This window comes from Anomaloglossus baeobatrachus, chromosome 1 (genome assembly GCF_048569485.1).
Source record: "Anomaloglossus baeobatrachus isolate aAnoBae1 chromosome 1, aAnoBae1.hap1, whole genome shotgun sequence".
In the NCBI taxonomy this organism is placed as follows: domain Eukaryota; kingdom Metazoa; phylum Chordata; class Amphibia; order Anura; family Aromobatidae; genus Anomaloglossus; species Anomaloglossus baeobatrachus.
The window spans coordinates 506,590,630-506,734,808 of record NC_134353.1 but is presented as its reverse complement, the minus strand read 5'-3'; positions in this window follow the sequence as shown (position 1 = coordinate 506,734,808).

Sequence of the window (144,179 nt, the reverse complement as noted above, 5' to 3'; positions counted from 1 at the left end):
ACCAAGTCCTGACAATCGATTTCCACCATTTTTGTTTTGATACCAAAAATTAGATGAGATTACAGCCATTTTGTACAGTTAATGTTTTTCACTGTGTTGAATCCTATTCTTCTCTTGTATACATCTTTAAAAATAATCTGTCAGTAGGTTTTTGCTATGTAATCTGAGGACAGCATATTGTAGGGGTTACAACACAGATCTAAGAGATGTGCCTTTTTTCATAGGTACAAGCTGTTATTTAATTGCAATGATTGTTTTAGCACCAGAATCTTATCATTGCAGGGACTATATTCCTTCGTACAAGGTAGTCCAATATGGAATCTGCTGCAATTAGCAGCTCACCTGTCTATTGACATTGTATAGAGAGCCTAATGTGGACATGGGCAGCTTTCTCAGCTATGCTGCTTTGCTAAATTTAAACTCTTAGGCTGCTTTCACACTACTTTTTTTAGCATGCGTCATGAACGTTTTTTTGCAGCAAAAGCGGATCCTGCTTTTGCAAAGAAAAACGCATGCAAACACATGTGTTATTTTGCAGGATCCTGTCACTTTAAGTTTATGGGCGGGCATTGGAGTCATGTGATCGGGAGTGAGGGGAACTGAACGTGAAAGACTGGGAGCCGACATCTGACAGCTATGGAGGCTCGTAACCAAGGTAAACATCGGGTAACTTGCTTGGATACCCGATATTTACATTGGTTACGAGCGTCTGCAGCTGCTAGGAGCCGGGCTGCTGCTCCCCGCACACGTAACCAAGATAAACATCGGGTAACTAAGACCGCGGTTACCCGATGTTTACCTTGGTTACGAGCGTCCTCCGCTCTCAGGCTGGGGAGAGTGGAGAGAGAGGGAGGGAGGTGGGGAGGGAGGTGGAGAGGGAGGGAGGTGGAGAGAGAGGGAGGGGGAGGGAGGGAGAGACTGATCACGCGAGGCTGGTTTCTGGGCATGCTCAGTAGAGCAAGCAGGATCCTGTCTATCAGCATGCCAGCGTTCACATGCGTTTGCTGTTTAGTCAGGATCCAGCAATTTTCAGTATTTGGACGCAGCTCAAAAATGCTACAAGTAGCGTTTTTGAAAAAAGTTAAAAAACTGCAAGTCGCTGGATCCTCACTATAACGCACGCAAACGCATGTGAACGCATGTTGACGCGAGTCCATTGCAAATGCATTGAAATGAAAACGCATTTGCACTGGATCCGTTTTTGCATTAAAAAAACGTTCATGACGGATGTTAAAGAAACGTAGTGTGAAAGCAGCCTAACTGTGCCACAACTTCTGCACCCAATAAACAAAGTGATACATCATTGGATTCAGGTTTTCTTTTCTTACATTATGCTGTTCTCAGATGAGATAGCAAAAACCTGCTGACAGATTCCCTTTAAAGATAATTCTTGCATACTTGCTAGCTGAACACATGACTACATGTTGCCCAGGAGAACAGAACCAGAATATCTTGTTATACTTGAAGGATATTAGGGAAGATTATCCTGAAATAGTAACCAGGTGTCAGGAACATAGGGACTTCCTAGTTATTATTATCCAGGATGTGCTTATTGCTTTAATGAATTCCGACATGCCATGTTTGAATTGCTTCTGCGCTGATGTTATTTTAGTGTGGCTGGACATTGTATTACTTTTAGCTTGGCAGGATGCCTGAGATGCAGCTGGGGAGGAAAAGGGCAACCATTTAGTTAATGTGAAGCTGAGTCATACATTCATCTGAACATTTGTCTTGACATATTTTTTGTGTATCCAACAAGATGGAATTGAACAAGCTCTCTCTTTGTTATATATGGGCCAAGATTCTGTCTAGATGTAACACTTGTACTTTATGCTGTTACTACATATGGCATTATTGGTTTTTTGTTGTGTTGGCTTATTAAGTCTGGTTATGTTTGCTATAAAACCCAGGAAAATCTCTTTTTATGGAATTTATAAATCAAGATTCTGTGATATTACTGAACTTTAGTACGGATTATACATATGTATACAGTATGAGCTGATCTGGTAAAATTAAAATTCCCCAAATAGCACAGATTTTACTGTGAAATTTCGTTTTTGGCAAAGCTATTACTGAACACTTGGGCCTGCTCGTAGTCAGGAGCAATAGCCTAGTGTGAGTAGTGGCCTAGTGTGATAGGCTTCCAACAACGTAATCCCAGAAGTAACAAGCAGGCTAGCAGAAGTAACTCTTGCTAGCCTGATCATGAATAAACCTGTGACGCCCCTGGACTATCAGGTCTTCACAGGATATTACACAATCTGCCCTCCCGTGCAGTATCCACTTCCTCCTTGGTTTAGGGTCGCTAACTACATGGTGTTGGCTACATCAGCTAATCAAATCCTAGATACACCCTGTACCACACCCACCAAGCACACCAGTAGACGGCTTGAGTGGAATAGAGTCGCCCACCTGGGGGGTTGGGGAGGGGAAGTCAGGAGTGTCAGGAGTAGAGTTGAGCGCGGTTCGTGGTTCGTGGTTCTCCAGTTCTAGGCTCGAGTGATTTTGGGGCATGTTCTAGATCGAACTAGAACTCGAGCTTTTTGCAAAAGCTCGATAGTTCTAGAAACGTTCGAGAACGGTTCTAGCAGCCAAAAAACAGCTAAATCATAGCTTGGTTTCTGCTGTAATAGTGTAAGTCACTCTGTGAATCAAACTATTATCACATTTCAGTGTATAGTGTGCGTGAACAGCGCCTTCAGATCACTGCTGTTTCTATAATGGCGATCGCCATTTTTTTTTTTTTTTTCTTGTCTTCCTTCCCTAAGCGCGCGCGTCTTGTGGGGCGGGCCAGCATGTCAGCCAATCACAGACACACACACAGCTAAGTGGACTTTGAGCCAGAGAAGCAACGGCATGTGTGATAGGATCTGCATGTCACATGTCCCTGCATTATAAAACCGGACATTTTCTTCACGGACGCCATTATCTGCCTTCTGCGTCTTTGGTGTCAGACATCACTGTCGCAGCTCCGTCTTGAGTCCTATCGCTGATACAGCTGTATGCGCTGCATACACAGCGTTAGACAGCATAGGGAGAGCACTTTATAGCAGTCCTTTTAAGGGCTCAAACCGGCAGGGTCAGAGTTAAGGTGACAGGTCCTGAAAACAGCGCCAGCGTCTGTGCAGCCAAGGTCAGGGATTTCCTCCCTGCATTTCACCATTAGGAGGGAATAGAAAGGCAGGCTTCCATTCCTCTACCCAGAGCACCACAATCCTGCCACTGTACCCTCTTGTCCTCTGCACACTCCAACTCATAACTAAGCCATTATACTAGCAAACACTCAGTGTACCTAGTGGCATCCTATCTGTGGCTATTGGACTTTGCTATAGTCCCACTAGTGCAAAGACATTTGCAGAGCACGTCTGCCTGCATTGCACACTACAACTAATTATAACTAAGCCATTATACTAGCAAACACTCAGTGTACCTAGTGGCATCCTATACGTGGCTATTGGACTTTGCTATAGTCCCACTAGTGCCAAGACATTTGCAGAGCGCATCTGCCTGCGTTGCACACTCCAACTAATTATAACTAAGCCATTATACTAGCAAACACTCAGTGTACCTAGTGGCATCCTATACGTGGCTATTGGACTTTGCTATAGTCCCACTAGTGCCAAGACATTTGCAGAGCGCATCTGCCTGCGTTGCACACTCCAACTAATTATAACTAAGCCATTATACTAGCAAACACTCAGTGTACCTAGTGGCATCCTATACGTGGCTATTGGACTTTGCTATAGTCCCACTAGTGCCAAGACATTTGCAGAGCGCATCTGCCTGCGTTGCACACTCCAACTAATTATAACTAAGCCATTATACTAGCAAACACTCAGTGTACCTAGTGGCATCCTATACGTGGCTATTGGACTTTGCTATAGTCCCACTAGTGCCAAGACATTTGCAGAGCGCATCTGCCTGCGTTGCACACTCCAACTAATTATAACTAAGCCATTATACTAGCAAACACTCAGTGTACCTAGTGGCATCCTATACGTGGCTATTGGACTTTGCTATAGTCCCACTAGTGCCAAGACATTTGCAGAGCGCATCTGCCTGCGTTGCACACTCCAACTAATTATAACTAAGCCATTATACTAGCAAACACTTAGTGTACCTAGTGGCATCCTATACGTGGCTATTGGACTTTGCTTTAGTCCCACTAGTGCCAAGACATTTGCAGAACGCATCTGCCTGCGTTGCACACTCCAACTAATTATAACTAAGCCATTATACTAGCACACACTCAGTGTACCTAGTGGCATCCTATACGTGGCTATTGGACTTTGCTATAGTCCCACTAGTGCCAAGACATTTGCAGAGCGCATCTGCCTGCGTTGCACACTCCAGCTAATTATAACTAAGCCATTATACTAGCACACACTCAGTGTACCTAGTGGCATCCTATACGTGGCTATTGGACTTTGCTATAGTCCCACTAGTGCCAAGACATTTGCAGAGCGCATCTGCCTGCGTTGCACACTCCAACTAATTATAACTAAGCCATTATACTAGCACACACTCAGTGTACCTAGTGGCATCCTATACGTGGCTATTGGACTTTGCTATAGTCCCACTAGTGCCAAGACATTTGCAGAGCGCATCTGCCTGCGTTGCACACTCCAACTAATTATAACTAAGCCATTATACTAGCAAACACTCAGTGTACCTAGTGGCATCCTATACGTGGCTATTGGACTTTGCTATAGTCCCACTAGTGCCAAGACATTTGCAGAGCGCATCTGCCTGCGTTGCACACTCCAACTAATTATAACTAAGCCATTATACTAGCAAACACTCAGTGTACCTAGTGGCATCCTATACGTGGCTATTGGACTTTGCTATAGTCCCACTAGTGCCAAGACATTTGCAGAGCGCATCTGCCTGCGTTGCACACTCCAACTAATTATAACTAAGCCATTATACTAGCAAACACTCAGTGTACCTAGTGGCATCCTATACGTGGCTATTGGACTTTGCTATAGTCCCACTAGTGCCAAGACATTTGCAGAGCGCATCTGCCTGCGTTGCACACTCCAACTAATTATAACTAAGCCATTATACTAGCAAACACTCAGTGTACCTAGTGGCATCCTATACGTGGCTATTGGACTTTGCTATAGTCCCACTAGTGCCAAGACATTTGCAGAGCGCATCTGCCTGCGTTGCACACTCCAACTAATTATAACTAAGCCATTATACTAGCAAACACTCAGTGTACCTAGTGGCATCCTATACGTGGCTATTGGACTTTGCTATAGTCCCACTAGTGCCAAGACATTTGCAGAGCGCATCTGCCTGCGTTGCACACTCCAACTAATTATAACTAAGCCATTATACTAGCAAACACTCAGTGTACCTAGTGGCATCCTATACGTGGCTATTGGACTTTGCTATAGTCCCACTAGTGCCAAGACATTTGCAGAGCGCATCTGCCTGCGTTGCACACTCCAACTAATTATAACTAAGCCATTATACTAGCAAACACTTAGTGTACCTAGTGGCATCCTATACGTGGCTATTGGACTTTGCTTTAGTCCCACTAGTGCCAAGACATTTGCAGAACGCATCTGCCTGCGTTGCACACTCCAACTAATTATAACTAAGCCATTATACTAGCACACACTCAGTGTACCTAGTGGCATCCTATACGTGGCTATTGGACTTTGCTATAGTCCCACTAGTGCCAAGACATTTGCAGAGCGCATCTGCCTGCGTTGCACACTCCAGCTAATTATAACTAAGCCATTATACTAGCACACACTCAGTGTACCTAGTGGCATCCTATACGTGGCTATTGGACTTTGCTATAGTCCCACTAGTGCCAAGACATTTGCAGAGCGCATCTGCCTGCGTTGCACACTCCAACTAATTATAACTAAGCCATTATACTAGCACACACTCAGTGTACCTAGTGGCATCCTATACGTGGCTATTGGACTTTGCTATAGTCCCACTAGTGCCAAGACATTTGCAGAGCGCATCTGCCTGCGTTGCACACTCCAACTAATTATAACTAAGCCATTATACTAGCAAACACTTAGTGTACCTAGTGGCATCCTATACGTGGCTATTGGACTTTGCTATAGTCCCACTAGTGCCAAGACATTTGCAGAGCGCATCTGCCTGCGTTGCACACTCCAACTAATTATAACTAAGCCATTATACTAGCACACACTCAGTGTACCTAGTGGCATCCTATACGTGGCTATTGGACTTTGCTATAGTCCCACTAGTGCCAAGACATTTGCAGAGCGCATCTGCCTGCGTTGCACACTCCAACTAATTATAACTAAGCCATTATACTAGCACACACTCAGTGTACCTAGTGGCATCCTATACGTGGCTATTGGACTTTGCTATAGTCCCACTAGTGCCAAGACATTTGCAGAGCGCATCTGCCTGCGTTGCACACTCCAACTAATTATAACTAAGCCATTATACTAGCAAACACTTAGTGTACCTAGTGGCATCCTATACGTGGCTATTGGACTTTGCTATAGTCCCACTAGTGCCAAGACATTTGCAGAGCGCATCTGCCTGCGTTGCACACTCCAACTAATTATAACTAAGCCATTATACTAGCAAACACTCAGTGTACCTAGTGGCATCCTATACGTGGCTATTGGACTTTGCTATAGTCCCACTAGTGCCAAGACATTTGCAGAGCGCATCTGCCTGCGTTGCACACTCCAACTAATTATAACTAAGCCATTATACTAGCAAACACTTAATGTACCTAGTGGCATCCTATACGTGGCTATTGGACTTTGCTTTAGTCCCACTAGTGCCAAGACATTTGCAGAACGCATCTGCCTGCGTTGCACACTCCAACTAATTATAACTAAGCCATTATACTAGCACACACTCAGTGTACCTAGTGGCATCCTATACGTGGCTATTGGACTTTGCTATAGTCCCACTAGTGCCAAGACATTTGCAGAGCGCATCTGCCTGCGTTGCACACTCCAACTAATTATAACTAAGCCATTATACTAGCAAACACTTAGTGTACCTAGTGGCATCCTATACGTGGCTATTGGACTTTGCTTTAGTCCCACTAGTGCCAAGACATTTGCAGAACGCATCTGCCTGCGTTGCACACTCCAACTAATTATAACTAAGCCATTATACTAGCACACACTCAGTGTACCTAGTGGCATCCTATACGTGGCTATTGGACTTTGCTATAGTCCCACTAGTGCCAAGACATTTGCAGAGCGCATCTGCCTGCGTTGCACACTCCAACTAATTATAACTAAGCCATTATACTAGCAAACACTTAGTGTACCTAGTGGCATCCTATACGTGGCTATTGGACTTTGCTTTAGTCCCACTAGTGCCAAGACATTTGCAGAACGCATCTGCCTGCGTTGCACACTCCAACTAATTATAACTAAGCCATTATATTAGCACACACTCATTGTACCTAGTGGCATCCTATACGTGGCTATTGGACTTTGCTATAGTCCCACTAGTGCCAAGACATTTGCAGAGCGCATCTGCCTGCGTTGCACACTCCAACTAATTATAACTAAGCCATTATACTAGCACACACTCAGTGTACCTAGTGGCATCCTATACGTGGCTATTGGACTTTGCTATAGTCCCACTAGTGCCAAGACATTTTCAGAGCGCATCTGCCTGCGTTGCACACTCCAACTAATTATAACTAAGCCATTATACTAGCACACACTCAGTGTACCTAGTGGCATCCTATACGTGGCTATTGGACTTTGCTATAGTCCGACTAGTGCCAAGACATTTGCAGAGCGCATCTGCCTGCGTTGCACACTCCAACTAATTATAACTAAGCCATTATACTAGCAAACACTTAGTGTACCTAGTGGCATCCTATACGTGGCTATTGGACTTTGCTATAGTCCCACTAGTGCCAAGACATTTGCAGAGCGCATCTGCCTGCGTTGCACACTCCAACTAATTATAACTAAGCCATTATACTAGCACACACTCAGTGTACCTAGTGGCATCCTATACGTGGCTATTGGACTTTGCTATAGTCCCACTAGTGCCAAGACATTTGCAGAGCGCATCTGCCTGCGTTGCACACTCCAACTAATTATAACTAAGCCATTATACTAGCAAACACTCAGTGTACCTAGTGGCATCCTATACGTGGCTATTGGACTTTGCTATAGTCCCACTAGTGCCAAGACATTTGCAGAGCGCATCTGCCTGCGTTGCACACTCCAACTAATTATAACTAAGCCATTATACTAGCAAACACTTAGTGTACCTAGTGGCATCCTATACGTGGCTATTGGACTTCGCTTTAGTCCCACTAGTGCCAAGACATTTGCAGAACGCATCTGCCTGCGTTGCACACTCCAACTAATTATAACTAAGCCATTATACTAGCACACACTCAGTGTACCTAGTGGCATCCTATACGTGGCTATTGGACTTTGCTATAGTCCCACTAGTGCCAAGACATTTGCAGAGCGCATCTGCCTGCGTTGCACACTCCAACTAATTATAACTAAGCCATTATACTAGCAAACACTCAGTGTACCTAGTGGCATCCTATACGTGGCTATTGGACTTTGCTATAGTCCCACTAGTGCCAAGACATTTGCAGAGCGCATCTGCCTGCGTTGCACACTCCAACTAATTATAACTAAGCCATTATACTAGCAAACACTTAATGTACCTAGTGGCATCCTATACGTGGCTATTGGACTTTGCTTTAGTCCCACTAGTGCCAAGACATTTGCAGAACGCATCTGCCTGCGTTGCACACTCCAACTAATTATAACTAAGCCATTATACTAGCACACACTCAGTGTACCTAGTGGCATCCTATACGTGGCTATTGGACTTTGCTATAGTCCCACTAGTGCCAAGACATTTGCAGAGCGCATCTGCCTGCGTTGCACACTCCAACTAATTATAACTAAGCCATTATACTAGCAAACACTTAGTGTACCTAGTGGCATCCTATACGTGGCTATTGGACTTTGCTTTAGTCCCACTAGTGCCAAGACATTTGCAGAACGCATCTGCCTGCGTTGCACACTCCAACTAATTATAACTAAGCCATTATACTAGCACACACTCAGTGTACCTAGTGGCATCCTATACGTGGCTATTGGACTTTGCTATAGTCCCACTAGTGCCAAGACATTTGCAGAGCGCATCTGCCTGCGTTGCACACTCCAACTAATTATAACTAAGCCATTATACTAGCAAACACTTAGTGTACCTAGTGGCATCCTATACGTGGCTATTGGACTTTGCTTTAGTCCCACTAGTGCCAAGACATTTGCAGAACGCATCTGCCTGCGTTGCACACTCCAACTAATTATAACTAAGCCATTATACTAGCACACACTCATTGTACCTAGTGGCATCCTATACGTGGCTATTGGACTTTGCTATAGTCCCACTAGTGCCAAGACATTTGCAGAGCGCATCTGCCTGCGTTGCACACTCCAACTAATTATAACTAAGCCATTATACTAGCACACACTCAGTGTACCTAGTGGCATCCTATACGTGGCTATTGGACTTTGCTATAGTCCCACTAGTGCCAAGACATTTTCAGAGCGCATCTGCCTGCGTTGCACACTCCAACTAATTATAACTAAGCCATTATACTAGCACACACTCAGTGTACCTAGTGGCATCCTATACGTGGCTATTGGACTTTGCTATAGTCCCACTAGTGCCAAGACATTTGCAGAGCGCATCTGCCTGCGTTGCACACTCCAACTAATTATAACTAAGCCATTATACTAGCAAACACTTAGTGTACCTAGTGGCATCCTATACGTGGCTATTGGACTTTGCTATAGTCCCACTAGTGCCAAGACATTTGCAGAGCGCATCTGCCTGCGTTGCACACTCCAACTAATTATAACTAAGCCATTATACTAGCACACACTCAGTGTACCTAGTGGCATCCTATACGTGGCTATTGGACTTTGCTATAGTCCCACTAGTGCCAAGACATTTGCAGAGCGCATCTGCCTGCGTTGCACACTCCAACTAATTATAACTAAGCCATTATACTAGCACACACTCAGTGTACCTAGTGGCATCCTATACGTGGCTATTGGACTTTGCTATAGTCCCACTAGTGCCAAGACATTTGCAGAGCGCATCTGCCTGCGTTGCACACTCCAACTAATTATAACTAAGCCATTATACTAGCAAACACTTAGTGTACCTAGTGGCATCCTATACGTGGCTATTGGACTTTGCTATAGTCCCACTAGTGCCAAGACATTTGCAGAGCGCATCTGCCTGCGTTGCACACTCCAACTAATTATAACTAAGCCATTATACTAGCAAACACTCAGTGTACCTAGTGGCATCCTATACGTGGCTATTGGACTTTGCTATAGTCCCACTAGTGCCAAGACATTTGCAGAGCGCATCTGCCTGCGTTGCACACTCCAACTAATTATAACTAAGCCATTATACTAGCAAACACTTAGTGTACCTAGTGGCATCCTATACGTGGCTATTGGACTTTGCTTTAGTCCCACTAGTGCCAAGACATTTGCAGAACGCATCTGCCTGCGTTGCACACTCCAACTAATTATAACTAAGCCATTATACTAGCACACACTCAGTGTACCTAGTGGCATCCTATACGTGGCTATTGGACTTTGCTATAGTCCCACTAGTGCCAAGACATTTGCAGAGCGCATCTGCCTGCGTTGCACACTCCAACTAATTATAACTAAGCCATTATACTAGCAAACACTTAGTGTACCTAGTGGCATCCTATACGTGGCTATTGGACTTTGCTTTAGTCCCACTAGTGCCAAGACATTTGCAGAACGCATCTGCCTGCGTTGCACACTCCAACTAATTATAACTAAGCCATTATACTAGCACACACTCAGTGTACCTAGTGGCATCCTATACGTGGCTATTGGACTTTGCTATAGTCCCACTAGTGCCAAGACATTTGCAGAGCGCATCTGCCTGCGTTGCACACTCCAACTAATTATAACTAAGCCATTACACTAGCAAACACTTAGTGTACCTAGTGGCATCCTATACGTGGCTATTGGACTTTGCTTTAGTCCCACTAGTGCCAAGACATTTGCAGAACGCATCTGCCTGCGTTGCACACTCCAACTAATTATAACTAAGCCATTATACTAGCACACACTCAGTGTACCTAGTGGCATCCTATACGTGGCTATTGGACTTTGCTATAGTCCCACTAGTGCCAAGACATTTGCAGAGCGCATCTGCCTGCGTTGCACACTCCAACTAATTATAACTAAGCCATTATACTAGCACACACTCAGTGTACCTAGTGGCATCCTATACGTGGCTATTGGACTTTGCTATAGTCCCACTAGTGCCAAGACATTTGCAGAGCGCATCTGCCTGCGTTGCACACTCCAACTAATTATAACTAAGCCATTATACTAGCACACACTCAGTGTACCTAGTGGCATCCTATACGTGGCTATTGGACTTTGCTATACTCCCACTAGTGCCAAGACATTTGCAGAGCGCATCTGCCTGCGTTGCACACTCCAACTAATTATAACTAAGCCATTATACTAGCAAACACTTAGTGTACCTAGTGGCATCCTATACGTGGCTATTGGACTTTGCTATAGTCCCACTAGTGCCAAGACATTTGCAGAGCGCATCTGCCTGCGTTGCACACTCCAACTAATTATAACTAAGCCATTATACTAGCAAACACTCAGTGTACCTAGTGGCATCCTATACGTGGCTATTGGACTTTGCTTTAGTCCCACTAGTGCCAAGACATTTGCAGCACGTCTGCCTGCGTTGCACACTCCAACTAATTATAACTAAGTTACATTGTCAGGGATATTTATTCTTTATTATTCTGCTGTTAATAAAGCTAGACCACCACTGCAATCTTCACCACCTCTCAATTTTTACTACCACATTTTCAGTCCACAATCTTGTCGCAATCAACATGAGTGGCAAAATGACAGATGCTGGTGGAAAGGGGAAGAGGCGTGGTGGAAAAGGCAAAAAAGGTTTTGTCAGTGGGGAAGGTGGCAAAGCTCCATTATCATCTGCTGCAGATAGACCATCTACTAGCAAAAGTAAGATGTCTACTACTTATTGTGGACAATCCGATGTGCTCCCTTTTTTACGGACATGAACAAGAGGAACAAAGGTAGATGATGGGCAAAAAAGGAAAATGCTTGAATGGATCTCAAGTGGTCCAACAAGTGCCCTCTCAGCCACTTCAAGTACCGCATCCAAAAAACACCAGTCCTCTGAGTTGTCATCCCAATCACACTTGATTTCTCCCAGCTCTGAAGTCTCCATCAGCCCTGCACAGTATGGTGGAACTGAGATGGCTGAGTCTGCAGAGCTGTTCAGTCACACTATAGCCTGGGAATCAGAGGTCTGCTCCCAAGCTACAGTGAGTACAGAACAGGAAATGGTCTGCAGTGATGCCCAGAACCTTTGTGACTCTGATTCAGGCCGTGAGGACCAAGTTTCTGAGCATAATGTTGACCCTTTGTCACAAACTGTAACACCTGTGGTTATAGACAATGAGGAACATACTGATGAAGATGAGACGCAGATACCCGATTGGGATGACAACTTAAATATTCGGTCAGGGCAAGAAGAGGCTCGGTCTGAGGGGGAGGGGAGTGCAAACACAACAATTGATGATGACGTTCTAGATCCCACCTACTGTCAACCCCCAGTCAGGCACTCGAGGAGGTCAACAGAGGCGGTGGAGGAGGATGCAACCGACGACGAAGTTACCTTGCGCCTTCCTGGACAGAGTCGGAGCACTGGTAGCACGTCTACAACTGCATCCTCAGCCACCACTCTGCCTATGAGCATTATTCGGGGTGGATCAACAGGTCGCATGGCCTCTAAGCCTTGCCTAGCCTGGTCCTTTTTTCACATCGAAAAAGATCGCCCAACTCATGTGATATGTAACATTTGTCATGATTCTGTTAGTAGAGGTCAAAACCTCAGCAGTTTGACAACTTCTTCCATGAATCGTCACATGACTAAATATCATAAGTCCCGGTGGGAAGCTCACCGTGCTGCAATGCGGCCTAGCGGAGCGAACCATCCACCGCCCGCCCCTTCCAGTGCATCCGCGCGCTCTTCATCTTCTAGGACTGTGGGGACAGCTGTCACACCTGTTTTTCCACGCAAAACTTCCACCACTGTAACCGCAACAGGCAGTTTGCTTGTAAGGTCGTCAGTTGGTTTGGAAGGGGAAACAAGTGAGTGTGTACAGCTCTCTCAGACATCGATAGCACCAACGTTGGATGAAGGCAACATCATGTCTCCGCCTGCACTTTCCTCACAAACCTGCATTTTTCCAGGGACACCCTACTCAACACCGTCTACACACAGCAGCCAGATCTCTGTCCCTCAGATGTGGTCAAATAAAAGGCCACTTCCTCCGACCCATGACAAAGCTAAGAGGTTGACTCTATCCCTCTGTAAGCTGTTGGCTACCGAAATGCTGCCTTTCCGCCTAGTGGACACACAGGATTTTAGAGACCTTATGTCTGTCGCTGTGCCCCAGTACCAGATGCCTAGTCGCCACTACTTCTCTAAGAAAGGTGTGCCCGCGCTACACCAGCATGTCGCACACAACATCACCGCTTCCTTGAGAAACTCTGTGTGTGAACGGGTGCATTTCACCACCGATACTTGGACCAGTAAGCATGGACAGGGACGTTACATGTCGCTGACTGGGCACTGGGTAACTATGGTGATAGATGGTGAAGGGTCTGCTGCACAAGTCTTGCCGTCCCCACGACTTGTGTGTCAATCCTCTGTCTGTCCAAGTTCCGCCACTGCTTCTGCATCCTCCACCTCATCTGGGTCCTCCACCTCCGCCCCAAGCCTGCCTGGTCAGGCCACCAGCGTTCTCACTGCGCAGAAGGAATCACGCACCCCTCATTACTATGCTGGCAGCAGAGCGCAACGGCATCAGGCGGTCTTTAGCTTGACATGTCTTGGTAATAAGAGTCACACAGCTGAGGAGTTGTGGTCAGCTCTGCGGTCCGAGTTTAATAAATGGTTGTCTCCACTCAACCTGCAGCCTGGTAAGGCCGTGTGCGACAATGCTGCAAACCTGGGTGCGGCCCTTCGCCTGGGCAAGGTGACACACGTACCTTGTATGGCTCACGTGTTGAACCTTGTCGTGCAGCAATTTTTAACACACTATCCCGGCCTAGATGGCCTTCTGAACAGGGCACGAAAACTGTCTGCTCACTTCCGCCGTTCAAGCGCCGCAGCTGAGCGACTTGCATCGCTCCAGAAGTCTTTCGGCCTGCCGGTTCATCGCCTGAAATGCGATGTGGCGACACGCTGGAATTCAACTCTCCACATGTTACAGCGACTGTGGCAGCACCGCAGAGCCCTGGTGCAATACGTCATGACATATAGCCTGGGCCAACGAGATGCAGAGGTGGGGCAGATCACCCTGATGGAGTGGTCTCAGATCAAGGACCTATGCACCCTTCTGCACAGTTTCGACATGGCGACGAATATGTTTAGCGCTGACAATGCCATTATCAGCATGACGATTCCAGTCATTTACATGCTGGAGCACACGCTAAACACTATTCGGAGTCAGGGGGTGGGACAACATGAAGGGGAGGAACTACAGGAGGATTCATATGCGCAAGGGACAACAACATCACCAAGGTCCAGACGTTCATCATCACCAACGCAGCAGGCATGGGACCAAGGGGGACAGGGATCGACAAGGGCGCATAGTAGCAGGCGAAATGTTGAGCAAGGTGCAGGAGAACATGAAGAAATGGAGGACGAACTGTCCATGGACATGGAAGACTCAGCGGATGAGGGAGACCTTGGTCAAATTTCAGTTGAAAGAGGTTGGGGTCAGATGTCAGAGGAAGAAAGAACGGGTAGCACCTCTATGCCACAAACACAGCGTGGACTTGGTCCGCATGGCTGCGCAAGACACATGAGTGCCTTTTTGTTGCACTACCTCCAACATGACAGTCGTATTGTCAAAATTAGAAGTGATGATGACTACTGGATTGCCACACTATTAGATCCCCGGTACAAGTCCAAATTTTGTGACATAATTCCAGCCATAGAAAGGGACGCACGTATGCAGGAGTATCAGCAGAAGCTGTTACTAGATCTTAGCTCGGCTTTTCCACCAAACAACCGTGCAGGTGCAGGGAGTGAATCTCCCAGTTGTAACTTGACAAACATGGGACGGTCTCGTCATCTTCAACAGTCTACCCGTACCAGTAGGACCGTATCTGGTGCCGGTAACAGCAATTTTATGGAATCTTTTCATAATTTTTTTAGACCCTCTTTTGCAAGGCCACCAGAGACAACAAGTCTGACACATAGTCAACGGCTGGAGAGGATGATACAGGAGTATCTCCAAATGAACATCGATGCCATGACTGTGCAACTGGAGCCTTGCTCCTTTTGGGCTTCAAACCTAGAAAAATGGCCAGAGCTCGCAACTTACGCCTTGGAGATTTTGTCGTGTCCAGCTGCCAGCGTTGTCTCTGAACGTGTATTCAGTGCTGCTGGGTGTGTGCTGACAGATAAGCGCACGCGTCTGTCCAGTGACAATGTGGACAGACTGACGTTCATCAAAATGAACAAGTCATGGATCCAGAAGGAATTTACTACCCCTGTGTCATCCTGGGGAGAGTAAATGCTTGTTGATTTGGAATGTGCTTGATGCAAATCAAAACATCCTGTTTGCAACTAGGGCACAAGTGCTGCCACTGAATGGGTGGGTGTGTGGGGCCCAATTTTTGGAAAAAAAGGGAGACTCCGCTTGGAGTAACCCTTGCTTACATTGTTTTTAAAAGAAGCCAAGATGAACAGAGCTGGGATCAGGAAAGACTTTGCTACCTACCCTGGTGTCATCCTGGGGACGGTTAATTATGGCGTATTTTTGAATGTGCTTGATGCAAATCTAGCTGTGAAGTGTACAACTGGGGCACAACTGCTGCCACTGAATGGGTGGGTGTGTGGGGCCCAATTTTTGGAAAAAAAGGGAGACTCCGCTTGGAGTAACCCTTGCTTGCTGTGTTTTTAAAAGAAGCCAAGATGAACAGAGCTGGGATCAGGAAAGACTTTGCTACCTACCCCGGTGTCATCCTGGGGACGGATAAGAATGACGTATTTTTGAATGTGCTTGATGCAAATCTAGCTGTGAAGTGTACAACTGGGGCACAACTGCTGCCACTGAATGGGTGGGTGTGTGGGGCCCAATTTTTGGAAAAAAAGGGAGACTCCGCTTGGAGTAACCCTTGCTTGCTGTGTTTTTAAAAGAAGCCAAGATGAACAGAGCTGGGATCAGGAAAGACTTTGCTACCTACCCCGGTGTCATCCTGGGGACGGATAAGAATGGCGTATTTTTGAATGTGCTTGATGCAAATGTAGCTGTGAAGTGTACAACTAGGGCACAACTGCTGCCACTGAAGGGGTGGGTGTGTGGGGCCCAATTTTTGGAAAAAAGGGAGACTCCGCTTGGAGTAACCCTTGCTTGATGTGTTTTTAAAAGAAGCCAAGATGAACAGAGCTGGGATCAGGAAAGACTTTGCTACCTACCCCGGTGTCATCCTGGGGACGGATAAGAATGACGTATTTTTGAATGTGCTTGATGCAAATCTAGCTGTGAAGTGTACAACTGGGGCACAACTGCTGCCACTGAATGGGTGGGTGTGTGGGGCCCAATTTTTGGAAAAAAAGGGAGACTCCGCTTGGAGTAACCCTTGCTTGCTGTGTTTTTAAAAGAAGCCAAGATGAACAGAGCTGGGATCAGGAAAGACTTTGCTACCTACCCCGGTGTCATCCTGGGGACGGATAAGAATGACGTATTTTTGAATGTGCTTGATGCAAATCTAGCTGTGAAGTGTACAACTGGGGCACAACTGCTGCCACTGAATGGGTGGGTGTGTGGGGCCCAATTTTTGGAAAAAAAGGGAGACTCCGCTTGGAGTAACCCTTGCTTGCTGTGTTTTTAAAAGAAGCCAAGATGAACAGAGCTGGGATCAGGAAAGACTTTGCTACCTACCCCGGTGTCATCCTGGGGACGGATAAGAATGGCGTATTTTTGAATGTGCTTGATGCAAATGTAGCTGTGAAGTGTACAACTAGGGCACAACTGCTGCCACTGAAGGGGTGGGTGTGTGTGGGGCCCAATTTTTGGAAAAAAGGGAGACTCCGCTTGGAGTAACCCTTGCTTGATGTGTTTTTAAAAGAAGCCAAGATGAACAGAGCTGGGATCAGGAAAGACTTTGCTACCTACCCCGGTGTCATCCTGGGGACGGATAAGAATGACGTATTTTTGAATGTGCTTGATGCAAATCTAGCTGTGAAGTGTACAACTGGGGCACAACTGCTGCCACTGAATGGGTGGGTGTGTGGGGCCCAATTTTTGGAAAAAAAGGGAGACTCCGCTTGGAGTAACCCTTGCTTGCTGTGTTTTTAAAAGAAGCCAAGATGAACAGAGCTGGGATCAGGAAAGACTTTGCTACCTACCCCGGTGTCATCCTGGGGACGGATAAGAATGACGTATTTTTGAATGTGCTTGATGCAAATCTAGCTGTGAAGTGTACAACTGGGGCACAACTGCTGCCACTGAATGGGTGGGTGTGTGGGGCCCAATTTTTGGAAAAAAAGGGAGACTCCGCTTGGAGTAACCCTTGCTTGCTGTGTTTTTAAAAGAAGCCAAGATGAACAGAGCTGGGATCAGGAAAGACTTTGCTACCTACCCCGGTGTCATCCTGGGGATGGATAAGAATGACGTATTTTTGAATGTGCTTGATGCAAATCTAGCTGTGAAGTGTACAACTGGGGCACAACTGCTGTCACTGAATGGGTGGGTGTGTGGGGCCCAATTTTTGGAAAAAAAGGGAGACTCCGCTTGGAGTAACCCTTGCTTGATGTGTTTTTAAAAGAAGCCAAGATGAACAGAGCTGGGATCAGGAAAGACTTTGCTACCTACCCCGGTGTCATCCTGGGGACGGATAAGAATGACGTATTTTTGAATGTGCTTGATGCAAATCTAGCTGTGAAGTGTACAACTAGGGCACAACTGCTGCCACTGAAGGGGTGGGTGTGTGTGGGGCCCAATTTTTGGAAAAAAGGGAGACTCCGCTTGGAGTAACCCTTGCTTACATTATTTTTAAAAGAAGCCAAGATGAACAAGTCATGGGTCAGCAAAGACTTTGCTACCTACCCCGGTGTCATCCTGGGGATGGATAAGAATGGCGTATTTTTGAATGTGCTTGATGCAAATGTAGCTGTGAAGTGTACAACTAGGGCACAACTGCTGCCACTGAAGGGGTGGGTGTGTGTGGGGCCCAATTTTTGGAAAAAAGGGAGACTCCGCTTGGAGTAACCCTTGCTTGATGTGTTTTTAAAAGAAGCCAAGATGAACAGAGCTGGGATCAGGAAAGACTTTGCTACCTACCCCGGTGTCATCCTGGGGACGGATAAGAATGACGTATTTTTGAATGTGCTTGATGCAAATCTAGCTGTGAAGTGTACAACTGGGGCACAACTGCTGCCACTGAATGGGTGGGTGTGTGGGGCCCAATTTTTGGAAAAAAAGGGAGACTCCGCTTGGAGTAACCCTTGCTTGATGTGTTTTTAAAAGAAGCCAAGATGAACAGAGCTGGGATCAGGAAAGACTTTGCTACCTACCCCGGTGTCATCCTGGGGACGGATAAGAATGGCGTATTTTTGAATGTGCTTGATGCAAATGTAGCTGTGAAGTGTACAACTAGGGCACAACTGCTGCCACTGAAGGGGTGGGTGTGTGTGGGGCCCAATTTTTGGAAAAAATGGAGATTCCGCTTGGAGTAACCCTTGCTTACATTGTTTTTAAAAAAAGCCAAGATGAACAAGTCATGGGTCAGCAAAGACTTTGCTACCTACCCCGGTGTCATCCTGGGGATGGATAAGAATGGCGTATTTTTGAATGTGCTTGATGCAAATGTAGCTGTGAAGTGTACAACTAGGGCACAACTGCTGCCACTGAAGGGGTGGGTGTGTGTGGGGCCCAATTTTTGGAAAAAAGGGAGACTCCGCTTGGAGTAACCCTTGCTTGATGTGTTTTTAAAAGAAGCCAAGATGAACAGAGCTGGGATCAGGAAAGACTTTGCTACCTACCCCGGTGTCATCCTGGGGACGGATAAGAATGACGTATTTTTGAATGTGCTTGATGCAAATCTAGCTGTGAAGTGTACAACTAGGGCACAACTGCTGCCACTGAAGGGGTGGGTGTGTGTGGGGCCCAATTTTTGGAAAAAAGGGAGACTCCGCTTGGAGTAACCCTTGCTTACATTGTTTTTAAAAGAAGCCAAGATGAACAGAGCTGGGATCAGGAAAGACTTTGCTACCTACCCCGGTGTCATCCTGGGGACGGATAAGAATGGCGTATTTTTGAATGTGCTTGATGCAAATGTAGCTGTGAAGTGTACAACTAGGGCACAACTGCTGCCACTGAAGGGGTGGGTGTGTGTGGGGCCCAATTTTTGGAAAAAAGGGAGACTCCGCTTGGAGTAACCCTTGATTGCTGTGTTTTTTATAAATGATCCAAGCTGCACAGAGCTGGGATCAGGAAAGACTTAGCTACCTACCCTGGTGTCATCCTGGGGACGGTTAATTATGGCGTATTTTTGAATGTGCTTGATGCAAATCTAGCTGTGAAGTGTGCAACTGGGGCACAAGTGCTACCACTGAAGGGGTGGGTGTGTGTGTGGCCCAATTTTTGGAAAAAAGGGAGACTCCGCTTGGAGTCACCTTGCGGTGTTTTACATGATTTTAGAAGGGCGTGCCATGCCTATATCTGTGTGTCCTCCTCTTTTTCCTTGTCCAGCTGTTTTGTTTTCGCATGAGTATATGTCCTTGTCACTTTCCAATGTGTTTGAGTTTTTTGTCACCTTTAGGACACCTTTGAGGGTGTTTTCTAGGTGTTTTTCTGTGTTTGTGATTGCCTGCCATTGTTTCCTATGCAGTTCGAGTTCGGTTCGTCGAACGTTCGACGAACCGAACTCGAACGGGAGGTCCGTTCGGCGAACCAACCTCGAGCCGAACCGCGACCGGTTCGCTCATCTCTAGTCAGGAGAGAGTCGAGTTTGAGAAGTGAAAGTGAGAGGAGGTCGGGAGCGGGGCTCCTGGGAAGTAATCTAGGCGGCAGACGGTGGTCTTGGCTTAGAGGAGCTGGACCACCGGTCGCAGGGGATCGTGGCAAGTGGCACGGATCTGTCGAGGAGGACAGCCGGCGGCCTTGCACCATCACCGAGCTGGGACCAGGGCACAACGAGGTACGTGGATCCTAGGTCGGGGAGTAGCTTCAGGCAACCCGATAATTTACCCGAGGAGGACGGAGCCTTCAAGTTCCGTTCCTACCCGCTCCAAAATCGGGGTACTAGCGCAACGAGGGGGATAGGACTTTCCACTCAAAACGGTCCAGAAAATCTCAAGTGTGAACCCTGAGAGCAAGCTCCCACACTTACCCATAGTGGAGAGCGGGACCCGGCAAGTTTCACACTATTGGGACCACCAAAGAAGTAAACTTAGTGCCAGGAGGCAGGTCACGGATCACCAGGCAGCACCATTGGGGACGGGACCCAAACTAGCTCCCATCAGCGGCAGCGGTGTCCAGAACTTTGGTTTATCCAGTTGTCCATGTCAGAGCTTAATAGGCTGAGTGAGTACTCAAGTGACACTTTTGAATCCAACGGCAGTCCACTTCTATCACCGAGTCCCGGGGCATCCCCCCCTACCCATGGAGGGTCACAACACCTGGCTGCCCCATTCTATCACCCCCGGGTACTCACAACCGCAGCAGTAGTATTCCTAATTATCACACACAATGGGTGGTGTCACGAACTCTATAAAATCCCTTGTAAATACCCCCCCTTCACTTGATTGGCCGCACAACCCCCGGGTCCAGAGACCCTCGAGCCACTGAGAACCCGGATCCGAGCAGCTTGGCTGCTGGCACGGGGGTGGCACAAACCCACAGCTGGTCAACCCCCGAACCTACCTGTGCAGCTTAGAAGCGCTAGAGAAACCGTAGGGTGAAGTGTCAGGATCTGTAATGTGAACAACATTACAATTGGTGAATTTTGTATGCTACTCCTAACGACAGTTCCCATTGCTTTGTTGAAGATAAGGTATATGAAATGCCTGCTCTATTTCAAGGGCTTGCATAATTCCCTTCATTATTTCTCAAATGAAGTGTGTACCTCTCACTTTTTATGGTTTTTGGGACACCATATTTGCAGACTAGTTCCTTCATTAGTTTATCTGCATCCTGAAAAGAGATCTACACATACCAGGACATATTTGTGCAGCCCCCGTGCCAGCAGCCGGCGCTGCTCGGATCCGGGCCTTCAGGGGTGGTGGTTCGAGGGTCTCCGGACCCGGGGGTCTCGCGGACACGCCGAATAAAATGGGGGACGTAGATGTACGAGCTAGGCCGTAATAGGTTCGTGACGCCACCCACAGTGTGTGGTGAGGTGGGACACCCCTGCTGCTGTTACGGGGGAAGATATTGTGCAGCAAGATGTTAACCCCTCGCTGGGCAGGGATGGTGGCCCCGGGACCCGATAGAACTGGTGCAGGGGGAATGACGACCGCTGGGGGTGATGGTGTACTCACTTTTAGTAAAACACACAAGTCTCTGGTAAACCAAGGTGGTGATGGCCGGTGCCGCGGCCGGTTGCGTTCAGGATCCCCCACTCGGCTGGTGGTCTCTATCCTTTTCCTGCACTGTTTAAGTAAAAAATACTTTCCCAGTTTGAAACGTAGGAGTCCACTCCCGGCTGGATGTGGCCTAAGGAGCCGTGCCTTATCCCTAATCAGTGGGCTGTTGTCTTCTATGAGGGACTTTGGGTGGGACAGGACCTCTAGTCCTGGCCTCAATCGGTTAATTAACCAGTTCCACTTGTTTATGGCTCCTGGCTTCAGGGTCCGAGTACCCCCCTTTTTGCTACTGTTTCCGGGTCAGTTACCCATGTCGGTACCGGCAGGCTACAACCCTGGCCCGGTCCACCTCGGTTCCACCGAGCTGTCTTCCCGTCTCCTGCTGACGGAGACCACCGTCTGCCTCCTAGCCAAGGCACAGGGCTCCTACCCTGGCACCGCTCAACTTGGACTTGACTGCTGGAGCTACCGCTAGCTACAGCCCACACTCCTCTCCAAACTGTACTCTAACACTCCACTCCACTTAACTGACTGTTTTTCCCACCCCGGGCTGTCTAAACCCCTGGGTGAGCATGTCTTAACCGCCTGGTCATGCCCCCTGGTGTGTCTATCTGTCCCTAAGGGGGGTGACTAGGGTTTAATGGTGGGCTGTGTGTTTCCTAGTGAGGGAAGGTGTTATGCGGGGGCCTATTTGTGACTACCTGGTTTTACCAGGGCGTCACATATTCATATACTCCTACTTTGATTAGTTGTACTTAGTCAATCTGTTGTTTCTGAAAAGGGTAGAGTGGCCTGGGTGTTGCTTACTTAGGGACTTTTACTGTTTTAGGCCTCCTTCACACATCCATGTCTCCGGTACGTGTGATTTCCATTTTCACACGTACCGAAAACATGGACACAAGCAGACCCATTAAAATGAATGGGTTTGTGCACACATCCGTGTATTTTCATATGGACTGCGTTCTCCACACGGCGACTTGTCCATTTTCAGCTGGCAGCACATGTGTCATACGGACCACACACTGATGCGATCCGTGTGACATCAGTGTGACGAGTAATAGAGAAAACTCGTCACTTAAAAATAAAGAATTTTTTTACTTACCTGTCTCCGGCACTGCTGTCTCTACCTCTGATGTTGCTTGCAGGCCCATTCATTATGCTCAGGCATATTTACTGCATTGGCCGTGGAACCGGAAGCAACAGCAGTGCGGAAGACAGCAGTGCCAGGGACAGGTAAGTATACCAGCTCATGCTCTCCGTTTGCTATCCGGATGTCACACGGATAGCACAGGGATAGCACACGTAGAACACACACATGGATACACGCACACACGCACCGTCACCACGGACAGTGCATAACGTTTGTATTTTGCACGGACGTGTGAAGAAGGCCTCCCCATGGTTGTGTTGTACACAGAAAATGCAGGATTGTAGATGTTTCACGGCTATGTGACTGAAACCAGGAGCAGTTTTGAAGGCATTTACGTGGTTACACATGTGACTTTTTGAGGCGTGAGTAGGGTGATGCGGTACTTGCGTTGCACTATCATTTGAGTTCAGCTTAGCACCTTTTTTTCCTTAGTGTTCCTTCTCTGGGTAGTCTGATGCTGGAGGGATTTTTAGGACATCTAGACTCGCTGTAGCTGGAACTTGCTGATTGACTGCCACCGTCCTGTACGCCCTAGCTCTGTTGCCCTCAATTTCCACGCAATCACCTTTTGTATGTGCATTAACCTTAAATATGCCAACCTGGACTAGTAACATAAGTACCTGCATTCACTGCCTCACCAATATTGTATGTTTAATGTGCTTACCAGCTGACGTAAGAAAAGCTCTATTTCTTTAGATAGGGCCAAAATCATGACAAATTACAAATCCGTAATTCAAATCTTTACAAACATTAAGGCGGGCTTTGCACGTTGCGACATCGCAAGCCGATGCTGCGATGTCGCACGCGATAGTCCCCGCCCCTGTCGCAGGTACAATATCTTGTGAAAGCTGGCGTAGCGAAAATTATCGCTACGCCGGCTTCACATGCACTCACCTGCCCTGCGACCGTCGCACTGGCCGGCGACTCGCCTCCTTATTAAGGGGGCGGTTTGTGCGGCGTCACTGCGACGTCACACGGCAGGCGGCCAATAGGAGTGGAGGGGCGGAGATGAGCAGGATGTAAACATCCTGCCCACCTCCTTCCTTCCGCATAACCTACAGAAGCCGCGGTGACGCCGGTAGGAGATGTTCCTTGCCCCTGCGACTTCACACACAGCGATGTGTGCTGCCGCAGGAGCAAGGAACAACATCGGACCGTCGCGTCAGCGTAATTATGGATTACGCCGACGCTGCACCGATGATACGATTACGACACTTTTGCGCTCGTTAATCGTATCATCTAGGCTTTACACACTGCGATATCGCCTGCGATGCCGGATGTGCGTCACTTTCAATTTGACCCCCACCAACATCGCACCTGCGATGTCGTAGTGTGCAAAGCCCGCCTAAGTGCTTTACTTGATACCACTCTACATGCCTCAGTGAGTGACTTCAGCCCTGACTCCTGCGTTGAGATGTGAGGAGTAGAGATTAGCGGACCCATGGAAGTTCAGGTTCTTTGGGTTAGGCGTACTTTAGTTAAACGTTCATTTCGGGAGACGGATTTAACTCGAACTTGACCCCAGACCATGAACTCCATATAAATCAATAGAGATCCAAAATTTGGTGCTGTAAAATAGTCATAGTAAAGGCTAGGAGACTGCAAAAATAAATAAAATGGGGTAAGAGTAGGAAAATTGCTCTGCAAACATGTGAATAAAGAATAATTAAGAAAAAAATTACTTGGGTTTCCCCTTATTTTTGATAACCAGCTCAGGTAAAGCGAACATCTGTGAACTGCAACCCTGAGCTGTCTTGCTTTACCTTGGCTGATTATCAAAAATAGAGGGGATCCCACATTGTTTTTTTAAAAGTATTTATTTAAATAACTTAAAAAAGGCATAGGGGGACCCTTTTTTAAGTTATTTAAATAAATACTATTTTTGATTACTACCAAAGGTAACGCAGGCTGCTGGGGGCTAATATTATCACGATAGGCAGGTCCATGGTTATTTTTCCCTACTCGGTCTAACAGCACATAGCCCCCTCAGAATTAGCGCATCTAATAGATGTGCCACTTTTGGAGTAGCTGTGGGCTGCTATTTTTAGGCTGGTAATGGCCAAATAACCATGGGCATTCCTAGCCTGATCATACCAGGCCCCAGTTGTCTGCTGGTTATCAAAAATACGGGGGGCCCACACTGTTTTTGAAATTTTAAGGAAATAATTTTAAAAAATGACTTGGGATCCCCTCTATTTTTGATAATTAGCCAAGGAAAAGCAGACAGCCGAGGGTTGCAGTGTGCGGTTATTTGCTTTACCTAAGCTGGTTATCAAAAATGTATTTATTGCTCACAGCAGTGTACAGTCATCTTCCACAAGCAATACAGCTTGTTGATTGGCTATACTGAAGCCTTTTAACAAACTTTATTAACATATGAACAGCACCCAAACTCCGAACTTGGACACAGACTTTTATGAAAAGTCTGTGTTCGAGTTTCAACATTGGACACCCAGTGTCTAGTACGAACCCCGATCTTTTCTGTTCGGGTTCACTCATCCCTAGTGAGGAGGTGATGGTTCAGCTCGGATTACCTTATGTGATGATACTACTTTATATTGAGTGTAGACTCAATCATCTAGGTAATATCCGGAGCCATCTCCAAAAAGAAATGCGTGGGCTCCCGCCATATTTTGATCGCCAGTCAGGTAAAGCCAGGCAGCTGGGGGATGGGATTCTCTGCAACCTGCAGCCGCCCCTGGAAATGGCACATTGTTTCTTAGCGCCATTTCCAGGTATTTTACTCGGCTCATCCAGTGGCCCTGGTGACGGTGGCATGCTAAGTAATAAAGGGTTTAATACCAGCTTTGTATTCTCAGATGGTACTAAGCCCGAATGCATGGTGTCACACCAAATTAGACAAAGCCACCATGAATTTCTTTAGTAAAAAAAAAAACACAACACAGAGAAAAAAAATTTTTCTTATAAATAAAATAAAAAAAACATTTAGAGACTCCATCTTTAATATAAAAAAAATCCTTAGTCTGACGTAATCCACAGGGACAGCAACGTCAACTCTGCTTCATCACTCTGTACAGATACAGTCTATGCAAAGTGAGAAGCAGAGAGCCATATCAGCTCTGCTACATCGGTCTGTACAAAGCGAGAAGCTGGCTGACAGTGAGGGTATGACTGCACTTGCATTTCGCATTGCATCACCCCGCAAAGCCTGACACTCTCAGGACAGAAGAAGTCAGCTGCAAGGAAATACATGCATCCGACCACTGCTGTCGGGAGATTGTGTGCCATGATGCGATGCGACACTCGCACAGTGACAATCAAAGTTCAGTTAACAGGACAGGACCTTTGATGACGTCATAGTCATGGGACCAGTCTATAACCAACGAGGTAATACAACATTCATACCTGACTGGTCACATGGCCATGATGTCACTAAAGGTCCTTTAGTCAGTGCTGGCTACCGGGAGGGCACAGCAATGAATGTAAAGCCTGAGATCGGTGAACAAACTCAAGATCGTGTTATCTTGATCCCAATCACAATCTTTAAAAAACGATCGGACGAGTCTCCCGACCAACGGGGGGATCGCCCATCACTATTCCTTACAGGACGTCTGGTCTAAACAACAACACAAAAGGTTATCCATGTACTGAAATAGCATAACCAGTACATGAGGTGGTTGCCCTGTTCCAGGACTCCTGCCATTGCTGTAGAATAAATGGTAGGTGAATTCATTCTGAAGGACCGCCTAGCAGTACTGTTTATATGTAAAGGCATAAAGATAATGACAGTCAGGGTGTAGGGGAACAGAAAAAAAGGCATTGCCAAATGAATTACTGTAAAACATTTGGAGGTCGTTGTGATTTGTGAGAGTAAAGTATGTGGGTTTGGAACGATTGAGATCACACTCTGTCACAGCATTAACAGCCCTCAAATCATGCCTCATTCTTTATGAATCAGGGGAACCTTTGCTTCTTTTTTCTTTTATGGATACAGAAGGTGTTACAGTTGGAAGACCTTTGCACTAGAGCCCCAGCTTGGACATATTCCCTTATATCCCTTGTGAAGGCCATTGATTTGTCTGGAGCCTATTGGATACTGCTTTAAACATGGAGAAGTGGTTCCTTTTTTAATTTAATTATAACTGGGAAAATGGGGAGCTGACCCACGTCAGTTTTTTCCTTGACTCATATGGTATCTGACACCTGATACATTTCTATGTACTCAACCATTCTGTTATCAGACCCTTAAGGGGGCTTTACACGCTACGATATCGTTAATGTTTTATCGTCGGGGTCACGTTGTTAGTGACGCACATCCGGCGTTATTAACAATATCGCAGCGTGTGACACTTACCAGCGTCCTTAAGCGACCTCAAAAATGGTGAAAATCGTTCACCATGGAGAGGTCGTCCCAAACTCAAAAATCGGTAAGGGTTGTTTATCCATGTTGTTCATCGCTCATGCGGCAGCACACATCGCTGTGTGTGACACCGCAGGAGCGAGGAATGTCTCCTTACCTGCCGCCGGCCACAATGCGGAAGGAAGGAGGTGGGCGGGATGTTACGTCCCGCTCATCTCCGCCCCTCTGCTTTGATTGGCCGGCCGCTTAGTGATGTCGCGGTGACGCCGAACGTCCCTCCCCCTTGAGGGAGGGATTGTTCGGCAGTCACAGCGACGACGCCGACCAGGTAAGTGCGTGTGACAATGCTGTAGCGATAATGTTCGCTGCGGCAGAGATCACACGATATAGCATGTGCGATGGGGGCGGGTACTTACATGCTCGATAACGCTAGAAATTGCTAGCGATGTCGCTACCGTGTAAAGCCACCTTTACAGCTTTTGACATATACACCATTCCTACAAGCTTGCACAAGTGTTTGTCTGAGAGGGGACTTGAAACTGTAATACTTGAGGCCACTTTACACGCAGCGACATTGCTAGCGATGTTGCTGCCGATCGCACCCGTCCCCGTCGTTTGTGCGGCACGGGCAAATCGCTGCCCGTGGCACACAATATCGCTAATACCCGTCACACGTACTTACCTTCCAAGCGACGTCGCTGTGGCTGGCAAACAGCCTGTTTTCTAAGGGGGAGGTTCGTGTGGCATCACAGCGGCGTCACACGGCAGGTGTCCAATTGAAGCGGAGGGGCGGAGAGCAGCCGCAGGAAAGTCATGCCCACCTCGTTGCCGGAGGACGCAGGTACGGTGTTGTTCATCGTTCCTGGGGTGTCACATGTAGCGATGTGTGCTGCCTCAGGAATAACGAACAACCTGCGTCCAGAACATGGAATGATATTTGGGATATGGACGACATGTCAACAATCAACGATTTGGGGAGTATTTTACATCGTTAGCGGTCGCTCGTACGTGTCATATGTAACGACGTCGCTAACGAGGGCAGATGTGCGTAACGAATTCCGTGACCCCAACGACATCTCGTTAGCGATGTCGTTGCGTGTAAAGTCTCCTTTACTGCCCATTTGGCAATAGGTGGCATTCAGCAGTTGCCCCAGACTGTCCATTCATAGTCATAGCAGCCAGAACATTCTCATATTTATATAAGCATCACTTCACACATGTTGCATTTTGTGTATATAAGGCCTGTTTCACACGTCAATGATTCTGGTACGTTTGTGCTTTTTTTTAAACGTACCAGAATCACTGACATACGCAGACCCATTATAATGAATGGGTCTGCTCACACATCAGTGATTTTTCGCTGCACGTGTCTCCGTGCGGCGTACCCGCGTGTCCGTGGTTGCCACACGAAGACTTGTCCATTTTTTTCTGGCATCACTGATGTCCCACGGACCACGCAGTGGTGTGGTCCGTGAAACACGTGCCAGAAAAAAACGTGCTTTTAAAATAAAAATAATTTTTACTCACCCGGCTCCAGCGATGTCCTCTGCAGCCCGTGCAGCTTGCTGCTTCTGAGCCGGCTCATTACTGTCGCGCATATTTATTATGCACGACACAGCCGACCCGGAAGCAGCTTCTGCGGGGGTCAGCACCGGCCGGATGCTGCACCGCGGGAGCGATCAGCACCATGGAGAGCGGGAGCGCGCACAGGTGAGTTAATCTCTAAGTGCAATCACGGGCCACGGAGCACGGAGCCCGGATTGCACTTAGACAACCCACGTGTGCCGTGATTCACGCCACACGGAGGGACATGTGCGTGTTTTACACGCCAGTGAAAAACGTCAGTGTTTTTCACTGACGTGTGAAACGGGCCTAAGGCCGTATTCACACCGTGTTTTTTGTTTCTGCACGAAACTACAAAATAACAATCTTCTCTTGTTATTCCATTGTTGCTGTATTTTTTATGCCTTTTCTCCATTATTTAATGTGTTTTTGGTGCAGATGTGAAGCTGTGTTTTTATTTGTTTTTATAGTACAGAAAAGGTAGGATTCTGCACTCAGTATTTGCAGTTTTCTCCATATGATTTTTTAAAATCCATGTAGAAACCTCTAGAGAAAAAAAAGCCCCAAAACGGCAGAGTTCAGCGGCGTCTTTTCATGGAATCACATCCACTTTATGTGGACAGTTAAACACAATAGAATTTATGTGCACAAAAAGCAGCAGAAAAACCCGGCATTTACGCTATATGTGAACATGGACTAAATGTCTAAGCAAAATGGATGAGACGTCATGAAATCTCTGCCCTTGGTACGTCTAAAGACGCTGCTGAACTGTGAGGTTTAGTGGTTTTCTTTCTCTATAGGCTTTTTTGTGGAGCCTGAAAAAAAACACAAGAAAAAAATGGCGTTACATTTAAATTGCAGAATCAAAGCTTTTCTGTACTTTTAAAGCATTAAAAACCCAGATTCACATCTGCAACAAACATGTATTAAATATAGGGGAAAACGTATAAAAAAAAGCAAAAAACACACAATAATCAGAGAAGATTGTTATTGCGGTGCGTGGTGCGGACGCCTGCAGAAAAAAAGCAGCATTTACGCTATGTGTGAACCCGGCCTCAGCAGTACATTTTTATCACAATTTTTATAGGTTGAATAGAGAAAAATAATAAATTGCGCCAAGTTTATACGCAATTTACTGATCCCCATAAATAATCTGCTTGCTGTCTTGTTCAGGTCATTATGATTACGGGGACACCAAATATGTCTATGTTATACAGTTAGGTCCAGAAATATTTGGACAGTGACACAAGTTTTGTTATTTTAGCTGTTTAAAAAAAAAAATTCAGAAATACAATTATATATATAATATGGGCTGAAAGTGCACACTCCCAGCTGCAATATGAGAGTTTTCACATCCAAATCGGAGAAAAGGTTTAGGAATCATAGCTCTGTAATGCATAGCCTCCTCTTTTTCAAGGGACCAAAAGTAATTGGACAAGGGACTCTAAGGGCTGCAATTAACTCTGAAGGCGTCTCCCTCGTTAACCTGTAATCAATGAAGTAGTTAAAAGGTCTGGGGTTGATTACAGGTGTGTGGTTTTGCATTTGGAAGCTGTTGCTGTTACCAGACAACATGCGGTCTAAGGAACTCTCAATTGAGGTGAAGCAGAACATCCTGAGGCTGAAAAAAAAGAAAAAATCCATCAGAGAGATAGCCGACATGCTTGGAGTAGCAAAATCAACAGTCGGGTACATTCTGAGAAAAAAGGAATTGACTGGTGAGCTTGGGAACTCAAAAAGGCCTGGGCGTCCACGGATGACAACAGTGGTGGATGATCGCCGCATACTTTCTTTGGTGAAGAAGAACCCGTTCACAACATCAACTGAAGTCCAGAACACTCTCAGTGAAGTAGGTGTATCTGTCTCTAAGTCAACAGTAAAGAGAAGACTCCATGAAAGTAAATACAAAGGGTTCACATCTAGATGCAAACCATTCATCAATTCCAAAAATAGACAGGCCAGAGTTAAATTTGCTGAAAAACACCTCATGAAGCCAGCTCAGTTCTGGAAAAGTATTCTATGGACAGATGAGACAAAGATCAACCTGTACCAGAATGATGGGAAGAAAAAAGTTTGGACAAGAAAGGGAACGGCACATGATCCAAGGCATACCACATCCTCTGTAAAACATGGTGGAGGCAACATGATGGCATGGGCATGCATGGCTTTCAATGGCACTGGGTCACTTGTGTTTATTGATGACATAACAGCAGACAAGAGTAGCCGGATGAATTCTGAAGTGTACCGGGATATACTTTCAGCCCAGATTCAGCCAAATGCCACAAAGTTGATCGGACGGCGCTTCATAGTACAGATGGACAATGACCCCAAGCATACAGACAAAGCTACCCAGGAGTTCATGAGTGCAAAAAAGTGAAACATTGTGCAATGGCCAAGTCAATCACCAGATCTTAACCCAATTGAGCATGCATTTCACTTGCTCAAATCCAGACTTAAGACGGAAAGACCCACAAACAAGCAAGACCTGAAGGCTGCGGCTGTAAAGGCCTGGCAAAGCATTAAGAAGGAGGAAACCCAGCGTTTGGTGATGTCCATGGGTTCCAGACTTAAGGCAGTGATTGCCTCCAAAGGATTCGCAACAAAATATTGAAAATAAAAATATTTTGTTTGGGTTTGGTTTATTTGTCCAATTTCTTTTGACCTCCTAAAATGTGAAGTGTTTGTAAAGAAATGTGTACAATTCCTACAATTTCTATCAGATATTTTTGTTCAAACCTTCAAATTAAACGTTACAATCTGCACTTGAATTCTGTTGTAGAGGTTTCATTTCAAATCCAATGTGGTGGCATGCAGAGCCCAACTCGCGAAAATTGTGTCACTGTCCAAATATTTCTGGACCTAACTGTATGTTGATTTGTGATGTTTATTGTTTTCTAAAAAAAAAAGCGCAATAAAATTACATTATTCTAATTCTTCTAAGTAGAACGAAAAAAAAATCCCTTTCCCTGTCCCTCTAGGATACAGGACATAGATATGCTGCTATGTACAATGGATCTCTACGCCCTGTGCAATCAGAGGCTGTAATGCTGGTTCATCTATATAAAACCCTGCCTCTGACATCATCCATGCTGCTGGCTCAACACCTGGGGCTCCTGGAACATGTTTGAAAGCAACTGGTTTGATTCCAAAGGGGGTCAAAATAAAGAAAAAAAAAAAAAAAATATATATATATATATATATATATATATTGTTTTCTCAATTCTTTATAGTAGTTTTATGGCAACAAAAGGATCTCATTTTCACTTCAGCTACATAGAGATGCTGTATCTATCTCTCTATGTAATTGAATAATCTGATTTTGGCTTCTCAGCCTGCAATACAGGTCAAGATTACCAAATCCTCCCGTGCCTCACAATACAGGCAGTGGCTTAGGCCCCTTTCACATTGCGTTTTGCCATACGTCCACAGGTCCCGTCGGAGCATCCGTCCGGACCGCCCCTCCCCCACTCTGCCAAGCGTGCTCCGGACGCATGCGCCTGACAGGGCCATTCACTGCTATGGAGCGCACTGCGTTAGCGTGTGCTCTGTTTTGTGCCATTTTGTGCAAATATACGTTTCTGCAGACGGACACCCGAACGTAGACCATCTACGTTCGGGTGTCCGTCTGCAGAAACGTATATTTGCACAAAATGGCACAAAACAGAGCACACGCTAACGCAGTGCGCTCCATAGCAGTGAATGGGTCGGTCGGGCGCATGCGTCCGGAGCACACTTGGCAGAGTGGGGGAGGGGCGGTCCGGACGGATGCTCCGACGGGACCTGTGGACGTATGGCAAAACGCAATGTGAAAGGAGCCTTAATGTTAGAGCTCCTGCCTATGGACATGGAGTTCAAGTCACAGCCAGTCCCCATATACCAGCGCGCATGAGAATTTAATTTATGCACTGTACTTAGTTCATTTATTCACTGCACTTAAGAGAAGGAGTCGCAACAAGAGCTGTGAACAGGAGGACTGCGGGAGAGAGCTCTCAAATCAGGACAGTCTCACTGAATCCGGGACTGTTGGGAGGTATGGAGTATTATATGGTAGCCTGGATAGAACTTATTACATCTAGCCCCCCAGCAAATTCATAGGAGCATTTTTACTAATAATAATTTTTACAACACTTTTTGACTATCCAGTAATTCCAGTTTCATGAATTTAATCAAGGTAGCTTCAGTCACCAGTCGCTCGACTCCCACACACTCCACAATATCGTTAGCAATCATGTCTGGCTTATCAAGTCTCAGTGTACCCTCTGTGTTCTGGCTGACCAAGTGTCAATTAAAAATTCTGCTTCCTCCCCCACCCCCAGCATTGTTATGGTCGTAATAAAGGTGGGACCAGGTCCTGAGGGAACAAAAACAGGGTACAAATTTGTCACCGGGTTGATAGTTTCCTGCAATAAAGGCAAAGGGTGAGGAAAATCAGTCTTCTCCTCCCTTTCCTTCCTAGAGTTTTTGCACAGTATAGGCAATTTTTTTTAAAATTTTTAAGTATGATATACGCTGCCAAAATATTGTTTTGTCACAACTTACACAATGAGAGATTGCTTCCATAAAGACTTTTTGTAAAATCATTATCACATTTGGTGAAAATGAGGATTTTCTGGTCTTTGACAGGTGTGAATTCCCTAGGTAGGCCACTATGCAAGATTAAGGCTATGTGCGCACTTTGCGTTTTTACCTGCGTTTCAGCAGCGTTTTGAACTGCAGTGTTTTCATGCCAAAATGATGCGTTTTGATTTTCAAGCAAAGTCTATGGGAAATGGGGATTTCTTGTACGCACTTTGCTGTTCAAAACGCTGCGTTTAATTTGCATAATTTTGGGCAAAAAACTCTGCATTCAAAGAAGCAGCATGTAATTGTTTGTGCCATTTGGGCTGCGTTTTGCTAACATTGAAGTCAATGAGAAGTTGTAAAAAGCAAACAACATCAAAATTCCGTTTTAGGCTATGTGCGCACGTTGCGTTCTTTGCAGTGCAGAAAAGAACGCACCCTCTGGCAGACTGGACACTGCATTTGTAAAAAAAATGCATCTACAACGCATGCATTTTGGATGCTTTTTCCATGCATTTTGCATGCGTTTTTGATGCATTTTTGACAGTGCGTTCCCCCGGCAATTCAGCTCTGCTACATGCCGGCTGACAGCATACACAGACAGAGTCGCGCAATAAGAATGAACTCGGGTGAACTTCACCTGACTTCGTTGTCATACCGCGGCTCTCTCTGTGTGGCGTCCTGATTAGCGGTCACCCATGAAGGACTCACTGGTGACCACTAATCCCCTGAGTGACTGAAGTGAGCCACGCGATTAGCGCTGCCGTCACTCAGGTTACCCACGCCAGCTGGAGTCCTCCACCCGAGACCGCAACTCACCTGTGACTTCATCGCTGATCGCACGGCTCTCTTCAGTTGCTGCATGGATCTGACAGGAGCGGCGGTGTTCTACTGACGCTCTTGTCAGCTTCATGTAGCAGAGCTGGATGCGTCGTGGGACCTCTGTGGATTACGTCGGACCTGGAGGGGTGTTTGAGGAATTTAATAAAGTGGTGAAAGATGGTGGGGTTTTTTGTCTTTTATTCCAAATAAAGGATTTTTTGGATGTGTGTGTTTATTTTCTTTAACTTACAGGTTAATCATGGAAGGTATCTCGGGGAGACGCCTGGCATGATAAACCCCTTATTACCCCAATTGCCACCGCACCAGGGCAATTCGGGATGAACCGGGTAAAGTCCCGGGACTGTCGCTTCTACTGGATGTGGCAATTTCCTGCGGCTCTTGGCTGATATTTTTAGGCTGGGGGCCATAACGTGGCGCTCCCCATCCTGAGAAAACCAGCCTTCAGCCGTGTGGCTTTACCCTGGCTGGTATCAAAATTGGGGATACCGCACGTCGTTTTTTTTTAATTATTTATTTATTTATTTTACTGCACGATATAAACCCACCCACCTGGGGCTGTGATTGGTTGCAGTGAGACAGCTGTCACTCAGCGTGGGGGCATGTCTGACTGCAACCAATCATAGATGCCAGTGGGCGGGGTAAGCAAGGAATAACAGATTGAATAATGAGCGGCCGGCATTATCAAAAGAGGAAAAGCCGCCGGAGCAGTGGGGCAGCCGTGCAGCGCCGCGCCGGTGATCGGCGAGAGACTGACCGACGGACAGAGAGAGGGACAGACAGAGAGAGAGACCGACCGACAGAGAGAGAGAGAGACAGACAGAGCGACCAACTGACAGAGAAAGAGACCAACCAACCGACAGACAGAGGGAGATTCACCGACATCCACAGTCAGAAGTTGACCGACATTGACAGAGACTGAAAAGGCCTGCATTTTGCTTGTCAAAAAAGCATGCAGAACGCAACAAAAATGGAGTCCAAGTGCATTTTGGTTGTGTTGTGACCCACATCATTGATTTCAATGGGTGGAGAATGCAGCTACAACGCACAACGCTTTTTTTCCGCAGCGATTTTGGGCATCCAAAACTCTGCGTTTACAAACGCAGCGTGTGCATTGATTTTTCGGCTTTCTCATAGACTTTGCTAGGGAAGCTGAACGCATGCAATAACACTGCAGTTCAAAACGCAGCGGTTCCGCGGAAATAAACGCAACGTGCGCACATAGCCTTACATGCTTTTTAGCTGCACAAAGCATGCGTTTTGGACTACATAAATGCATGCGTTTCTGACATCAAAATAATGGAATGATATGTCCCTTTACACACACACATAGTCCGACAATTAAATGAATGAAAAATATTAATTTATTGTTATATTAGCCATAAATAATATAAAACTGCTATAATTATATTAAATATAACTATTTTCGTTATGATTAAATTAATTATATTTGATTTCTTTTTTTTTTGTTTTTTCATAGTGTTTGGGTGTTTAAACTTTATTTAGCAGTGTCTTTATGTTCAAAACGCATCTGTCTTTAAGCAATGGAAAAGCAAGTAAAAAGCGCTAAAAACGCGGATAAAACGCGGTAAAAGCGCACGCGTATTTATCGCGTTTCTGTGCTCAAAAGCAACTTTGGCAAAAGCAATTTCTGCAAGAGGATGCGTTTAGAACTGCAACTACGACGACGCAAAGTGCGGACATAGCCTAAGCCACTGCACAGGACTGGGCACTAAATGCGATAGCACACTGCAATGAATGAATACATTAATGATGACATTTCCTGACTTGTATTTATCATTTCTAAAATGCATGATCCAATCAGGTCGGATTGGAAATTTGTCGAGCGAGGTGAATTCAACCAGAAGGGCCAATGTGCAGAAAATTTCATTAGCAGAGACAGAACCTTCTGCTTGATATTAAAAAAAAGGGGATAATTTTTAGACCTTTTTTATTTTAACAAGCAGTGCATTATTAAACAATCTGTCACTGTTTGGGGACCCTCACTTTGGCATTACTAATGCTGTGTTTGAGTAAGAGAGGTGAAAAGAGGTTAAATATGGCCCTAGTAGACCTCAGAGTTTCATACACTGGGCATTTCTAGGCTTTGGATTATATTTTATTCTTTGCAAATCAAATTTCCTGGCAAAACATATCGACGCTAGAGAATTGGAATTTTTAAAGATTTGCTCATCTCTACTTTGTAACACACATTTTTGGTTTTGAACCTTTATCACCAAAAGTAAATGAGAATAGGTTCACTATCATTTTGCTTAACAGGTGAATAACATGCAATATTATTAACCCATAAGGACTGAGCCACATTGTACGTTAATGAAGAAACTCCATTTTTCAAATCTGACCAGCGTCACCTTATAAGGTAATAATCCTAGAACGTTGCAATATATACAAGTGACTTTGAGATTGTTTTTTCTTGGCATGTTGTACTTCATGTTAGTCATAAATGTTACTCAACCTTATTTGCATTTATTTATGAGTATATTGAAAATTGGCAAAAAACTATGATTGTTTTATGCCCTTAAACCAAGTAGTTAAACCACACAAAATAATTAATAAATAACATTTCCCACATGTCTACTTTACCTCAGCACAATTTTTGAACTATTATTTTTTTTGTTAGGAAGTGAGGATGGTTAAAAGTTTATCATCAATTTCTAACAAAATGTACAAAACTATTTTTAGGGACCACATCACATTTCAAGAGACTTTGAGTGGTCTATGTGCCAGAAAATATCCAAAAGAGGCACCATTTTAAAAACTGCACCCCTGAAAGTGCTCAAGACCGCATCCAAGAAGTTTATTAACCCTCCAGGTGCTGATCATATAATTTAATATAATATGATTGTGTCATGACCATTGAGGAAGGATTCTCCAGTCGTGCTGTGTGTGTGTTACCCACCAATACCATCTGTAAATAATACACGGACTGCATGTGACTTGGTTCAAATTGGCCACAGCAGCCTTGATTACCTATTATTTACATTCTAAACACAAGGGGGCGCCGTCCAACGGGCGACCCCAACAAATAATAGGTAACACAGTAATCAATACAATAAATATATAACCCTGAGTAGGCCCAGTCCAGGAACAACTTCTCACACCAATATCCCTGGCCGCAACACACCGACCCAGAGATGAGGTATTAATCACCAACGGATTAATACCCCCAACTTTGCAGAACCCCGTGTCTGCAACATCCTGGAACCCAGAGCCACCATACCAAGATGGTGTCCCTCAGTCCAGTTACCATTGCTTTCAACGGCCTCTGGACCAGACCTACCCCCCGCTGCTGTGACAAAGAAAACAACCCAGGCAACTATTTTCCACCGTACCAAACACAAGGGAGGGTGGGCGGGGATCGCTCCATATCCGGAAATCAAGAGAGGGGGTAAGCCAAATTTCCTATACTTACACCCCTCATCTGTCCCACCTCTTCCTCCAGGGATCTCCTCCTACCCACCAATCCCTTTCTCTGCCCTATACACAAACATTCCTGTTCCTATTAACCCCATCACTCCTTCCCTTCCCTCTAGTCATGTCGCCCCTCTACCCTATGGGTTCCGCCACAGGACAGGGCACGTGACTCCTTACGTGGCCTGGACCCGCCACACACCAAAAGCTTGTGCCACACCTTCATGCAATCCCAGCGCCACAAACAGCACCAATATCACTAAAATGCACCCCCATTGCCTCTCCGAAACTACCAGATCAGCGACACCAACTCTCAGTGCCGCAACCCAATAGGCTTGAGTAATACTAGCTACCAAACGAGCCCCCTCCACTCCACCTGGCCACACTATCAAAACCACCCACGGTGAAGCCGGGGTATATCTTCCACAGATGCAACAAACCAATATAAGTATAATTTTTTTTTTTTTTTAATTAACTCCCGAGATGCCCGGGCCACCAAGTCACTGCCTCCCACATATAAGACCAGCACCATCAGCCCCGTCCAGACCCAGCTGGCAAAATTTTTTGGCGAGCCTCAGCCCGCCAAAACCCCCAGACAAACTAGTGCCGGAATAACCAAATGAGGCACACACGCACCACAAACCTACAGGTTATAAACCCCACAGATAAAACACCAACCGGTTATGCTAACCAAACATGTTCCCTTCCAAAAAGACTCAAAAACCCCCCCGTTGGCCTTAACATGATAACATGATAACAACTGAGGCCGAACGTAACAACGAAAACAAGAGGGCTCCTCCCTCCCAATACAGCTCACAAACACTTTCCCGAGACCACACCGAGGGGCCTCTGTGGCAGCCCCAATCCAGAAGGAATGCGACCCGTAGTACTCCGGGCGCCCACCCCCGCCCCCATGCAAGCCAGTCTCCAGCACTGCCAAAACTGGTACCTTAACAAAACGGGGGGGGACCATCCACATGACACAACAACAGGCCTGGGCATCCTCCCGATATGCTTTCCACACCCAGGACCCCGTATAACATCACCAAAATTCACAACCCGCCTAATCCGTTGTTTGTGCGCGACGAAGCCAGCGCTCAACCTCCTGCTCCACCGCAGGCCCAACTTTCAACATCAAACCACCGGCCCTAACCGTAGATGGGCCGACCAACCCCCGATTTGCAACGCCCCATACAAGGCTAACACCAACTGTTTTGGGGAAAAGGAAACACAGACCCGCTCACAATCAGATGAACATATCAACCACAAATCACTCCCAAAACGCTTTAATACCACAAAGGAGATCGGATCCTTGTGTCCGGCTCCTTCACACCCTTGCGAAAAAACCCTTCAAGGCCTTGCCGCACCCGAAAATCCACCGATCACATCCCTCTCAACGCTTTTTTTCCGCAGCGATTTTGGGCATCCAAAACTCTGCGTTTACAAACGCAGCATGTACATTGATTTTTCGGCTTTCTCATAGACTTTGCTAGGGAAGCTGAACGCATGCAATAACGCTGCAGTTCAAAACGCAGCGGTTCCGCGGAAAAAAACGCAACGTGCGCACATAGCCTTACATGCTTTTTAGCTGCACAAAGCATGCGTTTTGGACTACATAAACGCATGCGTTTCTGACATCAAAATAATGGAATGATATGTCCCTTTACACACACACATAGTCCGACAATTAAATGAATGAAAAATATTAATTTATTGTTACATTAGCCATAAATAATATAAAACTGCTATAATTATATTAAATATAACTATTTTCGTTATGATTTAATTAATTATATTTGATTTCTTTTTTTTTTTGTTTTTTCATAGTGTTTGGGTGTTTAAACTTTATTTAGCAGTGTCTTTATGTTCAAAACGCATCTGTCTTTAAGCAATGGAAAAGCAAGTAAAAAGCGCTAAAAACGCAGATAAAACGCGGTAAAAGCGCACGCGTATTTATCGCGTTTCTGTGCTCAAAAACAACTTTGGCAAAAGCAATTTCTGCAAGAGGATGCGTTTAGAACTGCAACTACGACGACGCAAAGTGCGGACATAGCCTAAGCCACTGCACAGGACTGGGCACTAAATGCGATAGCACACTGCAATGAATGAATACATTAATGATGACATTTCCTGACTTGTATTTATCATTTCTAAAATGCATGATCCAATCAGGTCGGATTGGAAATTTGTCGAGCGAGGTGAATTCAACCAGAAGGGCCAATGTGCAGAAAATTTCATTAGCAGAGACAGAACCTTCTGCTTGATATTAAAAAAAAGGGGATAATTTTTAGACCTTTTTTTATTTTAACAAGCAGTGCATTATTAAACAATCTGTCACTGTTTGGGGACCCTCACTTTGGCATTACTAACGCTGTGTTTGAGTAAGAGAGGTGAAAAGAGGTTAAATATGGCCCTAGTAGACCTCAGAGTTTCATACACTGGGCATTTCTAGGCTTTGGATTATATTTTATTCTTTGCAAATCAAATTTCCTGGCAAAACATATCGACGCTAGAGAATTGGAATTTTTAAAGATTTGCTTATCTCTACTTTGTAACACACATTTTTGGTTTTGAACCTTTATCACCAAAAGTAAACGAGAATAGGTTCACTATCATTTTTCTTAACAGGTGAATAACATGCAATATTATTAACCCATAAGGACTGAGCCACTTTGTACGTTAATGAAGAAACCCCATTTTTCAAATCTGACCAGCGTCACCTTATAAGGTAATAATTCTAGAACGTTGCAATATATACAAGTGACTTTGAGATTGTTTTTTCTTGGCATGTTGTACTTCATGTTAGTCATAAATGTTACTCAACCTTATTTGCATTTATTTATGAGTATATTGAAAATTGGCAAAAAACTATGATTATTTTATGCCCTTAAACCAAGTAGTTAAACCACACAAAATAATTAATAAATAACATTTCCCACATGTCTACTTTACCTCAGCACAATTTTTGAACTATTATTTTTTTTGTTAGGAAGTGAGGATGGTTAAAAGTTTATCATCAATTTCTAACAAAATGTACAAAACTATTTTTAGGGACCACATCACATTTAAAGAGACTTTGAGTGGTCTATGTGCCAGAAAATATCCAAAAGTAACACGATTTTAAAAATTGCACACCTGAAAGTGCTCAAGACCGCATCCAAGAAGTTTATTAACCCTCCAGGTGCTGATCATATAATTTAATATAATATGATTGTGTCAGAACCGCTGCACCCAGTAATATAAGTGATACATCATTGGTTTCAGTGACTTTGCCTACATCATATGTCTCTCAAATGAGGTAACAAAACCTGGTGACAAATTCCCTTTCAATTGAGTATTCAGATGTCTGAAAACATAATATAAGTGATACATCATTGGCTTCAGTGACTCTTTGCCTACATAATACTTCTCTCAAACGAGGTAGCAAAAACCTGGTGACAAATTCCCTTTAAATTGAATATTCAGATGTCCGAAAACATACAAGTAATATTGATCCATTTAGTCCTAAACTCCCTAGTGAATAAACATTTATTTATGTAATACAATAGCCTAACACTTTATATACAAGGCATCTCGTCTCCTAGCACCTTAATGAAGTGACAGATTTATACTGAGTTGACTTTGACATATTGTTATTGCTGCTAAGCAATAATGTGTATTGATATACACAGACATCTAGTATATATATATATATATATATATATATATATTATGGAAACTGAACTGCAGAACAAATTTCAGTTGCTAATTTATTTTCCTATGGAGGAGTATTACCAGATATAGTGCTGGTTTACAGAGCAATAATTTCAAAAAGCTACAATCCTAGTAAACCTGACACAAAGAACTTTTATTTGTGGTATAATTATATATTACTGGAAAGTTAAGGGGTTTAGAAGCGTATATTGTATTAATCACTATCATTAAGCAGCACAGAGTATATTATTTCTACAATACGTGGGGGCAACTGCTGTCCCTCGCTGTATGGAGAACATGGATGACATCTCTGAGTCATTGGTTGCTTCCAAGCTTTTCACTATTGAGAGCATAGCTTATTAAAAGAGGAATGATTGAAGAGCCTGCAAGTTCAGCATAGAGGACAATTAACAGTGACTTGTGCCGAGAAGCTGCAATTAGCCGTGAATGCGCTTCTCCAACTGTGAGTGCTGTGAATCCCGCGGCTACTGAAGCAGCAGAAAACCTTGCGCTGAGCAGGAAGCTTACATTGTATAAATTGTACATGAGCAAAGCAGCATTTCTTGCTGTGTCATTGGTTAGGATCCTGGTAGCCATGCAGACACTACAGGCTTTACATTGACCTACTTATGACTGACAACTCTGGAGACGTTTCAATATATCTTAATTTATCAATTAAAGGGACAGTAAATTTAATGTCTACTTTGTTATCTGTTGATGTGCAGTTGGATGCACTTTATAATTCCCTATTATAATTCATGCACAATGCTGTACAAAACCAACCTATTCACATGTATAGAATGGATTTTAAGTCCGCTTACTAATAAACGTAATAATACAGATTTATCATCTCACCATATGTGCATACTTCTCCCCTGCACTGTGGACCAGAAGTCCCTTTCTCAATGTAAGTCTATGGAGGGTCAGAATGGGACTCTATAGGCTTATATTGTGTTAGCGAATTGAGGCTCACACATAAACCCCAGTGTGAACCACAGAGTCGCAAGAGAAGTTACTTGACCCAGACGCGGCCTGAAGTGGAACTGGAACCCAAAGAAGAAGGTGGTATATTAATACACCTGCACTACACATACATTCACACAGATTTACCACATACAATTTTAATGGTGGTGCTTCTTTAAGAATGAATAGAAACATCAATGAACAATAAAAGGCAAAAGGTAATGAAAATACCTAGAGATTAAAGGGAACCTGTTAGGTGCAAGATGCACACAGAACCACGAGCAGTTCTGGGTGCATATTGCTAATCCCTGCCTAACTGTCCCTGTATACATTAGCATAGATAAAGGGATCTTTAGAAAAAGTATTTCTAAACATCTTTTATCTTATGCTAATAAGCGCGGGGACTAGTCCCAAGGGTGTTATTTCCTGCGCTCATTCTGCCCTTTTAGCATATTAGCACTCTCACAAGGGGCATAGGCTCAGTGCGCATGATCAGAAGTCCCCGGCACTTCTAGTCATGCAACTACACCAGTTTGAAGCCAGAACGCGTACACCTGGCTTCATACTGTGCATGACTGGAAGTCCGGGGATCATGTGCACCGAGCCAAAATCCAGCTTCGGGCGCGATGGCAGCAGAGGTGAGCACGATTATGCCTCTGATGCTGCACATTAATCAGCATTTTAGCACGCCCACATGTGGGCGTGCTTACATGCTAAGGGGCCGACTAGTCAAGGGAACTAACGCCCTTACAACTAGTCCCTGGCCTCATTAGCAAATAATAAAGGATCTTTAGAAATACTTTTTCTAAAGGTCTCTTTATCTGTGCTAGTGTATACAAGGACGGTTTGGCAGGGATTAGTAATATACACCCAGAACGTCTCGTGTTACCGGGTGCATATTGCACCTGACAGGTTCCCTTTAATGCTAGCTGTGCATGGAACAAAACTGATAATATTCAAGATGCCTGCTTGTGCCAATTATACAGATTTGTACCATACCGAGTAAGGAGCAAGAGATATAAAAAGTACTATTAAGAAAGGAATAATTACCAGGTAACCAACACACCCTGTCATTGTCACTACATTCTGGTGATCAGTGGTTTTATCCCTATTGATCTAAAAGTTATCAACCTAATGGATAGGTGATGATGTCTTTTTACCAGAATATCCCTTTAAGGCTCAGACTGGATCTGCTGATTACTTAAGATATATAAATAAAAAAAGATAATTATGAAGACCAATTCAATATTTCCATTGCATCTAATATTTCTATGACAGAACACCGGGGTTCATGTTAGCGATTTTCCCTTGTTGGCAGTCCCTTCCTTTCTCCTTTAATATTGTATATAAGGGAATTATACAAAAACAGAAAAGAATAACAAAACATTAATAAGCAATTTTTTTAATTTTGATTTGACAATCTTGTGTTTGTATAGATGTAATAAGTACTGAGGAAACTCGTCTTTCCAAATATCAAGCCAATGAATTATTAAATAACGAACTACAAACAATGGGACCATTGCAGCTTAAAAAATTCATAATGTTAGATGCATTATTTAGCTTAGTTTATTAATATGACATTATTGCATAAGAAATATATTTGATTTTTGTAATCAAAGGAAACTATTTTAGTTGCAATATTGTATAGAAATATAAAATTAAAGGGTAACAGGGCTTCCAAGTAACTTCTCAGAATAAGGTTTCCTGTATATACATGAGGAATAACCCCATTTCTGGCCATTATGGGACTTATATCCTCTATTCTCATCAGTTTCCCCTCTTCATGCTCTACCTGTAACTTACAATTCACTGTTTGCCTATAGACAGAACAGAGACAGGTGGGATTCTGCTCTTCATTCACTCTTTAGCTCACAAGGACAAGCTGCAGCGGCATGGAGGACATTATACAGCAGAGCTCAGCTCTTTTTGACCTGTATAAAGCTCTGATATGAGGTAAAATACTTGTCACAGAGCTCTACCTGATGTTTTTCTGTTGGTCTCAAGCGGTTTCCTTCCCTGCTCCTCTTCTCCCCGTTTGTCATAAGACACCTGCAGTCCATCTTCTCTGCTCTGACAAAGAAGGACTTGAGCTGCTTTTTCACAGTGGCCTGTCGTACTATTAAGGCCGCTTTACACGCTACGACATCGCTAAAGCGATGTCGTTGGGGTCACGGGATTTGTGACGCACATCCGGCCGCGTTAGTGATGTCATTGCGTGTGACACCTATGAGCGATTTTAAATCGTCGCAAAAACGTTCAAAATCGCTAATCGGTGCCATGCCCCCCTATTCCCAATTATCGTTGCTGCTGCAGGTACGATGTTGTTCGCCGTTCCTGCGGCAGCACACATCGCTGTGTGTGACACCGCAATAACGAGGAACCTCACCTTACCTGTGGCCGTCGGCAATGAGGAAAGAAGGAAGTGGACGGGATATTATGTCCCACTCATCTCCGCCCCTCCGATTCTATTGGGCGGCCGCTTAGTGACGTCGCTGTGACGCTGAACGAACCGCCCCCTTAGAAAGGAGGCGGTTCGCCGGTCACAGCGACATCACTAGGCAGGTAAGTAGGGTCCGCACGATTTTGTGCGCCACAGACAGCGATTTGCCCGTGACGCACAAACGATGGGGGCGGGTACGCACGCTAGCGATCTCGCTAGCAAGATCGCAGCGTGTAAAGCGTTCTTAAATCTATACAAAGTATAAACACGGCAATTTAATATGATAGATGTAGCTTAGTGTAATACCTTTAGTTAAAATCCATAAAGCGAATCTGTCACCTACAAAATTAGAATTTTTATTAGTGATGAGCGAGTACTAAAAAGCTCGGGTGCTCGAGGCTCGGGCCGAGCATCCCAAGATACTCGTGTACTCGGCCCCAGCACCGAGCCCAATGTTATCCTATGGGAGACCCGAGTATTTTGGTGAAATGACCCCCCGGCAGCATGTAGAAACCCTAAAAATGTCACAAAAGTGTCAGAAGAGTGCTCAAATGACATGGCAACAGCATGGGGAAGACCCCTTGAAGCATTTATCACTCAAAAGTCACAGCTGTGAACAATTTTGTCCGAGTTTTACGCCATTTTTACGGACTCACCAGAAAACCTTCCAAAATGACAGCAAAATGAATTTTCATGGTGGAAATGTTAAGGGCACATACCCAATAGTGAGATAGAGCTGGTGTATGTTACTTTTTGAGATTAATACATGAAAGATTTTACGTAAAACATTGTGTGGCACTCCGATGTCCAAAACGCACGTTTTGTGCTTTTTACTAACGATGTCGGTCATTTTTTTTTTCATTCTATCTCCCGTCGGTCGGTCTCGCTCTGTCTGTCTCTCTCTGTCTTGTCTGTCCCCCTCTCACAGTCTGTCGGTCAGTTCGCCCCCCTCTCTCTTACTTACCGTTCCCCGATCACCGGCGCGGCGCTGCACTGCTGTTCACTAAACTCCGGCGGCTTTTCCTCTTTTGAAAAAGCCGGCCGCTCATTAATCAATCTCGTATTCTCTGCTTTCCTGCTTTTCGGCGCCTATGATTGGTTGCAGTGAGACACGCCCCCACACTGAGTGACAGCTGTCTCACTGCACCCAATCACAGCAGCCGGTGGGCGTGTGTATACTGTGCAGTGAAATAAATAATTAAATAATTAAAAAAAACGGCGTGCGGTCCCCCCAATTTTAATACCAGCCAGATAAAGCCATACGGCTGAAGGCTGGTATTCTCAGGATGGGGAGCTCCACGTTATGGGGAGCCCCCCAGCCTAACAATATCAGTCAGCAGCCGCCCAGAATTGCCGCATACATTATATGCGACAGTTCTGGGACTGTACCCGACTCTTCCCGATTTACCCTAGTGCGTTGGCAAATCGGGGTAATAAGGAGTTAATGGCAGCCCATAGCTGCCACTAAATCCTAGATTAATCATGTCAGGCGTCTCCCCGAGATTCCTTCCATGATTAATCTGTAAATTACAGTTAAAAAACACACACACACCCGAAAAATCCTTTATTAGAAATAAAAAACACTAACAAAGTCCCTCATTACCAATTTATTAACCCCGACAAACCCTCCATGTCCGGCGTAATCCAGGATGGTCCAGCGTCGCATCCAGCTGTGCTGCATGAAGGTGACAGGAGCTGCAGAATACACCGCCGCTCCTGTCACCTCCACGCAGCTAATGAGATGAGTATAGCGATCAGCTGAGCTGTCACTGAGGTTACCTGGATCCAGCGGTGGATGCAGCGGTGGCCGCGGGTAACCTCAGTGACAGCTCAGCTGATCGCGCTACTCACCGCCGCTCCGGTCAGCTCCATGCACCAACTGAGGTGAGTATAGCGATCAGCTGCTGTCACTGAGGTTAATCGCGGCCACCGCTGGATCCAGCTTGTGGCCGGGAGTTACCTGACTGACAGCAGCTGATCGCGCTATTCCCTTCATTAGCTGCGTGGAGGTGACCAGAGCGGCTGTGTCTTCTGCAGCTCCTGTCACTTCCATGCAGCAGAGCTGGACGCGACGCTGGAGGACTGTGGAGTACGCCGGACATGGAGGGTTTGTCGGGGTTAATAAATTGGTAATGAGGGACTTTGTTAGTGTTTTTTATTTCTAATAAATGATTTTTTCGTGTGTGTGTGTTTTTTAACTGTAATTTACAGATTAATCATGGAAGGAATCTTGGGGAGACGCCTGACATGATTAATCTAGGATTTAGTGGCAGCTATGGGCTGCCATTAACTCCTTATTACCCCGATTTGCCAACGCACTAGGGTAAATCGGGAAGAGCCGGGTACAGTCCCAGAACTGTCGCATATAATGTATGCGCCAATTCTGGGCAGCTGCTGACTGATATTGTTAGGGTGGGGGGCTCCCCATAACGTGGGGCTCCCCATCCTGAGAATACCAGCCTTCAGCTGTATGGCTTTATCTGGCTGGTATTAAAATTGGGGGGACCGCACGCCGTTTTTTTTAATTATTTATTTATTTATTTTACTGCACAGTATAGACACGCCCACCGGCTGCTGTGATTGGGTGCAGTGAGACACCTGTCACTCAGCGTGGGGGCGTGTCTCACTGCAACCAATCATAGGCGCCTGTGGGCGTGGAAAGCAGGGAATATGAGATGGCTGTGTGCAGAGCACAGCGCGCCCGCCGGTATAAAGGCTCGGTCACGCTGTGCAGGCCGGCCAATCACTGCAATTCCACAACTAACAGGGCTGTGGCATTGCAGTGGTCTGCCAGCCAATCCCTGCATGAGGGCTGGCTCTCAAAAGAGCGCCAACATGCAGGGATGAAGACCACGAGTACAGCACGAGTATTGCAAAATTACTCGGTCCCTGCCGAGTAGCCCGAGTACAGTGATACTCGTGCGAGTACCGAGTAGTAACAAGCATACTCGCTCATCACTAATTTTTATATAAAATATTTAGGAGATGAACATATTAAAAAATACAGAGGATCCGATTTACTAAAACTATCTAAGTCTGATTTCAGACGAGCATAAGTAAAATTGTCCATTGTCTCAGCCAGATAAAATGGATTATTATTCGCACATATGTTTTTCCTTTTGCCACCTGGATGTCCATTCTTTACAGCCATATGACACCTAGTTTAATATTACTCTATCTATAAATAATGTATGCCATATGGAGAATATCCATGTTACGTCCATTATTTTAAAACATTCATAGAGTTTAATGGGAGACTCTGATTTACAGAACGGATCAAAGTAGTGTGTGCTGTGATTTTTCCACATGGACTATCTGTTCCTGTGGAAATATACTCTTGTCAAGTACCCTATTGACTTTCACTGGTCTATGTGCTGTCTGTATGATATCTGCTTTGCATAAGGACAGCACATTGATATAAAATATGTACATCTGAATGATCCCAGTATTTTGGACTTGGTAAACAGACCAGAGATGCTAAAATGTGCCAAATTGATCAAACTTTCTCATTTTGGTTGATAAATCTTGTGCATCTTTAAAGTGTCTTCCATTTAGTATTCAGACCCCTTTACATTTTTCATTCTTTGTTTCATTTCAGCCCTTTGGTAAATTCAAAAAAGTTCATTTTTTTTTCTCATTAATGTACACTCTGTACCCCTTCTTGACAGAAAAAAACAGAAGTGTAGAAATTGTTGCAATTTTTATAAAAAAAAACCCTAAAATATCATGTGATCATAAGTATTCAGACCCTTAGTATTGAGTAGAAGCACCCTTTTGTGCTAGTACCGCCATGAATCTTCTTGGGAATGATACAACAAGTTTTTCACGCCTGGATTTAGGGATCCTATGCCATTCTTCCTTGCAGATCATCTCCAGTTCCATCTGGTTGGATGGTGAACGTTGGTGGACAGCCATTTTCAGGTCTCTCCAGAGATGCTCAATTGGGTTTAGGTCAGGGCTCTGGCTGGGCTGGTCAAGAATGGTCACAGAGTTCTTCTGAAGCCACTTCTTTGTTATTTTAGCTGTATGCTTAGGGTCATTGTCTTGTTGGAAGGTGAACCTTTGGCCAAGTCTGAGGTCCAGAGCACTCTGGAAGAGGTTTTCTTCCAGTATATCTCTGTACTTGGCCACATTCATCTTTCCTTTAATAGCAACCAGTTGTCCTGTCCCTGTATCTGAAAAATACCCCCCTGGCATGATGTTTCACTGTGATGAGGTACCTAGTTTTCTACACACATACTGCTTAGAATTATCACCAAAAAGTTCTATCTTTGTCTCATCAGACCAGAGAATCTTATTTCTCATAGTCTGGGAGTCCTTTATGTGTTGTTTTGCAAATTTTATGCGGGCTTTTATATGTCTTGCACTGAGGAAAGGCTTTTGTCGGCCACTCTGCTATAAAGGCCCAACTGGTGGAAGGCTGCAGTGAAAGTTGACTTTGTGCAACTTTCTCCCATCTCCCTACTGCATCTCTGGAGCTCAACCACAGTAATCTTGAGGTTCTTCTTTACCTCTCTCACCAAGGCTCTTCTCCCACAATTGCTCAGTTTAGAACTAGGAATAGTTATGGTGGTCCAAAACTTCTTCCATTTAAGGATTATGGAGGCCACTGTGCTCTTAGGAACCTTGAGTACTGCAGAAATTCTTTTGTAACCTTGGCCAGATCTGTGCCTTGCCACAATTCTGTCTCTGCATTCTTTGGCCAGTTCCTTTTGACCTCATGATTCGCATATGGTGTGACATGCACTGTGAGCTGTGAGGTCTTATATAGACAGGTATGTGTCTTTCCAAATCAAGTCCTATCAGTTTAATTAAACACAGCTGGACTCCAATGAAGGAGGTGAACCATCTCAAGGAAGATCTTCATCCCCAGGCATAGCTTGGTTTAAAACGACAAACCGTGCTTTACTTACTGTCACTACGTCCACTGATGGATCCCTGCCATTGCTGCCAGTGTTTGGCATTGGCTGCAGTGCAGACATCATGTTGGCAGTGTGGCTGCTAATCAGTGAGCTCAGCAGCTCTGCCAATGTAAACGGAATACCTGCTTAAAAAGGCTGAGCTCACTGTCAAGCTGTCCCCATGACGTCAGCACTGCAGCCAATCCAAGACACTAGAAGCAGTGGTGGACACTCCCTGTTGGTCTTGTGGAAAATGAGTACAGCTTGACTTTTTTTTTTCTTACAAAAATCTGCGCCCAAGGATGAAGATTAACCCAAAGGGGACAACTCCTCTAAGATAATGGTAAATAGTGATGGATTACCTTTCTAGCACCACTGAGTATTGCAATTCCCTGGCAAAAAAATATTTTCTAATTGTGTCTCCAAAAATAATATATTAATACTGTCTAAATCCAACTGGAGTAATAGTTAATAGTTAAAGAGGTTTTCCACTACTTTCACATTGATGGCCTACCCTTAGGATCATGTTGCTTGACAACGGTGAGTTAGAAGAAATTTCACATGCTTGAAACAAAGTTGTTTACCCATAATTTTGGAAAGGTACCAACAATTTTGGCCCGTCCTCTTTTGGGATTTGGGTTGAAATTATGTCCCATTTGCCTTTTTTTTCTATTTAAGGACAATATGCTGTATTTATCAAGAAAGAGGAATATATTCATTTTAAAACTGATAAATTAGAAATAATCATATGCATACAGGTTCAATATGCAAATATTCTAGATAGTATTTATGAAGGACAAAACAAGGTTGTTTATATAGTTAACTCACAATTAAATAGGTAAACTGTAAAGTTTAGTAACATTTAATACTTAATAAAGGATAGTCATAATGCCACAAGGATGGCATCGGCACAATCTCAAAAAATGAATCTATCTACATTCTTTCTGTCGTAATAGCCTATGCCAATTCCTCCATGTGTATGGGATCCGCTCAACTTCAACCACCTAAAACTGAATGTTAAAGGGATTAGCAGGTTGTAGAGTGGGTACAGAAAGTATTCAGACCCCTTTAAATTTTTCACTCTTTTTTTCATTGCAGCAATTTGGTAAATTCAAAAACGTTCATTTTTTTTCTCATTAATGTACACTCTGCCCCCCATCTTGTCTGGAAAAAAACAGAAATGTAGAATTTTTTTTAAATGTATTAAACAAGAAAAACTGAAATATCACAAGGTCATAAGTATTCAGACCCTTTGCTAAGACACTCATATTTAAGTCACATGCTGCCCATTTCCTTGTGATACTCCTTGAGAGGGTTCTACTCCTTCATTGGAGTCCAGCTGTGTTTAATTAAACTGATAGGACTTGATTTGGAAAGGCACACACCTCTCTAAATAAAACCTCACAGATCACAGTGCATGTCAGACCAAATGAGAATCATGAGGTCAAATGAACTGCCCAAGGAGCTCAGAAACAGAATTGCAGCAACGATCAGATCTGGCCATGGTTACAAAAGAATTTCTGCAGTACTCAAGGTTCCTAAGAGCACAGTGGCCTCCATAATTCTTAAATGGAAGCAGTTTGGGACCACCAGAACTTTTCTGAGACCTGGCTGTCCAGCCAAACTGAGCAAACGTGGAAGAAGAGCCTTGGTAGAGAGGTAAAGAAGAACCCCAAGATCCCTGTGGCTGAGCTGCAGAGATGCAGTAGGGAGATGGTAGAAAGCTCCACAAACTCAACTATTACTGCAGTCCAATACCCGACGGGCCTTTATAGCAGAGGGGCCTGACAGAAGCCTCTGCTCAGTGCAAAACATATGAAAGGCCGCACAGTGTTTGCAAAAAAAACACATGAAGGACTCCCAGACTATGAGAAATAAGATTTTCTGGTCTGATAAGATGAAGATCGAACTTTTTGATGATAATTCTAAATGGTATGTGTGGAGAAAACCAGGCACTCCTCATCACCTGCCCAATACAATCCCAACAGAGAAACATGGTGGTGGCAGCATCATGCTATGGGGGTCTTCTAAAGCTGAAGGGACAGGACAACTGATTGCAATTGAGGGAAGGATTAATGTGGCCAAGTACAGAGATATCCTGGAAGAAAACCTCTCCCAGAGTCTCTGGACCTCAGACTTGGCCGAAGGTTCACTTTCGAACAAGACAATGACCCTAAGCACACAGCTAAAATAACAAAGAAGTGGCTTCAGAACAACTCTGTGACCATTCTTCACTGGTCCACCAGAGCCCTGACCTAAACCCAATTGAGCATCTCTGGAGAGACGTGAAAATGGCTGTCCACCAACATTCACCATCCAACCTGATGGAACCTGAGAAAATTTGCAAGGAAGAAGGGCAGAGGATCCCTAAATCCAGGTGTGAAAAACTTGTTGCATTATTCCCAAGACGACTCATGGCTGTACTAGCTTAAAAGTATGCTTCTACTCAATAATACTGAGAAAAGAGTCTGAATACTTATGACCATGTGATATTTCAGTTTTTCTTGTTTAATAAATTTGCAAAAATTTCTACATTTCTGTTTTTTTCTGTTAAGATGGGGTGCGGAGTATACATTAATGAGGAAAAAAAATGTTGAATTTACGAAATGGCTACAATGAAACAAAGAGTGAAAAATTTACAGGGGTCTGAACACTTTCCGTACCCACTGTATCTCCAACATGTGTCTAGATTGAGTGTTGCCTTCTTTCTTATGCAATTAATGTGGTCAAGGACCAGTCTTAGAAATTCCCTCTTTGTCTCTCTTATATAATTTCATCGACATTCACAAGTAGTCATATAGATAACACCTAGTATTTTGTAGTTGACTAATTCTCAATTAAAAAAGATGTTGTCGCTAAAGACACTTGTGAATGACTTGCTTTTTTTTAATATATTCACGTGCCTTACATCCCCCACATTTAAAGGTTCCTGTGACCTTGCCGTTAAACCAAGTACCTTCGGATTTTGAGTCAACAAAATGGGTGGAAACAAGACAGTCTTTCAAGTTTCTGCCTGTCCTGTAAGTGACTGTCGGTTTATCTGGCAACTCATCCTGTATATCCTTATCTACTTTTAAAATTCCTCATCGGTCCCACAGAAAATGGCGCACTTCATTGTTATAATTGTCAAAAGTACCAATAAGTTGGATCTCCTTGTTAGTCTCTTTTCTAATATTTTCAAATAAAAGAGAGTCATAATTTTGCAAGAGGGCATGTCTATAGGCATCACCCAGAACCTTCTAAGGATATCCCTTTTAAAGAAATTAGCTCTGTTGTTCTTTAGATTTGGCCACATATTTGCCAATATTGGAACAGTTCATTCTGAATTTTAATGATTGGCCTTTAAGGATCTTTCTACAGAGTGACTCTTGGGGATGACTATCCCAAGACAAAAGACTCTTAGTAGCCGTATATTGCCGATATAATGTTGTTTATAACTGGCCTTCAAAGTTGTTAATAATGGTCATATCGAAAAATGCAACCTCTCTCTTTGAATCTCCCTTGTGAAGTATACACCATTATGGTTTTGATTGAAACAATCCACAAATTCAGTGAATTGCTTTTCCAAATCAGACTATAGAATGAATAGGTCATCGATATACCTCTCTCTTAGTGGGAAAGACGAGGCACATTGTTCCATGGCATCAGAAAAAAATTCTGTCCTCCCACCAACCAGCAAAGATATAAATTAGCAAAACTTGGCACACATGGACGGCCGGTGGCAGTCCCAAGCTGCTGATGGTAGAAATTACAGCTAAACGGAAACACACTAAACAGAAAATGCAGCAAGTGAATTAAAATCAATTGTGTTCCAAAAACTGTTCCCCTCATCATTTTCAAGTAATATTGTACAGTGAAGGATTTCACATACATACTCCACGTCCAGCAGCAGTGCAGGATGTGGATTATATAACATACTTCCAGTACCTGAGGCATTGGTCCCAGAGTGATCCTATACAAACAGTATTATACTAGTACTATTGCCACAACAGCAAGGGACATACCTGATGCAATCGACATCATTACACATATTGCAACTCACATTGAGTGACTCTATATTTGCTATACAAGCTTAGATAAAGTCCAGTCTGACGAAGGCCCAAGGCCGAAACGTCGACTTGTTGTGGACGAACATCATGTGTACAATTTTTTGCAGAAAAAAATAATCTAATCAATAAAGAAATTCGCATGATAATTTTCAACTACTTCTTTCTTTTGTGGCAGTGAGTAGTGTGGCGGGGTTATCCCTACCTTCTGTACTACTTTTTACTCCAGAGCACCTATCAATCGGTGACACAGAGCTTCCTTCTCTTCTCTCTAGCCAAATATAAAAACTGTAGGAGGGGAAAAAAGCCCAATAGGGTCTTACCCGGTATGAGGGTAGACAGACAAGACAGAAAAACACTCACCTGATGAGGTTGTGCCAGTCACAACCCCTTATGATAGCCTATGAGTGCCTGATGGTTTAGCTGCAGCCCCGGGAAGGATATATGTAATATACAGGTAGAAGAGAAGACCGGGTTTATGCCACGCTAGAAACCACTGATGTGTGTAGATTAAAAGATTTCCTTTTATTTTACAATTCTACGCGTTTCAGAGACACCCGTTTCCTTCCTTAGGAAAAGATTTATTTTCCTGAGGAAGGAGACGGATGTCTCTGAAATGCGTAAAGCTGTAAAATTAAAGGAAATCTTTTAATCTACACGCATCAGTGGTTTCTAGCGCGGCATAAACCCAGTCTTCTCTTCTACCTGTATATTACATCTAGCCAAATATAGACTGATATTGGGTTAGATTTCTCATACACATAAAATATGGTGTCCCTTAAGATTATTAACCCCTTTATAATAATACTAATATAATAATAATATAATAATAATATTTATTCATTTATATAGCGCTGTTAATTCCACAGCGCTTTACATACATTGGCAACACTGTCCCCATTAGGGCTCACAATCTAAGTTCCCTGTGAGTATGTTTTTTGGAGTGTGGGAGGAAACCCATGCAAACACGGGGAGAACATACAAACTCCTTGCAGATGGTGTCCTTGGTGGGAGAACCCAGGACCCCAATGCTGCAAGACTGCAGTGCTAACCACTGAGCCACCGTGCCGCCCCTTTATGTATATTTGGAAGACTATAGAAGTAGGAGTCTGTGGATAGTCTATCAGCAAATTCTCAAATTTCTTTTTTTTTAATGAGGCCCTTCATTTTGGCTTCTTCCAGTATCCTCATTATTTCTTCTTGGAATTTAGGGTTGGAATTATCATCTGTAGCATTTATGGTCCTTGTTCAAATGTTCAAACACATACTTTTATACTGATCATTATCTAGGATAACAAGATTCCCACTTTATCTGCCGCCTTAATCGTAACGGTCAGATTAGACATAATTTGGAGGGAGATTTCCCCGCCATGTGAATGCATTTTATTAGCACCACTTGGTGATGGTCTGACTGCTCTTAACAGGTCACTAACTCCATACTTGCAGAGGTTACATTCTTCCTCCCGGGTAAAGCACAAGTCTCAAGCTATTTTTCATTGTCACTGGGAGTCTTTTGTCGGGTCTTTCATTTGATCATTCAATGTTTATAAATGAAACCCTTACATTCCAAGGAATTTTAGAGCATGTGTTAACATAGGTGTACGCTGTCAAAATGGTTAATCATCCTCTTGTATTTGTTCCGTTGGCATGTGTTGTAAAATCTGTGGACAACACACATCACAAGAATAAGATTTTAATGGTTACTTAGAATGTTTCTCAAAACTATTACTGCTCCAAGCAAATATCCTTGAACCACATGGCATGGCTAATTTTACAGTTTTACAGTATGTTGTTGTTTTCTATGATTTTCTTTTGTTGTAAGTGCCAAGATGTTAGTTTTTGTGGGAATGAAAAGTTCACTGCATCCGGTGCCAGGAGTTGGCTTGTAACTATTGCTTTAGCTCTTAACTGAAGAGTTGTACTTTCCCATGCAAGAATAAAATTTATTTTATAGTGCATGGTAATTTATCTTGGATCAAGTACTCTACAGCAAGCGATTCACATGGATGTTTCATTTGTTATGTACAGAAAGAACAATTTTGTTTTACCAGAAAACTATGAACACCTCCAACCATACCTATTACTGAAGGAACCACGCTGGACAAATTAAAGGGATTGTCCAAGATTAGAAAATCATAACTGCTTTCTTACAGACACAATCCATGAAGAAACTGGAAGAAAGTATCCAACTTTCTCTTATCCTGTATAACTCATTGTCAGTATAATATTGTAACTTGGTTATATGGTGGGAGGAAGTTACAAATAAGGCCAAATTCATAAATTCATGAGTCAAGGTTTTTTTTTCTTGAACGAAAAATACAGACCAATTTTTATAATTGTAGAAAAGAGAAAAAAAAATACTTATCAGCCACTTCAGCTAAAAATCTAGACCCTGACAGGAGACAAGATCTGCACGGAGGAAGAAATCAGCTTGTCACCAGTGAGGCACAGTCCAAATAGATAAGGAGAAAAAGTTCAGTAATCCCACAAAAAATAAAAGAAAATATCTTTATTTCAAAATCTTGTGTAAAATGCCATAGGATAAATATTAAAAACAGAGCAGATGACGCGTTTTGGATCGCACAGGATCCTTACTCATATCTATTTTTCCATTATTGTGTTAGATCTGATTTCTGTTCATTTGTATATAGCCAGGGACAGAATGATCACGGTCACAGTGATCGCAACCGCGACTGAGCCCAGGGATGCAGGGGGCCCACTGGCCACAGCCCCTGCTTTAAGGCTGAACATCCAGCTAAAATGCATCACAGTGCAGAGACCCATTAAGTCCCTGTACTGTGATACACGCTGCCAGCCAAACAGAAGCCAGCAGCTTTCATCTGTGTCCCAGTGACTAGAGCGGTGCATGGCAATGGCGTCATATCTTGCAATAGCACCGACACCAATGACAGTTGCCAGTTACTGTGCCCTGGCTACACATGAGGATCCTACATGATGTGAGAGCCAGGGACGGTGAGTACAATGTTGTTGTTTTTTGCATTAGACAGAACGGAGACATATTTACCAGGATGGGGACATAAATACTAGGAGGGGGACAGTAGATACCAGAAAGGGGACAGTATATACGAGGAGGGGGACAGTATATACCAAAAGGGCCCCTGGAGGGGGACATTAAATACCATTAGGGGAACAGTATATACCAGGAGGGCCCCAGGAGGGGGACAGTAGATACCAGGAGGGGGCAGTATATACCTGGACGGGGACAGTATATACCAGGAGGGGCCCAGGATGAGGACATATTTACCAGGATGGTGTCATATATACCAGGATAGGGACATTTTTACCACGATGGAGTTATATATACACCAGGAGGTGGGCTTAAATAGGGAAAATATATAGTAGAATAGGGACATATATGCCCAAGATGGAGGGCATTACTGCACAATGGGGTGTGGCAACTCATATGTCTTTCTAGGATATAGAATGCTAAATGTATACATACATAAACATACATCTGACCATAAAGAGGGGCCCAAGTCAAAATTTTTCACCAAGGCCCATCAAACTTTAGTTATGCCACTGTATATATCATTCATAAAAGAAACTGATTAACCAGTCTATAAAAATCAGACAACACACTGATGTAGACTGGATGGCATCATTGTGCTGTCCATTTTTATTGGACCAAAGTAAATCATTAAATCATGCCTCTTCATGTGTGAACCATTTTCAGGAAAAAAAAAAGCCTGACATGAATAGTCAAGTGGAATGTAATGTGTTAAGGGGGCTTTACACGCTACGACATCGCTAATGCAAACTCGTTGGGGTCATGGAATTGGTGACGCACATCCGGCCGCATTAGCGATGCCGTTGCGTGTGACACCGATGAGCGATTTTGCATCGTTGCAAAAACGTGCAAAATCGCTCATCGGTGACATGGGGGTCCATTCTCAAAAATCGTTACTGCAGCAGTAACGAGGTTGTTCCTCGTTCCTGCAGCAGCACACATCGCTCCGTGTGACACCGCAGGAACGAGGAAGCTCTCCTTACCTGCCTCCCGGCCGCTATGCGGAAGGAAGGAGGTGGGCGGGATGTTACGTCCCGCTCAGCTCCGCCCCACCGCTGCTATTGGGCGGCCACTCTGTGACATCGCTGTGATGCCGCACGGACCGCCCCCTTAGAAAGGAGGCGGTTCGCCGGTCACAGCGACGTCGCCGGGCAGGTAAGTATGTGTGACGGGTCTGGGCGATGTTGTGCGGCACGGGCAGCGATTTGCCCGTGTCGCGCAACAGATGGGGGCGAGTACCCACACTAGCGATATTGGGAGCGATATCGCAGTGTGTAAAGCCCGCTTTAGTGTTCTGCATGCGAAAAACACTGGGAGGACATGTACATGCAAAACTAGGTTTGCAGCACAGACAATATTTCTGCTACCAGTAGAATATTTTAATTTGTCTTTTCTAGGGAATGCATAACAAATATATTGATTTTACAATGGATACAGTACTTAAATTCTCAACATATAACTTTACAATACAGGCCAAAGTTCTCTTTAATGATGCACCATAAATCATGAACAAGGACTACCTGGTACATGGTAGTGCTGTTCAACAGTTCTATGGAACTCACTCACAATCTGTGCCAACTGTAGCTGGAACTACCATATGTTAGGTATCCTTTCAACTTAAAGGGAACCTCTCATGATGAAAATTACATCTCATCTGCAGGCAGGATGTTGTAGAGCAGGAGGAAATGATCAGATTGATAGAAATAATTTTTTTGCAATTTCAATCTCTGATGATAGTATGGATACAAGTCCAGTGGGTGGTCCTACTCAGTGCTTGACAGTATACTCTATATGACTATGTGGCGCCCCTGAGGCTTCAGTCACCACAGGGTACTGCATCTCCTTTAAGGCGCAGTATTCATCCTGGTAAGGAGGAGGTTAATGTCTGGAGTTTCTCACTTACACAACACACTTGCATAACACATACAGTCAGGTGCTACCCATAGGAACTGGGACAGCGCTGATTTTGAGAAGTGGCTGACAACGTAAGTTCCTCAATCGTCGCGATGGTTACTGGGTACACATCCTGTACCGGCGGACTACAAGAACCAGGAGGCTGGTGATGGAACGGAAGGTAAGGTGAGCATAATGTGTGTGTGTGTGCATGTGTGTGCATGTGTGTTTGTGTGTGTTTGTGCGTGTGTATGTTTGTGCAGAATGTAAGAGCGGGTCAGAGCGCGGTGAAAGTACGTAACCGTAAGTGTGTGTGGTGAGTATTTGCTTGTACAGCAAAGCTTGCTCCTAAACTGAGTTACAAATTTACAGCAAGCTTTGCTCGTATAGCGAAATACTCGCACACCAAGTTACTCGTAAACCGAAGTTCCATTGTGTATATATCGTACACTGACTGGTCACCACTGAAGGTATGATCCAATAGATTACATAACTGCAGAACATTATGGAGAGGCCTGCATAGCAATGTAAAATAATGTTAGCCAGCGCTCTAATGCTTCAGCAGTGTGGGAAAGGGTGTCGGGCAAGGTTATTACAAACAGTGAATGGAATCTAAAATTTTCAAATTTGCATGAAACCATGAATTTCAGGAAATTCAACTTGTAGTCTGTCCTTCAAAGATTTAACTACTCATTTCTAGTTCTGACCACATACCGTTGAAACCAGAAGTTTACATACACTATCTAAAAAGACATATGCATGTTTTTTTTCAGTATCTGACATAAAATCAGAATAAACCTTTCCCATTTTAGGTCAGTTAGGAACCAAAAATAATTATATTTGTCAAATGCCAGAATAATGAGAGAGAGAAAATGTTTTAAGTCATTTTTATTACTTTGTGCAAAGTCAAATATTTACATACATTTCATTAGTATTTGGTACCATTGCCCTAAAACTGTGTGACTTGGGTCAAACGTTTTAGATGTTCCTTCCACAACTTCTCACAATAGTTGGTTGGAATTTGGACCAATTCCTCATGACAGACCTGGTGTAACTGAGCCATGTTTGTAGGTCGCTTTGCTCGCACCTGCCTTTTCAGCTTTGCCCATAAATTTTCAATAAGCTCGAGATCAGGGCTTTGTGACGGCCACTCCAAAACATTGACTGTGTTGTATTTAAGCCACATTGTCCATTTGGAAGACCCATTTCCGCCCAAACTTTAACTTCCTGGCTGATTTCTTGAAATGTTGCTTCAGTATTGCCACATAATCTTCTTTTCTTGTGATGCCATCTATTTTGTGAAGTGCAACAGTCACTCATACAGGAAAACAACTCCACAACATGATACTGCAAACCCCATGTTTCACAGTTGGGAAGATGTTCTTAGGCTTCAAAGCTTCTCCTTTTTTCCTCCAAATGTACCAATGGTCAATAAGACCAGACAGTTTAATTTTAGTTTCTTCAGACCATGGGATATGTCTCCAAAAATTAAGGTCTGTGTTCCTAATATGTGCATATGCAAACATTAACCTGGCTTTTTTGTGTTTCTTTTGGAGTAATGACTTCTTCCTGGCTGAGTGGCCTTTCAGCCCATGTTCATACAGTAGTCATTTCACTGTGGATGATAATGACACAATCTTACCAGCTTCCACTAGCATCTTCACAAGGTCTTTTGCTTCTGTTCATGGGTTGATATGCATATGTCTGACAAAAGCACGGTCATCTCTGATACACATAACCCATCTCCTTCTGAAGCGGTATGATGGCTGCACATTTCCATCTTGTTTGTACTTGCATATAATTGTTTGTACAGATGAACAAGGCACCTTCAGGTACCTGGAAATTGCACCCAAGGATGAACCAGACTTATTCAAGTCTACAATTCTCTTCCTGAAATCTTGGCTGATTTCTTTTGACTTTCTCATGATGCTACACAAAGAAGCAGTGTGTTTAAGATGTGCTTTAAAATAAATCCACATATGTGTCTCTATTTAACTGTCGATGTTGCCAATAAACCTATCAGAAGCTTCCAAAGACATGGCATAATATATGGGCTGTTACATATTGCTTAAGTACTTTAGTACTCTTAGTGTATGTAAACTTTTGACTTTGCAGAAAGTAATAAACGTACCTTAAAACATTCTCTCTCTCTCATTATTCTGGCATTTGGCAAATGTGAATCATTTTGGTAATCCTAATTGACCTAAAATGGGAAAGCTTTTGTCACTTTGGTTGTCTCCCTGCTTTTGGAGACTAGTGGCAGCTTGAAGACTGGAGCCCTTATCTCTATCTTGGACACTTCATTTAAATGTTGTTCCATTATCTTTGGTACTGAAGTAGTTAAATGTCAATTTTTCTACCAGCAGCTCTCCTGCAGTTAAGGTAAGCTGCACCTGCTTCGTAGACACCCCCCCTTGGGTTTAACTGGCTATGTCTCCGAGCAAGCTTTGCTGACTACACAAAGCCATTTGTATGAAAGCCACCTTGGTGTAAGGAGCTGCTGTGAATACTCCTATAGTTGTATCCTCTTAATTTTGGTTAATTATCCCCTGTTTGTTTCTCCTACCCTTTTGTCTCTTTAGTGCAGCGATGGGTCTAGTGAAGCTCACCCGTCTCTCACTAGTCAGGGCATCTAGAGGGTTTTCGCAGGGACCCAGGGTGCTGTTCGGCGACAGTTGCAGAGGCTGTATAGGAATTGGCTAGGAGAGTAGAAACAGCTGCAGGTAAGGTTAGAAGATGCCCACCTACTCTCTCACCAGTCCAAGGGCACAATGTTGTTACTGTGTCCCCGGTGTTCCCCCTTGTCTGTGGTGTTTGTTAGGTGTATTTTTCGTTGTGCGTCAGACCTTGGTTGGTCAGAACGCACTTGCTACACTTGTTGCAGGTAGTGTTTAGCGAGTAGTTAACTATTCGTACTCGCTATGTTTTTAGAGACTACTGTCTGCTACTCGCATATTCGTTACGAGTAGCCGGCACAATGTAAGTCAATGGGAAATAACTCGAGTAACTCGAAAGCCGTATTTTTCATGTGAGTAGCGAATAGTATGGCTTTCGGGTTACTCGCTACTTAGCGGGTATTTCCCATTGACTTACATTGTGCCTGCTACTCGTCACGAATATGCGAGTAGCAGAGAGTACTCGCTAACAGCAGAGCGAGTACAATTAGTAATAGGAAATTTTAGACATGTGCTCTCAAGTTGTGCAGCAGCTGTAACAAATTACTGAATTTCTGGTTTCAGTACATGCCCAGGCAAAACCAGAACCAAAGATATCCCTTCCGGATAAGTTTTCTGGTGGGAGGGATAAGTTTACCACCTTCAGGTAGGCCTGTAAGTTATATTTCAGGCTCCGCCCTTGTTCTTTTGGGAGTGAGGAACAGCGAGTGGGAATTGTTGTCTCTCTGTTGCGGGGATATCCCCACTCCTGGGCCTTCTCTCTGCTGATCCACTCTCCATCATTACGTTCGGTGGACGAGTTTTTGCAGCTTCGTCCCTTGTGTATGGTGATCCTAATGGCGTCACGCTCGCGGAATCTAAACTCCGGAGGCTCCATCAGGGGGTGCAGCCAGTGGAGGAGTATTGCTCGTTGTTCCGGAGTTCTGGAGGTGGGCCACTGACACCCAGTGGAATGAGCCCAGTGCTTAGGAGTCATTTCTGTCAAGGGTTGTCAGCTATGTAATTAAGATCCAGCTCACCGTATACTAGCTGCTCAGGTGAAAAAAAAATCATATAATATAAAGAACTCCGGCACACAAATTTTTTTTTGAAAGTTTGGTTCTTGTTAAATAAAGTGTCAATTTTTGAAGAAGGCACCAGCCGAAACATCATTAATTTAATTGACTGATCATTATTGAATAATAAAAACTTCAAAAACTTAAAAAAAAAACATTTTTGTGTGCCGGAGTTCTTTATATTATAAGGGTTGTCAGCTAGGCTTAGGGACTCTCTGGTGCAATGCTCCGCCCCAGAGTCACAGGAGGCTGCCATAGCCCTCACCATTACAGTGGATCGACGCCTCTGGAAGAGACCCTTTGCCCTGTCATTTTCCCCAGAGAAAAGCTCCCACTAGTGCAAGCCGACGAACCCATGCAGTTGGCTTGCGTTTCATCATGGGTCTGAGTACTACTTCTACTGTGGGAATAAGGGGCATTACATCAGGGCCTGTCCAATAAGACCTCCGCCAACTCCATCTGGTCGGGTGGAGGGAAACGACCAGGCTGTGTACACCTCCTCCATCCACACGTCCCAGTTCAACATTACAGCAGAGGTGGTTATTAGTGGAAAAACTGAGAAGATCTTTGTGCTGGTGGACAGTAGATCCGATGCCAATTTGGTGGATTCTTCCTTTGGTCAGACTCGGGGTCTGACACGTAGTGCACTGACAAGATTCATTCCCATCCAGGCTATTGACTCAGCTCCGCTCAGCCAGAGAGAATTCACCCATACCATGCCAAATATCAACCTGGAGTGGGCTTAGTACTTAGTGAACGACTGTCCTGCTATGTCTTGTAGGGTTTGCCCACTGACATCGTGTTGAGACATCCCTGGTTGAAAAGTCATAATCGAGTGACTGACTGGCAGTCGGGGGAAGTGGTCAGTTGGGGCAGTTTCTGTGAAACCAGGTACCTGTGTGCCACCTTATCTGCGGTTCTCATTAAAAACCCACCACCCTTTCTGTCAATAGTGACCATCAAAGTGTCTAAGAAAAGAGAGGGTGCACTACCCCCATTTTGGGGGAAGATTAGACCTCAGTGCGGCTCCTGTAGAAGTAATCGGAGGAGGGTAGACATTCCCACTAAGTGTGTGGAACCGGAGCGTAACGGTGGAATGGATGGAGAGACTCCTCTGTGGTTGGTTTGGTCCGGAGTTTTCACTCTATTACCAGGTGTGTGTACAGTAATAAACATGCAGGTCTAGACCTGTGCAAGAATGACTACATGTGGGTATCCACCATGAACACCAGGTGGAAGTGAAGTGTGAGTCTGGGGCTCTAGGCTCTAGATTTGTAGTGACCTCTAAGGTAATTAACATTCTTAATCCTATGGCTGTACAGCTGGAGCTTCACCCAGCACTTAAAACCCATGACGTAGTCCACAGGTCCTTGCTCCGGAAATGTGCGTTGCCTCCTACTGGTAACCAAAGGGATCTATTCACATTTGAGGTGGACGATGTTACCAGTCAAGAGAGTCTGGAGGCCTCTCATTAAGGTGGACACTGTCACAGTCGTCTCCCTGTTTTTGGAGACTAGTTGCAGCTTGAGGTCTGGAGCCCCTTATCTCTATTTGGGACTCTGCATTTAAATGTTGTTTCGTTTCCTTTGATTCTGAAGTAGTTAATGTCAGGTTTTCTACTAGATGCTCTCCTGCAGTTAAGGTCACCTGCACCTGCTTTATAGAGACACAACCTTGGGTTTAAAGGGCTAGGTTTCTCAGCAAGCTTTGCTGACTATACAAAGCCGCCTTGGTGGAAGGAGCTGCTGTGGATTCTCCTGGATTTGTAGCCTATCTATTTTGGCTAATTATTCCCTGTTTGTTTCTCGTACTCTCTTGTCTCTTTAGAGCAGCTGTGGGTCTAGTGTATCACACTCGCCTCTCACTAATCAGGGCATCTATATGGTTATTGCAGGGACACAGGGTGCTGCTCAGCGACAGTTGCGGAGACTGTATAAGAATTTTCTAGGAGAGTAGGGACACCTACAGGTGAGATTAGGAGGTGCCTACCTACCCTGTCACTAGTCCCAGGCCCCACTATTGTTATTGTGTCCCCGGTGTTTCCCCCTTGTCTGTGGTGTTTTTAAGTGTGTTTTTCGTTGTGTGTCAGACCTCGGTTGGTCGGAATGCGCTTGCCATACTTGTTGCGCAACAGCTTTATTCTGATTTCATGCCAGATAGTGAAAAAAACATCCATATGTATCTTTTCAGATAGTGTATGTACACTTTTGGTTTCAACTGTTGCTCTCTTGTGTTAATAATGCCATATACAAATATAATAAGCAAGCTTTTAGGGGTATTTCTAACAAATGTTTTTCGTAGCAGCTTACAACCCAACTATGAATACAGCTTTGCAGGCTTTAGTATTGAAATGGTATATATGCAGAGGGTGAAACAAGTATTGAAAAGGTCACCAATTTTTTTAAGTAAATATATTTTTAAAGTTGATATTAACATGAATTTCTCAACAGATGTTGGTGATCATAACCCATCCAATCAACACAGGTAAAGAAATCAAACCATAAATGGTCATAATTTAAGTTATCTGTAATAATGAAAAATGACACAGTGATAAAGTATTGAACACCTGAAGAAAGAGAGGTGAAAAGTCAAGACACCAGCTGAACTCCATCAGTAATTAGAAAGCAATCCTGCTATTTACTAAAAAATAATATCAGCTGGTTCAATTAATGGCCTATAAAAAGGTGTCTCATTATCAAGGGGCTACACAAGAAACATCGCATAATTTGTAAAACAAATGAGATGACTCAAGACCTTCTCAACCTTATTGTTGCAAAACATACTGATGACTAGAGATGAGCGAGCCTCTAGAGGCTCGAGTTCAGTTCGTCGAACGGAGGCCGCGATCGAGTTCGGTTTGGCGAGCCGTTTGACGAACCTCTCGAACCCCATAGAAAACAATGGGAGGCAATCACAAACAAATAAAAACACATAGAAAACACCTTCAAAGGTGTCCAAAAGGTGACAAACAACTCCCAAGACAACACAAACACATGGGAAAGTGACAAAAACATATACTCATGCGAAAACAAAACAGCTGGATGAGGAAAAAGAGGAGGAGACACAGATATAGGCATGGCATGGCCTTCTAAAATCATGTAAAACACCGCAAGGAGACTCCAAGCAGAGTCTCCCTTTTTTCCAAAAATTGGGCCACACACACCACTTCAGTGGCATCACTTGTGCCCCAGTTGCAAACTGGACATGTTGATTTGCATCAAGCACATTCAAAAATACGCCAGCCTTAACTGTCCCCAGGATGACACCGGGGTAGGTAGTAAAGTACTTGCTGAACCATGACTTGTTCATCTTGGCTCACTTTTAAAAACACAGCAAGGTGACTCCAAGCAGAGTCTCCCTTTCTTCCAAAAATTGGGCCACACACACACCACTTCAGTGGCATCACTTGTGCCCTAGTTGAAAACTGGATGTTTTAATTTGCATCAAGCACATTCCAAAATACGCCAGCCTTAACTGTCCCCGGGATGACACCGGGGTAGGTAGCAAAGTCTTTGCTGATACATGATTTGTTCATCTTGGATCATTTTTAAAAACACAGCAAGGGGACTCCAAGCGGAGTCTCCCTTTTTTTCAAAAATTGGGCCCCACAGACACCACTTCAGTGGCATCACTTGTGCCCCAGTTGTAAACTTCACAGGTACATTTGCATCAAGCACATTCTAAAATACGCCAGCCTTAACTGTCCCCAGGATGACACCGGGGTACATAGTTTACATAGTTACTTAGGTTGAAAAAAGACCTAGGTCCATCTAGTTCAACCTTCCTCCACCAGTTCTACATTTAGTCACTAAGTCATTTATAACCAACAATGTTTTGTGTACTGAGGAAATCATCCAGCCCTTTTTTAAAAGCTGTTATAGTATCTGCCGTTACTACCTCTTGTGGTAGTGTATTCCACAGTCTGACCGCTCTAACTGTAAAGAACCCTTTCCTATTTAGGTATCGGAATCGCTTTTCTTCCACTCGCAGTGAGTGCCCCCTGGTCCTTAGTATTGTTTTCGGAAGAAATAAGTCATGTGCCAGTCCTTTATATTGACCACACATGTATTTATACATATAAATGAGATCTCCTCTGAGACGTCTTTTTTCTAAGCTAAACATATCTAACTTTTTCAACCTGCCATCATATGGGAGGCCTTCCATTCCTTGTAATAGTCTAGTTGCCCGCCTTTGAACTGACTCTAACTTCTGAATGTCCTTTTTAAAATGTGGAGCCGAAAACTGGATCCCGTATTCCAGATGTGGCCTTACAAGTGATTTATAGAGGGGTAACAATACGTTGGGATCACGGGATCTAATCTCTCTTTTTATACACCCTAAAATCTTGTTTGCTTTAGCAGCTGCTGCTTGACATTGAGTGCTGCTGCTCAGCTTATTTGTAATGAGAATACCCAAGTCCTTCTCCTGTTCTGTAGTCCCGAGTTTACTTCCATTTAATGTATACGCAGCTATAGGATTACTCCGTCCTAGGTGCATTACTTTACATTTATCAACATTAAATCTCATTTGCCAAGTATCTGCCCATTCTGACATCTTATCCAGATCTTTTTGTAATATTGTACTATCCAGGTCAGTTTTTAATATCCTACATAGTTTGGTGTCATCGGCAAAGACTGACACTGTACTATCAATCCCATCCACAAGGTCATTAATAAAGAGAGTAAATAGAATCGCTCCAAGCACAGATCCCTGCGGCACCCCACTGCTGACTATAGCCCATTTAGAGAATGTACCATTTATGACTACTCTTTGTTTGCTATCTTTTAGCCAATTCCTTACCCAGTTGCATATTGTGTCCCCTAGTCCTTGCTTCTGGAGCTTTAGTATAAGGCTATTATGTGGTACAGTATCAAATGCCTTTGCAAAGTCCAAATAAATCACATCAGCTGCATTACCAATATCCAGGTTTGAACTTACCCCCTCATAGAACCCCAACAGGTTGGTTAGACACGACTTATCTTTTATGAATCCATGCTGTTTGTCAGTTATCATATTATTTTCTGCAATATATTTTTGCATGTCATCCCTTAAAATGCCCTCAAAAACTTTGCATACTACTGATGTCAGGCTTACTGGACGGTAGTTGCCTGGATCTACCCTCTTACCTTTCTTAAATATCGGGTAGGTAGCAAAGTCTTTGCTGATCCATGATTTGTTCATCTTGGATCATTTTTAAATGCACAGCAAGGAAGGAGATTCCAAGCAGAGTCTCCCTTTTTTCCAAAAATTGGGCCACACACACCACTTCAGTGGCATCACTTGTGCCCCAGTTGCAAACTGGACATGTTTATTTGCATCAAGCACATTCAAAAATACGTTAGCCTTAACTGTCCCCAGGATGACACCGGGGTAGGTAGCAAAGTACTTGCTGAACCATGACTTGTTCATCTTGGCTCATTTTTAAAAACACAGCAAGGGGACTCCAAGCAGAGTCTCCCTTTTTTCCAAAAATTGGGCCACACACACCACTTCAGTGGCATTACTTGTGCCCTAGTTGCAAACTGGATGTTTTGATTTGCATCAAGCACATTCCAAAATACGCCAGCCTTAACTGTCCCTGGGATGACACCGGGGTAGGTAGCAAAGTCTTTGCTGATCCATGATTTGTTCATGTTGGATCATTTTTAAAAACACAGCAAGGGGACTCCAAGTGGAGTCTCCCTTTTTCCAAAAATTGGGCCCCACAGACACCACTTCAGTGGCATCACTTGTGCCCCAGTTGTAAACTTCACAGGTACATTTGCATCAAGCACATTCCAAAATACGCCAGCCTTTACTCTCCCCAGGATGACACAGGGGTAGTAAAGTCCTTGCAGGTCCATGACTTGTTCATCTTGATAAACGTTTGTCTGTCCACATTGTCACTGGACAGACGCGTGCGCTTATCTGTCAGCACACACCAAGCAGCACTGAAGACACGTTCAGAGGCAACGCTGGCTGCGGGACACGACAAGATCTCCAAGGCGTAAGTGGTGAGCTCAGGACGTTTTTCAAGATTGGAAGTCAAAATGAGCAAGGCTCCATTTGCAAAGTCATGGTATCAATGTTCATTTGGAGATACTCCTGTATCATCCTCTACAGCCATTGACTATGTGTCAGACTTCTTGTCTCTTGTGTCCTTGCATTGGATGGTCTAAAAAAATTATGAAACGATTCCATAAAATTGCTGTTACCAGCACCAGATACGATGTTGCTGGTACGGTTTGACTGATAATGACGAGACAGTCCCATGCTTGGCAAGTTACAACTGGGAGATTCACTCCGTACACCACTGGTGTTTGGTGGAAAAGCCGAGCTAAGATTAAGTAACAGCTTCTGCTGATATTCCTGCATACGTGTGTCCCTTTCTATGGCTGGAATTATTTCACCAAAATTGGACTTGTACCGGGGATCTAATAGTGTGGCAACCCAGTAGTCATCATTACTTCTAATTTTGACAAATCGAAGGTCATGTTGTAGGTAGTGCAGCAATAAGGTGCTCATGTGTCTTGCACATCCATGTGGACCAAGTCCTCGCTGTGTCTGGGGCGGAGAGATGATAACAGCTTTCCCCACAGTCATAGAAGATGAAGAGCGCGCGGAGGAACTTGAAGGGGCAGACGGTGTTTGGCCCGCTCCGCTAGGCCGCATTGTAGCACGGTGAACTTCCCACTGGGACTTATGCTTTTTATTCATGTGACGATTCATGAAAGAAGTTGTCAAACTGGTGAGGTTTTGGCCTCTGCTTATAGATTGCCGACAAATTTTACAGATCACATGATTTGGGAGATCCTTTGCAAGGTCAAAAAAGGACCAGGCTAGGCAAGGCTTAGAGGTCATGCGACCTGCAGAGCCACCCCGACTAGTGCTCAGAGGCAGAGTTGTGGCTGAGTATGCAGTTGTAGACGTGCTTCCAGTACTCCGACTCTGTCCAGGAAGGCGCAAGGTAACTTCATTGTCAGTTGCATCCTCCTCCACCGCCTCTGGTGACCTCCTCGAGTGCCTGACTGTGGGTTGACAGTAAGTGGGATCTAGAACTTCATTATCAAGCTTTGTGTTTGCACTCCCCTCGCCCTCAGACCTAACCTCTTCCTGCCCTGACTGAATAGTTAAGTTGTCATCCCAATCTGGTATCTGCATCTCATCGTCATCAGTATGTTCCTCATTGTCTCCACCAACAGGTGTTACAGTTTGGGAATGAGGGCCTACATTATGCTCAGAAACTTGGTCATCAGGGCCTGAATCTGACTCACAAAACTTCTGGGCATCACTGCAGACTATTTCCTGGTCTGTACTCACTGTAGCTTGGGAGAAGACCTCTGATTCCCAGGCTATAGTGTGACTGAACAGCTCTGCAGACTCACCCATCTCTGTTACACCATACAGGGCGGGTGGAGACTTGAGAGCTGGGAAAAAGCAAGTGTGATTGGGATGACAACTCAGAGGACTGTTGTTTTTTTGATGTTGAAGTTGAGGTGGAGGAGAGGCCACTTGTTGGAGCACTTGAGATCCATTCAAGCATGTTCTTTTTTTGTGCATCATCTACTTATTTTACAATTGTTCGGTTCCGTAAAAAAGGGAGCACATCGGACTGTCCACGGAAAGTAGTAGACATCTTACTTTTGTTGGAAGATGGCCTATCTTCAAAAGATGTTAATGTAGCTTTCCTACCTTCCCCACGGACACAAACTTTTTTTCCTTTTTCAACACACCTGTTCCCCTTTCCACCAGCATCTGTCCTTTTGCCACTCATTTTGTTAGCGACAAGATTGGCCACTTAAAATGTGGTAGCAAAAATTGAAAGGTGGTGAAGATTGCAGAGGTGGTCTAGCTTTATTGACAGCTGAAGAAACAACACTAACTATCCCAGACAATTTTAGAATGGCCCTAACAGTGGCAGCACAGATTGCAATAAGAAATGAGTACCAAAAATGGACAGCTGTGTACAATGCAGAGGTGGTCTAGCTTTATTGACAGCTGAAGAACCAACACTGACTATCACAGACAATTTTTGTATGCCCCTAATGCCTGCTTTACATGAGTCGATCTATCGTGCGATAGCACGAGCGATCGTACCCGCCCCACTCGTTTTTGCATCACGGGCAAATCACTGCCCGTGGCGCATAAACTCGTTTAGCCCCCGTCACACGCACTTACCTTCCGGACAACCTCGCTGTGGGCGACGAACGTCCACTTCCTGAAGTTGGAGGGACGTTCGGCGTCACAGCGACGTCACACGGCAGCCGGCCAATAGAAGCGGAGGGGCGGAGATGAGCGGGATGTAAACATCCCACCCACCTCCTTCCTTCCACATAGCCGGTGGGTACCGCGGGACACAGATAAGCTGTGTTCATAGTTCCCGTGGTGTCACACAAAGCAACGTGTGCTACCACGGAAACGATGAACAACCGTCGCCATTAAAAATAAACGATATTTTTAAAGTAAACGACGAGTACACGACTCATGATTTGTGAGCGATACTGCGTCGCTCGGAGGTGTCACACGAGACGACGTTGTTCGCGATGCCGGATGTGCATCATGAAAACCATGACCCCGACGACACATCGCACAATAGCTAGTCTCGTGTAAAGCACAGTTTGCAAATAAAATAACGTGGCAAAACTGGGCAGGTGGATTAGAGTGCCCGGGTTCTGTGGGTACCAGGACAGGAAAGGAACACTAAGTTAGTATTCCAGACACTTTTAGGATGGCACAAAAAGGGTCAGCTCTTTGGGCAAATAAAATAGCGTGGCAAAACTGGGAAGGTGGGTAGAGTGCCCTTGTTATGTGGGTACCAGGACAGGAAAGTAACACTAACTTAGTATTCCAGACACTTTTAGGATGGCACAAAAAGTGTCAGCTCTTTGGGCAAATAAAGTAGCGTGGCAAAACTGGGCAGGTGGGTAGAGTGCCCGGGTTCTGTGGGTACCAGGACAGGAAAGGAACACTAACTTAGTATTCCAGACACATTTAGGATGGCACAAAAAGTGTCAGCTCTTTGGGCAAATAAAATAGCGTGGAAAAACTGGGTAGGTGGGTAGAGTGCCCGGTTTCTGTGGGTACCAAGACAGGAAAGGAAGCCTCACTTTCTATCCCTGCTAATGAAAAAATGCAGCAAGGAATTCCCTGAGCTGAAGTAGCCATACACTGTTATCTAAAGCTGTACACAGCGTACATAGCCTAGCAGCTATCGCTATGAACGCCTGGAAATCAGCCCTGAAAAGGGCTGAAATAACCAGCAGTCCCTAATCCCTACAGCGCGGTGTAGATTGCACTATGTCTATAGCGCACACAGCAGGAGAGGCAGCAGCGTGAACGGTGACTGTCACCCACGCAGATAATGGTGGCGAAGGGGAAAATGGCCGTATCTTATAAGGCAAGGACATGTGACATACACAGCCTATGACACATGCCATTGCTTGTCTGGCAAAAATCCACTTAGCTGTGTGTGTGTCTGTGATTGGCTGATATTCTGGCCTGCCCCACTGCACGCGCGGTTATGAAAAAAAAAAAAGGGCGATTGGTATTCTATCAGCACTCAGCAGCAGCACAGATCTAAACCGCGTCCCCCCGCACACTATACGCTGAAATTTGATAACAGCGTGAATCACAGTGACTCACACTATTACAGTGAAAAGTCAGCTAGTAACTAGCTAGGCTTTTTGGTGATCGAACCATTCTCGAACATAACTCGAACTGTCGAGCTTTTAGCAAAAAGCTCGAGTTCGATCTCGAGCACTCCCCAAAATCACTCGAACATGAAATTGGCGAACCTTGTACATCGCTCAACTCTACTGATGACATTGGTTACAGAGGGATTTCCAAACTGTTGAAGGTTCCAGTGAGCACTGTTGAGGTCATAATCCGGAAGTGGAAAGTATATAATTTTACTATAAACTGCCACAACCAATTGCTCCCCAAAAGATTTCAGACAGGAGTGAAATGAATGATCAGAAAAGTTGTCCAAAAGCCAAGGACCAGCTGGCTAGGCCAAGCCAAGAACCAATAGCTACAGAAGACCTGAAAACAGCAGGCACAATTGTCTTAAAGAAAAAAAGCCTCAGCCTTCATGGCCTGTATGAATGTTCACCACACAAGGCTCCATTGCTGAAAAAAAAGTATGTTCAAGTGAGTTTAAAGTTTGCTCAACAACATTTAAGCAAGTCTGTGAAATACAAGGAGAATATAGTTTGGTCAATTGAGACCAAAATGTAACTCTTTAGATGCCATAATACACACCATGTTTGGCCAACAGTGACATTTGGAGTTGGAAACATCATAGTGTTGTACTGTTTTTCAGCATATGGCACTGGCAAACCTCATGTAATTGAAGGAAGGATGAATCGACAATTGTGAGACATTTTTGCTAAAAAGCTGTTGCCATCTGTCAGGATGATGAAAATGAAATGATGATTGACATTACAGCAAAGATAGTGATCCCGAACACACAGACAAAGGAAACTCTGAAATGGTTTAAGAGTATGAAAACAAAACTGCTAGAATGGCCCAAGCCAATCAGCTGACCTGAATCCAATAGAAAGTTTCTGAAAGGAACTAAAGTTCAGCATTCATAGAAGGAGCCTACAAACCATTCAGGATTTGAAGAGTGCTTGAATGGAAGAATGGCCCAAATTCACTCCTGAGCAATGCATGCGACTAGTTTCTCCATATATGAGGTGTCTTGAAGTTGTCATCGCCAACAATGGCTTTTTTTATAATGTATTGAATAAACTTTAGTAAGCGTGTTCAATACTGTTTTCCTTTGTAATTTCTGATTATTACTAGTGTTGAGCGAGTATGCTTGTCACTACTCGGTACTCGCACGAGTATCACTGTACTCGGGCTACTCGGCGGGGACCGAGAAATCTCGCGATACTCGTGCTGTACTCGTGGTCTTCATCCCTGCATGTTGGCGCTCTTTTGAGAGCCAGCCCTCATGCAGGGATTGGCTGGCAGACCACTGCAATGCCACAGCCCTGTTAGTTGTGGAATTGCAGTGATTGGCCGGCCTGCACAGCGTGACCGAGCCTTTATACCGGCGGGCGCGCTGTGCTCTACACACAGCCATCCAGACAGTCAGTGCAGGGAGAGTGTTGCTGCTTCAGGGAAAAGTTTGCGGCCCTTTATAGTTATTTCCGTAGCAGGGCTGCAAACAGTGTGACCAGAAGTCCTTCTCAGGACTATTGTAGTTGTATACAGGCAGGCAGGGTATAGCCAGGTCGGAGCCGAGGAGCAGCTGTATACAGGCAGGGCAGGCAGGGTATAGCCAGGTCGGAATACAGGCTAGTGACCAGAAGAGTTCTTCTCAGGACTATTGTAGCTGTATACACGCAGGCAGGCAGGGTATATAGCCAATCCTAGTGGTGACCGTATACCAGCCTTCATCATATCTGGGGCTGGTGTACACAGTCTAAAACAGTCCTGATAGTGTCAGACTTCTTAGTAATTGTCACTCCTAAAAACCTGTTAGGTTCTTAGTGCGTCCGTGCTTGCATTTAAAAAACGCACGTGTGTGCCTGTCGGTGGCAGCGTACAGGTGCACTTGTGTGCGTTTTGCACAAACTTGGATATAACACACAAGTCTAGTGAATAATACACGTCAGTCAGCAGTGTCTGATAGTGTCAGACTTCTTAGTAATTGTCACTCCTAAAAACCTGTTAGGTTCTTAGTGCGTCCGTGCTTGCATTTAAAAAACGCACGTGTGTGCCTGTCGGTGGCAGCGTACAGGTGCACTTGTGTGCATTTTGCACAAACTTGGATATAACACACAAGTCTAGTGAATAATACACGTCAGTCAGCAGTGTCTGATAGTGTCAAACTTCTCAGTAATTGTCGCTCCTAAAAACCTGTTAGGTTCTTAGTGCGTCCGTGCTTGCATTTAAAAACCGCACGTGTGTGCCTGTCGGTGGCAGCGTACAGGTGCACTTGTGTGCGTTTTGCACAAACATGGATACAACGCACATGTCTAGTGAATAATACACGTCAGTCAGCAGTGTCTGATAGTGTCAAACTTCTCAGTAATTGTCGCTCCTAAAAACCTGTTAGGTTCTTAGTGCGTCCGTGCTTGCATTTAAAAACCGCACGTGTGTGCCTGTCGGTGGCAGCGTACAGGTGCACTTGTGTGCGTTTTGCACAAACATGGATACAACGCACATGTCTAGTGAATAATACACGTCAGTCAGCAGTGTCTGATAGTGTCAAACTTCTCAGTAATTGTCGCTCCTAAAAACCTGTTAGGTTCTTAGTGCGTCCGTGCTTGCATTTAAAAACCGCACGTGTGTGCCTGTCGGTGGCAGCGTACAGGTGCACTTGTGTGCGTTTTGCACAAACTTGGATATAATGCACAAGTCTAGTGAATAATACACGTCAGTCAGCAGTGTCTGATAGTGGCAAACTTCTCAGTAATTGTCGCTCCTAAAAACCTGTTAGGTTCTTAGTGCGTCCGTGCTTGCATTTAAAAACCGCACATGTGTGCCTGTCGGTGGCAGCGTACAGGTGCACTTGTGTGCGTTTTGCACAAACTTGGATATAACGCACAAGTCTAGTGAATACACGTCAGCACAGCATTGCAAAATGCGCAAGGGCGTTGGCAACGAACACGGAAGTGGACGTGATGGTGGTGCAGGCAGAGGCCGAGGTCGTGGGCAAGCTCTAATTTCGCCACAACAAAGGGCCACATCTACTCGCTCGCACGTCCTGTCCCAAATTCTTGGGGACCGCAGCAGTACACCGCTCTTGAACCAAGACCAGTGTCAACAGGTTGTTAGTTGGATAGCGGATAATGCTTCCAGTTAGATTGTCACCACCACAAACACTCTTTCTTCCACACGGTCAAGTGTCAGTAGCCGTGATACTGCACCGCACATTTCAGAACCTGATCCTCCTTCCTACCACAAGGCTGAGTACACGTCCACGGACATTACTGATCCCACACTTGGACACTCGGAAGAGCTGTTCACGTTTCCATTCGCACATTCTGGCCTCTCGCCAGCTCCTGTTGAAGTGGGTCATGAGTAGATCGTATGTACCGATGCCCAAATATTTGAGCAGCCACGTTCTCACGAAGTTGGCAATGTGTCTCAACAAGGGGTGGACGATGATGAGACACAATTGTCAGGAAGTCAGGAGGAGGAGCAGGGTGCGGAAGAGGAAGACGACGTGGTGGATGATCCAGTAACTGACCCAACCTGGCAGGAGGATATGCAGAGTGAGGACAGCAGTGCACAGGGGGAGGGAGGCGTAGCATCCCAACAGGCAATAAGAAGCAGGGTAGTGGCCCCAGGCAGAAGTCAGGCAACCGTTCCCCGGAACAACAACACGACACAAGGTGCCTGTACAAATGTTAGGTCTTCCCGAGTCTGGCAGTTTTTTAAGTTGGCTCCAGATGATTCTAAAAAGGCCATTTGCAACACCTGCCGTGCCAGCATCAGCAGGGGTACCAAAACTAGCAGCCTGACCACCACCAGCATGATCAGGCACATGTCAGCCAAGCACCCGACTTTGTGGGAGGTACAACAGAGTCGAGGAGCAGTGCTTGCTGATGTCACTGCTACGTCTTCGCTTGTTGTGCATGCGAGCCAATCTCCTGTCCATGCTGCCTGCGAACAAGCCTCCTCCGGCCCTGCACCTGCAGTTGCCTACGCAGAAATAACACCATCATCAAGCACGTCCTTGTCCCAGCGTAGCGTTCAGTTATCCATTCAGCAAACCTTTGAACGCAGGCGCAAATACACTGCCAACGCCCCACATGCCACAGTTCTAAATGCTAACATTTCGCGACTGCTTGCGCTGGAAATGTTGCCTTTTAGGCTGGTGGAGACAGAAGCATTCCGCGACCTGATGGCGGCAGCTGTCCCACGTTACTCGGTCCCCAGCCGCCACTATTACTCCCGGTGTGCCGTCCCCGCATTGCATAACCACGTGTCACAAAACATCACACGTGCCCTGAACAACGCTGTTTCACCCAAAGTCCACCTAACCACAGACACATGGACAAGTGCTTGTGGGCAAGGCCGCTACATCTCGTTGACGGCACACTGGGTTAATATTGTGGAAGCTGGGACCCAGTCTGAGCGAGGGACGGAACACGTCCTTCCCACACCAAGGTTTGCAGGCCCTACCTCAGTCAGGGTTTCACCCACACTCTACAGCTCCGGAATGTCATGCTCCTCAGCCTCATCCTCCTCCTGCGCATCCTCATCCACTTTACCCTCCACACCAGTCCCAAGCTGGAAGCACTGCAGCACTGCCTCGGCGAAGCGGCAATAGGCTGTGCTGAAGCTAATCTGCATAGGTGACAAACCCCACAATGCAGAAGAGGTGTGGACAGCTCTGAAACAGCAGGCAGATCACTGGCTCACACCTCTGAACCTAAAGCCAGGAAAGGTCGTGTGTGACAATGGCCGGAACCTGGTGGCGGCTTTGAGGCGAGGCCAGCTGACACATGTTCCATGCGTGGCCCATGTGCTCAACCTCGTGGTTCAGCGGTTTCTAAAGTCATACCCAGAGCTGTCTGATCTGCTGGTAAAAGTTCGCCGCCTGTCTGCACATTTTCGAAAGTCACCTACTGCTTCAGCCGGCCTTGCCGGCTTTCAGCGCCGTTTGCATCTTCCGGCTCACAGACTGGGGTGTGATGTCGCCACGCGTTGGAATTCAACTCTGCACGTGTTGGTCAGGATATGTGAGCAGAAGAGGGCAGTTGTTGAGTACCTGCATCACCTAAGCCGTCGGGAATGGGTCAAACTCCACACATAACACCTGAGGAGTGGAGATGGATGTCCGACCTATGTACCATTCTCCAAAGCTTTGAGGACTCCACCAAGATGGTGAGTTGGGATGACGCCATTATTAGCGTCACCATACCGCTTCTCTGCCTTCTAAAACGGTCTCTGCTCAAAAACAAACATGATGCATTGCAGGCGGAGCGCGATGAGTTGGAGCAAGAAACAGTAGTGGGTGTAGGTGATAACACACAGCTGAGCCTCGTCTCATAACAACGTGCAGTGGAGGACTATGACGAGGAGGAGGATGAAGACATGGAGCAACTCTCCGGCCAAATTGAGGATATGACATGCACACCAGTCATATCCTCGGTTCAGCGTGGCTGGCCAGAGGACAGGGTAGATGAGGATGAGGAGGAGGAGGAGGAGGACAGCATGTTCAGTCATCGTGTTGGTCAGGATACTGAAGTACTGGCTGTTAAGAGTCTGGCGCACATGGCTGACTTTATGGTAAGCTGCCTGTCTCGTGACCCTCGCATTAAGAACATCTTGGCCGAAAATCATTACTGGTTGGTAACACTGTTAGACCCACGCTACAAGGAGAACTTTATGTCTCTTATTCCCGAGGCGGAGAGGCCAGCCAAAATGCAGCAGTTCCGGAAGGCCATAGTCACGGAAGTAGGCAAAGCATTCCCCTCACAAAACGCTAGCGGCATAGGTCAGGAATCAGTAGACAACCAAGGCGTACAGCCGAGAGGGGCACAAGTCCAATCCACCAGAGGTAGGGGAACAGTCTTTAAGATGTGGGACAGTTTTCTCAGCCCCTCACGTACCACAGCCACTGAGGTGCGGGGTATTGCCACAAGAAATCCTAAGTTTGCCCAGATGCTCAAGGAGTACCTTGCAGATCGAACAACTCTACTCCGATATTCCTCTGTGCCTTACAATTATTGGGTATCCAAGCTAGACACGTGGCATGAATTGGCTCTCTATGCCTTGGAAGTCCTGGCCTGCCCTGCCGCTAGCGTTTTGTCAGAGCGTGTTTTTAGTGCCGCAGGTGGAATCATTACAGATAAACGAACCCGCCTGTCAACTGAAAATGCTGACAGGCTGACTCTGATCAAGATGAACAAGGGTTGGATTGGGCCAGACTTCACCACACCACCAGCAAATGAGAGCGGAATTCAACGTTTGTAACGGGAATTTGCCATGTACCTACACTCACCCATGGGTACACTCTTCTAGACTTTGGATAATCACTGGACTGCTCCTCCTTCTCCTCATGCGCCACCATGATGACCGTTACAATAGTTAGGCCGTTGTTTCAGGTATACCCCCAGTGGTAAATTTTTTCGCCCATTCTTTCAGAATGGACATTATAATGACAGGAGACCCGCTCCTTTGCAATGGGAACAATGTTTTGAGGCCCTCATGCACATCTCTATCCAGGGACAATGTGGAGCCTCCCAATTTTTGGCTGCCCTGCCTAAGGGCTATACTACAATAGACCCACTTTCTTACAATGGGCACTTCAGGTTCACAGGCCCTCATGCACGTCTCTATCCAGGGACAATGTGGAGCCTCCCAATTTTTGGCTGCCCTGCCAAAGGGCTATACTACAAAAGACCCACTTCCTTATGTCTCACCCACCCCAGGGCTATGGGACACCCGGTGCCGGGCCGGACTAGTCCGGAGGTAGTCAGTGGTGGCTGGGCCCGGCTCCGTGGCCCTGGTGGGTGTCAGTAGACTATGTGGCTTGAATTAAAGTTTGTGTTCGTGACGCCACCTGCGGTATGCGGCTAATAGGCCGCCGCTGCTGTATGAGGCCTCCGGGGGATGATATGGCAGCAATGGTGGTACTACTCCCCACAGGTGGAGCAATGCCCCGGGGCACAGTTGGTGCTTGTGAGTGTCTATGCAGATGAAATAACAGAGGCAACTCCAAGGGTACAGTTTCAAGTTCTTTACTCACAATTCTTGTCACAGTCCTGCAGGAACCCTTGGACTGCTGGGACCACTGTCAGGGACCTCCGCCGTTTCTGGGTGATTCTTGGAGTAAAAGCCGGTACCCTTCTCTTAAGTGTCTCTGTCTTCAGCTGTCTTCCTAAGCCTTGCCTTTGTAGGATGAACCTGGCTTGGCCTCCACAACAGCCTCCAGGCTGGGGAGTCACCTGTCGGCTGATTATCCCTTTTCTAGAGGTACTGCTGTGGTCTATGGCCCAGGGAGTTTACAACTTTCCCTGGGCCTCGGTTTTTACTGTTTGGAGATGATTTTGCACTCCTCTGGTTTCTAGGGACCGTCCCCTGTTGCAGCTTGATCCCTCCACCGATGTTCCTGTGGAACAGGCCACCGCAGCTCTACAGCTACCCGTGGCCCTGGAATCCCTTCTGTTCTCTGCTTGGTGTCACCTGGACCCCCTGAGTCCCAGGATCTTCACCAGGAAGCGTCTCTTTCCTCTTCTCAGCTCCTGACTGACTTGGAGCTCTCTTTCTACTTCTCCTCCTTGCCTGCCTCCTGCAGACCTCTTCCTCCTTCCGCACTCTCTCTCAGACTTCTGTTGCTTTCTCTGTGCGGACACTCTGAGCTCACAGAGCTCCTTTCTCTTTCACAGCTACATGCTGGCTCCTCACTCTCTCACTCTCTGAGGTAAACTGAAACTCTGACCTTCCTCTCTGCTCTACACTCGGCTGGCTCTCCCCACCCCCCGGTTGCTAAGCTACCACCCTATGGGAGCAGGGATGGGTCTTACGACCCCTCCCAGCATGCAGCATGGGAGGGTTACTGCCACTATCCCTTGTCCCAGTGTGTTCCTAGCAATGGGTGTAGTGTGGATTTACCAGGGGACCGGTGTTCACTCCCTTCCTCACCCAGAATGGGGCATCACACCGCTGATGGGGTGCAATGACCTGTGGCGACGGAAGCCTCAGGGGCGCCACACTTACAATGGGCACTTCTGGTTTACAGGCCATCATGCACGTCCCTATCCAGGGACAATGTGGAGCCTCCCAATTTTTGGCTGCCCTGCCAAAGGGCTATACTACAAAAGACCCACTTCCTTACAATGGGCACTTCAGGTTTACAGGCCCTCATGCACGTCTCTATCCAGGGACAATGTGGAGCCTCCCAATTTTTGGCTGCCCTGCCAAAGGGCTATACTACAAAAGACCCACTTTCTTACAATGGGCACTTCAGGTTTACAGGCCCTCATGCACGTCTCTATCCAGGGACAATGTGGAGCCTCTCAATTTTTGGCTGCCCTGCCAAAGGGCTATACTACAATAGACCCACTTTCTTACAATGGGCACTTCAGGTTTACAGGCCCTCATGCACGTCTCTATCCAGGGACAATGTGGAGCCTCCCAATTTTTGGCTGCCCTGCCAAAGGGCTATACTACAAAAGACCCACTTCCTTACAATGGGCACTTCAGGTTTACAGGCCCTCATGCACGTCCCTATCCAGGGACAATGTGGAGCCTCTCAATTTTTGGCTGCCCTGTCTAAGGGCTATACTACAATAGACCCACTTTCTTACAATGGGCACTTCAGGTTTACAGGCCCTCATGCACGTCTGTATGCAGGGGCATTGGTGAACCTCACAATTTTGGACTGCCCTGGCAAAGCAAAATACTACAAAGACTCACTTCCTCAAAATGGGCACATTAGACTCAAGAGGCCTTCATGTACGTCTCTTCTCAGGGACATCGGAGTGCCACACAATGTTTTCACGTAAAATTTTCATGTAATCTCCAAAAGTAACATACACCAGCTCTATCTCACTATTGGGTATGTGCCCTTAACATTTCCGCCATGAAAATTTATTTTGGTGTCATTTTTGAAGGTTTTCTGGTGAGTCCGTAAAAATGGCGTAAAACGCGGACAAAATTGTTCACAGTTGTGACTTTTGAGTGATAAATGCTTCAAGGGGTCTTCCCCATGCTGTTGCCATGTCATTTGAGCACTCTTCTGAGACTTTTGTGACATTTTTAGGGTTTCTACATGCTGCCAGGGGTCATTTCAGAAAAATACTCGGGTCTCCCATAGGATAACATTGGGCTCGGTGCTCGGGCCGAGTACACGAGTATCTTGGGATGCTCGGCCCGAGCCTCGAGCACCCGAGCTTTTTAGTACTCGCTCATCACTAATTATTACACATCACTTAAATTATGCACATCTAAAGCTTGATTTCATTGCCTTTCTTTATTGAATGGATTGTTTCCGACATCTGGTAAGAAATTCATATCAATGGTACCTTTTGAAATATACTAACTTAGAAAACTGGTGACTTGCTCAATACTTGTTTCACCTGCTGTAAATAATACAAACATTTGCAAATTCTCTATAGGACTGTAAAAACATATATAAATATCTACTTTCCTGCACAAAATAAAAAGAATAAACAAAATAATTACACCACTTATAAAAAAAAAAGTCATAGAAAGTTTTATACACATACAAAAAATGTAAATGTCGGTAACTCTTTAGGTTTTATATCAGATGGACATGTAACTGGTTTAAAACCTAATAATGTAATACAAATATAATAGTGATTATGTTTTATGGTTTATTTAAAGAAAATAACAGACAAGACATTTCTTTTCTTTAACTCCTTTACTCCCGGGCGATTTTGCGTTTTTTGTTTTTTCCTCCACTTTTTCTAAGAGCCATAACTTTTAATTTTTCCATCAATATAGCCATACGATAACTTGTGTTTGGTGGGACGAGTTGTACTTTTGAATGACAGCATTTATTCTGCCCGATATTGTACTGGAAAGCAGGAAAAAATTCCAAGTGCTGTAAAATTTCAAAAAAGTGTAATTGCACGATTGTTTTCAAGGTTTTTTCATTTACCATGGTCACTATATGGTAAAACTAACCTGGCACTATGATTCTCCAGGTCAGTACAAGTATGTAGATAAGAAACAGGTATACTTTTACTTTTATGTAAGTAGTGAAAAAAATTCAGAAGTTTGTATAAGATAAAAAAAAAAAAAAGAATTGCATTTTTGTCGCCGTTTTCCACAACCCATAGCGTTCTAATTTTTCAGGATCTGGTGCTCAGAGATTGCTTTTTTTTGCGTCTTGAGCTGACATTTTAATTATACTATTTTTGGGTAGCTGTGATCTTCTCATCTCCTGTTACTGCATTTTAATGAATGTTGTGGCCAGCAAAAAGACATAATGCTGGTTTCATTTTTTTTTCCTCGCTACGCCCTTTGCTGTTCAGATTAATTGATATGATATCTTCACATATCAGGAATTTGTGAAAGCGGTGGTACCAAATATGTGTATTTTTTATTGTTTTATTTTCAATGGGGAAAAAGGGGGGTGATTTGTACTATTAAGGTTTTTATATTTTTCATATTTTTAAAAACTTTTTTTTATTTTTTTTTAATTGATTTTACTAGTGACCTTAGGAGACTTTATGTCTGTACTGTTCGATCATTTCTGCTGATCAGAGCAATGCTCTAATCAGAAGAAATGCTGAAGCAGTAGAAATGCTGATGTCCTGTGAATGCTGGTGCTCTGCCAGCATTTACAGCGAGTCATGACAGCAACAGGGGTCACCAGCTGATCCCACATTGTCATGGCAACCCATTGGTGCTCCTTGACCATGGCGGGGAATGATGACATATCCACCGGAGCGTGTTATATCACTCTGTCACAGTTTGGATCTCCGATCCATATGTGCCTGTTAGCTGTATCTCTGCTGATGAGAATAATATGGGCTCGCCGTGTGGAGCCCCACAAGTGCAGTGTCGGTGCATTACCTTCAGGGACTCCGCTGTCAGTCTGGATCTTGTTACAGGTAGGGAATCTTCTATTTGTCGTGACGCCACTCTCAGAATTGCGGTCAGTGGGGACCGCCACTGCAGGTTAAGGGATGCCTGGGGCTGATGGTGGGTGCAGTCGGATGTAGTAGCCTCCTGAGAGTGAGGCAAGCCCCAGGGCCCTGTGTAAGTGCGTGGAACCACAAGGCGCAGAATAACTCCACACACGCAGAATGTCTTTCAGGGGTTTTACTCACTTCAGATGGCAGGGTGAGTAACCCGGGCGTAGCTGGGATGAACCAGGCTGGAACCAGGTATCCTTCAGGCTGACTTCTGATGGTGACTACCAACTCGCCTTCCTTAGCCCTTGGTGGTTTGGGGTAACCCCGACTTTTAGTCCCTATGGGGGTCACCCAGGGAAGTTGCTGAAGCCTCTCTCCCCTTCGTTTGCCGTTTGCTTGTTGCCTGGGCCAGATCACTCCAGCTACTTGCCTCCTGTGAACTATGGGCCCTAACTGTGGCTACGTGGCTGCGGCTTTTAGGTGTTGTGGTGTGGGCTTTGAGGGCCCCACACCGGCAGGTTTAGCAGGGAAAGGTGGATCTATCCCCACTCCGGGATCTGCCGCCCGTTTGGGCCTGGTTCTCCCTAGCAGTCTCCTTACTTCCCACTCTGTGCTCTCTCTTTAGCTGGAGATGGGTTTCGGGTAGCACTCCTAGGTGACCGTTCTCCCCCGTCGGTAGCCACTGCGCGGACGCTGTCAGACTGCAACAGCCCCAGGGGTAGGGTCTGCTCTCTTCGGAGCTCCCTGGACTCTGCACTGAACCGGCTCACTGCTCCTCCTCTCCTGTTCTTGCCTACGCCACCTAGCAACCAGGCTCTCTTACCACACCCCTTGAGAGGAGATGGAGGCTTTTGGCCCCCTCCACCATTCCAGTGGAGGTGAAGGCTTTTCCCCCTCCTGGGATCCCCAGGGGTCCTCTCATAGGTACATGTGTGAGACCTGATCACTATGCACCTGTGTAGTCACACCTCGGTCAGCCTTCTGGATTACCTGTATTGTACTGTCCCCAGCATGGGTGCAGTACTCAGTGGTGCCTGACCAGGTCAGGGGCGCCACAGCCGCAAGAGCCCGCATTAAAGGGAGGGAAGCGACCTAAGACATATAGGTACGTCCTAGGTCATAAAAATGGTTAAAGGGTATCTGTCACCATAAACAATCAGCCCAAACTGCAGACAGCATGTTATAGAGGAGGGAGAGCTGAGCAGATTAACATATAGTTTGGGGAAAAATAATTTAATATAACTTGTGTTTTAACCATGTAAATCTCTGCTCTCTCTAGGATTTTTGGTCCAGTGGGTGATCCTATCAGTAATTGATAACTTTCTTTGTATAAGTGTGCAGACAGACATGGATGTCAGTCACTGCTAGAGCTGTCTGCAGATTGGGCTGCATTTTCAAGGTGACAGGTTTCCTTTAAAACTTACTTCATCCACATATATAAATTGCTTATTGCAGTTTTGGTTTAGTAGAAATTGTTCCTTGAAGCTTGTTAGTATTTATACAAAATGCCTTGAATTGTGCTTGCCTGCCTGCTCACTGAAGAAACACATTACACTGTTATTGCTGTTCTCCAGGCTCCTACACAAAAACCAATTACCTCCCCTGAATACATTAGAACCTAATTTTTCGTGAGAAAACAAAACTGCAGCTTGAAAAATGAATCAGCTTCTACCATTTTAGGTCTAGAAAGCTCATTATCCTAGACTTTGTCACATTATTTTGCTGATATTAAATTGCAGGTTGAGGCTCTTCAATTCCCGTGTAACCCAACACTCAAAATAACCAAGCAGACTATTGAAATCTCCTGTTTCTATACTGGATAATAAAGTTCCTAACTAGAGCTGATCGAATATTTTGGAAATCGAATTCGTCTGCTTCAACAATCTTTTTCCAAAACTTTGATTTATTATTTTGAATGCCTTTCTAGATCTTCAATGTAAGCACAGCATGGTCCATTTTCCCCGTAGCCAGGTAGGTTAATGTCATTTTGACCATTTATAAGGCTGTGTTTGCTTTTAAGAGCTAGAAAGAGATTCATTACAGTCCTAGGAGACCTCAGAGTTTTACACATCCTTACTGGACAAATATAGGCTGAAAATCGTGGTGAATTCATTCTCGGTAAATCAAAGTTTTAGAAAACTTAAAGGGATCATTTCTGGTTTGCTTGTACAAATATTACTGCTTTTTCATTTAGAAAATATCAATGCTCTTGATATTCCCCAAACAGAGATAATTTTTGCACCATCCATTGTGAAAAAGCCAGGGTTTCTTCCATTTGCACCGCTAGTGAATAAACTCTAACAAAGCAGCCATCTGCCCTCATAAAAGCATAATTTTTTGACTGTTTTTATCATTTAAGGGAACCGACTCGGAAACCGGAGCACACAGGGGGGTACTCAGACCCTGAAACGAGGTCCAGAATCCACTGGACTGAGTTAATTAACTGATTGCGGTCTGGACTATAGGTCCTTTCCCACCCAAGTCCCGACTGAAGACAACAGCCCACCGAGGGGGATAGAAAGCCACCGCACAGGCAGAGAGATCACACGGGCCAGCGTCTGCGGGCAAAAGGGCTCTCCCGACATACATACAGCCGGGGAGCAGACTCCCGTCGCTGAAGCGCAGGCAGTCTACACATACACTACACGGTGCAGGAGAAAGGCAGAGACCACCGAACCAGGTGGGGGACCAGACGAAGCCGGCTGCGGGCACCGACCACCATCAACTTTGTTTACCAGAGACTTGTGTGTGTCAATAACAGTGAGTACAACAGTGCCACCCGGCCGCGCACTGCTCTGCACCGCCTAGCTACCCCCCAACGGGTCCCGGGGGCCATCATCCCTGCCCACGGAGGGGTTAACATCTTGCTGCACTACCATCTCCCCCGGGTTCCCCGTAACTGCAGCGGTTGTGTCTACACCTTCACCACATCCCGTGGGTGGCGTCACGAACTCAAGCGCGGCTCCGGCCGTGCACCTACCTAGCCCCCACCAAAAGCGCCAGTATCCCCTTTCAGAGCGAAGTGACCACGGGTCCGGAGGCGCTCGAGCCACCCACCAACGAGCCCGGATTCGAGCAGCTCGGCTGCAGCCGAGTGCGGGGCAGTACATAAAAATCTCTTAATGTTAGTTACCACTGGTAATACAACAGCGCAGCAAAGAGATGCCTGGCTGTGTTAGGCCAGCAATGGCAGCAGCAGTACAGAACATAATGATCAGTAAGTAGATGCCTGTATGGGCATGGAGACTAGCAGCAGAACAGTGTAGAAGACATACAGTACAATAGACAATAGACAAGCAGGAAGTCAGATAGTATGGCCAAGCTAAAAATTTGTATCAGCCGTAGATGAAAGTTGCAAATCAAAAAAGGTCCGTGGAGCCTCTGTTAGGAATCTCGACACAGAAATAGCCACATATCCCTCCGGGAAGGACCTAGCCATGTAGTGGTTCTTTTTAAGGAGACCACGATAACCACCATATTAAGAGGCCCTTTTAGTCAATATCCAACTCTTTGATGAGTTTAAGGATATGACAAGGGAAATACCAAGGCCAGGTATCCATCCACAGACAGCTGTTTCGGGGTATTGCCCCTCATCAGTGTGGAGTAGGATTCTGGTTAGGTGGGAGCAATGCCTAGTAGACCAGCAAGACAAAACAATCACTGATCTCGGGGAGACCAGCCAGAGAAAACATTGCTGGCAGCCAACAAAGGTGCTCAACACAGTTAAATCCAAGATGCATTGCCCCCTGGGAAGCATGCAAATCAAAAAAGGTCCGTGGAGCCTCTGTTAGGAGTCTCGACACAGAAAAATAGTAGATGAAAATTGGCACTGATCCATGATGACTAATTCATTTTAACAAAAGTAAGGTTTTGCACACTTGAGGAAGATAACCTGGTTTTCTTAGTTGTGGCCACCAGCCTTTCTAAATACCCTCTATGACATTACACTGGAGGCTGGACATACAGTCATATAAAGAGTGGCATCATGGCCTCCTCAAAACAACTCTCAAATGATCTGAAAACAAAGATTATTCAACATAGTTGTTCAGGGGAAGGATACAAAAAGTTGTCTCAGAGATTTAATCTGTCAGTTTCCACTGTGAGGAACATAGTAAGGAAATGGAAGAACACAGGTACAGTTCTTGTTAAGCCAGAAGTGGCAGGCCAAGAAAAATATCAGAAAGGCAGAAAAGAAGAATGGTGAGAACAGTCAAGGACAATCCACAGACCACCTCCAAAGACCTGCAGCATCATCTTGCTGCAGATGGTGTCAATGTGCATCGGTTAACAATACAGCTCACGTTGCACAAGGAGAAGCTGTATGGGAGAGTGATGCGAAAGAAGCCGTTTCTGCAAGCACACCACAAACAGAGTCACCTGAGGTATGCAAAAGCACATTTGGACAAGCCAGTTACATTTTGGAAGAAGGTCCTGTGGACTGATGAAACAAAGATTGAGTTGTTTGGTCATACAAAAAAGCGTTATGCATGGAGGCAAAAAAACACGACATTCCAAGAAAAGCAGTTGCTACCCACTGTAAAATTTGGTGGATGTTCCATCATGCTTTGGGGCTGTGTGGCCAATGCCGGCACCGGGAATCTTGTTAAAGTTGAGGGTCGCATGGATTCAACTCAGTATCAGCAGATTCTTGATAATAATGTGCAAGAATCAGTGGCGAAGTTAAAGTTACGCAGGGGATGGATATTTCAGCAAGACAATGATCCAAAACACCGCTCCAAATCTACTCAGGCATTCATGCAGAGGAACAATTACAATGTTCTGGAATGGCCATCCCAGTCCCCAGACCTGAATATCATTGAAAATCTGTGGGATGATTTGAAGCGTGCTGACCATCAAACTTAACTGGACTGGAATTGTTTTGTAAACAGGAATGGTCAAATATACCTTTATCCAGGATCCAGGAACTCATTAAAAGCTATAGGAAGCGACTAGAGGCTGTTATTTTTGCAAGAGGAGGATCTACAAAATATTAATGTCACTTTTATGTTGAGGTGCCCATACTTTTGCACCAGTCAAATTTTGTTTAAATGCGGATTGCACATTTTCTGTTAGTACAATAAACCTCATTTCAAACCAGAAATATTACTCAGTCCATCAGTTATTAGATATATGAAACTGAAATAGCTGTTGCAAAAAACCAAATTGTTATAAAGAAAAAAGTTTAACATTAATAGGGGTGCCCAAACTTTTTCATATGACTGTAACAGTATGCACACAGCAAACCAGGCCAGTTATTGCTAGTGGTCCAATCTGTTGAACCAGAAGTCCATGAGATCAGGACTCAGGGTAGCTGAGAAACTAAACAGTCTAGGTATGACTGAACCTGGATGTTCATCTTGTGTATCTCTGTTTGATGATGAGTGCTAGGTTCATTATGTCAATTGTATTATTGTTGTTGCTGGTGCTCCTACCTTAGCATCACTGGCATAACTGTGTTGGCAAAGGCATGGTTGAGGTTATGGGATATATGCTGTTGTACGGCAGGGACAGCACACAGAAAAATAGTGATGGCTGAAGACCAAGTACCAAGGAATGTCCATCGCCATGATGTTGTGGAAAGCCTTAGTGTCCATAAGTCTAAACGGCACATTTCCAAGGCAAGCAGTATGGAAGCAGTATTAGTGTTTTGGCCTGTGGGTGGGTGGCTGTATATTTTCATTTACATTCCAAGGCCTGGGGTAGGGACAGCTGAATGCTGCTCTGGGACAAATTACGTGAACTGGTTACTGATCGTGCTTGCGAATGGGCAATGATAGGTGCAAGGCAGGAGGCATCTGTGTCTGTCATGGACAGAGGGCTGGCAAGCATATAGTACAGGGGAGGAGGCAGTGGTGTCACCCACAGACACTGATTGTGGATCTACGTGTTTGTCCTACCAAGTCAGGTGCTTTGATTACATGTGCTTGAGCATGCTGGTGGTGGTCAGGCTGGTAGTGGTCAGGCCCCTGCTGATCTTGGTACAGCATAGGTTGCAAATAACAATTCTGTTATCGTCCGCTTTTTCTTTAAAATAGCGCTAGACTGGGGAACACCTAACCCTTGGCCTGGGAACATCCCTAGTGGGTGTGTTATGTCTCTTCCTGCCTGTTGTGGTACTGTGGATCCTTCCCCCTCTACGCTGCTGTAATCGCTATGCATGGCATCTTCACAGGTTGGGTCAGAGTTTTTATCGTCCAGTGCCTTGTCTTTCACTTCTGCACTCTGATCCTCCTGATTTGTTGACTTAGGCTATGTGCCCACGTTGCGTTCTGTCCCTGCAGAAATTTCTGCAGCGATTTGAACAGCACACCTGCGCTTCAAGTCGCTGTAGAAACAGTCCATAATGAAAAGCCGATTTCATGCGCTCTGGATGCAGCCTCTCCCATAGACAGATTGGAACCTGCATCCAAAGCGCGTGAAAGAAGTGACATGTTGCTTTTTAGAATGTTTAGAATTAGAAGTAGAAATGAGCGAACCTCTAGAGGCTTGAGTTCGACTCGGTTCGTCGAACAAAGGCCGCGTTCGAGTTCGGTTCGCCGAGCCGTTCGACGAACCTCTCGAACCCCATTGAAACCAATGGGAGGCAAACACAAACACAAAAAAACACATTATAAATGTACACATACAGTTAATAAACATTGCCATAACACTTACCTGTCCCCGCGATGCGTCTTGCACTCTGTTTCCCGCCGCTTTTTCTTCCGATAATCGCTGCGTCCTCCCGGTAACCAGCACCAGCATAGGACCTATCGTGATGTCAAAATAGCCATGTGACCAGTCACGTGTCTATTATCTCATTGGCTACAGACTGGTCACATGGCTTTGACGTCATGCTAGGACCTGTCAGTGCATCTCTCCAGTACGTGGTGATCGTTTGTGTATCTCCGTGTACCGGCAACATGCTCTGGCACACGGTCGAGTCCCCGTTCTGCTTCCCTGTTCCGTTATTCACCGGCTGCCACAGCCGGTCAATAACGGAGATCACCTTTGCTATAGCAACGTACCTTTCAGCGGTGACGTCACCGCTTAGAGGCAGCAGCTTCTGGTCACTCACGGAGTGAAAAGACTGCACGGGAACAGCAGTGTCTTCCTCCCCTGCAGTGCTGCTGATGTAGCAGAGCTGCATGGGTTGAAGGAGAAAGAAGACAGAAGAGCAGGATCGTGGAGGGATAAGATGGAGTAATAAAAATGGAGTCTCTAAGTGTGTCTATGTATTTATTTCTATTAAAGTATTTTTCTCTGTGTGGTGTCTTTTTTTTTAACCCTTTATTGGAGATTCTTAATGGCTGCGTCAAACTTGCCTGACATTAAGAATCTCTGGCTTAATACTAGCTAGTAAAACAAAGCTAGTATTAACCCAGCAAGCCACCCGGCTCCAGGGCTGTTGGAAGAGTTGGATACAGCGCCAGATGATGGCGCTTCTATGAAAGCGCCATTTTCTGTGGCGGCTGCGGATTGCAATTCGCATCAGAGGGGCCCAGAAAGCTCGGGCTAACCTGTGCTGCGGATTCCAATCCCCAGCTGCCTAGTTGTACCTGGCTGGACACAAAAATGGGGCGAAGCTCATGTCGATTTTTTTTTTAATTATTTCATGAAATTCATGAAATAATTAAAAAAAGGGCTTCCCTATTTTTTTTGTTCCCAGACGGGTACAAATAGGCAGCTGGGGGTTGGCGGCAGCCGTACCTGCCTGCTGTACCTGGCTAGCATACAAAAATATGGTGAAGCTCATGTCATTTTTTTGGTGGGCAAAAAACTCCTGCATACAGGCCTGGATGGAGTATGCTGAGCCTTGTAGTTCTGCAGCTGCTGTCTGCTCTCCTCCATACAGACAGACAGCAGCTGCAGAACTACAAGGCTCAGCATTCTCCATCCAGGACTGTATGCAGGAGTTTTTTGCCCCCCCAAAAAATTATGTGGGCTTCGCCATGTTTTTGTATGCCAGCCAGGTACAGCAGGCAGCTATGGGCTGCCTCCAACCCCCAGCTGCCTATTTGTACCCGGCAGGGAACAAAAAATATAGGGAAGCCCTTTTTTTTATTATTTCATGAATTTCATGAAATAATTAAAAAACAAATGACGTGGGCTTCGCCTTGTTTTTGTATCCTAACCAGGTACAGCAGGCAGGTACGGCTGCCCCCAACCCCCAGCTGCCTATTTGTACCCGGCTGGGAACCAAAAATATAATTTTTAATTATTTCACTTACTACATGAAATAATTAAAAAACAAATGACGTGGGCTTCGCCATATTTTTGTGTCCAGCCAGGTACAACTAGATTGGAATCCACAGCACAGGTTGGCCTGAGCTTTCTGGGCCCCTCTGCTGCGAATTGCAGTCCGCAGCCGCCCCAGAAAAGGGCGCTTTCATAGAAGCGCCATCTTCTGGCGCTGTATCCAACTCTTCCAGCTGCCCTGGTGATGGGTGGCTTGCTAGGTAATAATGGGGTTGGGGCTAGCTGTATATTTTCAACTGGCCCTAAGCCCGAAATTCATGGTGTCACGCCAATATTAGACATGGCCACCATGAATTTCTGGTACCGATAAAATAAACCACAACACAGAAAAATATTTTTATTATAAATAAAACACAACACAATTAGTGACTCCATCTTTATTGAAATAAAGAACCCCCCTCTGCAGTAATCCTGGGTCAAGGGTCCCGCGCCGTCCAATCCGGATCCAATATCATCTGATCAGTTTGCTGGAAGGCAAAGCGATCAGATGATGTGTCAGGTTCAAGGGCCTGAATCACATAACACAGCAGCTGATTGTATAAACAGCTTTTATACAATCAGCTAATGCATCAGTGCAAAAAAAAACCTCCTGTCCGACGGCATCAGCTGATAGTTTAGCCGGCCGGGCGGTAAAAAGCCGGCCTCACCGCTCGACTTATAGTGTCAGCTGATTCCGTCAGGTGACCGCATCAGCTGATTATCACCAGGTCTGAGAAAGAGAGAGAGAGAAAGAGGAGAGAGAGAAAGAGAGAGATAAAGAAGAGAGATAGAAAAAGAGAAAGAAGAGAAAGAGGGAAAGAGAGAAAGAAGAGAGAGAAAGAGAGAAATAAGAGAGAGAGAGAAAGGAGAGAAAGAAAGTAGAGAGAGAAAGGAGATAAATAAAGGAGAGAGAGAAAGGAGAGAGAGAAAGGAGAGAAAGACAGAGAGAAAGAGAGAGAGAAAGAAAGGAGAGAGAAAGGAGAGAGAGAAAGAGAGATAGAAAGAAAGGAGAGAGAAATGAGAGAGAGAAAGGAGAGAAAGAAAGGAGAGAGAAAGAAGAGAAAGAAAGGAGAGAGAGAAAGGAGAGATAGAAAGAAAGGAGAGAGAAAAGAGAGAGAGAAAAAGGAGGGAGAGAGAGAAAGAAGAGAGAGAGAAAGAAGAGAGAGAGAGAGAAAGAGAGAAAGAAGAGAGAGAAAGAAAGAAAGAAGAGAGAGAGAAAGAGAGAAAGAAGAAAGAGAGAGAAAGAGAAAAAGAGAGAAAGAAGAGAAAGAGAGAAGGAATAGAGAGAGAAAGAGAGAAAGAAGAGAGAGAGAAAGAGGAGAAAGAAGAAAAAGAAAGGAGAGAGAAAGGAGAGAAAGAAAGGAGAGAGAGAAAGTAGAGTGAGAAAGGAGGGAAAGAGAAAGAGAAAGAAAGGAGAGAGAAAGGAGAGAGAAAGAAAGGAGAGAGAGAGAAAGGAGAGAGAGAGAGAGAAAGGAGAGAGAGAGCTCACAGCTGATGTCTGGCTCCTCCCCTCAGTGCATAATTAAATTATAATTATAAATATATTATAAATATAATTAAAAAAACAAATAAATTCTTTACCGGGACTTGAACTTGCAACCTCATGCTTCATAGGCGAGCACTCTATCCACTCAGCTACTGCCTCTTATGATAAAGATAGCCTAGGTGGCTTTCGCACTAAGGTTTGGGTCATTGTCCATCTGTACTGTGAAGCACTGTCCAATCAACCTTGCTGCCTTTGGTTGAAACCCCATTATGGGCCCCTTTCATGACGTATAGCCTTGTACACTACAAAATCCAGCTGTTTCTGTCTTCAGTCACATCATGAATAAACAGTAGGGACCCAGTGCCATTGAAACCCATGCCATCACACTGCTTCCATCATGCTTTACAAAGGATATGGTGTGCTTTGGATAATGATGAGCCATTCCAAGCCTTCTTGATATTTTCTTACTCCTATCATTGTGACACAGGTTGATCTTAGTTGCATCAGTCCAAAGACTGCTTTTCCAGTACTGAGTTTGTTTCTTTAGATGGATTTTTGGCAAAGTCTAATCTGACCTTTTATTTTTTCAGGCTAATTAAACATTTGCACTTGTGGTGAACCATCTGTATTTACTTTCATGAAGTCTTCTCTTTATGGTAGACTTAGATACTAAAAAACATACTTCTTGGAGAGTGTTCTGTTGTGAATGTCATCTGAATGGGTGCTGGTGTGGAGCTCCCTCTGGTGGCCAGGAATGGTAATGAAGCTACGTTTAAATCTGTGACTCAGACAGGTGTTGGAGTTAACTGGGAATCCAGGATATCCTATTGCAAATCAGCCTAGTGTATTTAGGAGAGCATTTTCTGCCTGGTGACCGCCGGTGATAATGCTTCCTGCCTGCTTCTGAAGATGTCTGGGAGTTTTCTCTTCAGTTTCTCCCATTTCTTCTGTGCCTGAATCTACTCCAAATAAGTTTGCTAGTTTCTGTGTTTAATTGCTGAAATTGCACTTAAGGTTGTTTCTGCTATACCATTTGGTTCTGTGTTTGGTTTCTTGTATGGGAGAATCTGTCTTTCTGCTTCTGTGAGCAGGGCAGTTCCTCCAGCAAGAAAGGGAGCTTGCTACCTGTTCATGTTTGGATTATTTGCACTTGAATATTATTTGTTCTGTGATTTTGTTCCTTTCCATTATATCTGCAGTTCTGTCTAAAGTGTCTGGCACAAGAGTACCTGATATAGTGGGGGAGACACCGTGTGGTCTCAGTATTTTATATTATCAGGAGTTTGGTATTTTTTGCAGGATTTTTTGCTGGTCGCAATGAGTTATCTGTCCTGTCCTGTCATATCTAGTAAGTCAGGCCTCACCTTTGCTAATCTATATCTTCTATCTGTGTATTGTGATTTCTTACATCACCGTTATTGCATGTTGGGGGCTTGGTATTTCTTTGGGGACTACTCTGAGGCAAGTTAGGATTCCTCATTTATATCTTTGAGGTGTAGTAAGTTTCTCAGAGGCAGTGACGAGGTTTCTAGGTATGTTAGGAACATCCCACTGCTACTTCTAGTGTTGTCAGATAGGGGATTGCGGTCAGCTCAGTTTCCAACTACTCTTGTGGTTTTGTTTTTTCCTAATTAATGGGATTTTTTGTGATCGTCCACGGTTACCAGATCATAACAGTATCACCGGCCACACAAAAAAAGGTACTCAAACGAAGGATTTTTTTTTTATTCTGTTTATTTCTCCTCTTATTCTTTGGGTTCAGTGGAAGATCTTTTGATGGCATGGATATTAACCAGTTGTCTGATCGTGTTGAGCATCTTGCTTCTGAGGTTCAGGGTATATGGGCTTATCTTAGACAAACTCCTGTTGTAGAACCTAAAATGCCCGTTCCTGAATTGTTCTTGGGGATAGGTCTAAATTCCTGAACTCTAAAATAATTTTCAATTATGTTTTGCCTTAAGACCTAAGTCCTCAGGGAGTCCCGTGCAGCAGGTTGGGATTGTCATCTCCTTGTTGCGCGATGACCATCAGGACTGGGCCTTTTCCTTGGTACCTGGTGATCCGATTCTTGCTGATGTGGATTCCTTTTTTCAGGCCCTGGGATTGTTGTATGACAAACCTAATGTTGTGGATCAAGCTGAGAAGGCCTCGATGGCATTAATCCAGGGTAAGGAACCGCTGAAATATTTTGCCAGAGATTGCGAAAGTGGGAGGTCGCTACCAAATGAAATGATGATGCTCTTGCTGCACTTTTTCGGAAGGGTCATGCGGATACTGTGAAAGATGTTATGGTGGGATTTCCTATCCCTTCTGTTCTTGATGCCTCTATGACCTTAGCTATTCAGATTGATAGACGTTTACGCGAGCGCAAAACGTTACATGCTGATGTATTGCTTGCAGAACAGTCTTCGGAGCCTATACAGTGTGAAAGGGTTCTCTCTAATATTGAGTGGCAGGGTTTTAGACGGAGAAAAAAGTTGTGTTTTTCTTGTGGAGATGCTTCTCACACTATCTCTGTCTGCCCTAAACGAGAAAAGAGATTTGCTCGTTCATTTATTGTGGGTACTGTGCAACCTAAATTTCTTTTTAGAGTCTCTTTAATTTGCTCGTTATCCTCGTTTTCTGCTTGGCTTTTCTTGATTCAGGGACCGCCCTGAACTTAATGGATTTTCGGTTTGCTAAAGGTTGTGGCTTTCCCATGGTACCTTTGTAGACTCCTATTCCTTTAAGGGGCATTGATGCTACTCCCATATCTGAGAATAAACCCCAATCTTGGACCCAGGTGACTATGAGGGTTGCATGATATTTTGGTACTATTCCCTTGGCTGCAGACCCATAATCCAGTTCTAGATTGGAGATCCTTGTCTGTGGTTAGTTGGGGTTTTCAGTGTGTGCATAATGACCTTTCTGTGTTGTCTATTTCTGCTCAGACATATGATGTACCTGAATATTTGTCGGATTTCCTTGATGTGTTTAATGAGACTGGATCTGATTCCTTGCCTCCCCACAAGGAGTGAGATTATGCCATTGACTTAGTGCCAGGTTGCAAATTTCCTAAGGGACAGATTTTCAATTTGTCGTCTGTGCCTGAACATGATGCTTTGCGAATTTACATTAAGGAGTCATTGGAAAAAGGTCATATTAGACCGTCATCTTCACCCCTGGGTGCTGTTTTTTTCTTTGTGTCCAAGAAGGATGGGTCATTTAGACCTTGTATTGACTTTCACCTTCTTAATAAAATTACTGTTAAATATCAGTAGCCTTTGCCCCTGATGTCAGATCTGTTTTCCAGAGTTAAGGGGGCTAAATGGTTTACTAAACTTGATCTTAAGGGGGCGTACAATCTCATTCGAATGAAGGAGGGTGATGAATGGAAGAGGGCTTTTAATAATGCCCCCTCCATCTTCCAGTCATTCAGGAATGATTTTTTCTGGGAACTAATTGGTACATTTCTGATCTTCTATTTGATTGATATTTTGATTTTTTTCTGATGATTGGGACTCTCATGTTGAGCAAGTTCAGACTGTTTTTCAGGTTCTTAAGAACAATGCATTGTACATTAAGGGGTCAAAATGTCTCTTTGGCGTACAAAAAAATGTTCCTTTTTGGGGTTTATTTTGTCCTCGTTGTGAGACTGTGACCGGGGTTATCTATGACGGCCGGTACGTCTCGCCCCGGTTGTGCTCACTCCATGATAGAAAGTAACTCCACTCCGGGGTTAATGCTGTTTCCCTACAGGCTGAAAGGAGGGTTAAAAGGGAACAGGAAGATGGGCGTGGTGGCCTAGTGTGTGAGGGAGTGAACACAACTCCCTGAGTATCTGCTGGAGAAAGAAGTGTATGCTGTATTGGACTTGTGATTTGTGCAATAAACCGTGTGCTGTGACCCTTGGTGCCTGGATCCCGTGTCTTCTGCTACGCAGCCAACCACGCTACCTCACATATGGGGGAGAATGCGGGCATGCCAGCCCGGTGAGGTGTAGCTTCCATTTCTGGTGACCCGGTAGCACATGTCCTGGAATCAAGCGGCTATACTACAGCCCAAACCCGGCTACGCCATGGAGGACATACTAAAGCAGCTGGTTCAGGCCAATGCACGTCAGCAGCAAGCCTTGCAATTGCAGGAACAAAGACATCAAGAACAGATGGTTCTCCTGGCCAAGGCGATCCGTGCCGGACCGGCAGCAACAACCCCGGGACCGGGTGACGACGGCAGCGTCCGGAAAACGGTGAGACAAGCGTTGCAAAAGATGACCCCGGGGGATGATGTGGAAGCGTTTCTGGCGGTGTTTGAGCGGGTGGCCGAGCGGGAAAAGCTGCCGACCCCCCAGTGGGCTGAGGTATTGTCGCCCTATCTGACGGGGGAGCCCCAAAAAGCGTACCTGGACCTCTGTACCGAGGACGCCATAGACTATGCGATCCTGAAAGCCGAAATACTTGCTCGGTTGGGGGTGAATACCTATGTACGGGCTCAGCGGGTAAATCAGTGGTTCTATGAGGAAGCCAAACCCGTATGCTCCCAGGCCTATGACTTGTTGCATCTGGTAAAGAAGTGGTTGCAGCCTGACACTCTGAGCCCTGTGCAAATGGTGGAAAGGGTAGTGGTGGATCGCTTTGTGCGTACCTTACCCGTCACCATTCAACGGTGGGTAGGACAGGGCGACCCAAATACCCTGGACCAATTAGTAGCTCTGGTGGAGCGGCATGTGGCTACGCAGGACTTGATACGGGACACTGAGACTTTGCGTGCCGCCCGTCGGTTCGGCCCCTCCAAGCCTCGGGCCAAGGACCCACCGCTGACACCGGTGCGGGAGTCCGTTACTGTTCCGTCTGAGGTCGCGCCCGCCGTCCCTGCGGTCCGGAAGGCTATGTACCCTAAACAACAACTCGTCAAGGAGGTATCCTTCCCTATTAGATGTTGGCGGTGCCAGCGGGTGGGACATATGGAGGCCCAGTGTCCACTCACCACTGAGCCCATGGATTGTGGGGTTACCCGGCGGGGTTCAATGTATGCTCAGGCGGTATATACCGCGGACCTTGTCTCCCCGGAAACTGAGCCCCACTTGTGCCAAATACAGGTGAATGGACGTCCGGTTACAGGCTTGTTGGATTCCGGAAGCTTAGTGACCATTGTGCGATCAACCCTAAGGGCTAACATAAAGGCCACAGGACGTACCGTGGGGGTGGTTTGCATACATGGAGACCGACGAGACTATCCCACGGGGGTTGTCACCATCACAGCACCCTGCGGACAGGTGCAACATGAGGTGGGACTTATGAACTCTCTTCCCTATGACGTGATCCTAGGAAGGGATTTGCCATATTTTTGGACTCTATGGAAGGGGCCTCCTAAGTCCCTTCAGGTATTGGACCGTCCGGGACCTGAGCCCGACAATCCCGAATCCGGGACGCCTGCCGTAGGGGTCACCATGATAGGGACAGAGTGTAAACCCGATAGGTCACCCCTAGAGGTATTGGCAGGAGAGGCTGAGATGGTCGAGCCCATCCCGGAGTTGGAGGCGTCCCCGGATACGTTTGGGACAGCCCAACTCCAGGACCCTACGTTAATACATGCCCGGAGTCGGGTGACAGTGGTTGACGGGGTGGCACAGCTACCCGGTGCCCAGGTAAGGTACCCCCATTTTGCCCTGAAGCAGGATTTACTCTATCGGGTAGATGAAATAAGGGGCGTGGGGGTAGAGCAGTTGGTGGTGCCCCAGCCGTATCGCCGGCGGGTCCTCGACTTGGCTCATAAACACCTGATGAGTGGCCACCTAGGGGTCAAGAAAACGCAGGAGCGAATATTGCAAAGGTTCTATTGGCCCGGGGTCTTTGGGGAGGTAAAACGGTTCTGTGAAACCTGCCCGGAGTGTCAGCTTACCGCACCCCTGGCCCACTTTCGCAGTCCGTTAGTGCCCTTACCCGTTATAGAAGTCCCTATTGAACGGATAGGGATGGACCTGGTGGGGCCCCTCGTAAAGTCCGCTCGAGGGCACCAACACATCCTAGTGATCGTTGACTATGCCACCCGGTATCCCGAGGCGATACCTCTCAGACATACTGAGGCAAAGCTTATAGCTCGGGAGTTGTTTGCTGTGTTCTGCCGGGTGGGGTTGCCCAAGGAGATCCTTACGGATCAGGGGACCCCATTCATGTCTAAAGTGACCAAAGAGCTATGCCGGCTACTCCAGATCAAGCAGTTGTGTACGTCTGTGTATCATCCTCAAACGGACGGTTTAGTCGAGCGTTTCAATAAAACCCTGAAAACCATGCTAAAAAGGGTGATTTCAAAAGACGGGAAAGACTGGGATATGATGCTTCCCTATTTGATGTTTGCCATCCGAGAGGTGCCACAGGCATCCACGGGGTTTTTGCCTTTTGAGTTGTTATACGGGCGACATCCCCGGGGATTGTTGGACCTGGCAAAAGAAACCTGGGAGCAGGAGCCCACCCCCCATAAAAGTGTGATTGAACACATTTTAGGAATGCAGAACCGCATAAGCGCGGTCATGCCAATTGTGAAGGAGCATTTACAGGAAGCTCAGGCCGCGCAAAGCGGCCGCTACAATAGACAAGCCACCGTGCGGACCTTTAAACCCGGGGATCGGGTGTTGGTATTAATCCCCACGGCGGAGAGTAAATTCCTGGCTCAGTGGCAAGGCCCCTACGAGATAAAGGAAAGAGTCGGGGTGGTCAACTATAGGGTATTGCAGCCCGGTAGGCGGAAACCTGAACAAATATACCATGTCAACCTATTAAAAACTTGGCAGGAACGGGAAAGCCTAATGGTTGATTTTTCCCCATCTCCCTCCTCTTCGGGTCGTTCAACCCCGGCTTCAGCGCCCTCCGGAGAGGACGAACCGGAAGTAAGGATTGGAGAAGCCCTCACCAAGCAACAGAGGCGAGAGGCCAGATGGCTGGTTCAGCAGAACCCCGATGTCTTCTCCGAGCTGCCTGGTAGGACAAGTCTGATATGACATGACATTGTCACCGAGCCTCACCTGAAGGTACGCCTGAAGTCATACCGGGTACCGGAGGCTCGAAGACAAGCCATATCAGAGGAAGTGAAGACAATGCTACGACTAGGGGTCATCGAAAAATCCCGGAGTGAATGGGCTAGTCCTATTGTCCTAATACCAAAACCCGATGGCTCCTTAAGGTTCTGCAATGACTTTAGGAGATTGAACGAAGTATCCAAGTTCGATCTCTACCCCATGCCCCGGGTGGATGAGCTGATTGATAGGCTGGGACAGGCGCGATACTTCACCACACTCGACCTGACCAAGGGGTACTGGCAGGTGCCACTGACGGAGTCCGCAAAGGAGAAAACCGCTTTTGTTACGCCAGAGGGTCTCTTCCACTATGTTGTCTTGCCTTTTGGATTACACGGCGCTCCGGCCACATTCCAGAGGTTGATGGACTTGGTGCTGGAACCCCACCAGGCGTATGCATCAGCGTACCTTGATGACATCATTATTTACAGCTCCGATTGGCAGACCCACTTGGAACAGGTACAAGCGGTGGTGGACGCGCTCCGAACAGCCGGATTGACAGCCAATCCCAAGAAATGTGCGTTGGGGCTCACGGAAGCCTGCTACTTGGGCTACGCAATAGGCCAAGGAGTGATTAAGCCCCAAATTAACAAAGTGGAGGCGATCCAGAAGTGGCCTAGACCCCTGACCACGAAGCAGGTTAGGGCTTTCCTGGGTATTGTGGGGTACTACAGGAGGTTTGTAAAGGATTTTGCGGGACTATCGGCCCCCTTGACGGACCTTCTCAAAGGCAAGAAGTCCGTCATGGTGCGCTGGACTCCGCAGGCCGAGGACTCCTTCCGGGCCCTGAAGGGGGTCCTGTGCGGACAGCCCGTTCTGGTCAACCCTGATTTCCGGAAGGAGTTCATAGTACAGACTGACGCCTCTGAGGTCGGCCTGGGGGCAGTGCTGTCTCAGGTGGTTCAGGTGGAGGAACACCCCGTCACCTTCTTAAGTAGGAAGCTCACCCCTCCCGAGCGGAATTATAGCGTAGTGGAGAAGGAGTGCCTGGCGATCAAGTGGGCCTTGGAGTCCCTACGCTATTACCTGCTGGGACGGCAGTTTCGCTTGGTGACTGATCACTCTCCGCTGGTCTGGATGAGGTCCGCCAAGGAACGGAATGCCCGGGTTACCCGGTGGTTCCTTTCTCTGCAGAACTTCCGGTTTACGGTTGAACACCGGGCCGGTAGGTTGCAGGGCAACGCCGATGCCTTGTCCCGCGGCCCGTGTTTGATGGCGGGAGTTCAACCCCGCACGCTTGAACTGAGGGGGGGGTATGTGAGACTGTGACCGGGGTTATCTATGACGGCCGGTACGTCTCGCCCCGGTTGTGCTCACTCCATGATAGAAAGTAACTCCACTCCGGGGTTAATGCTGTTTCCCTACAGGCTGAAATGAGGGTTAAAAGGGAACAGGAAGATGGGCGTGGTGGCCTAGTGTGTGAGGGAGTGAACACAACTCCCTGAGTATCTGCCGGAGAAAGAAGTGTATGCTGTATTGGACTTGTGATTTGTGCAATAAACCGTGTGCTGTGACCCTTGGTGCCTGGATCCCGTGTCTTCTGCTACGCAGCCGACCACGCTACCTCACATCGTATTCTATTGAAATGGATCCGGTTAAGGTACAGGCCATTTATGACTGGGTTCAGCCTACTTCTTTGACATCCCTTTAGAAATGTTTGGGTTTTGCAAACTTCTACCGTAAATTTATAGGCAATTTCTCTAGTATTGTTAAGCCTTTGACAGATTTGACTAAAAAGGGAGATGATGTTGAGAATTGGACCCCAGAGGCCATTATGGCCTTCCAGGAGCTTAAAAAGAGGTTCACTTCTGCCTCAGTCCTGCAGCAACCTGATGTTTCTTTTCCGTTTCAGGTGGAGATAGATGCTTCAGAGATTGGAGCAGGAGCTGTTTTGTCTCAAAGAGATCCTGTAACTTCAAAACTGAACCTTGTGCCTTCTTCTCTTGGAAATTTTCTCCATCTGAACGAAACTATGATGTGGGTAAACGGGAATTATTGGCTTTGAAGTGGGCTTTTGAAGAATGGAGATATTGGTTGGAAGGAGCTAGACATCAAATTGTGGTGCTCATTGTTCATAAGAATCTGACCTACCTTGAATCTGCCAATAGACTAAATCATGGGCAGGCCAGGTGGGCTCTATTTTTTACGCGTTTCAATTTTGTGGTCTCTTTTCTATCGGCAGATGCCCTCTGTAGAAGTTTCTTTGCTGATTCTCTTGATGTTGCTGAGCCATCTACCATCCTGAATGAAGGTGTGGTTCTCTCCGCCATTTTGCCCGATTTGAGGTTAGCACTTGAGAGATTTCAGGGGGACAAACCTGAGAGATTTCCTGTGGGGAAACTGTGTGTTCCTGATCAATGGAGGGGTAGAGTTATGTCCGAGATTCATTGTTCCATCTTGGCTGGTCATCCTGGGATTTTTGGTAGTAGTGATCTAGTGAGTATTTCTTTTTGGTGGCCTTCTTTATCTCGGGATGTTAGGAGTTTTGTGCAATCTTGTGGAGTTTGTTCTAGATCCAAGCCTTGTTGTTCATTTTCTAGTTGGCTGTTATTGCCATTGCCTTTACCTAAGAGACCTTGGACTCATATCGCTATGGATTTTATTTCGGATCTTCCTCTCTCAGACGATGACTGTTATTTGGGTTATTTGTGATAGATTTTCTAAGATGGTCCATTTGGTACCCTTGCCTAAGTTGCCATCTTCATCAGAGTTGGCGCCCTTGTTTTTTCAACAGATGGTTCGTTTACATGGTATTCCTGAGAATATTGTGTCATACAGAGAAGTTCAGTTTGTGTCCAGATTTTGGAGAGCATTTTGTTCTAAATAAGGAATTGGGCTGTCTTTTTCTTCTGCGTTTCAACCTCAGACCAATGGTCAGACTGAGAGAGCTAATCAGTCCTTGGAAACCTATTTGAGGTGTTTTGTATCTGCGGATCAGGATGACTGGGTTTCGTTTTTGCCATTGGCAGAGTTTGCTCTCAATAATAGGGCTAGCTCTGCTACTTTGATGTCTCAGTTTTTCTGCAATTTTGGGTTTAATCCTAGGTTTTCCTCAGGGCAGGTTGAGGCTTCTGCCTGTCCGGGAGTTGATTTTGTGGTAGAGAGAATGCAGCAGATTTGGGGTCAGGTAGTGGACAAATTGTTTTAGGCCCAGGAGAATGCCCACAGATTTGCTAACCGATGTAGGACTGTTGGTCCCCGGATTAAAGTGGGGGACATGGTTTGGTTGTCCTCCAAAAATATTCCTGTCAGGGTTTCCTCTGCTAAATTTAAGCCAAGATTTATTGGGCCTTATAAGATTTCGGAGATTATTAATCCCGTATCATTTTGTTTGGCTCTTCCTGAGTTTTTTAAAATTCACAATGTTTTTCATAAGTCTTTGTTGAAGAAACATGTGGAACCACCAGTTCCCACGGCGGCGCTTCCTGATCCTGTATTGGTAGATGGGGATCTAGAGTATAAAGTAGAGAAACTTTTGGCTTCCCACCTTAATAGACGAAAGCTTCAGTACATTGTTAAGTGGAAGGGTTATGGTCAGGAGGACAAAACTTGGGTTTTTGCTTTTGACATTCACGCGGACAGGTTGTTTCGTACCTTTCATCATGCCCATCCTGACAGACCCGGTCAGGGTTCAGTGACCCCTCCTCAAGGGGGGTACTTTTGTGAATGTCATCTGAGTGGGTGGTGGTGTGGATCTCCCTCTAGTGGCTAGGAATGGTGATGAAGCTGGGTCTGAATCGGTGACCCAGACAGGTGTTGGAGTTAATTGGGAATCAAGGAAATCCTATTGCAAATTAGCCCAGTGTATTTAGGAGAGCATTTTCTGCCTGGCGACCGCCGGTGATAATTCTTCCTGCCTGCTTCTGAAGATGTCTGGGAGTTTTCCCTTCAGTTTCTCCCATTTCTTCTGTGCCTGAATCTACTCCAGATACGTTGGCTAGATTCTGTATTTAATTGCTGAAATTGCACTTAAGGTTGTTTCTGCTTATTCCATTTGTCTGGCACAAGAGTACCTGATATAATGGAAGAGAGACCGTGTGGTCTCAGTATTTTTTATTATCAGGAGTTTGGTATTGTTTGCAGGGTTTTTGCTGGCCGCAATCAGTTATCTGTCCTGTCCTGACCTGTTGTGTCTAGTAAGTCGGGCCTCACCTTTGCTAATCTATATCTTCTATCTGTGTATTGGGATTTCTTACATCACCGTTGTTGCATGTTGGCAAGTTAGTATTCCTCATTTCTATCTTTGAGGTGTAGCAAGTTTCTCAGGTAGTGACAAGGTGTCTAGGTGTGTTAGGAACATCCCACTGCTACTTCTAGTGTTGTCTGATAGATAGGTGATTGCAGTCAGCTCAGTTTGCAACTACTCCTGTGGTTTTGTTTTTTCCTAATTAATGGCATTTTTTGTGATCAACCACGGTTACCAGATCATAACAGTGTTCTTCATAGGGGTGGATGTTGTGAAATAGTTTTTATTCACCATGCAAAGGATTCTGTGATCATCCACCACTGTTGTCTTCTGTGTATGTCCAGGAATTTGAGAGTTCCAAGCTCACCAGTGCATTAATTTTCTTGTTGAATGTATCAAACTGTTAATTTAGCCACTCCTAACATTTCTGCTATCTTTTGGTCAGATTTCCTTTTTTTCAGCCTAATAATCGCCTGTTTCTCTTCCATTGAGTGCTCCTTTGATCTCATGTTCTGTGTTCACAGCAACAGCTTCCAAATTCAAATACCACATCTGGAATCAGCTCCAGACCTTTCACTTAATTGGTGATGATGATTTAATGAGAGAATAGCTCATGCCACCTATTAAAGAGCTTATGAGATAATTGTCCAAATACTTTTGCTCCCTTAAAAAAGAGGTAGCTACATATTAAAGAGCTGTAATTTCTAAATCCTTATTATAATAACAGTACTTACTATATAACAGTTTGAGGGAGGTCCTCACTTCAGCTATATAATGGGCATGGGGGGCTGTTGAACATTAAAATGTATGTGGGGATTTTGGGGGCATCATACTATTTGTTGTGGGGGAAGTGGTTCCCAATACTGTATGTGAGGAGCTGTGAGGATATCGTACTGTGTGTGGGGGAATGTACTGGGGGGCATCATACTGTGTGTGTGGTGGCCATTGGGTGGGCCATGCAAGGGGTACCATATTTCATAAGAACACTAAAGGATTTTTTATCTATTTTATGACAGTACAACCGGCGTATAAATAATTTTCTAATCAGATTTGTGTGTGATGCATCAGCACTAAATATCTAAGTCGGGGAAGTGGAGTGGGCAATAATCAGAGAGGCAGCACAGAGACCAAAGGTAACCTTGAAGGAGCAGCAGAGTTCCCAAGCAGAGAATGGAGTATCTGTCCATATGACTACAATAAGCCGTACACACAATAAAGCTGGCCTTTATGGAAGAATTGGCCAAAAACAGGCCTTTAATTACAGCTGGAAATGAGCAAACCTGAGGTTCGATGTTCGTACCAAACAGACTTTTTAAAAAAACAGAGTTTGGGTGCGTTACGTACGCAAACCACTCATGTGAGCATCGTTGTGCTCAGGTACACTTGGTGGTCATAAAGCGAGCTTTATCTAAAATTCGTCTGAACCCACCAAACCAAACTTCCATGGGTTTTATCATCTCTACTTACAGCCAAAAATTGAAAGGCTCATTTTGAGTTTGTCAAAATACATGTGGGAGATTCCCAAAGAACACCATTCCTACAATGACACATGATGGTAGCAGCATCAGGCTGTGAGGATTATTTTCAGCAGCAAGGACAGTGAAAATGGTTCAAGTCGAGGAGAAGAATGATGGTGCGAAATACAGAGATATTCTTGAGTAAAACCTGTTTCAGTCTGTTTGTGATTTGAGACTGAGACAGAGGTTCAGCTTCCAACAAGACAATGACCCAAAGCATACCACTAAGGGCTCCGCCACACATCCGTGAAAACCACGTCCGTGTAAAACGGGCCGTTTTTCGGGTCCGTTTTCCGTTTTTTAGGTCCGTTTTTATGGTATGTGTGGCCTGCGTGTGTATCCCGTATGCTAGCCGTATGTGCGTGTGGAATGTCCGTGTGTGCGTGAGTGAAATAACTGACATGTGTATGTGTTGTCCGTGTGAAATGTACGTGTGTGATGCAAAATGTCGTTACTACATGTCGGAAGACAGAGTAGCGGGATGAGAATGAACTCGGGTGAACTTCACCCGACTTCATAGTCATGCTGCGGCTCTGTCTGTGTGCCGTGTACTGATTAGCGGTCACCTGTGAAGGATTCACCGGTGACCGCTAATCCCCTGAGTGACTGAAGTGTCCCCCCCTCTCTCATACTCACCGTTCCCCGATCACCGGCGCTGCACGGCGTTCACACTGCTTCGGCGGCTTTTTCTAATTTGAAAAAGCCGGCCGCTCATTAAACAATCTCGTATTCCCTGCTTTACCCGCCCACCGGCGGCTGTGATTGGTTGCAGTGAGACACGCCCACCACGCTGAGTGACAGGTGTCACACTGCACCCAATCACAGCAGCCGGTGGGCGTGTCTATACTGTGCATTGATAAAAATAAATAAATAATTAAAAAAAACGGCGTGCGGTCCCCCCCCATTTTAATACCAGCCAGATAAAGCCATACGGCTGAAGGCTGGTATTCTCAGGATGGGGAGCTCCACGTTATGGGGGGCCCCCCACCCTAACAATATCAGTCAGCAGCCGCCCAGAATTGCCGCATACATTATATGCGACAGTTCTGGGGCTGTACTCGGCTCTTCCCGATTTACCCTGGTGCGTTGGCAAATCGGGGTAATAAGGAGTTATTGGCAGCCCATAGCTGCCAATAAGTCCTAGATTAATCATGTCAGGCGTCTATGAGACACCTTTCATGATTAATCTGTAAGTGACAGTAAAAAAACACACACACGCCCGAAAAAATCCTTTATTTGAAATAAAAAACACAAACAAATTCCCTCATTACCAATTTATTAACCCCGACAAACCCTCCATGTCCGGCGTATTCCACGGTCCTCCAGCGTCGCATCCAGCTCTGCTGCATGGAGGTGACAGGAGCAGCAGAAGACACCGCTGCTCCGGTCACCTCCACGCAGCTAATGAGATGAGTAGCGCGATCAGCTGCTGTCACTGAGGTTACCCGCGGCCACCGCTGGATCCAGCGGTGGCCGCGAGTTACCTGACTGACAGCAGCTGATCGCGCTACTCATCTCATTAGCTGCGTGGAGGTGACCGGAGCGGCGGTGTCTTCTGCTGCTCCTGTCATCTCCATGCAGCAGAGCTGGATGCGACGCTGGAGGACTGTGGAGTACGCCGGACATGGAGGGTTTGTCGGGGTTAATAAATTGGTAATGAGGGAATTTGTTTGTGTTTTTTATTTCAAATAAAGGATTTTTTCGGGTGTGTGTGTTTTTTTACTGTCACTTACAGATTAATCATGGAAGGTGTCTCATAGACGCCTGACATGATTAATCTAGGACTTATTGGCAGCTATGGGCTGCCAATAACTCCTTATTACCCCGATTTGCCAACGCACCAGGGTAAATCGGGAAGAGCCGGGTACAGCCCCAGAACTGTCGCATATAATGTATGCGGCAATTCTGGGCGGCTGCTGACTGATATTGTTAGGGTGGGGGGCCCCCCATAACGTGGAGCTCCCCATCCTGAGAATACCAGCCTTCAGCCGTATGGCTTTATCTGGCTGGTATTAAAATGGGGGGGGGACCGCACGCCGTTTTTTTTAATTATTTATTTATTTTTATCAATGCACAGTATAGACACGCCCACCGGCTGCTGTGATTGAGTGCAGTATGACACCTGTCACTCAGCGTGGTGGGCGTGTCTCACTGCAACCAATCACAGCTGCCGGTGGGCGGGTAAAGCAGGGAATACGAGATTGATTAATGGGCGGCCGGCTTTTTCAAAAGAGGAAAAGCCGCCGGAGTTTTTATAACAGCCGTGCAGCGCCGCGCCGGAGATCGGGGAATGGTAAGTATGAGAGAGGGGGGGGAACTGACCGACAGACAGCGAGAGGGACAGATAAGACATAGAGACCGACCGACGGGCTGAGGGAGAGAACGAAACATAAAAAGAAAAAAGACTGACATCACATGAAAAAAGCACAAAACATACAGGGAACAAACAGAGATGCGTCCGTGTCACTCGGACGTGCGCACAGACCCATTGACTTTCATTGGGTCCGTGCTGAGTGTTGCGTGAATAAAACGGACATGCTGGCGTGAGACACGGACCAAAAAACGCATCACGGAGACGGACTCACGGACATAACCAAAAACGCAAATGTAACCGCAGAGATATAGTAACATTGGTGCACGTTTGGCCGTGTCTCCAGTATACACGGAAACGGACCAAACACGCACGTGTTTCACGGATGTGTGGCGGAGCCCTAAAACAGCACTCGAACTGTTTAAGGGGAAACATGTAAATGTATTGGAGTGCCAAAGGCCAGACCTTAATCTTATTGAGAATCTGTGCTCAGACTTAGGCGGGCTTTGCACGTTGCAACATCGGTAACAATGTGTTACCGATGCTGCAGCGATAGTCCCGCCCCCGTCGCACGTTCGATATATAGTGAAAGCTGCCGTAGCGATTATTATCGCTACGGCAGCTTTACACGCACATACCTGCCGTGCGACGTCCCTCTGGCCGGCGACCCGCCTCCTTCCTTAGGGGGCGGGTCGTGCGGCGTCACAGTGACGTCACACGGCAGGCGGCCAATTGAAGTGGAGGGGCGGAGATGAGCAGGATGTAAACATCCCGCCCACCTCCGTCCTTCTCATTGCAGCCGGCGGCAGGTAAGGTGAAGTTCCTCGCTCCTGCGGCTTCACACACAGCGATGTGTTCTGCCGCAGGAGCGAGGAACTACATCGTACCTGTCGCTCCCCCGGCATTATGGAAATGTCGGAGGCTGCAGCGATGATACGATGACGACGATTTTGCGCTCGTTCATCGTATCATCTAGGATTTACACACTACGACATCGCAAGTGACGCCGGATGTGCGTCACTTTCGATTTGACCCCACCGACATCGCACCTGCGATGTCGTAGTGTGCAAAGCCCGCCTTAAAGGTTGCTGATCACCATAGGAAATCATCTAAATTGAAGGAGCTGGAACAGTTTTTCCGTGAAGAATGGACAAAAATCCCAGTGGCAAGATGTGGAAAACTCATAGAGACTTATCCAAAATGACTAGCAGCTGTAATTGCCACAAAAGGAGTCTCTACAAATTACTGACTTTAGGGGGTGAAGTTTTGCACACTGAAGTTTTCAATATTTGTTGTTTGTTTCACAATAAAAAAAAAATGTTCACAATTGTAGGCATGTTCTTTACAAGAAAGGATGCAATCCCTCAAAAAAAAAAAAACAAACTGTGAAATTCCAGGTTGTGAGGTATTGTAGCAACCCACTGAAAATGCCAAGGGGTGTGAATACTTTCGTAAGGTTTTATTTTTTGTTTTGTTTGTTATGGTTGTTGCTTCTATTGTATATGCAGCACTTATAAAGTCATGTATATATAGAAATTAAGATAAAAAAGGTAAAAACAACACAAACTTCTGCCTTCACTTCTGGGTGTTTGGCTGTCATTTTTGTGGGGTGCGCTGTGGATGCTATCGTTTCATTTCAAACAGCCAAGAGCACTCTTGGAAAAACTGATATGTTTTTCTACTCCTGGTTTTCAGACTGAGGAGGTAGTGCATGACAGAGGGATCAAAAAGCACCAAACAAGGGATTTCAGTGTCACGTACATGGTAGTGAAGAGCGAGCATGCTTGTCACTACTCGGTACTCGCACGAGTATCGCTGTACTCGGGCTGCTCGGCGGGGACCGAGTAATCTCGCGATACTCGTGCTGTACTCGTGGTCTTCATTTCTGCATGTTGGCGCTCTTTTGAGAGCCAGCCCTCATGCAGGGATTGGCTGGCAGACCACTGCAATGCCACAGCCCTGTTAGTTGTGGAATTGCAGTGATTGGCCGGCCTGCACAGCGTGACCGAGCCTTTATATCGGCCGGCGCGCTGTGCTCTGCTCACAACTATCCAGACAGTCAGTGCAGGGAGAGTGTCGCTGATTCAGGGAAAGCTTTGCGGCCCTTTATAGTTAGTTCCGGAGCAGGGCTGCAAACAGTGTGACCAGAAGTCCTTCTCAGGACTATTATAGTTGTATACAGGCAGGCAGGGTATAGCCAGGTCGGAGTACAGTAGCAGAGTCCTTCTCAGGACTATTGTTGCTATATACAGGCAGGGTATAGCCAGGTCGGAATACAGGCTAGTGACCAGAAGAGTCCTTGTCAGGACTATTGTAGCAGTATACAGGCAGGCAGGCAGGGTAGTGGTGACCGTATACCAGCCTTCATCATATCTGGGGCTGGTGTACACAGTGTAAAACAGTCCAGATAGTGTCAGACTTCTCAGTAATTGTCGCTCCTAAAAACCAGTTAGGTTCTTATTGCGTCCGTGCTTGCATTTAAAAACAGCACGTGTGTGGCAGTCAGTGGCAGCGTACAGGTGCGCGTTTTGCACAAACTATTATATAACGCACAAGTCTAGTGTATAATACACGTCAGTCAGCAGTGTCTGATAGTGTCAGACTTCTCAGTAATTGTCGCTCCTAAAAACCTGTTAGGTTCTTATTGCGTCCGTGCTTGCATTTAAAAACAGCACGTGTGTGGCAGTCAGTGGCAGCGTACAGGTGCGCGTTTTGCACAAACTATTATATAACGCACAAGTCTAGTGTATAATACACGTCAGTCAGCAGTGTCTGATAGTGTCAGACTTCTCAGTAATTGTCGCTCCTAAAAACCAGTTAGGTTCTTATTGCGTCCGTGCTTGCATTTAAAAACAGCACGTGTGTGGCAGTCGGTGGCAGCGTACAGGTGCGCGTTTTGCACAAACTATTATATAACGCACAAGTCTAGTGTATAATACACGCCAGTCAGCAGTGTCTGATAGTGTCAGACTTCTCAGTAATTGTCGCTCCTAAAAACCAGTTAGGTTCTTATTGCGTCCGTGCTTGCATTTAAAAACAGCACGTGTGTGGCAGTCGGTGGCAGGGTACAGGTGCGCGTTTTGCACAAACTATTATATAACGCACAAGTCTAGTGTATAATACACGTCAGTCAGCAGTGTCTGATAGTGTCAGACTTCTCAGTAATTGTCGCTCCGAAAAACCAGTTAGGTTCTTATTGCGTCCGTGCTTGCATTTAAAAACAGCACGTGTGTGGCAGTCGGTGGCAGGGTACAGGTGCGCGTTTTGCACAAACTATTATATAACGCACAAGTCTAGTGTATAATACACGTCAGTCAGCAGTGTCTGATAGTGTCAGACTTCTCAGTAATTGTCGCTCCTAAAAACCAGTTAGGTTCTTATTGCGTCCGTGCTTGCATTTAAAAACAGCACGTGTGTGGCAGTCGGTGGCAGCGTACAGGTGCGCGTTTTGCACAAACTATTATATAACGCACAAGTCTAGTGTATAATACACGTCAGTCAGCAGTGTCTGATAGTGTCAGACTTCTCAGTAATTGTCGCTCCTAAAAACCAGTTAGGTTCTTATTGCGTCCGTGCTTGCATTTAAAAACAGCACGTGTGTGGCAGTCGGTGGCAGGGTACAGGTGCGCGTTTTGCACAAACTATTATATAACGCACAAGTCTAGTGTATAATACACGTCAGTCAGCAGTGTCTGATAGTGTCAGACTTCTCAGTAATTGTCGCTCCGAAAAACCAGTTAGGTTCTTATTGCGTCCGTGCTTGCATTTAAAAACAGCACGTGTGTGGCAGTCGGTGGCAGGGTACAGGTGCGCGTTTTGCACAAACTATTATATAACGCACAAGTCTAGTGTATAATACACGTCAGTCAGCAGTGTCTGATAGTGTCAGACTTCTCAGTAATTGTCGCTCCTAAAAACCAGTTAGGTTCTTATTGCGTCCGTGCTTGCATTTAAAAACAGCACGTGTGTGGCAGTCAGTGGCAGCGTACAGGTGCGCGTTTTGCACAAACTATTATATAACGCACAAGTCTAGTGTATAATACACGTCAGTCAGCAGTGTCTGATAGTGTCAGACTTCTCAGTAATTGTCGCTCCTAAAAACCAGTTAGGTTCTTATTGCGTCCGTGCTTGCATTTAAAAACAGCACGTGTGTGGCAGTCGGTGGCAGCGTACAGGTGCGCGTTTTGCACAAACTATTATATAACGCACAAGTCTAGTGTATAATACACGTCAGTCAGCAGTGTCTGAAAGTGTCAGACTTCTCAGTAATTGTCGCTCCTAAAAACCAGTTAGGTTCTTATTGCGTCCGTGCTTGCATTTAAAAACAGCACGTGTGTGGCAGTCGGTGGCAGGGTACAGGTGCGCGTTTTGCACAAACTATTATATAACGCACAAGTCTAGTGTATAATACACGTCAGTCAGCAGTGTCTGATAGTGTCAGACTTCTCAGTAATTGTCGCTCCGAAAAACCAGTTAGGTTCTTATTGCGTCCGTGCTTGCATTTAAAAACAGCACGTGTGTGGCAGTCGGTGGCAGAGTACAGGTGCGCGTTTTGCACAAACTATTATATAACGCACAAGTCTAGTGTATAATACACGTCAGTCAGCAGTGTCTGATAGTGTCAGACTTCTCAGTAATTGTCGCTCCTAAAAACCTGTTAGGTTCTTATTGCGTTCGTGCTTGCATTTAAAAACAGCATGTGTGTGGCAGTCGGTGGCAGCGTCAGGCTCCATATTGTCCCTGGATAGAGACGTGCATGATGGCCTGTAAACATGAAGTGCCCATTGTAAGGAAGTGGGTCTATTGTAGTATAGCCCTTAGGCAGGGCAGCCAAAAATTGGGAGGCTCCACGTTGTCCCTGGATAGAGACGTGCATGAGGGCCTGTAAACCTGAAGTGCCCATTGGAAGGAAGTGGGTCTATTGTAGTATAGCCCTTAGGCAGGGCAGCCAAAAATTGGGAGGCTCCACGTTGTCCCTGGGTAGAGACGTGCATGAGGGCCTCAAAACATTGTTCCCATTGCAAAGGAGCGGGTCTCCTGTCGTTGTAATGTCCATACTGCAAAGAATGGGCGAAAAAATTTACCACTGGGGGTATACCTGAAACAAAGACCTAAGTATTGCAATTTGTAACGGTCATCATCATGGTGGCGCATGAGGAGAAGGAGGAGCAGTCCAGCGATTATCCAAAGTCCAGAAGTGTGTACCCATGGGTGAGTGGAGGTACATGGAAAACTTTAAATTCCGCTCTCATTTGCTGGTGGTGTGGTGAAGTCTGGCCCAATCCAACCCTTGTTCATCTTGATCAGAGTCAGCCTGTCAGCATTTTCAGTTGACAGGCGGGTGCGTTTATCTGTAATGATTCCACCTGCGGCACTAAAAACACGCTCTGACAAAACGCTAGCAGCAGGGCAGGCCAGGCCTTCCAAGGCGTAGAGAGCCAATTCATGCCACGTGTCCAGCTTGGATACCCAATAATTGTAAGGCACAGAGGAATGTCGGAGTACAGTTGTTCGATCTGCAAGGTACTCCTTCAGCATCTGGGCAAACTTAGGATTTCTTGTGGCACTACCCCGCACCTCAGGGGCTGTGGTACGTGAGGGGCTGAGAAAACTGTCCCACATCTTAAAGACTGTTCCCCTACCTCTGGCGGATTGGACTTGTTCCTCTCTCGGCTGTACGCCTCGGTTGTCCACTGATTCATGACCTATGCCACTAGCGTTTTGTGAGGGGAATGCTTTGCCTACTTCCGTGACTATGGCCTTCTGGAACTGCTGCATTTTGCCTGACCTCTCAGCCTCGGGAATAAGAGACATAAAGTTCTCCTTTTAGCGTGGGTCTAACAGTGTTACCAACCAGTAATGATTGTCGGCCAAGATGTTCTTAACGCGAGGGTCACGAGACAGGCAGCTTACCATAAAGTCAGCCATGTGTGCCAGACTCTTAACAGCCATCACTTCAGTATCCTGACCAACACGATGACTGAACATGCTGTCCTCCTCCTCCTCCTCCTCATCATCTACCCTGTCCTCTGGCCAGCCACGCTGAACCGAGGATATGACTGCATGTCATATCCTCAATTTGGCCAGAGAGTTGCTCCATGTCTTCATCCTCCTCCTCGTCATAGTCCTCCACTGCACATTGTGATGAGACGAGGCTGGGCTGTGTGTTATCATCACCCACACCCACTACTGTTTCTTGCTCAAACTCATCGCGCTCCGCCTGCAATGCATCATGGTTGTTTTTTGAGCAGAGACCATTTTAGAAGGCAGAGAAGCGGTATGGTGACGCTAATAATGTCGTCATCGCCGCTCACCATCTTGGTGGAGTCCTCAAAGATTTGGCGGATGGTGCATAGGTCGGACATCCATCTCCACTCCTCAGGTGTTATGTGTGGAGTTTGACCCATTTCCCTGCGGCTTAGGTGATGCAGGTACTCAACAACTGCCCTCTTCTGCTCACATATCCTGACCAACTTGTGCAGAGTTGAATTCCAACGCGTGGGGACATCACACACCAGTCTGTGTGCCGGAAGATGCAAACGGCGTCTTAAGCCGGCAAGGCCGGCTGAAGCAGTAGGTGACTTTCGAAAATGTGCAGACAGGCGGCGAACTTTTACCAGCAGATCAGACAGCTCTGAGTATGACTTTAGAAACCGCTGAACCACGAGGTTGAGCACATGGGCCACGCATGGAACATGTGTCAGCTGGCCTCGCCTCAAAGCCGCCACCAGGTTCCGGCCATTGTCACACACGACCTTTCCTGGCTTTAGGTTCAGAGTTGTGAGCCAGTGATCTGCCTGCTGTTTCAGAGCTGTCCACACCTCTTCTGCATTGTGGGGTTTGTCACCTATGCAGATTAGCTTCAGCACTGCCTGTTGCCGCTTCGCCGAGGCAGTGCTGCAGTGCTTCTGTGTCGCCCTGGACAAGCCAGGGGCCACAGAGCACCACACTTAAACACCCCACACTCCCTGCAGGCATATCATAGTCAAAACACAAAATCCTTGTTGCCTTCCCCAGGGGCTGTTGTCCACACCAGGGTGTGGAGCCAGGCGGTTGGTCTCCACCCACCGAGGAGGAGGGAAAACACAGGCAGTGAGAGTTAAGCTAAGGAAGTGGAAGGAGGAAAGTAGTAGAGAGGAGAAAAGTGACAGCAAAGAGCCTGAAGTTGGTCCGGGTGTGTGGCCCGGACAGGACAGCAAGGTTGGCAGGATGTGGTGACCGTCTGCAGTGGAGGCCGATTGGAGTCTGCCGTAAGGACCGTGGACGGGTGGTGACCCGGCCGTACCGGACCGGTATACAAAGAGAAGCCAGCACCATTGGCAGAGGACTTTCGGATCCCGGCAAGGCTTGGTGTCGCCGTGAATTTGCCAAATCCGTTAGTGAAGGGAACCTCAGGGTTTCCAAACAGCCAAGTCCAGATAGAAGGCAACCGTACAACCGTGAAGGGGAGACACAGCCACCGCCAAGGGCAACCGTCTCCCAGTGCCATCGCCTGTGGGCAAAAGGGGCTCCTCCGGCCCATATCCAGGTCGGGGAGCGGGTTACCGTTGGGAAACCATCACTACCAACACTTAACTTAGGTGCAGGGAGAGACAGTCATCACTAACCTGCAGGGAGGAACAACCGCAGCCGTCCGAGTGACCCGTCCATCCAGCCACTTGTTTTACCGTGAACTGTGTCATCATCATTGGGCTGAGTGAGTACCTCCGTGCCGTGCAGCACAGCGCTGCCCCTGCGACCCTGCACTTCATCAGGCCCCGCAACCCGCCTGTCATCCATCTCTACCCCATCACCAGGCCCCGGGACAACCAACCCCCCTACCCACGGAGGGGAGAAATAACAACAAAGCTGCTCCCTGTCACAGGCTCCCGGGATCCCCGTCCAGAGCAGCGGTGGTGTCCACACAATCACCACAACCGTGGGTGGCGTCACGGACAATATCCCCAAAACCCAAACCACCCCTTTTCACTCACGGGCGAGTAGCGCCGCTCGAGTCCCCGGGATCCGGCCATCGCTCGAGCCAACGAGCAGCAGCAGCCGTAGAGCTGCGTCAGCCGGACCCGAGCAGTGGGAGAGCGCACCGTCCCCTCCTCCGCCCGCGACACTTCCAGCTTGGGACTGGTGTGGAGGGTAAAGTGGATCAGGATGCGCAGGAGGAGGAGGAGGCTGAGGAGCATGACATTCCGGAGCTGTAGAGTGTGTGTGAAACCCTGACTGAGGTAGGGCCTGCAAAACTTGGTGTGTGAAGGACGTGTTCCGTCCCTCGCTCAGACTGGGTCCCAGCTTGCACAATATTAACCCAGTGTGACGTCAACGAGATGTAGCGGCCTTGCCCACATGCACTTGTCCACGTGTCTGTGGTTAGGTGGACTTTGGCTGAAACAGCGTTGTTCAGGGCACGTGTGATGTTTTGTGACACGTGGTTAGTTATGCAATGCGGGGACGGCACACCGGGAGAAATAGTGGCGGCTGTGGACCGAGTAACGTGGGACAGCTGCCACCATCAGGTCGCGGAATGCTTCTGTCTCAACCAGCCTAAAAGGCAACATTTCCAGCGCAAGCAGTCGCGAAATGTTAGCATTTAGAACTGTGGCATGTGGGGTGTTGTCAGTGTATTTGCGCCTGCGTTCAAAGGTTTGCTGAATGGATAACTGAACGTTGCGCTGGGACAAGGACGTGCTTGATGATGGTGTTCTTTCTGCGTAGGCAACTGCAGGTGCAGGAGTGGAGGAGGCTTGTTCGCAGGCAGCATGGACAGGGGATTGGCTCGCATGCACAACCAGCGAAGACGTAGCAGTGACATCAGCAAGCACTGCTCCTCGACTCTGTTGTACTTCCCACAAAGTCGGGTGCTTGGCTGACATGTGCCTGATCATGCTGGTGGTGGTCAGGCTGCTAGTTTTGGTACCCCTGCTGATGCTGGCATGGCAGGTGTTGCAAATGGCCTTTTTAGAATCATCTGGAGCCAACTTAAAAAACTGCCAGTGTCAGAGTTCCGGGTTTTCCAGTTTTCTTTTGAAAGAGCTTGCCCTTTGTTAACATGGAGTTTTCTGTTCTGTTGCCCTACTTCCTGTCCATCTGTTTAAAAGCCGCCCCTAAAGCTTAGTCCAGTGCCTGAGTATACTGCTTCCTGTGTGCTCCTGCCCTGCTGCTTTTGGTTCCTGATTGTTATTCGGATCCTCTTGGAAAACAACCGACTCTGGACTTCATCTGGTATCATCTAGCTGTGCCCGGACTCCGTTTGCCGTCTTTGGTCGGCACTTCTGCCCGGTTCCTTCCGTTTAATACCACTCTGGACTCACATCACGTACGGACATTTTTGGACTTACCTATTGCTCTTTTGTGTCCCGGCTGCTGCGCATTTAGGGCTTCTGGGGGGATTGCCAGACAGTCCCTGTATAGGGGTTCGCTCTTGGTGGTCTCCCTGGGGGAGTCCGGTGCGCGGTCCCGGGAATTCCCTTTCGCTCCGTCCCTGGAAGGTATTTCCTGTATTTATGTTCTACTGTGTTTTTGTTCCGTTTATGTACATATTTGCTGGTTGCATATTATAAACGTCTTGCACCAAGAACTCGTCTCTGGTTGTCATTGCCCTAACGCAATCGAAATCCTCAATACATACAATAGTATTACAGCCAGACTCGGGAAGACCTAACATTTGTACAGGCACCTTGTGTCGTGTTGTTCCGGGGAACAGCTGCCTGACGTCTGCCTGGGGCCACCACTCTGCTTCTTACTGCCTGTTGTGATGCTACGCCTCCCTCCCCCTGTGCACTGCTGTCCTCGCTCTGCATATCCTCCTGCCAGGTTGGGTCAGTTACTGGATCATCCACCACGTCGTCTTCCTCTTCCGCACCCTGCTCCTCCTCCTGACTTCCTGACAATTGTGTCTCATCATCGTCCACCCCTTGTTGAGACACGTTGCCAACTTCGTGAGAACGTGGCTGCTCAAATATTTGGGCATCTGTACATACAATCTCGTCATGGCCCACTTCAACAGGAGCTGGCGAGAGGCCAGAATTTGTGAATGGAAACGTGAACGAACAGCTCTTCCGAGTGTCCAAGTGTGGGATCAGTAATGTCCGTGGACGTGTACTCGGCCTGGTGGTAGGAAGGAGGATCAGGTTCTGAAATGTGCGGTGCAGTATCACGGCTACTGACACTTGACCGTGTGGAAGACAGAGTGTTTGTGGTGGTGCCAATCTGACTGGAAGCATTATCCGCTATCCAACTAACAACCTGTTGACACTGGTCTTGGTTCAAGAGCGGTGTACTGCTGCGGTCCCCAAGAATTTGGGACAGGACGTGCGAGCGACTAGATGTGGCCCTTTGTTGTTGCGAAATTTGAGCTTGCACACAACCTCGGTCTCTGCCTGCACCACCATCACGTCCACTTCCTTGTTCGTTGACAACGCCCTTGCGCATTTTGCAATGCTGTGCTGATGTGTATTCACTAGACTTGTGCGTTATATCCAAGTTTTTGCAAAACTCACACAAATGCAGCGGAAAGCTGCCACCAACAGGCACACACGTGCGGTTTTTAAATGCAAGCACGGAGGCACTAAGAACCTAACAGGTCTCTATCCAGGGACAACGTGGAGCCTCCCAATTTTTGGCTGCCCTGCCTAAGGGCTATACTACAATAGACCCACTTCCTTACAATGGGCACTTCAGGTTTACAGGCCCTCATGCACGTCTCTATCCAGGGACAACGTGGAGCCTCCCAATTTTTGGCTGCCCTGCCTAAGGGCTATACTACAATAGACCCACTTCCTTACAATGGGCACTTCAGGTTTACAGGCCATCATGCACGTCTCTATCCAGGGACAATGTGGAGCCTCCCAATTTTTGGCTGCCCTGCCTAAGGGCTATACTATAATACACCCACTTCCTTACAATGGGCACTTCAGGTTTACAGGCCCTCATGCACGTCTCTATCCAGGGACAACGTGGAGCCTCCCAATTTTTGGCTGCCCTGCCTAAGGGCTATACTACAATAGACCCACTTCCTTACAATGGGCACTTCAGGTTTACAGGCCCTCATGCACGTCTCTATCCAGGGACAACGTGGAGCCTCCCAATTTTTGGCTGCCCTGCCTAAGGGCTATACTACAATAGGCCCACTTCCTTACAATGGGCACTTCAGGTTTACAGGCCCTCATGCACGTCTCTATCCAGGGACAACGTGGAGCCTCCCAATTTTTGGCTGCCCTGCCTAAGGGCTATACTACAATAGACCCACTTCCTTACAATGGGCACTTCAGGTTTACAGGCCCTCATGCACGTCTCTATCCAGGGACAACGTGGAGCCTCCCAATTTTTGGCTGCCCTGCCTAAGGGCTATACTACAATAGACCCACTTCCTTACAATGGGCACTTCAGGTTTACAGGCCATCATGCACGTCTCTATCCAGGGACAATGTGGAGCCTCCCAATTTTTGGCTGCCCTGCCTAAGGGCTATACTATAATACACCCACTTCCTTACAATGGGCACTTCAGGTTTACAGGCCCTCATGCACGTCTCTATCCAGGGACAACGTGGAGCCTCCCAATTTTTGGCTGCCCTGCCTAAGGGCTATACTACAATAGACCCACTTCCTTACAATGGGCACTTCAGGTTTACAGGCCCTCATGCACGTCTCTATCCAGGGACAACGTGGAGCCTCCCAATTTTTGGCTGCCCTGCCTAAGGGCTATACTACAATAGGCCCACTTCCTTACAATGGGCACTTCAGGTTTACAGGCCCTCATGCACGTCTCTATCCAGGGACAACGTGGAGCCTCCCAATTTTTGGCTGCCCTGCCTAAGGGCTATACTACAATAGACCCACTTCCTTACAATGGGCACTTCAGGTTTACAGGCCCTCATGCACGTCTCTATCCAGGGACAATGTGGAGCCTCCCAATTTTTGGCTGCCCTGCCTAAGGGCTATACTATAATACACCCACTTCCTTACAATGGGCACTTCAGGTTTACAGGCCCTCATGCACGTCTCTATCCAGGGACAACGTGGAGCCTCCCAATTTTTGGCTGCCCTGCCTAAGGGCTATACTACAATAGACCCACTTCCTTACAATGGGCACTTCAGGTTTACAGGCCCTCATGCACGTCTCTATCCAGGGACAACGTGGAGCCTCCCAATTTTTGGCTGCCCTGCCTAAGGGCTATACTACAATAGACCCACTTCCTTACAATGGGCACTTCAGGTTTACAGGCCCTCATGCACGTCTCTATCCAGGGACAACGTGGAGCCTCCCAATTTTTGGCTGCCCTGCCTAAGGGCTATACTATAATACACCCACTTCCTTACAATGGGCACTTCAGGTTTACAGGCCCTCATGCACGTCTCTATCCAGGGACAACGTGGAGCCTCCCAATTTTTGGCTGCCCTGCCTAAGGGCTATACTACAATAGACCCACTTCCTTACAATGGGCACTTCAGGTTTACAGGCCATCATGCACGTCTCTATCCAGGGACAATGTGGAGCCTCCCAATTTTTGGCTGCCCTGCCTAAGGGCTATACTATAATACACCCACTTCCTTACAATGGGCACTTCAGGTTTACAGGCCCTCATGCACGTCTCTATCCAGGGACAACATGGAGCCTCCCAATTTTTGGCTGCCCTGCCTAAGGGCTATACTACAATAGACCCACTTCCTTACAATGGGCACTTCAGGTTTACAGGCCCTCATGCACGTCTCTATCCAGGGACAACGTGGAGCCTCCCAATTTTTGGCTGCCCTGCCTAAGGGCTATACTACAATAGACCCACTTCCTTACAATGGGCACTTCAGGTTTACAGGCCATCATGCACGTCTCTATCCAGGGACAATGTGGAGCCTCCCAATTTTTGGCTGCCCTGCCTAAGGGCTATACTATAATACACCCACTTCCTTACAATGGGCACTGCAGGTTTACAGGCCCTCATGCACGTCTCTATCCAGGGACAACGTGGAGCCTCCCAATTTTTGGCTGCCCTGCCTAAGGGCTATACTACAATAGACCCACTTCCTTACAATGGGCACTTCAGGTTTACAGGCCCTCATGCACGTCTCTATCCAGGGACAACGTGGAGCCTCCCAATTTTTGGCTGCCCTGCCTAAGGGCTATACTACAATAGGCCCACTTCCTTACAATGGGCACTTCAGGTTTACAGGCCCTCATGCACGTCTATATCCAGGGACAACGTGGAGCCTCCCAATTTTTGGCTGCCCTGCCTAAGGGCTATACTACAATAGACCCACTTCCTTACAATGGGCACTTCAGGTTTACAGGCCCTCATGCACGTCTCTATCCAGGGACAACGTGGAGCCTCCCAATTTTTGGCTGCCCTGCCTAAGGGCTATACTACAATAGACCCACTTCCTTACAATGGGCACTTCAGGTTTACAGGCCCTCATGCACGTCTCTATCCAGGGACAACGTGGAGCCTCCCAATTTTTGGCTGCCCTGCCTAAGGGCTATACTATAATACACCCACTTCCTTACAATGGGCACTTCAGGTTTACAGGCCCTCATGCACGTCTCTATCCAGGGACAACGTGGAGCCTCCCAATTTTTGGCTGCCCTGCCTAAGGGCTATACTACAATAGACCCACTTCCTTACAATGGGCACTTCAGGTTTACAGGCCATCATGCACGTCTCTATCCAGGGACAATGTGGAGCCTCCCAATTTTTGGCTGCCCTGCCTAAGGGCTATACTATAATACACCCACTTCCTTACAATGGGCACTTCAGGTTTACAGGCCCTCATGCACGTCTCTATCCAGGGACAACGTGGAGCCTCCCAATTTTTGGCTGCCCTGCCTAAGGGCTATACTATAATACACCCACTTCCTTACAATGGGCACTTCAGGTTTACAGGCCCTCATGCACGTCTCTATCCAGGGACAACGTGGAGCCTCCCAATTTTTGGCTGCCCTGCCTAAGGGCTATACTACAATAGACCCACTTCCTTACAATGGGCACTTCAGGTTTACAGGCCATCATGCACGTCTCTATCCAGGGACAATGTGGAGCCTCCCAATTTTTGGCTGCCCTGCCTAAGGGCTATACTATAATACACCCACTTCCTTACAATGGGCACTTCAGGTTTACAGGCCCTCATGCACGTCTCTATCCAGGGACAACGTGGAGCCTCCCAATTTTTGGCTGCCCTGCCTAAGGGCTATACTACAATAGACCCACTTCCTTACAATGGGCACTTCAGGTTTACAGGCCCTCATGCACGTCTCTATCCAGGGACAACGTGGAGCCTCCCAATTTTTGGCTGCCCTGCCTAAGGGCTATACTACAATAGACCCACTTCCTTACAATGGGCACTTCAGGTTTACAGGCCATCATGCACGTCTCTATCCAGGGACAATGTGGAGCCTCCCAATTTTTGGCTGCCCTGCCTAAGGGCTATACTATAATACACCCACTTCCTTACAATGGGCACTTCAGGTTTACAGGCCCTCATGCACGTCTCTATCCAGGGACAACGTGGAGCCTCCCAATTTTTGGCTGCCCTGCCTAAGGGCTATACTACAATAGACCCACTTCCTTACAATGGGCACTTCAGGTTTACAGGCCCTCATGCACGTCTCTATCCAGGGACAACGTGGAGCCTCCCAATTTTTGGCTGCCCTGCCTAAGGGCTATACTACAATAGGCCCACTTCCTTACAATGGGCACTTCAGGTTTACAGGCCCTCATGCACGTCTCTATCCAGGGACAACGTGGAGCCTCCCAATTTTTGGCTGCCCTGCCTAAGGGCTATACTACAATAGACCCACTTCCTTACAATGGGCACTTCAGGTTTACAGGCCCTCATGCACGTCTCTATCCAGGGACAACGTGGAGCCTCCCAATTTTTGGCTGCCCTGCCTAAGGGCTATACTATAATACACCCACTTCCTTACAATGGGCACTTCAGGTTTACAGGCCCTCATGCACGTCTCTATCCAGGGACAACGTGGAGCCTCCCAATTTTTGGCTGCCCTGCCTAAGGGCTATACTACAATAGACCCACTTCCTTACAATGGGCACTTCAGGTTTACAGGCCCTCATGCACGTCTCTATCCAGGGACAACGTGGAGCCTCCCAATTTTTGGCTGCCCTGCCTAAGGGCTATACTACAATAGACCCACTTCCTTACAATGGGCACTTCAGGTTTACAGGCCCTCATGCACGTCTCTATCCAGGGACAACGTGGAGCCTCCCAATTTTTGGCTGCCCTGCCTAAGGGCTATACTATAATACACCCACTTCCTTACAATGGGCACTTCAGGTTTACAGGCCCTCATGCACGTCTCTATCCAGGGACAACGTGGAGCCTCCCAATTTTTGGCTGCCCTGCCTAAGGGCTATACTACAATAGACCCACTTCCTTACAATGGGCACTTCAGGTTTACAGGCCATCATGCACGTCTCTATCCAGGGACAATGTGGAGCCTCCCAATTTTTGGCTGCCCTGCCTAAGGGCTATACTATAATACACCCACTTCCTTACAATGGGCACTTCAGGTTTACAGGCCCTCATGCACGTCTCTATCCAGGGACAACGTGGAGCCTCCCAATTTTTGGCTGCCCTGCCTAAGGGCTATACTACAATAGACCCACTTCCTTACAATGGGCACTTCAGGTTTACAGGCCCTCATGCACGTCTCTATCCAGGGACAACGTGGAGCCTCCCAATTTTTGGCTGCCCTGCCTAAGGGCTATACTACAATAGACCCACTTCCTTACAATGGGCACTTCAGGTTTACAGGCCCTCATGCACGTCTCTATCCAGGGACAACGTGGAGCCTCCCAATTTTTGGCTGCCCTGCCTAAGGGCTATACTACAATAGACCCACTTCCTTACAATGGGCACTTCAGGTTTACAGGCCATCATGCACGTCTCTATCCAGGGACAATGTGGAGCCTCCCAATTTTTGGCTGCCCTGCCTAAGGGCTATACTATAATACACCCACTTCCTGACAATGGACACTTAATGTTTTGAGGCCCTCATGCACGTCTGTATGCAGGGGCATTGGTGAACCTCACAATTTTGGACTGCCCTGGCAAAGGAAAATACTACAAAGACTCACTTCCTCAAAATGGGCACATTAGACTCAAGAGGCCTTCATGTACGTCTCTTCTCAGGGACATCGGAGTGCCACACAATGTTTTCACGTAAAATCTTTCATGTATTAATCTCAAAAAGTAACATACACCAGCTCTATCTCACTATTGGGTATGTGCCCTTAACATTTCCGCCATGAAAAATCATTTTGGGGTCATTTTGGAAGGTTTTCTGGTGAGTCCGTAAAAATGGCGTAAAACGCGGACAAAATTGTTCACAGCTGTGACTTTTCAGTGATAAATGCTTCAAGGGGTCTTCCCCATGCTGTTGCCATGTCATTTGAGCACTCTTCTGAGACTTTTGTGCCATTTTTAGGGTTTCTCCATGCTGCCGGGGGGTCATTTCACAAAAATACTCGTGTCTCCCATAGGATAACAATGGGCTCGTTGCTCGGTCCGAGTACACGAGTATCTTGGGAGGCTCGGCCCGAGCTTCGAGCACCCGAGCTTTTTAGTACTCGCTCATCACTAGTACATGGCTCTGTGATAGGAAGAGAACAGTGGCCAAAAATATGCACCCCTTCATCATATCTGTATAAAAAATAAACTTGAATATTGATATTTCTCAGTAATTGATACATTTTAATTGATAACAGAAAGGTTGGTGACAAATAGCAGACATTCAAGATTACTTAGATCTTTTCATTGGGCCTCAAACTTTTGATATTTGCCATCACACTTTTAATTACATTTAGCCATTAAAAGGTATGAACCACTGAGGAATCTATTTTTTTTATTTTTTTTTTATTGGCTAATATGGCACAATGATATAGATTTTTCTTCTATAGTCTTATCTTACAAATCATTAGACTAAGGGCGGCTTTGCACGTTGCGACATTGCACGTGCGATGTCGGTGGGGTCAAATCGAAAGTGACGCACATCCGGCGTCGCAGTCGATATCGCAACGTGCAAATCCTTTATGATACGATGAACGAGCGCAAAAGCGTCGTTATCGTATCATCGCTGCAGCCTCCGACATTTCCATAATGCCGGTGCAGCGACAGGTGCGATGTTTCTCCTCGCTCCTGCGGCAGCACACATCGCTGTGTATGAAGCCGCAGGAGCGAGGAACTTCACCTTACCTGCCGCCGGCTGCAATGAGAAGGACGGAGGTGGGCGGGATGTTTACATCCTGCTCATCTCCGCCCCTCCGCTTCAATTGGCCGCCTGCCATGTGACGTCACTGTGACGCCGCACGACCCGCCCCCTAAGGAAGGAGGCGGGTCGCCGGCCAGAGGGACGTCGCACGGCAGCTATGTGCGTGTAAAGCTGCCGTAGCGATAATAATCGCTACGGCAGCTTTCACTATATATCGAACGTGCGACGGGGGCGGGACTATCGCTGCAGCATCGGTAACACATTGTTACTGATGTCGCAGCGTGCAAAGCCCGCCTAAATGTGAAGTTACCTATCCATAAAATAATGAATAACTTAATAATCGCTTGAAACCCCATAAAGATCCTAAAAATTTAGATCTTCATATTAATGGAGCTGAAGTTGTTTAAAGTGAATCTATCAGGTGCAATATGCACCCCAAACCACAAGCAGTTCTGGGTGCATACTGCTAATCTCTGCTTAACCGTCCCTGTATACAGTAGCATAGATAAAGAGATCTTTAGAAAAAGTATTTCTAAAGATCATTTATTAAATGCTAATGAGGCCAGGGACTAGCCGCAAGGGTGGATGTTCTCTTGGCTAGTCGGCCCTCTTAGCATGTTAGCACGCCCCTGTGGGTGTACTAACATTCTAATAAATGCTTTGCTGCACATACCTCAGTCTTGATGGCGGCCGATGGAGTATGGATGTGCACTGCGCATGATCTGGAGTCCCCTGGACTTCTAATCATGAGGACTAAATTGATGCTCGGTGTAAGCTTCCTGGCTTCACTGAGGTATACTGCACATGACCAGAAGTGCTGATGATTCCGAATCATGCGTAGTGCACATCCATCCTCTGCCGGCTGCCATCAAGACTGAGGTATGTGGGGCAAAGCATTTTTTAGCATGTTAGTACACCCACAGGGGTGCGCTAACATGCTAAGGGGGCTGACTAGCCTAGGGAACTAACGCCCTTGTGACTAATCCCTGGCCTCATTAGCATATAATATATAATTTTTAGAATTTTTTTTCTAAAGATCTCTTTATCTATGCTAGTGTATACAGGGACAGTTAGGCAGGGATTAGCAACATACACCTGTAAGGGCCCAGGGACGGAGGACCTCAAATGTTCTATATTTCACAGTTGCTGTTCTGGCACAAGGGTGCAGGGGCCATGTTCCTTGGGTGGTCTACAAGGCCCTGATGTTCCCTGCTATCCACCCCCACACAGTATCCACAGCTGATGGACAGTCCACAGACACGGTCTTGGGGATAACAGTTGCTTTAATACAGCAGGAACAAAGGAAAACAACACGGAATATACAGTATGTTTCACGGTCTTTTGTGGGTAGGCCACAGCAAATACAGCTTGGTGTTGAATGCTGAACTGTAATTAGGGTTCTGTAGCTTTAAGAGCACAATTTGCTTCAGATGTAATACTGGTATGCCTTTAGAAGCAGGTTCACAGTCTCTTGAGCTTAGAGGGTAGATATAATAAGATTTTACAGACCTGGAGTCCTGGGGTTAATTTCACTGCTAGTTCAGACACGTGCATTACTTGTAAGCAAATGTAGATAGTTGCCCAGCGCGCTACGGGGACCGGACGGCTGGTGCGTGGACAATGGCATGCAAGCCACAACTATTGCAGTGGGGTGGGAGACCCTCAAACTTTCCCAATCTGCATGCAGTAGGGTCTGGTATATACTCAGTATGCCCTACTGTCTGAAGAGATGTATATCTGGCCAGTGAGGATTCAGGATAGGAAGCCTTCAGTATATTGGCTGTAAAAGTCAGTAAATGGTGAAATTCTAGGCCTCGGGCCTAGCAGGAGTCTTGTGGTGAAGGCTAAGTTCACACATCCTGTGTTTTGCATCAGTCACAATCCGTAGCCTTGAGGAATTACGGAATCCTGCAAAATATTTTGCAGGAATCCTGTATTTCCCCATAGACTTCTATTAGTGACGGATTGCGACTGATGACCCTGCGTTGCATCCGCTGCGTCGCGGTCCGTCGTTTTTGACTGACCGCCGAGCGGGGAGCAACGCAGAATGTAACGTTTTTCGGGCCGTCAAAATTAACGCGCCGCGCAGGAATCCGTCGCCATCCGTCAAGCTTGTAATGCATGTCTATGGTGCTGGATTCCGTCGTAATCCGTCTTACAACGGAATCCAGCGCAGGATTCCGTCATGCTCTACTGAGCATGCCCAGCATGCTTGGCACGCCCACTGGGCTGTCCCAAACACAGACGGATCATGACTGATCCGTCAAAAAACGGACGCACAGCGGATGTAACGGACGCAACTGATCCGTTTTTTCACAGGATTCCTGTGAAAGGAATCCTGTGAAAAACACATCAGTTGCATCAGTTGACATCTTGAAAATGACTGATCCGTTGCTGACGGACCTGACGGATTGAAAACACAGGATGTGTGAACTTAGCCGAAGAGAAACTCCACATAATGTCTTCCCTCAGAGGAGACTCAGCCAGAACCAGCTCATTACAGTTCTTTCTAGACAGAGGCTGGAGAATAGCTCCACCTATTGAGCCATGTGACCAAGAACTAGCCAATAGGATAACACCCAATGAACACTTCAGATTCTTACAGTTTTCACCAGTAGATGGTGCTAGAACACAGCAAATGAAAAATGCTTTACTTATAACATATAGCATAATATTACATAAAAGTGAATGTACTTAAAGAAACAGACACAATCTGGACCGGGCCACTACACAACCAGAACTGCCCGTGGCTCTGGGTACATATTGCACCTGACAGGTTCCCTTTTAAGTGCACTTCTGCAATTTAATTCTTTATGGGACTGGGAGAAAAAGCTGAGTACATTACTCGGCTATCTCCAGAAATTCAGCTACCGTATTTTTCGGACCATAAGACGCACTTTTTTTCCCCCAAATGTTGGGGGAAAGTTGGGGGTGCGTCTTATGGTCTGACTATAGGGCTGCGGCTGAGAATGAGGGTGCTGCGGGTCATCGGGGGCACGAGCAGGCAGCAGCAGCGCCTGCTCGTGACCACGTGGGCCCGCTCATTACATATGCACGCCCATCCTCCCGCCCATCTCTCAGCGCTGAAGCCGGCACTGACAGGTGGGCGGGAGGACGAGCGGGGACGCGCGCATAGTAAAGAGCCGGCATGATCACCCCTGGCAATTACAGCCTGGAGTGATCATGTGCGGCTGTATTCACTGCCCCCCGCGCGTCATTACCAGCGTGGGGTGCAGTGAATCAGTACACTCACCCGTCCCCGTGTGTGGAGCCGCCCCCCTGCTGCACGCGATGACTTCCTGTCTGTGCCGGTCAGCTGATCTGTGCCGGTCAGCTGATCTGTGCTGAGCTGGTCAGCTGATCGGCACAGACAGGAAGACATCGCGATGTTGCAGGGGAACGGCTCCACACACACAGATCAGCGTGCCAGAGAGGAAGATGATCGGTGCTGCAGGGAGTGAGGAAAAGGTGAGTATAAACGTTTATTTTTTTCTCTGTGCTATAGGATACAGGCCATATACCAGGATGGTATATGAGCAGGCAGGATGGGGGGGTATGTGAACAGGCTGGATGGGGGGGTATGTGAACAGGCTGGATGGGGGGGCATGTAAACAGGCTGGATGGGGGGGCATGTAAACAGGCTGGATGGGGGGGCATGTAAACAGGCTGGATGGGGGGGCATGTAAACAGGCTGGATGGGGGGGCATGTGAACAGGCTGGATGGGGGGGCATGTGAACAGGCTGGATGGGGGGGCATGTGAACAGGCTGGATGGGGGGGCATGTGAACAGGCTGGATGGGGGGGCATGTGAACAGGCTGGATGGGGGGGCATGTGAACAGCCTGGATGGGGGGCATGTGAACAGCCTGGATGGGGGGGCATGTGAACAGGCTGGATGGGGGGGCATGTGAACAGGCTGGATGGGGGGGCATGTGAACAGGCTGGATGGGGGGCATGTGAACAGGCTGGATGGGGGGCATGTGAACAGGCTGGATGGGGGGGCATGTGAACAGGCTGGATGGGGGGGCATGTGAACAGGCTGGATGGGGGGGCATGTGAACAGGCTGGATGGGGGGGGCATGTGAACAGGCTGGATGGGGGGGGGGGCATGTGAACAGGCTGGATGGGGGGGGGGCATGTGAACAGGCTGGATGGGGGGGGCATGTGAACAGGCTGGATGGGGGGGCATGTGAACAGGCTGGATGGGGGGGGCATGTGAACAGGCTGGATGGGGGGGGTATGTGAACAGGATGGATGGGGGTTTATAGCAGGATCATATACAAGGCAGGAGGATCATTACCAGGATGGGGTACCTTAGTAGAGAATTTGGGGACATTACCCCCATAACAGTGTCAGCAGCAGATCCTCGCCCTATAACAGTGTGTCATGACCACATTTTTTGCTTAAAGTTTTATTTTCCCATTTTCCTCCTCTAAAACCAGGGTGCGTCTTATAGTCCGGTGCGTCTTATAGTCCGAAAAATACGGTAAGCAAAGGTGCACATACTCAACCTTCATTGCATGCAGATGGAAGTTTTCAGAGTCTCTGTCGTGGTCTATGGTGGTCCCAGCTGTCAGACACCAAGGGTCCTTTGCTATTCCCTATTCTATGGATAGGACATACTTTCAAATCTTAGCACAAACCCCTAACTGCTGTTGTTATACATTTTGAAAGAAGTTTGTGCAATATGATAGAGTAACCAAAGTCTATAAGAAGTTGCGTAGAAGAATATGAAATTCTACGGATGTTTTGACAATGTTTTTCTTTTCTAATTATACTATTTTGTGATTAAAGTGTTGTAATTGCTAGGAAAAATTGCACAGACCCACAGGAAGTAATGTATTGTCATCTTTTTGTTGCTGGTTGCAATGTAAGTTGTTATGTAAGCTGTATAATATTACAAAATACAATTATTTGTAAATGAAGCTGCGTTATTTACAACTATTTCAAGGTAATAGTTGCTTATTTATGCCAATATTTACTAACAATATGCATTTTATGATTTGATGAAGTTTCACTTCTAAATCATTCAAACATAGGAAGAAATGGCAGCCTTGCTGTAATTAGCGAAGCTGTGGGGTTGTCTGCACTTCTTCATTCATACAATATCTCAACAGTATGTCAAGGGTTTGGAAAATATTAGTGACACCACTGAATTTGAATGAATTCTTCATGTGATACCAAAAGGAGTGAAGAGATGTAAAAGTAAGCTATTCCCTTTTAATGAATTAGTGTTACCTGAGGACATAAGAACAGTATTGATTGTTGAGGAAAATTATAACAATAAAAGGGAATCTGTCACCAGATTTTTGCCACCTAATCTGAGAGCAGCATGATGTAGAGTCAGATACCTTAAAGAGAATCTGTCAGTGGGTTTTTGCTATGTAGGTGTGGCGCCCTGGACTAGTGAGGCAGACTGGAGGAAGGGACCGCAGCAGAGCAGGCTGGGGCCCGGCCACCACCAGGACCGGTGGCCATCCTCCAGGGGTCCCCCCTGGACATGGGGTCCCCTGAAGTGACAGTCGGGTGCGAGTTACCGTACCCGTTCCCGCTCGGGCAGCCTGAACCTGGACTGGGGTCAAGGGGTGCTGCCCACTTCTTAGGGGCAGCATCAGGGCTAGGTTGCTTGGGTGGGAGAGCAGAAGACATCCGTCCGTCATTATTAAAAATGTTTTTATGTGTAACGTTTGAAGTGACCTGACAAAAATGCTTATGTTTTATATGTTTACATGTTAATTTATATTTTACAGTTTTGAAAAAAATAAAACCGGTGATGGACGGGCAGCCCGTGGATGGTCTGCATTTCACCAAGGGGGAATGTGGCGCCCTGGACTAGCCAGGACGTCACAGGTAACACACACACCCCCACCCCCACTAGACAGTAACATTAGCCAAACACAAAACCCTTGTTGCCTCCCTCTAGGGTCTGATGTCCACACCAGGTGGGGTGGAGCCAAGCGGTTGGCCCCACCCACCAAGGAGTTCACAGGCCTGGAGGCGGGAAAAGCAGACAGTGAAGTGGAGGAGGTTGAAGTGAGAGGAGTAAAGTGGAGAGTGTCTGGGTTTGTGGCCCAGGCACTGACAACAAGGTTGGCAGACGGAGGTGGCCGTCTGCAGGAGTGGTGAATCAACACGGAACCGTAGGACCGGGGATGGGCGGTGGCCCGCCGGTTGCGACCGGAGAGCGAAGTGAAGCCAGCACACACAGGCAGGGCCATCGGACCCCGACTAGGTTTGGAGTCGCCGTCAACAGTCAAACCCGAGTGTAACAGGAACCCCAGGGGTTCCTAACAGCCAAAGACCCGTTAGAAGGCAACCATCCGCACCGTGAGGGTATACAGCTACCGCCTAAGGCTAGAGACCCAAGGGCCAGTGCCTGCGGGCAAACGGGCTCCTCCGGCATCAAAACACCGGGGAGCGGACTACCGTTGGGAACCCATCGTAGTCAAACAGTACACAAAAGTGCAGGGAAAGACAGCCGCCATCACCTGTCCGGGGAGAGACACTGCAGCCAGCTCCGGGCCCCGTCCATCCAGGCATTTGGTTTACCGAGGACTTTGTGCATCTATTACTGAGTGAGTACACCCATGCCATCCGGCACCGCGCCGCGCTGTTCCCGCAACCCTGCACCTCACCTACCCTGCTCCCCCGTCACACCATTATTAGGCCCCGGGACCACTGACCCCTACCCACGGAGGGGGAAAACAACATCCCAGCTGCTCCCTACCATCGCTCCCGTGATCCCCGTCACCACCAGCGGTGGTGCCCATCTTCACCACAACCCGTGGGTGGCGTCACGGACTAAATCCCCAAACAAACCAATCACCCTTTTCACTCACAGGCGAGGAGCGCCGCTCGAGTCCCCGGATCCGGCCCACCGCTCGAGCCACCGAGCAGCAGCCACAGCAGCGCCGGACCTGAGCGTTAGCGAGCGCAGCGGCGGCGTCTTCCCCGCCCGCGACATAGGCGCTGAAGCAAGTATGCTGCAAGGGTTAACAGAGTAAGTTCAGGCATGCCTGTTTTGTCACAGTCCAATCTTTTATCTATTTGCTATGTTTGTTTAAGCAGCAGGACCCTTATTATTACAGGATTAGAAACTCATATGCACTGCAGTCTGTCACGCCCCTGTTGTGATTGACACCTCACTGTCAATGTACAATCTCTATAGAGAGCCTGGTGTGCGCGGAGACAGCTCAAAGCTCTGCTACACTCAATTCTGAGATAAAGTCAGAATGGCTGCACCCTGTAATCTAAGTTAAATATAGATAGTTTCAGAATCTCTTTGCCTACATTATACTGCTCTCAGAGGAAGTAGCAAAAATCTGGTGACAGATTCCCTTTACGTTTGACTCATCTTCTAATGGTTTCACTAGGAACTTAGAGAGCCATACTTGAAATTTCATTAGCAACAAGTTTCTTCTGCTGCGATATTGACTTTGTGGGTGGATTAAGGATGACCAGGGCCCAGACAGTTTAAATATTCCCCTTGGTCCTCTGATTTGTCATGTCTCTGGTGACATGACAGATATGGGGGCCTCATATTACCCACAGGTACTCTAAAGGCCGCTTTACACGCTGCAATATCATGACCGATATCGCTAGCGTGCATACCGGCCCCCATCAGTTGTGCGACACGGGCAAATCGCTGCCCGTGGCGCACAACATTGCGCGGACCCGTCACACTGCTTACCTGCATAACAACGTCGCTGTGACCGGCAAACCGCCTCCTTTCTAAGGGGGCAGTTCATTCAGCTTTACAGCGACGTCACAGCAGCATCACTGAACCGCCGCCCAATAGAAGCGGAGGGGCGGAGATGAGCGGGACGAACATCCCGCCCACCTCCTTCCTTCCTCATTGCAGGCAGACGCAGGTAAGATGAGGTTCCTCGTTCCTGCGGTGTCACACATAGCGATGTGTGCTGCCGCAGCAACGAGGAACTGCATCGCTAGCTGCAGCAGCAGCGATAAGCGAGAATAGGGGGGTATGTCACCGATTAGCGATTTTGAACGTTTTTGCGACGATTCAAAATCGCTCATAGGTGTCACACGCAACGTCATCGCTAAAGCGGCCGGATGTGCGTCACCAATTCCGTGACCCCAACAAGATCGTTTGAGCGATGTCGCAGCGTGTAAAGCGGCCTTAATGCCCATGTAGTAAACAATGTGAGAGACCACAGAAAGCAGCACGCATAGCGTGCCAATAAAATTTCTTCTCTTGTTGACAATATTATACATAGTAAGGGAGAGCACTGTGTAAAATGTAATGATTCTCTATATAATAAGAGAAGACTATGCAATAATGGATGGCATTATACATAATTAGACAAGGGATATATGTCACTCTGTATACTGGGTGCTCCGATTCATCAAATATAAAAATAAATCCACGGCTCCAAATGTCTAAATGAAGAAAACAAGCTTTATTGGAATCGCAATCCAAACAACGGAAAATTTTAGCCTTCCAATAAGACCTTCTTCAGATGAATGCAGAATACTCAAGAGAAGGGCAGCTCCCTGGGCTCAGCTACATGACTAAAGGGGGCTTTTTCACGCAACGACATCGCTAACGAGATGTCGTTGGGGTCACGGAATTCGTGACGCACATTCTGCTCCGTTAGCGACGTCATTGCGTGTGAAACGTACAAACGACCGCTAACGATCACAAATACTCACCTAATCGTTGATCGTTGACACGTCATTCTAATCCCAAATATCGTTGCTGTTGCAGGACGCAGGTTGTTCGTCGTTCCTGAGGCAGCACACATCACTACTTGTGACACCCCAGGAACGAGGAATAACACCGTACCTGTGTCCTCCGGCAACGAGGTGGGCATCACTTTCTTTCGGATGGTCTCCGCCCCTCCGCTTCTATTGGAAGGCTGCCGTGTGACGTTGCTGTGACGCCGCACGAACCGCCCCCTTAGAAAAGAGGCAGTTCGCCGGCCACAGCGACATCGCTAGGCAGGTAAGTATGTGTGATGGGTCCTAGCGATGTGCGCCACGGGCAACGATTTGCCCGTGACGCACAACCGATGGGGGCGTGTGCTTTCACTAGCAACATCGCTAGCGATGTCGATGCGTGTAAGGCAGCCTTAAAAGTAAAAATTCAGATTGTATCAGAACAGCTGCACCTAGTAATCTAAATGATACAGCATTGGATTCAGAATATCCCTGCTTACATTATGCTCTTCTCAGATGAGGTAGCAAAAACCTGCTGACAGATTCCCTTTAATTCCAGCAATGTGTCACTTACAGGGCAGTTTTAATGAAGTCTTTCAGTGGGAGATTAACAGTAGAGGGACCAGTAATCCTGCTGCTAATCAAGAATATTCAAGAATAGTCAAAAATATTCAAGAGCTCTGTATAACCTCACCCCTACCACTGATTGGCAGATTTCTGTATACACTGTACTTGGGCGGAAAACTGAAAATCAGCGGTTTGGACAGGATTATACTGAACCCATTATTCAGAGAAAGCCTCGGTTCCACTTGAGTTTTACACGTACGAGTGCAATCTGAAACATCAGACTGCACTGGCATGAGTGTAAAACTATGAGGCAGTGACCATCTACACCGTGTGCAGAATTATTAGGCAAGTTGTATTTTAGAGGATTTTTTTATTAATGATCAACACCTATGCTCTCAATCAACCCAAAAGACTCATAAATATCAAAGCTTAATATTTTTGGAAGTTGGAGTGGGTTTTTTTTTAGATTTGGCTATCTTAGGAGGATATCTGTTTTTGCAGGTAATTATTACTGTGCAGAATTATTAGGCAACTTAATAAAAACCAATATATTCCCATCTCACTTGCTTATTTTCACCAGGTAAACCAATATAACTGCACAAATTTAGAAATAAACATTTCTGATATGCAAAAACAAAACCCCAAAAAATTAGTGACCAATATAGCCACCTTTCTTTATGATGACACTCAACAGCCTACCATCCATATATTCTGTCAGTTGCTTGATCTGTTTACGATCAACATTGCGTGCAGCAGCCACCACTGCCTCCCAGTCACTGTTCCGAGAGGTGTACTGTTTTCCCTCCCTGTAGATCTTACATTTTATGAGGGACCACAGGTTTTCTATGGGGTTCAGATCAGGTGAACAAGGGCGCCATGTCATTATTTTTTCATCTTTTAGACCTTTACTGGCCAGCCACGCTGTGGAGTAGTTGGATGCATGTGATGGAGCATTGTCCTGCATGAAAATCATGTTTTTCTTGAACGATACCGACTTCTTCCTGTAACACTGGTTGAAGAAGTTGTCTTCCAGAAACTGGCAGTAGGTCTGGGAGTTGAGCTTCACTCCATCCTCAACCCGAAAAGGTCCCACAATTTCATCTTTGATGATACCAGCCCACCTCCACCTTGCTGGCATCTGAGTTGGAGTGCAGCTCTCTGCCCTTTACTGATCCAGCCTCTGGCCCATCCATCTGGCCCATCAAGTGTCACTCTCATTTCATCAGTCCATAAAACATTTGAAAAATCAGTCTTAAGATATTTCTTGGCCCAGTCTTGACGTTTTATCTTATGTTTCTTGTTCACAGGTGGTTGTTTTTCAGCCTTCCTTACTGTGGCCATGTCCCTGAGTATGGCACACTTTGTGCTTTTTGATACTCCAGTAACATTTCTCTGATTTCATCTCTGAAATATGGCCAAACTGGTGGCAAATGGCATCTTGGCAGCTTCACGCTTGTTTTTCCTCAATTCATGGGCAGTTATTTTGCAGCTTTTTTGCCTAACACGCTTCATGCGACCCTGTTGGCTATTTGCCATGAAACGCTTGATTGTTCAGTGATCACGCTTCAAAAGTTTGGTAATGTCAAGACTGCTACATCCCTCTGGAAGACATCTCACAATTTTGGACTTTTCAGAGCCAGTCAAATCTCTCTTCTGACCCATTTTGCCAAAGGAAAGGAAGTTGCTTAATAATTAAGCACACCTTATATAGGGTGTTGATGTCATTACACCCCATCCTTCCTCATTACAGAGATGCACATCACCTGATTTACTTAATTGGTAGTTGGCTCTCAAGCCTACACAGCTTGGAGTAGGACAACATGTATAAAAATGATCATGTGATCAAAACACTCATTTGCCTAATAGTTCTGTACACAGTGGACTTTTTTTTCCATATCAGCATGAGAAAAGAATCGCTAAACAAGTTTCACATCACATGCACCCATACAAGTCTATGCCATTCAAGTGCAGAGTGATATAAGCAGAGACAGACCACAGAGAAAAGGGAGAAATTAATCTCTAATCCTTCTCTGCATCTGTGATCTGATCGCAAGATTGCAGTAGAGCCTGAGCCGAGAGTCATTAGCATATTGCATCAGAAGTGATTCGTAAGTGGAACCGAGGCCTTGCTGCTAGAGCTGCAGAAGAGAAAACAGTGATTTTATCAAAATGACATGAAGCAGCCCAGAAGGCAACACATTGCTAGAATCAAGGTCTCTGTCTCTACATTTTGCTGCTCCCAGATGGGGTAGAACAAAACCTGATGATGGATTCCCTTTAAGCTATGTGCGCACATTAAGTATTTGGTTGCAGAAATTTCTGCCTCCTTTCTGCATCTCGTTGCAGGAAAATCACCGCGCCAAAATGTGCAGTTATGCTGTGTTTTTACGCTTTTTTGGTGCGTTTTTGCATGTGTTTTTCATTGCTTTCAATGGTGAAAAACTGTGAAAGAATTGACATGCTACAGATTATTTTCTGCATCAAATCTGTAAGTAAAAAAACTCACCATGTGCACTACACTTCACTCATTCGCAGACATCAAAATTTGCTTGCAGTCTTGTGACACAACTGCATTAAAAAACACATTAAACATGCACTGTGTGCACACAGCCTAAAAGTGGTTTACAACACTTATCACATATCCACAGGATAGGGTATAAATATTTGATTCCTGGGGTTCCCACTGCTTAAAACCACACTAGTCACAAGAATTGTGGTCCTGTGACCCCTGCTTCTTTTGGAGCAATGGTAAGGCATGCACTAGTCATTGTCTAGGCAAAGCTGAGTGCTTTTCATGATTGTCAAGGATTGACAGAGCTTTACATTTACCATTTATTCTGTGGATAGCTGATAAATTTAGTTTATACATGTTCCAAATTATTAGGTAAATGATATTTTTCTCTGATTTTCCCAAATGTTCGGTGACAAATGACAGTCAGTCTAATAAAAGTCATTGCCCGTTAGAGTATACATCAAATTTTATTGAAGAAACCTCCCAATGATAACAGTGAAATCTTCAAAATTAAAAAAAAATCAAAATGCACTGTTCCAAACTATTAGGCACAGTAGACTTTCTAAACATTTTATATGATTTAAAGAACTGAAAATGCTCATTTGTGGAATGTGCAGCGTTAAGAGGTCACATTCACTGAAATAAAAAGCTTTTAAATCCAAAACATCCTAACAGGCCAAGTTACATGTTAACATAGGAACCCTTCTTTGATATCACCTTCACAATGTTTGCATCCATTGAACTTGTGAGTTTTTGAAGAGTGTCTGCTTGAATTTCTTTGCATGATCTCAGAATAGCCTCCCAGAGCTGCTGTTTTGATGTGAACTGCCTCTCACCCTCATAGATTTTTTGCTTGATGATACTCCAAAGGTTATCTACAGGGTTGAGGTCAGGGGAAGATGGTGGCCACACCATGAGTTTATCTCTTTTTATGCCCATAGCAGCCAATGACACCGAGGTATTCTTTGCAACATGAGATGGTACATTGTCATGCACAAAGATGATTTTGCTCCTGAAGGCACATTTCTGCTTTTTATACCATGGAAGAAAGTTGTCAGTCAGAAACTCTGTACTTTGCAGAGGTCATTTTCACACCTTCAGGAACCCTAAAGGGGCCTACCAGATGTCTCTCCATGATTCCGGCCCAAAACAGGACTCCTCAATCTCCTTGCTGATGTCGCAGCCTTGTTGGGACATGGTGGCCATCCACCAACCATCCACTACTCCATCCATCTGGACCATCCAGTGTTGCTCGAAACATATCAGTAAACAAGACTGTTTGAAAATTAGTCTTCATGTATGTCTGGGCCCACTGCAACTGTTTCTGCTTGTGAGCACTGGTTAAGGGTGGCTGAATAGTAGGTTTGTGCACCACAGCAAGCCTTTGAAGGATCCTACACCTTGAGGTTCGAAGGACTCCAGAGGCACCAGCAGCTTCAAATATCTGTTTGCTGGTTTGTAATGGCTTTTTAGCTGCTGCTCTCTTAATCCGTTGGACTTGCCTGGCAGAAATCTTCCTCATTCTGCCTTTATCAGCAGGAACATGTATGTGCTCTGAATCAGCAACAAATCTCTTCAAAATACGATGATCACACTTAAGTTTTCGTGAAATATCTAATGTTTTCATCCCTTGTCCAAGGCATTGCACTATTTGATGCTTTTTGACAGCAGAGAGATCCTTTTTCTTTCTCATGTTACTTGAACACTCTGGCCTGCTTAATATTGTGGAACATCCAGTTTTCCTTTTATTGGCCTCACCTGGCAAACTAATTATCGCAGGTATCTGAGATTGATTTCAGTGATCCAAAGAACCCTGAGACACAATATTATCAATGAGTTTCATTGAAAAAAAAAAAAAATAAATAATCGCTATGACACTTAAATCCAATTTGCATAATAATTTGGAATATAGTGCAGTCATGAAGAAATAATGGTTTATTTTAACAAGTATGCTAAATTTCAGGGACTAAAGGGGGCTTTACATGCAACAACATCGCTAACGAGATGTCGTTGGGGTCACGGACTTTGTGACGCACATCCGGCCTCGTTAGCGACGTTGTTGCGTGTGACGCGTACGAGCGACCACTAACGATGCAAAATACTCACCAAATTGTTGATTGCTGACATGTCGTCCATTTCTCAAATGACGTTTCTGCTTTTGGACGCAGGTTGTTCGTCGTTCCTGAGGCAGCACATATTGCTACGTGTAACACCCCAGAAACGCCGAACAACACCGTACCTGCGTCCTCTGGCAACGAGGTGGACATGACTTTCATGCGGCTGCTCTCCGCCCCTCCACTTCTATTGGACACCTGCCATGTGACGTCGCTGTGACACCACACGAACCGCCCCCTTAGAAAAAAGGCTGTTCGCCGGCAACAGCAACGTCGCTATGAAGGTAAGTATGTGTGACGGGTACTAGCGATTTTGTACGCCACGGGCAGCAATTTGCCCGTGACGCACAAACGACGGTGACGGGTGCTTTCACGAGCGACTTCGCTAGCGATGTCGCTGCGTGTAAAGCAGCCTTTAGAGTTTTGAAATTACTGCCCCCAGAGGAATGCTGCTCCTGGTGGTCTCGATCTCTGACTGTTTCATCACTTCTACGTTGAAATGTTGCATCCTGCCATCTATGGAGGCCAGGAATGCAAAAAGCAGTAAGGATGGCTCAGTGGTGACTTCAACAGGTTTATATTAGGTGGGGACAATAAGATGGAGGTGGGAATGGGTAAGCAACAGGCAATGCAGAAGTACAAGGTAAAATAAATGAATTAACAGTTGGCCCATTTGACAGGTCTACTCGACTAATGAAGTACATGCAATCATTGAAGGTTATTATGAACACATTTTCTTAACAATAACCCAACCCTAGTGCTTCCATCAGAAGAGTAATGGTGTCGCTCTACTTAGAATGACAATATGCAGTTAAACAAAAAAAAATTAACTTTCAGAGATCTATCTATGTTAGTGGTTAACTAAACGTGTTGCAGGTGTGTAGTAGTGCACAATATCAACAGTTGACATTAGTAATTACAGTGGGGAAAAAAGTATTTCGTCAGCGACCAATTATGCAAGTTCTCCCACTTAAAAAGATGAGAGAGGCCTGTAATTAACATCATAGGTAGACCACAACTATGAGAGACAAAATGAGAAAACAAATCCAGAAACAAGATTTTTTTTTGAAAATTACAGTGGAAAATAAGTAAAAACATGCAAGATTTCTGGCTCTCACAGACCTGTTACTTCTTCTTTGAGAGATTCCTCTGTCCTCCACTCATTACCTGTAGTAATGGCATCTGTTTGAACTTGTAATCAGTATAAAAGACAACTGTCCACAACCTCAAACAGTCAAACTCCACTATGGTGAAGACCAAAGCTCGTCGAAGAACATCAGACACAAAATTGTAGCCTTGCACCAGGCTAGTAAGACTTAATCTGCAATAGGCAAGCAGCTTGGTGCGATGAAATCAACTGTGGGAGCAATAATAAGAAAATGGAAGACATACAGGACCACTGATAATCTCCCTCAATCTGGGGCTCCACACAAGATCTCACCCCATGGGGTTAAAATGATCACAAGAACAGTGAGCAAAAATCCCAGAACCACATGGGGGGACCTAGTGAATGACCTGCATAGAGCTGGGACTACTGTAACAAAGGTTACCATCAGCAACACACTATGTAGCCAGGGACTCAGATCCTGCAGTGCAAGCCGTGTTCCTCTGCTTAAGCCAGTAAATGTCCAGGCCCGTCTGAAGTTTGCTAGAGAGCATTTGGATTATCCAGAAGAGTATTGGGAGAATGTCATATGGTCTGATGAAACCAAAGTGGAACTGTTTGGTAGAAACACAACTCGACATGTTTGGAGGAGACAGAATGCTGAGTTGCATCCAAAGAACATCATACCTACTGAGAAGCATGGGGGTGGCAACATCATGCTTTGGGGCTGTTTGCAAAGGGACCAGGATGACCGATTCCTGTTCATGAAAGAATGAATGGGTCCATGTATCATGAGATTTTGAGTGCAAACCTCCTTCTAACAGCAAGGGCATTTAAGATGAAACGTGGCTGGGTCTTTCAGCATGATAATGATCCCAAGCACACCGCCAGGGCAACAAAGGAGTGGCTTCGTAAGAAACATATGAAGGTCCTGGAGTGGCCTAGTCAGTCTCCAGGTTTCAATCCCGTAGATAACCTTTGGAGGGAGTTGAAAGTCCGTGTTGCCCAGTGACAGACCCAAAACATCACTGCTCTAGAGGAGATATGCATGGAGGAATAGGCCAACATACCACCAACAGTGTGTGCCAACCTTATGAAGACTTAAAGAAAATGTTTGACCTCTGTCATTGCCAACAAAGGATATATAACAAAATATTGAGATGAACGTTTGTTATTGACCAAATACTTATTTTCCCCTATAATTTGCAAAAACATCTTGCCAAATCAGACAAGGTGATTTTCTGGATTTGTTTTCTCATTTTGTCTCTCATAGTTATTATCTACAGGCCTCTCTCATTACAATTACAATCACAGGCCTCTCATCTTTTTAAGTGGAAGAACTTGCACAATTGGTGGCTGACTAAATACTTTTTCGTACTGTACGGTCTGAGTCAGCCTCCACCCATTCAGGGCCTGATGGCGGCCAACAGTCACTGTGATCTCGCCAGCTGGGGGAACAGAAATTGTAGATGGGGTGCAGGATCAGCTGGTCTCAATAAGCAGTATCCAGATTGCAGGTGGAACAGAAAAACTCATTTGTACTGAATTAATTGACAATGATGATGATTACAGCTCTCCGTTATTCAGGACATAGAGTCGTCAGTCCCTTGTGGTGTGATGAACCCAGCTCTTTTCAGGCAATGTGTAGCAGCTCTCATCACTCCCGCAGGTTATAAACTATACATGCACTAAAACTTCTCCGCTCAGCCTAGACTGTGGCATCCTCGGCATTTCAGGCTTACAGGAAAAGTACCTCAGCTCTGATCCCACTGTTGGCAACTCAGGATCTTATCAAGACATGCCTCTCAGACTCACAGCTTTAATTTGAGGGTAGTCACATCCTAAATGCAGTAAGGGTTTAGGAATTGCAGCACTTTAATACATAGCTGCCTTCTTTTCAAGGGATCAAAGGTAACTGGACGATAATCTTAAAACTCTTTAAAGGGCTAAATGGCTTATTTCCTCATTAATCCATCATCAATGAAGAAGGTAACAGGTCTGGAGTTGATTCCAGTTGTGGCATTTGCACTTGCAAGCTATTGCTGTGAGCTCACAGCATGTGGCAAAAGGAGCTCTGAATGGAAGAGAAACAGACCATCATTAGGCTGAAAAAAGAAGAAATCCATCAGAGAGATAGCATATATTATACGGTTGTCAAATTAACTGTTTGGTACAATCTGCAAAAAGAGTACACTGGTGAGGTTGGGTGCTCAAAAAACTCTGGATGCCAGAAGACAACAGTGGTGGATGACCACAGAATCCTTTCCACGGTGAAAAAAGCCCTTCCCAACATCTACCCAAGTGAAGAACATTATTGGAAGTGGGTGTTTCAGTAGCTGTCTACCATAAAGAGAAGACTTCATTAGAGAAAATGCATAGCATTCACCACAAGGTGCAAACCATTAATCAGCTTTAAAAATAGACATCTAAGAAGCCAGCCCAGTTCTGAAAAAGCATTCTTTGGACAGATGGAACTAAGATCAACCTGTATCAGAGTGAAGAGAAGAAGAAGAAAGTATGGAGAAGGTTTAAAACGGCTCATGATTCATAGCACATCACATCCTCTGTAAAATATTGTATAGGCAGTGTGATGTCAAGGGCACCACGGAGAAGACTATTCTCCTTATGGAGACCTGACAGACCAGTCTGGCTTCCAATGAGGGGGGACTTATCACATCTGCTCCCCTACTATTTATACTGCTGGAATCCTTCTACCCATGCCAGCCATAGTTTATTCTGTGTTGGGACGAGCTGTGGTGTCCCAGACTTTCTCTAGTGAAAGTAGTGTTTAGTGGTGCTTTTTGCTTGGTTCTGTTGTGCAGTGTACTGTTGTTCTGTACTTAATTCCTGCTCTTGTTTTCCTCCTGAATATCTTATTGTCTTATTCTGTTTACGTGTGTGCTATGTGACAGAGTTTTTGTTTTACCATTCAAAGCAAGAAGGCCTGCGGAGACACCATCACATGTTTCTCAACGCCGGCAGGAAACTAGCCAGGTCTTTCACCGGGAAGGAACAACCACGGGAAGGGCAGTCTCCAGTCAAGGGGACCACCTATGCCAAACATGGTATCCATCCACAGACAGCCGTTTTGGGGTATTTGCCCCTCATCAGTGTGGAGTAGGAATCTGGCTAGTGGGACATTGCCTAGTAAAAGACTATGTGAGCAAGGATGGTTGACCTTAGGGAGATCAACATCCACCACTGCGGAGACACCATCACGTGTTTCTCAACGCAGTGATTCTAGAGCAATGCCCCCTGGGAAATATTCAAAGCAAGAAGGCCTGCGGAGACACCATCACATGTTTCTCAACGCCGGCAGGAAACTAGCCAGGTCTTTCACCGGGAAGAAACAACCACGGGAAGGGCAGTCTCCAGTCAAGGGGACCACCTATGCCAAACATGGTATCCATCCACAGACAGCCGTTTCGGGGTATTTGCCCCTCATCAGTGTGGAGTAGGAATCTGGCTAGTGGGACATTGCCTAGTAAAAGACTATGTGAGCAAGGATGGTTGACCTTAGGGAGATCAACATCCACCACTGCGGAGACACCATCACGTGTTTCTCAACGCAGTGATTCTAGAGCAATGCCCCCTGGGAAATATTCAAAGCAAGAAGGCCTGCGGAGACACCATCACATGTTTCTCAACGCCGGCAGGAAACTAGCCAGGTCTTTCACCGGGAAGGAACAACCACGGGAAGGGCAGTCTCCAGTCAAGGGGACCACCTATGCCAAACATGGTATCCATCCACAGACAGCCGTTTCGGGGTATTTTCCCCTCATCAGTGTGGAGTAGGAATCTGGCTAGTGGGACATTGCCTAGTAAAAGACTATGTGAGCAAGGATGGTTGACCTTAGGGAGATCAACATCCACCACTGCGGAGACACCATCACGTGTTTCTCAACGCAGTGACACTAGAACAAGGCCCCCAGATTCCTACTCCACACTGATGAGGGGCAAATACCCCGAAACGGCTGTCTGTGGATGGATACCATGTTTGGCATAGGTGGTCCCCTTGACTGGAGACTGCCCTTCCCGTGGTTGTTCCTTCCCGGTGAAAGACCTGGTTAGTTTCCTGCCGGCGTTGAGAAACATGTGATGGTGTCTCCGCAGGCCTTCTTGCTTTGAATATTTCCCAGGGGGCATTGCTCTAAAATCACTGCGTTGAGAAACACGTGATGGTGTCTCCGCAGTGGTGGATGTTGATCTCCCTAAGGTCAACCATCCTTGCTCACATAGTCTTTTACTAGGCAATGTCCCACTAGCCAGATTCCTACTCCACACTGATGAGGGACAAATACCCCGAAACGGCTGTCTGTGGATGGATACCATGTTTGGCATAGGTGGTCCCCTTGACTGGAGACTGACCTTCCCGTGGTTGTTCCTTCCCGGTGAAAGACCTGGCTATTTTCCTGCCGGCGTTGAGAAAC